Source organism: Haliotis rufescens, unplaced genomic scaffold (genome assembly GCF_023055435.1).
Source record: "Haliotis rufescens isolate VD_foot unplaced genomic scaffold, xgHalRufe1.0.p SCAF_24, whole genome shotgun sequence".
NCBI classification, from domain to species: domain Eukaryota; kingdom Metazoa; phylum Mollusca; class Gastropoda; order Lepetellida; family Haliotidae; genus Haliotis; species Haliotis rufescens.
This window is the reverse complement of record NW_025963935.1, coordinates 2,872,510-2,983,196: the sequence shown is the minus strand read 5'-3', so window position 1 is coordinate 2,983,196 and position 110,687 is coordinate 2,872,510. Positions and strand designations below refer to the sequence as shown.

General features: G+C 43.0%; 3 protein-coding genes across 4 annotated transcripts in view; 2 read left to right on the top strand and 1 right to left on the bottom strand.

Annotated features, from left to right (window-relative positions):
• Positions 1-11,992: 11,992 nt before the first annotated feature.
• LOC124120338 (serine/threonine-protein phosphatase 6 regulatory ankyrin repeat subunit C-like) lies at positions 11,993-50,397 on the top strand. Its single transcript, XM_046483140.2, has 5 exons — positions 11,993-12,722; positions 21,550-21,608; positions 48,689-48,748; positions 49,221-49,286; positions 49,862-50,397. The coding sequence occupies exons 1-5, from the start codon at positions 12,550-12,552 to the stop codon at positions 50,254-50,256; spliced, it is 753 nt and encodes a 250-aa protein (XP_046339096.2). The 5' UTR covers positions 11,993-12,549; the 3' UTR covers positions 50,257-50,397.
• A 21,582-nt stretch (positions 50,398-71,979) lies between these two features.
• LOC124120329 (protein AAR2 homolog) lies at positions 71,980-89,573 on the bottom strand. Its single transcript, XM_046483130.2, has 5 exons — positions 89,429-89,573; positions 87,225-87,399; positions 81,929-82,029; positions 74,627-74,723; positions 71,980-72,780 (listed from the first exon to the last, which is right to left on the bottom strand). Exons 2-5 carry the CDS (start codon positions 87,389-87,391, stop codon positions 72,006-72,008), a joined length of 1,140 nt encoding a protein of 379 aa, XP_046339086.2. The 5' UTR covers positions 87,392-87,399; positions 89,429-89,573; the 3' UTR covers positions 71,980-72,005.
• Positions 89,574-96,979: 7,406 nt separating this feature from the next.
• Positions 96,980-110,687, top strand: part of LOC124120337 (hypoxia up-regulated protein 1-like) — a 41,524-nt gene continuing 27,816 nt past the window's right edge. For both annotated transcript variants that reach the window (XM_048401988.1, XM_048401986.1), the window contains exons 1-8: positions 96,980-97,119; positions 97,732-97,792; positions 98,694-98,755; positions 99,451-99,561; positions 102,054-102,208; positions 106,078-106,157; positions 107,686-107,814; positions 109,987-110,091. In XM_048401988.1, the coding sequence (XP_048257945.1) occupies positions 97,735-97,792; positions 98,694-98,755; positions 99,451-99,561; positions 102,054-102,208; positions 106,078-106,157; positions 107,686-107,814; positions 109,987-110,091 (700 nt within the window). In that variant the 5' untranslated portion in view covers positions 96,980-97,119; positions 97,732-97,734. The remainder of the gene's footprint in view (positions 97,120-97,731; positions 97,793-98,693; positions 98,756-99,450; positions 99,562-102,053; positions 102,209-106,077; positions 106,158-107,685; positions 107,815-109,986; positions 110,092-110,687) is intronic.

The window sequence follows — 110,687 nt, the reverse complement described above, 5'->3', positions numbered from 1 at the left end:
CTGCCGTAACTGGTGTTTCAGTTCCCGAGATTTCAGCATTCTCACTTGTATAACTTGTTATTAACACAAACACCAGGTATCATCACTGTTTGATACTGATTCATAGGAATATTACTGGTGCAGACTGAGACGAATGTTTTATTACTATGTATAATGGGACTTGATACTGTGACCCTTCTATTGCACCATCTGCTAGACAATGGCAATGTTCAAATCACACGTACAAATTATAACGCACTTTGTTCATTATAAACTAACTACAGTTGTGTGGGTTAATGAAGTATAGTTATACATTACCTGTCAGTAATTATCGTAAAACTGTGCTGGCAAATATCAAAATATACTTTGCCCATGTTTGTATGATATGGGACATAGATAAATTAATCAATTCATCCGGTCCCCTCAGTTCCTTACAAATTTACCGTCGACTCTCTTATTCGGACTTTTTACACTCTCGGCTAAAGTGACGGATCAAACAACTAATTTACTTTTGACAAGACACTGTCTTAATCGGCCTGGGCCAGACGGGACTAGATTTCTTTATCTAAGAAATAAACGACGAGTGGGAGTTGTTTATTGTACAATAAAACACTGCAGGGAAAAGTTTTATGTCGCAAAACAGATGCGTTGTCAGTTTGGACGCATGGCCCTGTAACGTGTGACTGCAGGACTTGTCTCCCTTGTACAGTGCTTGTCTTGATTGCGAGCCCACTCTGTCTCACTGCTGCGATGATGTTGATTGACTAACTGTGTGACTGTGAAGCTCGCAAGCGGCTACACGCGGCTTGTCTTGCGTGCCTGAAACTGACAGAGTCGTCTCCCTTGTGCCGTTCAGCATTTAGACACTTTGTTGATGTGTTTGACAATCACTCGTGTACCAAGTGGGACGCAAAAACACCTGACACTGCAGACCAGAGAGGTCAAGCGTGTATACCGTATATATAGAGGTTATCACGCGAGTGTGTTTGGGGATGGTAAATATCCTGCATTAGGAATAAACATTGTATTTAGCGAGCCTTGGCGAGCTAAATACATAGTGTTTATTCCTAATACAGGATATTTACCATCCCCAAACACACAAGCGTGATAACCTCTTTATCATATAATGTCATTCTTTAATTCTGTGCTTCAAAATCGCTTTCCCTCTCTCACAAACATTACCGAAACATTGCGAGTTTCCTGAATGCGCGCATTAATATTTATTACGTCACAGGGTAAGTGATGTGTCAGTCGGACAGTGACAGAAACCAATATAGTTCCAACTGAAATCTATTTCTTATACAGTGGCGAAGCAACATATACGCAAAACAACAACTGTTTTTAATTGCCTTTCGCGGCAATCCATCGGTCTGTCCGCTAGAGTAACTGCCCTTTGTCAAAGGGAAGCTACTCTAACCCTAGTCAATGAGACGTCACGGCCACGGTCAGACGTTGTTGACAGTCGGTCGGTCCTGTCATAACGTTAAGAAGTGTAGTCAGATGTACACACAGCGACAAAACGAAACAAGGTAACAATTCAAACATATTTCGGCCAAATCCAATCTTTTTTAATTTGTGGAGAAGGTTTCAAGCTGCAGATATGGTTACTGATCCCGCTTGGCTAGGCCTCGTGCCCTCGCAAAATTGTTTCGAAATTTATATCGCCAAAGTTGCCAAAACTTATGAAATGCCTTAGCTACGTCACAGTTGGACACTGATTTTCAGTTTATAAGACTGTTATTTTGATAATGATAGCAATTATCCCTGTAGTTTATCCATATTCCCGATGGTTAGTTCTGACTCGATCGCCGAATGACAAGGGCGACGCCATGTTTGTTTATAAACAGTAAAAGTAGTCCCTACTTGACCTTTGATATTTGCATCTTTATCCGCATATGACCCCAACGGATATCGTTTTTATCCGTTTGCTTTATCCTGCCGAGAAACCTACCCATTATATGATAAATGACAGTATGTGGCCTGTGTAATATCATCACACTGTACAAACATATTATTTAGATAAAGCGGACTGAGATAGCATAATAACTGATGTATACCTTATACATGACAGTGTGTAACCTGTGTAATATCATCACACTGTACAAACATATTATTTAGATAAAGCGGACTAAGATAGCATAATAACTGATGTATACTGTATACATGACATTGTGTGACCTGTGTAATATCATCACACTGTACAAACACATTATTTTGCTAAAGCGGACAAAGACACCATACAACTGATGAAAACCGTATACATAACAGTGTGTGACTTGTGTAATATTATCACACTGTACAAACATGTAATTCTTCCTTTCCAAGCAGTGACAAGTTTTCAGATGTATGCCCAAATTGCAGAGAAAACAAGACTGCAAATTGGCACATAGGGTTCGTCAACAAAAACACTCCACACAATAGTGTCCAGTATTCTCTTCAATATTTTGTGTTTATGTAGGTATAAACCAATACAAAGTATGTCACGTTTTCTGAAGACTGTCACATCAAAGTGTCACATCGGTTTGATCTACCCGGTTCAAGGAACATGTGCAGATCGGTTTTATATTATGGATTTATACAAATTGTGCACACCAGTGTTACTGGCATGTGTTTTGTCAGTTCTGCGTCTTGTGAGAGAACCGCGCGCCCGGCATACCTCGGGACTTGAGAACAGAATACAACTCAAAGCTAACATGATAGCATAATGATGATTTGAAGACAATTCTAGTATTTACATAACGAAGGTGTGACAAATGTAAAGTTCACTTTAATGCAGACATGATATATTTACAAAACTGTGACCGATTTTTTTTTCATTTTACATTATTATTACAATTGAACAGTTTTTGCACTTTAACCATCGATACATCTTTTGAGCTAAAGTAGTAGTTGACATTTCGTTTTTTGTTTCAACACAATCAGTAAACGGGCTGTCACTGGATTGTGTGGCTCAGACTCGATTGAGTGTTTACAATCCGTCGCCGTCGTATGTCAGTACTGCTGTGCGGTGTCAGGCAACAAATATATTTCATTTTCCTGCAAATTGTGTGAGTGACGGGTTCTACCTGTAGAGCTGGACATGCAAACCCTTTTCGAGAACACCTGGTGTCATCACTGATTTTCAAGATCCATTCATATAATTTTCCCAAATATTTTGCCTTTTGCGTCCGCTGGAATCTGCCTCGGCGGATAATAGACATTGATTATAGTCTGGCGTTGACGTTTTAAGTTTAATAATTTAACAGTCTCAAATATTTCAACTTGAGTGAGAGAGGTCCTTACGATTATTAATAGTCACATCAAAGTTTATATCCTTGCACGTGTGTTTGTTGTGTTTGTTTAACGCCGCACGCAACAACAGTCCAGCTATATAACAGATACTCACTGGAATGTCTAGTCCAGACCTCCGTCACATCGCTGGAATATTGCTGAGTGCGGCGTTAAACAAACAAACAATCAAATTCGTGAATATCTTGTCAAACGACCGAATTGTCATACTCAGGCCGACGCGCCTGTCAGCGCTTTTTTCAATCGGTCAAAGTCTTATAACGGGGTGCTGTTGTCAGAAATACAATACAGGCTGTCTTGTCTTTTCTTTCTCCGTGAGCCGGCGTGACTGTAGTGCACGCGCTGCCCGAAATACACGTGGTTGAAACCTGACACGACACACTAACAGAAGCTTGGCAATATACACTCATAGTCGATCAAAACACAGCCAACCACACTCGTGCATGCCTGCGGGGTTCCAAAGTGTATAATCTGTTGCTTTATGCGCTCTGGCAGTCATGTTCGTGAATCGCTTGTCTGAATTTGGTCCTTATGTCATACGGCAGTGACGCGGCTGACTCATACCCAATCTTGTCAGTTTGAGGATATTGGCATAACTCACTGGACTTAGACGATATCAAATAATACATCACAGAATTTAAAAATAATACAATCAATTGCATCACTTAGTCTTATCAGGATCCGCTGTTCGGATATATGTTCAAATTCTGTGTATGCACAGATTTTTTGTCTGTCAACAGAATGTCGACCCTCGGTTTTCATCAGGTTGAACACCGTCTGAATATGGCCGGCCTGTCTTAGTGATTTCTCTCACAGCCTTGTTTATCTGAACACACACACCCATTATATCCGAGTGATGAGGTGAAGTGGGGTTTGACATCACTTTCTTGATTATTGCACTTGTATAACGACTAGCTGATACGTGTGTGTGTGAGTGCGTGCATGTACTAGTTCAGCCTGATGCTGATTTTTATAGGGCCAGTTGAGATACCATGCCCCAGTTTTAACCTGAAGACACAGTATATTGACTCTGAGCGGACCAGTCCTTGTTTTAGCCCCTTAATGCCGAGCACCAGGCAGGAAAACAACAAGTACAATCTGTAAATGATGTTTGGTTTGACGCGACTTTTACCCTCCTATAGCTAAAGAGCTTTATCCTTTATTTCCAGATCCTTTTTGAGGAATCTAAGACGGTAACTCAAATATTGAATGTTCACAGTATGCAAAGCCATCCCCAAGTCCATCTCGATTATCTAGTGTATAATGTTCTCCAGTCTATAAGGGTATTGTTTGTTTGTTTAACGCTGCACTAAGTAATATTCCAGCTATATGACGGAGGTCTGTAAATAATCGAGCCTGGACCAGACAATCCAGTGACTGACATCATAAACATCGATCTACGCAATTGGGATACAATTCATCAACAAAATCAGCGAGCCTGACCAGCCGATCCCGTAAGGCGCCTCGTAGCACAAGCATGGGTTGCTGAAGACCAATTCTATCCCGGATTGTCACGTGTTTCATTCTAATATTATGCTGGAAATCACTGCTTTGTTGCTGACGTGACGTGAAGTAACCGTGACGTCGACATCTCCGTCTCTCGCTCATGAGTGAGTTTGGTTAAAGGCCACCCAGCTGACTGAAACCACCCGTGCCCCCTGTTGGTAGTTTTTTGACTGGCTGGCTATTTGTGGCGTGCTGCTATCCAATCCAGATGAAATCGAAACTATTGGTTCATGCTACTTTTTTACCATAACAAAATGGAGATATCATGCACTGAATAATCACCACAATGCACGCTTTAACTCAAATGTACCCTGGCTTGAAATATGTATGAGGAATTTAGCAGATTGTAGAGAAGAAAAGCATACATAATCTGTCAACAAAACATTTGTATGACTTTACAACAATCTATTATAGCTTAAACTTGACGTGTTCTGTTTTAGGGATGATATTCAAGGGAATTTGGTGCGTAATTCATTATTCAAACTAGTTTGTAAAATCGGACTTGGAAATGTTCACACGTTGCCAAATCGTTCTAGACTTGAGTTGGATTGGATTTCAATTGCTAAACATTCGGCCCTAACACTACCCCGCCAAACAATGCTATAAATACACCCCATTGACCTTTTTCACACTTTGCTATTTCCGGTTTGAAAGTGAGGCTTGGAGTGTATATGGTGGAGGCTGGATAGTACATGACGATGTCAACAAGGCACTCTATCGGGACAAACTGACAATTTAACCATTCCGATAATGTCACAGAAACATTTATCGAAAGTATTGAACATGATTCTTATTCATATCATTGACAAACTAGTCTACTGTTATCTGATCTCCTTGCTGATTTTTAGCAAGTGAGTCAGGTCATTCTGTTGTGATTTCAATTTCCGATAGGCCCTATCCATGACCACCTGGTCACTCCCAGTGCAGTTTATAGTAGATGAACAGACTTAATACAAATCCTACAGGAATCGTGTAAAGAATCATTCATTTTTTTACACACCATTAACCCCAACTACCTTTTATTTGTTTTAGTCAAAGCGTGAGTTTGAATACCTTTGTGAGTAGTATTTGAAAACGAGTAGAAAATGTTGACCTTTTGACCATATCTAGATGGATGTCTGAAATTGATGTGTTGATTATATTTATGTTATTTTAACATATTGAGAATTTACAATCATAAACGAATCAGAAGTTAGCGTCAGTTGTGAATTGATGTAAATTGTAATGGAGTATATTACTCTCCTATTATATATTCGACCTCGAGATCTACTGGTGCTGCTGTGATTGTGAACAGTAGTTAATTAGATTGTCAATGTTGACAGATTAGATAGCATGAGGTTTAATATTTCTACTTATCATTACATGGAGGGTGTGTACACAATATTACTACCAAAATGATATTTACTTTTCTGTACAAAAATAATCATGTGATGAAATAAACAAAAACCCAACTAGTTAGTAGCCAGTATATGTTCAATCTACATGTTCCATTCGAAATAGGGGCCACGGGTGGCCCAGTCGTCTAAGGCGCCGCGATTCGCTCTGCAGAGTTGCGTCCCCTGGACACGCCAGAAACCTATGATTGTGGGTTCGAATCCTGGTTCACCCCGATTATGTTTCTAGGTTTGTCAGCATCATACCCGTGCTCGTGGGTTTCACCGAAGTGGTAAACGTCTGAGACCTGCATCACTTCGGGCTTTCCTTCCACATTAAGCTGACACGCTGCAATATAACTGGAACTATGTTAAAAGCGGCGTTAAACCCAACTCACTCACTCACTCACTCACTCACTCACCCATTCGGAATATCCCCCGTTTACGTTTTCGAGGCATGATTAGAAAACATTCTGACGTTCACTTTCCTGTTCTGGTAAGCGACACCTTGATTGGTCGGATGAAATGTTATTCTGACGTGACCCGTAATAGGATGTCTTCAGATCCTTGTTTGGCCATAGCGAGGACTATACTACTGTCTGAAATGCTAGAAAATGCTTCTCTGGCTTCATTTAATAAATACGAGTCATAGGTCTATAAAATGAGCATATATCAAAATAACGCGAATTGACCTAATCTAGCGTGTCCTAACCGACATTGTGATCACCCTTAAAATGTACATTTACAGGTTAAAGGATAATTAACTTGGGAAGTATTCCTGTGGTGTATACATGTATGAAACGGCAAATATCACCCGAGTTGAGGGTGGTCTCAAAATATTGCTGTCGTTGAACTTAATTGACATGTGCGTTGACGGGATAGAAATGTAGGATATGTACTGCATTATATTTGCTTGAATACACGAAGGAATGGTTAAAAGCTATGAAAGGGTATGAGTATTGGAAGGTTGAGGTATTGGAATCAAGAAGTATTTGTTGTTCTACAGATGGTATCTTGAGGTAATGTATATCTCCGCTGACGTATATGAATCTGTACTTTGGAATGTTGTGTTATGTCTTGCCACGAGCCATTGCCAAGATAGGTACAAACAGGGTTGAGCTCACAATGTCTGACTGGCGTACGTAAGACAACGTGACAATGTAATGCCGCCAGCACATGTCTTGTCGTTTATGAATTTCTTATTCAACCGAATTGTCATGGGTTGCGGTGTGCAAAACAATGACACGATTACCTTTACCTGATAGTACAATGGGAGCTTTTTGTCCATCTGCCGATAGCCACATGTAGTCAGTAGAATGATTCATCAAGGTTAATTATCTGGACGCCCTGACTGTCGATATGTCAATACGTCTGTTAAATCTTTTATCCTTATTTTACAGGCAAAAAACATTTTTCTAGCCTTTCCGACAGACCAGGTTTATTTGCTATATCTGATTTATCAGTTAACAATTGATTCCAGTCTTTGGGATGGTGGATGCTTGATTTAGCACCTTTACCTTTTATTTTCTGAATCATAATCAATACCTTGCACGTAGGCGTCCGTGAATATATCTTGGATACATAATTTTGCAAAGATTGACGTTTGTTTTGTTTGAAATTGCGCCGGGTTTTAGCATTTACAACTTTAAATCTATTGATATTATGGACCTTTGGATGGTGTTGGACATATTTTACAGCCCTTTTTTAGCTTGTTAGCATATATGTTGAACAATGTTTTACGTTTGTGAGGATCTGAGGAGGACTTCGGAATACATTCATCAGCTATTTTAGTAAGTTCATCAGAGAAAAGTTGTATTGGGTCGGGAAAATCAATAAAAACTTCAGGTTTTTGTTTGTAAGAACAAAGGACTTCATATAATGCCCAGTTGGCTTTAGTTAAATGTCATTGTGATTATGGAGGAACATCAGATGGTGTAACAGATTTTAAAATGATAGGAAAATTGTCACGTTCACAGAGGTCATCGTGGACAGACAATTTAAATTCATTACATACACTTGAATCTACAACTGACAAGTCCAGACAAGAGTATGTTCCAGTTGCAGGATGAATATACATGTGAGAACCATCATCTAAAAGGCATAAATCATTATTTAAGAAAAAATCCTCAAGTAATTTTCCTTTAGTGTTGGTGACATTACTACCCCAAAAGTGGGTTATTATCATTCAAAACTCCCATGATGACACATGTTTTGGGGAGCTGGTCATACAGTCCCTGGTGATCAGACTGTTGAAGAGAATAGGATGGCGGTACATACAACGGACACAAAGTAAAAACAATGTTAAATGTTATACGTACTGCAACAGCCCGAAGAGGGGTATTGAGAGGAACAGGACTGTGAATGATGCCCTGCCTCACCATAACAGAAGATCCTCCAGTTGCTTTATCACCCGAAGGGGAAGAGCAATGGTAAGAATCATACTGTCTTAAATCAAAGTTATCAGTAGTTTTGAGGAAGGTTTCTGGTAAACAGAAGCTAAACCTAAAAAAGCTAAACGCTGTAAGTCATTAAAATTATACCAAAGCCCTCTACAATTCCACTGTGTAGAAATTTGAGAAATAAGGGAGGTTTAACAGGTGATCTGGGGGAATATCCACTCCGCCCGATAAGCTGTGGAGTGACATCCATCTGCAGATGTGCAAACGGATTATGAACCTCTATGGAGGTTGTACCGCAACATGTTTCAGTCCCCTTATTTTTTTTTTCTAAACAATTTTCCCCTTTTTGTCAAAATGGACTGTTGTAGATTCGTGTACTTCCTGGTGTGGCTCTGGTTGTGTTTCAGACAGAGGGTCTTTTTGTGTCTCAGGCAGAGATTTATTTTGCGACTGAGGCAAACGGATCAATTGAATCTCTGTCTGTGTTTCAGAAGAAGCAGATTCTTCACAAATGGAAAACAAGGGAGTCTGTTTGTCTGAAACCCAGGATATGGCTGTCTGACAGTCATTATCTACTTTGCAGATAGAAGAGGATGCTCTGGCAGAAGAAGATTTCGAGGAAGGATTTGGTGCTGACAGTTCTGCAACAAGTTTCTTAGCCTCAGAAAATGACATGTTATTCGTGTACTTTATTGCATCGATTTTCCTTTCTCTTTCAAACTTCGGTCATAATTTCGAAGATGAAATGTGCTCACCATTGCAGTTTGCACCCTTAGTAACATTTGTGCAATCGGTGCTGTCATGTTTTTCACTAAAACGGGAGCAAACTGGAGAGTTTATACAGAATCCGGCACCATGTCCAAATCTCTGACGTTTGAAGCAATGGAATGGACTTGGTACAAGAATATCCACTCCCAGGTTGAAATAGCCGGCTTTGGTAGATTTTTGAGGTTTCAAAGAGCAAATGTGAAAAGGTAAGTATTGATTTTAATGATCTTGTGATGTTCTTTGCTGGTGAATCGTTTAACTGCGATAACACCTTTAGGTTTTAGCTCTGCCACAATTTCCTCCTCAGACATGTCTGACAGACATTTGGAATGATCCCGTACAATACCCTTGCACAAATTCAGTGATCTGTGCTCAGAGACAACAATCTCTGTATTTGCAAAGTAATGTGCGTTGAGCAGATTTATAGATTGTTGTCTCCCAGCACATTCTACCAGTATGGAACCACTACGGAGACGAGTGACGTTTTTGACGTTACCACAAATTCCCTCTATTGCCTTTGAAATAACAAAAGGGTTGACCTTGAGTTTCCATCTATTCTTTCCACAACCAGAAATCGTGGCAATGGACCTGGAATTTGTCTGATATTTTCATCATCTGATGATAAAACAGCATCTGTTTCTACATGTCTTCGTTTAGTTTTGGAACGAGAATCAGCGGATTGTGGGTTAGACATGATGAAAGAAAGAAGATGTGACATCCCTGCTCCCTCCCGCCATCAAATGTCAACAAGGATGGTGTCGCAGTGGAAGCCAGGCTGCAACACCAGGGCTGCCTGAATGCTATACTTCAGAAATAAAGACATGAAAAGCTATGAAGACTACAAGAAGTAATGTCAGGCTTGTTCCACCCAAAGTGGTGTGTTGGGCAAAAGGAACACCTGTTCCTGGCTCCAGTGCCCTCGACCACCAAAATCCCGTCCTCAACCGACACAGGGGCGCAACCCACAGCAAAAGGGCTTCCCAATGTAGTCGCCTCGTACAAAAAGCAATGGGCCGGGTGCTGAGGACACATTCTACCCCGGGTCCACACGGGGGAAGAGCGATTAGGTCTACCCAATAACCACCACGTGGAGGTTGCTCTTCATGAGTGTCTGCGTCAATCAGTTCAACAGCATGCCAGGATTAACAGAAGTGCAAAGAAACAATGTCATAGCCCACTTGCAGGCAGGGGATTCCCGATCAGCTGTAGCCAGGGTTTTCAATATAGTGCCCAGCACCATCACAAGGCTATTAGATTGGTTTCAACAGCATGGGTCAACACCCCCGCCTGCTGCATCCGACTGCGCCACCTGAAAGGACGACCACAGCCACATCAACCGCATCCCAAATACCCGGACTGTGCAGAATCTCAGACCAGAGTGTACAAAACAATTTAAGGGCAGCAGAAAGACGCATTACATCGATATCGATACCATCGTCAACAACATCATCAACAACGACTGCATTGGTGTTGTTAACAACGACTGTATTGGTGTTGTCAACACAGGGTATGACCTCAAATGCGATGGAGAGATGTCTGGTTCTATGACAAATCAAGATTTCTCCTCCATCGAGGAGATGGAAGAGCAAGGGTCTACAGAAGACAGGGAGAACGTTAAGCCGGAAACTGCGTACTGGAAGTGGACATGTTTGATGAGGGTGGCGTTATGATGTGGGCGGCTATCATGGCAGGACAGGTTTGGTTCATATCCAGGGCAACCATACGTCCATACATCAACGAAATTCTCCAACCACACGTCCTCCCAATTGCAACACGTCCTCCCAACGGTGTATTCCAGCAGGACCGCATACAGCACGAATCACAAGAGCCTGTCTTCATAACAACAACATTAATGTTCTCCCCGCGCCCTCCAGATCCATGGATTTAAACCGGATAGAGCACCTGTGTGATGATTCGGATAGACGACTACGCCGACGTCAACCACAACCCCAGACATTGCAGCAGTTGGCTTCTGGGTTGCAGGCCGGGTGGGCTACCATTCCCCAGGATGTGATTCTCATACTCGTCTCTTACATTGGCAGGAGATTTCAGGCCGCTATTGATTCCAGTGGGGAACTTGCGTGTTATTGATGGTAGCTGACCTTCACCTTGGACTTTTTCTATGTACCGATAACTGAGCTGACTACAATCACTAAGTGTTCTCTCCACAACATTTTGGCTCAACACCTTGAAAGCTCGGATAAATGTATTTTCCAACCCCACACAAATCTGGCTTTGCGTTTCTTTTTTTGAAGAGTATATATTAAAGTTACTAAATGGTGATAATACCTTTGACTATTACTGCGTTCTTTGTATCAAAGACAATATTCTGAAAAAAGTGATCCATCCTGTTTTCTATTGTGGCGCAACATGCATACCCGTTTGCCCCAGCTGGCCTTTTGCCAAACACTTGAGTCGGGCCGACCTCCACGGTAACTGTGAGCAATGGAAACGAAAAGAGTTATATTTCTCAGTCTTGTGTTGTTGTGTGGTGTCAGTGACGTTCATGCTGACACCAGTTTGGCCACATCCTGGCCACATATATCAAAGCAGGGAAAGGATACTTGTTAATATCAAGACTTTAACGTGTGTTTGTTATCACTGAAAAAAGAACTAGCTTACACGTTCATTCCCGCCTTGATAAAGCAAGTGAAACAAGCATTTTCTGACATTCTATTAGAAGACTATTTTGGGAATAGTATCAGCGGACATGTTCTAGATGTAGTTAACAGCATGAAAGCTGGTATTCATAACACAAAGACACAACTTCGCTCAGTGGCATGACAGTTCAGACATGTTGAAAGGGAAGGAGACACTTGCAAAGCGAGTCTTGAAAATTACGTTGCCAGCAGACCAAAGACATCCATAGTTTACAACTGCAGCTGAATGAGACGGCTGCTGTTCTTCGTGATGCAAAGATAATGCTGCTCTAAAGGAAGGGGGCGGTCGGGTAGCCTAGTGGCTAAAGCTTTTTGCTCGTCACGCCAAAGACCCCAGTTTGATTCCCGACATGGATACAATGTGTGAAGGCCATTTCTGGTATCCCCCGCTGTGATATTGCTGGAATATTGCTAAAAGCGGCATAAAACCATACTCACTCACTCTTAGGGAGGATTTGATGACACCGAATACAAGCTGTGTGATGAGAGTAGAGACAGAAGTAGGAAATGCAGCTAAGTTAGGTACTGACATTCTGAGTTTGAACATTTTACTAAATAAGACGATTGAGGATTTACATGCTTCAAAGTAAAAGAATCACTGGTCTTACAGAGGACATGATGACACTGAATACCAGCTGTGTAGTGAGAGAAGATATAAAAGAGAGCGACGTTATTGAAACGTCGCTGGCTACATCTTCATTCTCGCAGGTGTCATTGACAATCGCCTTCTCCGTTTCCTGGTGCTGCAGGTGAGACTTTTACCCGATATTTCTTTTGATTATGGAAACGGTTAATTAACAATCGACTCTGTTAACATTCCATGCTAAAGCTGTTTGATATCTATTATTCCCTTGGAATAGAACATAAATGTATGCCTGGAATTTCAAACAATGTATTGAATACATACAAAGGCAATGCCTTCCTCTGCCTTTAGAAATGTGTCTAAACCTTCTGTGTTGTAATGGGAAGACAGTAAATTAAGCTTATTTCAAAGTTATATTTAGCATTTAAAATGACAACATACAGCATGCAGAGCATTTCGACATGGGTTTAGTGTGTCAACATAGGGCTTACACAGCATGGCAACATAGGGCTTACACAGCATGGCAACATATGGCTTACACAGCATGGCAACATATGGCTTACACAGCATGGCAACATAGGTCTTACAGGGCATGGCAACATAGGGCTTACACAGCATGGCAATATAGGGCTTACACAGCATGGCAACATAAGGCTTACACAGCATAGCAACATAGGGCTTACACAGCATAGCAACATAGGGCTTACACAGCATGGCAACAAAGGGCTTACACAGCATAGCAACATAGGGCTTACACAGCATGGCAACATAGGGCTTACACAGCATCGCAAAACATAGGGCTTACACAGCATAGCAACATAGGGCTTACACAGCATGGCAACATAGGGCTTACACAGCATGGCAACATAGGGCTTACACAGCATGGCAACATAGGGCTTACACCGCATGGCAACATAAGGCTTACATAGCATGGCAACATAAGGCTTACACAGCATGTCAACATAGTACTTACACAGCATGGCAACATAAGGATAACAGGGCATGGCAACATAAGGCTCACACAGCATGGCAACATAAGGCTTACATAGCATAGCAACATAGGGCTTATACAGCATGGCAACATAAGGCTTACACAGCATGGCAACATAGGGCTTACACAGCATTGCAACATAGGGCTTACACAGCATGGTAACATAGGGCTTACACAGTATGGCAACATAGGGCGTACACATCATGGCAACATAGGGATTACACAGCATGGCAACATAAGGCTTACACAGCATGGCAACATAAGGCTTACACAGCATGGCAACATAGGGCTTACACAGCATGGCAACATAAGGCTTACACAGCATGGCAACATAGGGATTACACAGCATGGCAACATAGGGCTTACACAGCATGGCAACATAAGGCTTACACAGCATGGCAACATAAGGCTTACACAGCATGGCAACATAAGGCTAACAGGGCATGGCAACATAGGTCTTACAGGGCATGGCAACATAAGGCTTACACAGCATGGCAACATAGGGCTTACACAGCATGGCAACATAGGGCTTACACAGCATGGCAACATAAGGCTTACACAGCATGGCAACATAGGGCTTACACAGCATGGCAACATAGGGCTTACACAGCATGGCAACATAAGGCTAACAGGGCATGTTTACGTTGGGTTTAAAGAGCAGGTCAACAAAGGGTTTACTGGGCATGTCCACATAGGCTACACTTGGTATGTCAACATAGGCTTTATTTGGCATGTTAACATTGGGTTTACTTGGCATGACAACATAGGGCTTAGAGGGCATGTCAACATAGGGTTTACTTGGCATGTCAACAGATGGTTTACTTGGCATGTCAACATAGGGTTTACTGCGCGTGTGGGCATAGGGCTTAGAGGGCATGTCAACATAGGGTTTACTTGGCATGTCAACATAGAGTTTACTGGGCATGTGGACATATGGCTTCGAGGGCATGCCAACATAGAGTTTACTGGGCGTGTGGACATGGGGCTTAGAGGGCATGGCAACATAGGGTTAACTGGGCGTGTGGACATAGGGCTTAGAGGGCATGGCAACATAGGGTTTACTGGGCATGTGGACATAGGGTTTACAGGGCATGTCTACACAGGAAGTTTTCAACTACAGATAACGTTTTTGTCAATCATTGGTCAAAAGAAAAAAATCTTCTGTGCCTTTTGCAGACTGCACAAAAGCACTTGAGACTGTCTGGAGAACTGGCCCCGAGATCACGAAAGTTTTTTGCTAAGCACGAATTTTGTCTTAAGTTTTTAAGATTTTGCTTAGCTAAGATTCAGTTAAAGACTGGATCTTGAGACGGTCTCAGCAAATTCGTAGCTAAGTCTAAGTCTAAACCGGCGTCATAGGGACACGCGTACGTTAACCGCACGACGGTAATCATCGGAACTCTTAAGAGAAGGGAGATGGGAAATTCGGGTTGTTTTTAAACCCAGCTGTCGCCACTCTCCTACCCAGAGTTCCATGCGGCCGGGAGCCAGCCAGCATGGTCCCTGGCCTCAGACCACAGCTCCCTGGAACATTGTTGACAGTTGTTACTGCAAGAGCAAGCTGGTGGATGCTGGCCGAAACATGCAACAGCATGCAACAGGAGAACAGCCTACGACTGATAATACTTATGGTGGGCTGTCATGTCACTGCAGATAGCAAAGAAGGAAATTAATTGTGGTCTGAGGCCACCTCTTCCACAGGCCAGTGCCATGAGACGATTCGTCACATCTTTCACAGCCCATTCAAGATGTTGCATATGCTTTTCATCCGTTTCATGTTTGACAAGTCTACACCTTTTTTAGATCCAAATGTCAAAGAATGGTTATGGTTCATTGAGAAAGTATGCTAATATGTGAAAATCTACTTGTTTTGGCGTAGTATTTTCTTTGTTTACATTGGTTGTACGGCTCCACGTGCTGTCATCGAAGTCCAACGGAGAGCTGTGATACAGTCACTTTGATAGATAAATATATATTGTCATGCAACTCACTGTCGCAGTTGTAGTACCATATATATATACTTATGCAAAACAATATGTAAAGCGCCCCCAAATACTTGCATAAGTCCGTTTTATAACGATTTATGAAAAAGCGCGTTTGTTTACAAACAAGAGAAAAGTCCGATCATGTGATATGCAAATTAGTTTTGCTGATTCACCACTGCGCCTGAGTGTGAACTGGCGCGTGTAGCGTGTCGCGTGTGGCATGTTGTCTGCGGTAGCTTGCAAACATGGATGACAAAAAACGTAAGGTAAATTGGACGAAGGAAGAAGAGATGCTTGTGTTGGAGGAGGGAGGGTATTCTGCTTGGAAAGCTGGACGGATGTCAGCGGACCCGACAGCAGAAGCACATTTCAAGCATCCTAAAGATACTGCAAATTGATAGATCGAAGGTTTGAGTTATCTTGGCTTGCAAAATTTGTATCCACGTCCTACCCTTGCAAAGATATATACTGTTCTTATGGTCGACGAAACGATATTTTGCGGTCATCTATTATGCAAAGCTCCGTCGTCTGTTCCGTCACAGGAGTCAGAAGCTTCCAGACTCACAGATTGATTTATGGTGATGGCCCTGCTGCTTTATTCCCCGCTATGTTCACCAAACCATCCACATAAAAGTAATTTACAATCTGGATTACGAACAATGTTTGATGACATGAATGATTGGTGGGATTATGAAAAAATCATCTTATTTGTCAGTTTTAAAACATCTTTCAACATTTATTATGTGTTTCAACAGCCTGAAGCAAAAACAAGTTCTTTTAATGAAATCACAGGCAGTACATGTATATACACCAATTTACAGGTGCGGATTTTGTATCAAATTAACTAAAACATACTATTTGGGTATTGTCTAATTAATATTGCGGATGCTAAGAATTACAGACCCATACATTTGACAGCTCTGTATTTATTTGTGTATCAATATATTATTTTTCATTGTGGACATGCACCTTGTTTTATATTCAGTTAATCATAAATGTCATAATCTGACTTGTACTCTAGTATCATTCATACATATGTTTACAGGAGATGTTTGACTTCAATGTTTATGGAAAATATTCAATTTACAAAAATACATTTTTTATCTCAATTGCCTGAACATTCAGAGAATGAAATCCCTTTCTGTTGACAAAGTCAGCCTCGTTGACCTTTGGCATTTGGATTTTAATCTGTGTGCCGTCAACACAGCCAATCACATTTGGAAATCCCAGATAAAGTAATTCGTATACTATTAGCGGTAAACTGAGCATGCTTGTGGAACTGAAGCAGAGCAATGTATTTTCATCACTTTTAGCACAAATACGGTACAGTATTTTTTTAGGTGGCACCAGTGTCGTGTTCTAAATTAAGATTAAAATGGCCGCCTCCGGAGACTCGGGGAAAACACTGTACGTATCCATTTCGTGTATGTGTTTATTCAGACTGTTATATTAATGCTCAAATGTCAATGGTGGGTGTATTACTTACCAGCAATAATGCATGCCAATAATTTTACACCTTGTAGCCTCTGACAATTTACGACGTGCCAAGACAATTAGGGTACTGAACACGCAATACAAACTGAAAGGAGAGAGTGTGACATGTCATGATTCCAAACTTGATTTAAAAAATGTTTTGGTTGCACGTGCAGTACATATCTCCAAAAAAGTCCTGCTATACAGCAAGATGCTATATGTCACAAGGATTAATCAGTAACATTCTGTTCTCTTAATTCACAGAATTATAGGTCTATGAAATAGGTGTTGCCTGATTAATTTCCATTAACATACACTCTTCAAACAAAGAAAAGTACAAGTAGATTTTTAGGAAATTCAATGTACCTAATAAAGTCGATATATTTAATTTAATATCATAGATACAGATATTAAATTTTGGAGTTTGATAGTCACATGTTGTCGCTGTACAAAGGCATCGAAAACTGTTCATTGTCATATCAAATAAGGCCACAAGGTTACGCTGAACTCAGTATCTCGTGTGACCGCTCCGGGCAGTAATCACAGCTCTGCATCTCCTCGGCACTCCTGGATAAGTGTACGAATTCTGTCATGTGGAATACTGCGCCATTCTGCTTGTAACTAAACTGAACTGAACTGAGCTTTGTTAACGCTCAGGCCGCTATCAGCGGCATCAGAAGTACAACATAATTTCAACAACATAATACGTATACATATAGATATAGAATACATACAAAAACATCTTGGCCGAGCATGCATTCATATTAATACAGATTTACTATGGCAGCAATATATGTGCAATTCAAAAAGAGGGAGAGTTACTTGATAGGTTTAAACAATGACATGATGATTTTACAGAATTTTGACAGTTTCCTCAATGTTTCTAGTCGTGAATTATTGAAAAGTAAATTCATTTTATTCATATTGGGTTAAATGTAGTAGAATCTGTGTAAAAAGTGTTTTCTTTCGTTTTCTGAAGATGGACAAATATACTAATAATGAAATTCATCATCTATGTCAGATAATGTGCAAAGCTGTCATTTCCTCTCGGTTAAAGGTATTTTTCTCTATCTCCCAGTTTCAATAGGTAGATTATGACCACAAGTTCTAAACTTAAGTAAGACTCGCCAAGCGTTTTCCTGCAGTACGTTTAAATAATATTCAAAATTTAGGCAATCATTTTTGTTGATACTATCCATTGTGCCTTTTGAAGACTTATCCCGTGCACTGGTCCAACACTGCAGGTTAATGTCATTTATTGTTTTATGGAGTAGATGTTTTAGGTATGAGGGATTTTTTGAAAGTTTGTGAAAACCAAATGTAGCTAAGTCCAAGTTCATCAAAAGTTCGTTATATATATATGTAATCCATTTATGTTTACATTTTCCAAATAGGTCATCATTAAAAAACAATGTGTTGGCTAGTTGTGAGAGAGTCTGAGGCGTGTTCTGACGTTGACGTACACGTCAATCGAGTTCATCCCAGAGGTGTTCGATTGGGTTCAGATCTGGAGCCAGGCCAGGCTGTTGATGTTGGCATTATGTAGGAAGTGACACAAGATGTGTGCGGTGGAGCGTTGTTCTGCTGAAACAGCTCCCTCTGGTGGCCAATGATTAGAAGAAGGTGAGGTTGAAGAATTTGATTCATGTAGCGATTTGCTTTCAAAATTCCCTGAACCACAACCAAGTCAGACCTTGTGGTGTTGGATATCAGTCGGATGGTCTGCAAAGGAATTGAACTGTGTGAATCGGTCACAAAGGCGACGAATGGTGCCCCCCCCCCCCCCCCCCCCCCCCCCCCCCCTCTGGTGACAATTGAATGACAAATTATTTTGCTTGCCTTTTGATAGCCACTACCACGAGTTACGAATGCCATCGCATGCAAATGCATTTTGCTTTATTGTTTTCCTCCATGACATTGTTGAAAAAGTGTGAAAACAATGCTGTTTAAAATATTGCAAATCGACAATGGCTTTGTTTTGACACACCGTTTATCGAATATCAGGCCACCAATATTTTCGAATGAACATATATCATATGTATATGCCATATTTTTTGTGTAGTCAGATTCAATGAACTAAATACTACCTGTGCCTTTCTTTTTTTGGAGTGTGTGTATCTAAAACCAAGGTTTAAATTCTTTTAGGTGAACAAGCTAAATCATCAAAAGTAATATTTTTTATAAGTAAAGGACCCCTAGAAAAAAAGAAGATACCCGTACCAACCGAGGAATAATATTCCATTGAAAAATAAATTGTTGTGAGAAATAAAGCTCTGATTGAAAACGCAGCGAAAGTGATGACCTGTTTTTTAAAAAGTGCCAGAAATATAAACCTACCACACGATTGTCTTCTAATTGCTTTTGATATAATGGCTGTTCCGAAATGTTTATATTGTTCAGATGAATGGGGTTTTGAAAATTAGAAGTTATAGAAAAAATACCCTTAAAATTGTTGAAACTTGCAGCCCGATTAAGAAATTAAACGCGAAATTCTATGGTATGTTGAGAACTTGGCTAATTTATATTAAACTGTTTAAAAGTATGATAACCTACTGACACAAACTGAGTTGCCAAAATTGCATGCATACAATATCACATTATTTGTATCGCTACATTACATACTAAACTATGTTGGACTCACTGAAGTGTTACATAAACCGTACATACGCAATACCATTTTGCTAGTTTCAACTGTCGAAAAGACACTTAAGGATCCGTTTATACAAAAGTCGAGGGAAAGTATGGAGTCGAGTCCAAAGGGTATATACTATAAACACTAAAAGTAAGTAAATTATCTGTTACTCCCTAATACTTCAAATCATAACTTGCCCGTTGAGACTGGCCGATGGCAGAATATACCAAGAGAAGAACGACTTTGTCAAGTCAGTGATTCACTTTCTTTTCAGATGCGATTCTCTTCTCTAACATAAGAACTCCGTATATTCCAAACAATACTACACGTGGTCAAATATTTTTAAACACTGCAGAACTGTATCACCTAATAGGTTAAAAGATATAAGAAATTTGTCCAAATATATTTTATGTCTATGTAGGTTAATTAGAAAGAACTGATGAACTTGTCACTCATCATGTTGATATGTTTGGTATTTTGAGTCACCATTCCAAGATTGTTAGTTCTCCCTTTCCACGTGAATCGTGAATGTACAAACGTGAGGTGCGCCGATTGTTGATAGTTAGCATAGCAAGCTCCATAAGCGATATCTGTACAGACTTTGAGATGCGCCGACTGTTGATGGTTAGCATAGCAAGCTCCATAAGCGATATCTGTAGAGACTTTGAGATGCGCCGACTGTTGATGGTTAGCATAACAAGCTCCATAAGCGATATCTGTACAGACTTTGAGGGGCGCCGACTGTTGATGGTTAGCATAGCAAGCTCCATAAGCGATATCTGTACAGACTCTGAGATGCGCCGACTATTGATAGTTAGCATAGCAAGCTCCATAAGCGATATCTGTACAGACTCTGAGATGCGCCGACTGTTGATGGTTAGCATAGCAAGCTCCATAAGCGATATCTGTACAGACTCTGAGATGCGCCGATTGTTGATAGTTAGCATAGCAACCGCCATAAGCGATATCTGTACAGACTTTGAGGTGCGCCGATTATTGATAGTTGGCATAGCAAGCTCCATAAGTGATATCTGTACAGACTTTGAGGGGCGCCGACTGTTGATGGTTAGCATAGCAACCTCCATAAGCGATATCTGTACAGACTTTGAGGTGCGCCGACTGTTGATGGTTAGCATAGCAAGCTCCATAAGCGATATCTGAACAGACTCTGAGATGCGCCGATTGTTGATAGTTAGCATAGCAACCTCCATAAGCGATATCTGTACAGACTCTGAGATGCGCCGATTGTTGATAGTTAGCATAGCAACCTCCATAAGCGATATCTGTACAGACTTTGAGGGGCGCCGACTGTTGATGGTTAGCATAGCAAGCTCCATAAGCGACATCTGTACAGACTCTGAGATGCGCCGACTGTTGATAGTTAGCATAGCAACCTCCATAAGCGATAACTGTACAGACTTTGAGGTGCGCCGATTATTGATAGTTAGCATAGCAAGCTCCATAAGTGATATCTGTACAGACTTTGAGGGGCGCCGACTGTTGATGGTTAGCACAACAAGCTCCATAAGCGATATCTGTACAGACTTTGAGGTGTGCCGATTGTTGATAGTTAGCATAGCAAGCTCCATAAGCGATATCTGTACAGACTTTGAGGTGCGCCGATTATTGATAGTTAGCATAGCAAGCTCCATAAGCGATATCTGTACAGACTTTGAGGTGTGCCGACTGTTGATGGTTAGCATAGCAAGCCCCATAAGCAATAAGCGATAGTTGCTTCATTGATTTGCCAATCACTCAATCACATGATATTTATACTACAAAAAACATATTTACAATTGTTTTAATTTTTGAAAATATTTAGATGCATAACATTTGTCGAACGGCCATAACTTTTATGTGTAATGATTGTGTGGTTTATATAGTTTTCTGAACAGCATAGTCTGTGTTTCAGCCTCGTGTGCTGCGAAACGACGCGAGATGGCTCAACGTCTCCCAGTGACTACACAGAAGGTAGGTGGGGAAACCCAGCAGGCAGAAAGCCCACTCCTAAATCCTTCATACAATTAACAAGCTGGTGTAAAGACCCGTCGTGGATGCTTCTTGCATGCTATCGTATCTCAGTTGTGTAGATTGGTGCTCATGTTGTCAACAACAGGGCTGCCTCATGCATGCTATTGTATCTCAGTTGTGTAGATGGGTGCTCATGTTGTCAACAACAGGGCTGCCTCATGCATGATATCGTATCTCAGTTGTGTAGATGGGTGCTCATGTTGTCAACAACAGGGCTGCCTCTTGCATGCTATCGTATCTCATTTGTGTATATGGGTGCTCATGTAGTCAACAACAGGGCTGCTACTTGCATGCTATCGTATCACAATTAGCAGATTTAAGCTGAGAAGCACAATATCTAAATTTAAGGGCAGGGCTTAGGAACCACAGATGATCAAAGCATGAAAGGAAGAATGACTGTCACATGTGAAATGAAACAATACTCACAAGTGAAATGAGAGATCAACACTTTAACCAAAGAAATTGTTTTCTTTTTTCAACGAGTGAATTAGCCATCTGTCGAAAAAGTAACAACAACCCAATAGCGCAATTATGAGTGTTTGTCACATGCGATAAAACAGTCCTACTGAGAATCTAGAATATCATCTGTATTAAGGGCCCAATGTGTCGTGTATACATGGAAACCTCTAACAATTGTGGTGCAATATTTGGTCAAATGTGCCATATAGGAGCGTGCTACAACAATTCTTGAAGATCTCCCGGTTTGGGAGATCAATCCATTCTACCATTTAATTTAAGCCAATGGGCATAAACACGTTTTAATATTGTTATTTATATTCGAATAAATAACAAGGAGGCTTACAACGCGTGCACTCCCGGTATAGATTCTAAGAGGTGTTGGTTTTTTTCCAAAAAGGACATTTCGAGTCTGATTCGCGCGGTCGTCATTACAGCGAGGGGCCAGCCAAGTGGTCAAAACGTTTGCTCGTCTCGCCCAAGGCATGCATGTAACTTCGATACCTCACATGAGAAGAAAGCGTTGAACGTATTTCTGATGTCCTACGACGTGCTACCCTGGAATACTGCACATAATAAACGGCATAGAACCATACTCACTCACTCTTTCCCCGTAAGTTGACATGTCCTGTAACGCGTTTAACTCACTTGGTGCCACGGGACCGTAGATGGAAATGATCCTTTTCATCTGTGCAGATATTAAACACTGTGTGCGTAAAATCAAAATCATAACCGTCATTATAGCGTTAACATAGTGTGACCGACATTTTATACAGTGCCACGGATGGCGAAATATTGTGAGATTAGTAAAGAGAGTCCGACCTTTTTCTGTCTAGTTTAAACTTCAAGCGTTTGACGGCGAATTTTGTTATGCACCCTTGTCACATACATGAAACTGTTTAAGTGTCAGGGAACCAATCTGAAAAATAAATCTGATTAGACTACTCATAAAGATTTACTTTTCCCTCCCGTAGAGTTATTGGCGTAAGACTACTAACGTTTACTCCGCAAGAGAAGTTATTTTCAAGTATAGCATATTTCATCGAATGTGTGTCTTTGCGATTTGGCGGGCGCTTGAATCAAAAACTCTGTGCAGATTATTGTGCAGACAATTGTCGTATACATGCACGCCCGTTTTGACAAAAAATACTGTTGATGTTGTTTTATGTGAAATTACCAAAAGTTTTGAGTTAAGGATCCAAATTCGTGACCATGTAAATGAGTTTTCAAAACCATTTCACATTTTGTCGCAAATGGAGATTTTAAAAGTGTCAACAACATCTAAATGTGAGTCGACGCCATAATGTAAACAAATTGTGTCAACGTCGGTTTCACAGGTGGTAACTCGGCCCCAGTTTCTGCCAGTGATACACGCGGTAGAGAAATAATACAACCTCTACAAACATCAATTTAACTTGATGACAACTAAAGTTGACAGGTTAAACAGTCATGGACTGAGTACACTGTAAAGTTCGATTTGCTTTTCTTTACTTTGAAACAGGGATAATGGCGTTATAATTGCTTTGCTGAAATAGTAAATATCGTTTGTCTAATGTACATGTACCTGTAACATGTTTGTTTGTTCAAGATAATTAATGATAACTATTTATGAATGTATATACAATGTAATGTAAAATCTCCTCCGAAAATGGAATATGTTATCATAACACGATATGGTTCGTATTTCCACCTTTGTGCATTTCGTATGAAATGTAATGAAGATTACATTCACAAATTATTGATGTTTAGTGAACTCTTGATTACCATATGACATTCTATCGCATCATTATTGTGTGTATGCTGTAGCTGTTGTGCTAGAAAAGAGTAATCACGTTGTTACTGTTGTTGTTATTTTTCAATGGCGTTGCAATCTGCAAGTTTATTTGTATAAGCTAAGGACTTAGTCACACATTCAGGATTGTTACGGCTGTCCTTGATAGGACTATTCCCGATTAAAATTTGTCAAAAACCTAATCTAGATCCTGTGATTCGTGGCGGTAAGTTCACAAATTTGTAAAGTACATTTATTTAATCACGACAACAATCAGATATTGTCCAGGAAGCGTCCGAATCTGACCCGACAGCGTCCCCATTCTCCCGAATGCGATCAGACAGTGACAAGACAGTGAACCGACAAAGACGGTTCGTATTCGTCAAGATCTGGACGCAATCAGGATTCAATCGACAAGAAACGGCAATGAACAATTTCTCCAAATCATGCCTGTTCACCACGAGAGCATCCCGATCCAAAGGACACTGTCCAGCCAACACAGGATTGTTACGATTTTGTTCCGATAGAGCAAAATCTGTCACGACAGAGTCACGATCGCAATCCGACTAGACAAAATGGGTTGAGTTTCCCAAATGTTACGGGACGCACCATACTGTCGGGAGTTCTTGGCCGACCTCTCTGGACCTTTCCCGATCCGTAGGACTTTGGTACGAACGTGTACGACTGCGTTCAGACAATCATATGACATATCAGATCACTGAGATTGTAATCCGACCTTTCCACTTTTCGTGTCGTAGCTCTGTCTCATGTAAAACGGGAGCCATAATCGGCACTGTGTAAACTGAGTGTGTGAGTGAGTGGGTGAGTGAGTGAGTGAGTGAGTGAGTGAGTGAGTGTGTGAGAGAGTGAGTGAGTGAGTTTCCAGTAAAATCACATCGGAGACTCGAGAAAAAATGCTGCACACATTGTTCCCATGTAGGAAATCGCTCTAGGCGACCCAATCCTTTTCCGATTCCAGATCACAATGCTAACTTCAACTCCAATGTTGACCAAAATGCATGGAATCATCATGACCGTTAAATGGATGCACAGATTAAACAGAGTGACCACAAGGGCAGTGGATTTCTACTTGTGTCTTATTTCATGCTACACTGTAGGACTTATAAAAGACGCGTGCACCCTCGCGCGCTCCACGCTATCACAAATTACAGTGTCACGTGGCTTCTATAGCAAGTCTTTTTCATCAAAAGTATGTAGCTGGTGAGCATACCGTCGTTTATGTAGAAAAAAAAATTATTGTCTCCTGCAGACATTAGAGGGATAACTATCGTTATAGACGTAAACCTATATCCCCCCCCCCCCCCCCCCCCCCCCCTCCCCCACTGTAATTGGTTGTCAAATGATATACATGCATGAACGGTGCATACGCATGGCGTGCATTGCTTCTTGCTGCATATAAATAAACATTTGACAGAACACAGCACAGAACACAGCACAGAGCACGCAGATAACTTTACACAGCAAACAGCACATGATACAACACACAGAACACAGAAAACAACATAGGACACACAGCACGGAACACAGCACACAGCACAGAGCACAGAACACAGTATGGAACACAGAACACAGCCCAGAACATGACACACAGCACAAAACACAGCACATGATACTGATCACAGAACAGCACATAACTCAGAACACATCGCGCAGCACAGAACAGAGAACACAGCACAGAACACTGAACACAGAACACAGAACAGCACACAGCTCAGAACGCAGCACACATCACACATAACACAGCAGAGAACACATCACAGAATACATCACAGCTCACATCACACGGCCAAGACACAGCACACAGCACAGAACACAGAACACAGCACAGAACACATAACACAGCACAGAACAATGACACAGAACACAGAACAGGACACAGAACAGAATACAGAACGCAGCACACATCACACAGAAAGCAGCACAGTACATTTAACACAGCAGAGAACACATCACAGTACACATCACACAGCCAAGAACACATCACACAGAACACAACACAGCACACAGAACACAACACATATCACATCACACAGCACATCACACAGCACTCAACACAGCACACAACACAGAACACATCTCACAGCCAGGAACACAGCACACATAACAGAACACAGCACACAGAACACAACACATATCACATAACACAGCACATCACACAGCACATCACACAGCACACAACACAGAACACATCAGACAACACAAAACACAGCACACAGCACAGAGAACACCCATCACAGATGGCAAACTCCTAGATTTCTGCGCCAGGTACATGTGGTCACACACACACGCCGATGACACAACACAAGACACAACGGAATACACACAACACCAAAAGACAGACTTCCAAAACATCAAGAAGAAAACGCAAATTCACAACATAACTTTGCATTGAATCTTATCAGTATATAATTATAAGACGAAGAATAGTGACAAATGTGTTGAAAATCAGAGAATTATGTTCGACTGTGTTGTTTTTTGTTTCTCTTACATTCTGGTGTCGATTATGAAAATTACATGAAGATAACAGTTTAGGAATCGCCATTTCCTATTCATAAATACAAATTTACTTTTGGGGGCCTTTTTAGCACCTGATAACTGCATATCGTATACAATGCTCCCCGAAGACGATGTCTAAAGTCGCGCAAAAGTCGCAACATGTAACTCTTAGCCAGAGGATCAACACGGCGCAAAGATATTTTGTAGATACATACCTACTGATGCAAAGATATTTTGTAGATACATACCTACTGATGCAATGTAAGTACCTATGCCGTCAGAAAGCGCACATACGTATCCCAGAAGGTAAACCGAATCGTAAATTCAGAATCAGGATATGAGAACATGGCATGAGTTTAAATATTTAGGTAATAATAAGTAAAAGAGTAAAACAGAAAAAAACAGAAATTCAAAGCAAAACTAGCGATACGTTTTCACAACAATGACTTCCTGAAACATGTGCTATTGTTTTCACCGCCTCCAGAGAGCAGACGGTCCGAGGTTCGATCCCCGACAGCGTCATACCAAAAGACGTTAAAAGATGGTACTTGTTGTTACCCTGTCTGGCGCTCGGCATTAAGAGGCTTAAACAAGGACTGGTCGGCTCGGAGTCAGTATACTGTGTCTGAGTGGGGTATTCATGTTAAACTGCAGCATGGTATCTCAGTGAGCTAGCACTATAAATCGGCATCATTCCGGACTAGTACAAGCTGCCACATAGCCACACAGACACACGCGCATACACGTCGCTATATAAGTGCAATAATCTTGGACGCGACGTTAAACCCAATTTCACCTCAGTGGACACAATAGGTATTAGGTTAACATAATCATAGTGGCATACATGATGTATGTTTAAAGTGTGTTCAGAATGGAATGGTATAAAAACTGTTTTCTTGGCACATGATAATGTTTGCAACATATCTGCGCGTATTTTTGTGAGTGTGCATGTTTTATGTAACCTTGAATCATTCTTCTCTATAAGAGTTACCTCCCTGACGTTTTAACACACTGTCAGTGTACTGCTGTAGTCTAACACGTAAGTTGACCAGGCTGTTGAAAAAGTTGTTTTCCTTCCAACACGAAACTGGGTCCACGTTTCCCGCATAGCGGTCTGTAAGTAAGGGAAGGCTGCTATGTGTTGTGTGCGGGGAGCCACTGAGAAGTGTCGGTAAGCGTGAAGCAAGTGTAATCGCGAGATTTTGGTTACATAGACTTGCGGCTAGTCCCCGTCACCAGATTCCAAGGCTGTGGTCAGAGTTAACGCAACCCGCCCATTTCTCACTAGGTGTGATGCCCACTTCTTGGAAGAATTAAACCAAATTTGAAAAGTTTTTCAACGATTAATATCTTGAAAAAAAATCTAGACTTTGTCAGATGTGTTAGCTGTACTCAATTGTCATGTAATTATATCTATACAAAGTCTAGCCTATGGCTTGTGTACGAAGATGAACCTCTATTGCCAGTGTCGTAACTTTAAGTATAATTCTAATTAATCAAACTGCACAGTTTCAGTGAGTGAGTGAGTGAGTTGGGTTTAACGCCGCTTTTAACAGTATTCCAGTTATATCACGGCGTGTCAGCTTAATGTGGGAGGAAAGCCCGAAATGATGCAGGTCTCAGCCATTTACCACTTCGGTGAAACCCACGATCAAGGGTATGGTGCTGACAAACCTAGACACATAATTGGGGCGAACCGGGATTCGCACCCACAATCACAGGTTTCTGGCGTGTCCAAGGGACGCAACTCTGCACAGCGAATCGCGGCGCCTTAGACGACTAGAGGTCGTGTATGAATTTATGTCAAACACGTTAATCTTAACCATGGTAGTATTAAACCTATATCAGAATTGACAGTCAATAGTATGCCCACTTACGTCTGGTGACCTCACCAGCGTGGAGTCCAGAGAGCTGCTCCTCCATTATTCAGTGTATATGACGACAGCTACTCCAATTATTTGCAATTGTTCTGTGCATATGACGATAGCTACTCCAGTGTTTTGTTATGTTCTGTGTATATGACGACAGCTACTCCAATGATTTGCCAATGTTCTGTGTATATGACGACAGCTACTCCAATGGTTTGCCATTGTTCAGTGTATATGACGACAGCTACTCCAATGATTTGCAATTGTTCTGTGCATATGACGACAGCTACTCCAGTGTTTTGCCATTATTATATGTATATGACGACAGCTACTCCAATGTTTTGCAATTGTTCTGTGCATATGACGACAGCTACTCCAGTGTTTTGCAATTGTTCTGTGCATATGACGACAGCTACTCCAGTGTTTTGCCATTGTTCTGTGTATACGACGACAATTACTCCAATGTCTTGTTTTGCTCTCGCTCTCGTTTTTCCTGTGCTAATGTATCATACTACAGAAGTCATCGGCTTCACCAGTAATGACGTCAAAGGGCTTTTGAAAGGAATATTGCTGTTGTTACTGATTAACTCATGTGTCTCGAACAACAGTAGTTGGAGTGAGTGAGTGTTGTTTTGCGATGCTTTAGCAGTATTCCAGCAATATCACGGCAGAAGACACCAGTACTTGGCTTCACACATTGTACCCATGTCGGGAATCGGCCCCGGGTCTTCGGTGTGACGAGCTAACATGTTAACCACTAGGCTACCTGACCGCCCCTAGTTGGAGGTCTAATCAGGAATGTGTGAGTGTTGTTGTTGTTGATGTCATATGTGTTTTATACAAGAGTAGTTAGGGGTTTAGCCAGGAGTGAGTGAGTGTTGTTGTTGATGTCATATGTGTCTCATACTAGATTAGTTAGGGGTGTAGCCAGGAGTAAGTGAGTGAGTGTTGTTGTTGATGTCATATGTGTCTCGAACTGCAGTAGTTAGGGGTTAAGCCAGGAGTAAGTGAGTGTTGTTGTTGATGTCAAATGTGTCTCGAACTGCAGTAGTTAGGGGTTTAGCCAGGAGTAAGTGAGTGAGTGTTGTTGTTGATGTCAAATGTGTCTCGAACTGTAGTAGTTAGGGTCTAAGCCAGGAGTAAGTGAGTGAGTGTTGTTGTTGATGTCAAATGTGTCTCGAACTGCAGTAGTTAGGGGTTATGCCAGGAGTACGTGAGTTTGCGTTGTTGTTGATGTCAAATGTGTCTCGAACTGCAGTAGTTAGGGGTTATGCCAGGAGTACGTGAGTTTGCGTTGTTGTTGATGTCAAATTGTGTCTTGAACTGCAGTATTTAGGGGTTTAGCCAGGAGTAAGTGATTGAGTGTTGTAGTTGATGTCAAATGTGTCTCGAACTGCAGTAGTTAGGGGTTTAGCCAGGAGTAAATGAGTGAGTGCTGTAGTTCATGTCAAATGTGTCTCGAACTGCAATAGCTGGGGGTTTAGCAAGGAGTAAATGAGTTTGCGTTGTTGTTGTTGATGTCAAATGTGCCTCATGCTACAGTTGTCAGGGGCTTAGCCAGGAGTAAGTGAGTTAGTGTTGTAGTTGATGTCAAATGTGTCTTGAACTGCAGTAGTCAGGGGCTTAGCCAGGAGTAAGTGAGTAAGTGTTGTTGTTGATGTCAAATGTGTCTCGAACTGCAGTAGTTAGGGGTTTAGCCAGGAGTAAGTGAGTAAGTGTTGTTGTTGATGTCAAATGTGTCTCGAACTGCAGTAGTTAGGGGTTTAGCCAGGAGTAAGTGAGTGAGTGTTGTTGTTGATGTCAAATGTGCCTCATGCTACAGTAGTCAGGGGTTTAGCCAGGAGTAAGTGAGTGTTGTTGTTGATATGAAATGTGTCTCGAACTGCAGTAGTTAGGGGTTTAGCCATGAGTAAGTGAGTTTGAGTTGTTGTTGATGTCACATTTGTCTCGAACTGCAGTAGGTGGGGGGTTGAGCCAGGAGTAAGTGAGTGAGTGTTGTTGTTGATGTCAAATGTGTCTCGAACTGTAGTAGTTAGGGTCTAAGCCAGGAGTAAGTGAGTGAGTGTTGTTGTTGATGTCAAATGTGTCTCGAACTGCAGTAGTCAGGGGCTTAGCGAGGAGTAAGTGAGTAAGTGTTGTTGTTGATGTCAAATGTGCCTCATGCTACAGTAGTCAGGGGCTTAGCCAGGAGTAAGTGAGTGAGTGTTGTTGTTGATGTCAAATGTGCCTCATGCTACAGTAGTCAGGGGTTTAGCCAGGAGTAAGTGAGTGTTGTTGTTGATATGAAATGTGTCTCGAACTGCAGTAGTTAGGGGTTGAGCCAGGAGTACGTGAGTTTGCGTTGTTGTTGATGTCAAATGTGTCTCGAACTGCAGTAGTCAGGGGCTTAGCCAGGAGTAAGTGAGTAAGTGTTGTTGTTGATGTCAAATGTGTCTCGAACTGCAGTAGTTAGGGGTTTAGCCAGGAGTAAGTGAGTGAGTGTTGTAGTTGGTGTCAAATGTGTCTGGAACTGCAGTATTTAGGGGTTTAGCCAGGAGTAAGTGAGTGAGTGTTGTAGTTGATGTCAAATGTGTCTCGAACTGCAGTAGTCAGGGGCTTAGCCAGGAGTAAGTGAGTAAGTGTTGTTGTTGATGTCAAATGTGTCTCGAACTGCAGTAGTTAGGGGTTTAGCCAGGAGTAAGTGAGTGAGTGTTGTTGTTGATGTCAAATGTGCCTCATGCTACAGTAGTCAGGGGTTAAGCCAGGAGTAAGTGAGTGTTGTAGTTGATGTCAAATGTGTCTCGAACTGCAGTAGTTAGGGCTTTAGCCAGGAGTACGTGAGTTTGCGTTGTTGTTGATGTCAAATGTGTCTCGAACTTCATTATTTAGGGGGTTTAGCCAGGAGTAAGTGAGTGTGTTGTTGTTGATGTCAAATGTGTCTCGAACTGCAATAGTTGGGGGTTGAGCTAGGAGTAAATGAGTTTGAGTTGTTGTTGTTGATGTCAAATGTGCCTCATGCTACAGTAGTCAGGGGCTTAGCCAGGAGTAAGTGAGTGAGTGTTGTAGTTGATGTCATATGTGTCTCATACTAGATTAGTTAGGGGTGTAGCCAGGAGTAAGTGAGTGAGTGTTGTTGTTGATGTCATATGTGTCTCGAACTGTAGTAGTTAGGGTCTAAGCCAGGAGTAAGTAAGTGAGTGTTGTTGCTGATGTCAAATGTGTCTCGATCTGCAGTAGTTAGGGGTTTAGCCAGGAGTAAGTGAGTGTTGTTGTTGATGTGAAATGTGTCTCGAACTGCAGTAGGTGGAGATTGAGCTAGGAGTAAGTGAGTGAGTGTTGTTGTTGATGTCAAATGTGTCTTGAACTGTAGTAGTTAGGGTCTAAGCCAGGAGTAAGTGAGTGTTGTTGTTCATGTCACATGTTTTTTTATACAAGAGTAGTTAGGGGGCTTAGCCAGGAGTAAGTGAGTTTGAGTTGTTCTTGATGTCAAATGTGTCTGGAACTGCAGTATTTACGGGTTTAGCCAGGAGCAAGTGAGTGAGTGTTGTTGTTGATGTCAAATGTGCCTAATGCTACAGTTGTCAGGGGTTTAGCCAGGAGTAAGTGAGTGTTGCTGTTGATGTCACATGTTGTTTTATACAAGAGTAGTTAGGGGGCTTAGCCAGGAGTAAGTGAGTTTGAGTCGTTGTTGATGTCAAATGTGTCTGGAACTGCAGTAGTTAGGGGTTTAGCCAGGAGTAAGTGAGTGTTGTTGTTGATGTGAAATGTGTATGGAACTGCAGTAGATGGGGGTTTAGCCAGGAATAAGTGAGTGAGTGTTGTTGTTGATGTCAAATGTGTCTCGAACTGCAGTACTTAGGGGTTGAGCCAGGAGTAAGTGAGTTTGAGTTGTTGTTGATGTCAAATGTGTCTCGAACTGCAGTAGTTAGGGGTTTAGCCAGGAGTAAGTGAGTGTTGTTGTTGATGTGAAATGTGTATGGAACTGCAGTTATGGGGGTTTAGCCAGGTGTAAGTGAGTGTTGTTGCTGTCAAATGTGTTTCGAACTGCAGTAGTTGGGGGTTTAGCCAGGATGTAAATGAATTTGGGTTGTTGTTGTTGATGTCAAATGTGCCTCATGCTACAGTAGTTAGGGGTTCAGCCAGGAGTAAGTGAATTTTAGTTGTTGTTGATGTTAAATGTGTCTCGAACTGCAGTAGGTGGGGGGTTGAGCCAGGAGTAAGTGAGTGAGTGTTGTTGTTGATGTCAAATGTGTCTCGAACTGCAGTTGTTAGGGGTTGAGCCAGGAGTACGTGAGTTGCGTTGTTGTTGATGTCAAATGTGTCTGGAACTGCAGTATTTAGGGGTTTAGCCAGGAGTAAGTGAGTGAGTGCTGTAGTTGTTGATGTCAAATGTGTCTGGAACTGCAGTAGTTAGGGGTTTAGCCAGGAGTAAGTGAGCGAGTGTTGTTGTTGTTGATGTCAAATGTGTCTGGAACTGCAGTATTTAGGGGTTTAGCCAGGAGTAAGTGAGTGAGTGTTGTAGTTGTTGATGTCAAATGTGTCTGGAACTGCAGTAGTTAGGGGTTTAGCCAGGAGTAAGTGAGCGAGTGTTGTTGTTGTTGATGTCAAATGTGTCTCGAACTGCAGTAGTTAGGGGTTGCGCAAGTCAAAGGAAAATTGCCAACATCCTCTACCGAGTTTCGTACAGGTCACTCTGACATTGGCTAAATTTAATGTGAAGTCATTTGGCCGAAATCCATACTTTCCTGAAACCTCTGATGCCCATTAATGTTTCCACAAATAACTAATATGCAATTACCTAAATCTTAGTGTCCCAAAGTTCAAGCGGGTCAAGCTAACATGCAGATTACTGACGTTGATTATGCATGTATGTCTCGTCTAACAGATGTGTTAGTGTGGCGCTACAATGCCATGCTCCTTACAGCACAGATAGAGTTTCTTATTCTCTATACCTCCAACATGGGGCGACTAAATGTGACAGCAGCAGAGTATTGATGAGTAGAGAAAGAGATTACCTTTTTATTACAGCATTCTGTATATAGAGGTTTAAAAACACAACCAGCATCCACATACAGGCTTTGTCTCAGAGAAGCTCTAAAGGCTCAAAGGCAAAACCTCAGTCTCTGATGATGAATAGAATCTAGTTTTTTTAAACTCACTCATTTGCTGGTTCGACATGAATTGTCTCAGTATCAGCCTGAAAGGGAGAATATGTCGATTCGGATTGATTGTCAGCGTGACAGACGAAGCTACGACAGGTTGATCAGACTTGACCCATGTCAACTCAGTCCGACACAGAACAGATAAAGAGGTTGTGGCAGAGTTGGCTACAGCAGCAGAAGAATTTACAGTAAAAGTAAAAGTAAGCTGCCTGGCGACGGCAAAGCTGATGTTTCGTTCTTGTTTAGTTTAAGAATTTGGATTGCTGTTTGATAAACAGGGCAGAACTTGGAAGTGGTCATGTGTTGCCCATCACAGTTTGAACATTTCAAATCTTGAGGACAATCTGCACTTTTATTGTTGTCACCATAACGATGACAAACCAGGGGATGTGTGCAGGTTTTCGAACCATGTCCACTTTTTTTACATTTAAATCATCGGAGTGTATTGGGGACATACATCTTCACTCCGATGTTGACATAACCAACTTTAATTGAATTGGGAACAGGTCAACGGGCAAGTGAATAAATATGTGTTCGTTTGAACAGTAGTTGATTTATTATCCTTTCTGGTAAAACGTTTGACAGACTAAACTTGATTTTTGTCCCGGCACATTTCACCTGAAGAGCTCCACTGCGCAAACGTGTCACATTTTAACCTCCCCACAATGGCCATGAACAGATCTGGATATACCAATTTGATTGGTTCATGATCTGTAACTTCGATCACAAGGAATCAACATATGTATTAGCCTTATCAAACGAACTCGTATCCAAATGTCTTCGTTTAGAAACAGAATGATTGTTAGCCATGGTGAAAGAGGGAGGGGGATTTTTGGGGGTGGGGGATTGGAGGAGTAAGGTATATGTGAGACTGCATGTGGCATAGAGACCTGGGTGTCTGCTACGGGTGATCAAAGGTATATGTTGTACATTGGACATATAGACCGTGGTGTCGGGAATGGGTAATAAGTAAGATCCGCAGCGTGAGACAAAGAGAAGTAATTTACGCACATTATCAATGTTAAGGGGTTGGCTCGAGATTAGTTAAAGTACACAAGAAATCTAATATTTTTCAAGTTACTTCAATAGTAATAATACTCTCAACACGAGGCTATTGTGGCAACATACTTGGTATGTAACACAATACCCTGATGAAGGTACCGGCCTTATTTGTGTCTGTGGTGCCACATGTATGCAAAGGAATTTTCTGTCAGAGCATTCCTGAGTTGGCTTTTAGTCAAACACTTCGGACTAAGCTCCATGTTGATCCAGCACCAAGTCAGTCTTCTCGTAACTGCGACGAGCTGCAAATATCTCTGCATGATGGAACTACCAAGAGTTGTATTCATCAGTCTTGTGTTCTTGTGTGGTGTCAAAGACGCACATGCTGATACCAATTTGACCGACTTGACTGGACAAGTGAGAGTCCTGACCGCAACTATCCAAGCATGGAAAGGAAAAGTTGTTAATATTAAGGCTGATATGAAACAGCACTTTAAGAGGTGGGAGTCATCACTGAAAAATCAACTGACTGACACGTTCATTCCTGCCCTGATAAAGCCTCTAGTGGAGCAAGCGAACAGACTGAGAGTCAGTGTTCATTACACAAAAACACAACTTCGGGCAGTAACACAACAGTTCAGACGTGTAGAAAGGGAAAGAGACAGTTACAAAGAAAGTATTTTTAAGCTTCGTAGCGAGGTGAACACAGACATCCACAGTTTACAGCTGCAGCTGAATGAGACGAAAGCTGGTCTTCGTGATGCAAACATGGTGAACGGTGTTCTTCAGGAAGATTTAATTACACTAAATACAAGCTGTGTGAAGAGAGAAGAGATAGAAGCGCACACCCATGATGAACAGTCATACAGGAGGGGATTGCAGGAAATGCAGCAAAAGTTAAAAACTGACATTCAGAGTTTAAACATTCAACAAAATCAGACCATTGATGACCTACATGATTCAAATCAAGTAATCACTGGTCTTACAGAGGACATGGTGACACTGAATACAAGCTGTGTGAAGAGAGAAGAGATAGAAGCGCACACCCATGATGAACAGTCATACAGGAAGGGATTGCAGGAAATGCAGCAAAAGTTAAAAACTGACATTCAGAGTTTAAACATTCAACAAAATCAGACCATTGATGACCTACATGATTCAAATCAAGTAATCACTGGTCTTACAGAGGACATGGTGACACTGAATACAAGCTGTGTGAAGAGAGAAGAGATAGAAGCGCACACCCATGATGAACAGTCATACCGGAAAGGATTGCAGGAAATGCAGCAAAAGTTAAAAACTGACATTCAGAGTTTAAACATTCAACAAAATCAGACCATTGATGACCTACATGATTCAAATCAAGTAATCACTGGTCTTACAGAGGACATGGTGACACTGAATACAAGCTGTGTGAAGAGAGAAGAGATAGAAGCGCACACCCATGATGAACAGTCATACAGGAAGGGATTGCAGGAAATGCAGCAAAAGTTAAAAACTGACATTCAGAGTTTAAACATTCAACAAAATCAGACCATTGATGACCTACATGATTCAAATCAAGTAATCACTGGTCTTACAGAGGACATGGTGACACTGAATACAAGCTGTGTGAAGAGAGAAGAGATAGAAGCGCACACCCATGATGAACAGTCATACCGGAAAGGATTGCAGGAAATGCAGCAAAAGTTAAAAACTGACATTCAGAGTTTAAACATTCAACAAAATCAGACCATTGATGACCTACATGATTCAAATCAAGTAATCACTGGTCTTACAGAGGACATGGTGACACTGAATACAAGCTGTGTGAAGAGAGAAGAGATAGAAGCGCACACCCATGATGAACAGTCATACAGGAAGGGATTGCAGGAAATGCAGCAAAAGTTAAAAACTGACATTCAGAGTTTAAACATTCAACAAAATCAGACCATTGATGACCTACATGATTCAAATCAAGTAATCACTGGTCTTACAGAGGACATGGTGACACTGAATACAAGCTGTGTGAAGAGAGAAGAGATAGAAGCGCACACCCATGATGAACAGTCATACAGGAAGGGAGGTGAGACTTTTAGCAGAGATTTCTCTCTAAACATTCCACTCGAAAGATGCATGAAATATCTTATTTCCTTTGAAAAAAGCATAAGTGTATGTCTTGAATTTCAAACAATATATATATATATATATATATATATATATATATATATATACATACATACATCACATAAAGTTATGACAGATATCACATGATTCATAATACTCATCTCTGCGCTACATATTACTGAAACTGCACCAATGCACTCATATGTACAAGATGTATAGTATACATATAAACATGCAGTTCACAAATACAGGCATGTAGCTTATGCTAGAACTAGAATGTTTAATATGTCTACCGAATGTGTGGCACTCAGGTGACAGTAGGCATAATCTACTGTTACTGCTTGTCACTGCAGATCCTGCTGTAAGTGATCAAATACACGCCACTTACATAGTTTAGTATACATATCATACAATTATATACACAGTAATAGTGCCATATCATTTTATTCTAAACATAATCTCAAATGGAATAGCATAGATAAACCTACATAAATATGCCCTTATCTGAGCCATACTAGCATTACCTGTGCTGTGATATACTCTTAATTACAAACACACATGATCATGGAGGTATAATCATTACTGTACTTATACTAATGACTTTAACTACATTCATACACTCAAATCACACAATTATAACCTACACTGAACTAATGTTTACACTATACATGCTGTACTAAAACAAATATTATATCTTACATATTGTTTATAACTTCGTATTAACACACACACACACGCACGCACGCGCACCCGCGCGCACACACACATATATGTTGTCATACTGTTTCATGCGAAAGAAAGTCATTATTCATTCGTTGGAAAGATGTCATCGCGTCAATGTTGCAAACAAAGGTAGCACGTTCAGATAGCATCATCTTCCCGAGGCATGATCGTCCACAAGTCAATTTCTTAAAGTCTAGTTTCCAGCCCGATGAACTTTTGATCTTGACCTAGGGCGGCCTGTGCGGGGTCGATCCTTGACTTTTCTGCAGAACATATTGAACATATTGTCTACCCACCACTGACTTCCGCCAGTTTCCGGAATGACAATAACTCTTAGGCGTTCATGACATTGTAGACCGCCTCCGTGGTCTAGTGGTAGAACGTCCGCCCGGAGAGCGGAAGGTCCGGGGCTCGATCCCCGGCCGCGTCATACTAAAAGACGTTAAAAGATGGTACTTGTTGTTTCCCTGTCTGGTGCTCGGCATTCAGGAGTCAAAACATGGACTGGTCGGCTCAGTCAGTATACTGTGTCTGAGTGGGGTATTCATGGTATCTCAGTGAGCTAGCACTATAAATCGGCATCAGTCCGGACTATTACAAGCAGACACACGCACGCACGCACGCACGCACGCACGCACGCACGCACGCACGCACGCACGCACACACACGTCGCTATGTAAGTGCAATAATCTTGGACGCGGCGTTAAACCCAATTTCACCTCACCTCATAACATTGCAGACGACGCATTCCTACTCTGATCATAAATATTGCAGTGCAGCAAGCGTAGAGAGCTTACCAGCTCACGTGCACGGAGGAAGGTTTGTGTGCAAGGTTTCGTGTGTGTTGATGCGTAAGGGTTTGGTTCCGAAACCGTTTAGCGTCTGTCTCTGGCAGTCTTGTTTTCAAAGCTGATCGTCCTTCTGATCATAATATCAAAAGACGGGACACCCAATACCCAGGTACATAGGTTAACGTCGGTAGGAATACTCCCAGCAATATTCATTACAATATAGAAAAGAGCGCATGACTCAGATAAAAACTAGAAAAGGTGCGCGTCTCTTAAATAAGTTTTTAGTAATACGACATTTACACGGGGTGAAAATATACAGGAGCGTTCTACAAGGCTAACTATACTACTCAAAAGCAGTTAGGGAACACTGATATGTTTGCACTTAAAATAAAAAAGGAACAGAAGACTGAGTAGTAAATTCAATAATGACCGAGTATACAGTAAGAAAGAATCATGAACAATCCATTACATTTCATAACGTGAGTGTCAGTGAGTTGGATTAAACGCCGCTTTTAACAGTATTCCAGTTACATCACGGCGTGTCAGCTTAATGTGGGAGGAAAGCCCGATGTGATGCAGGTCTCAGACGTTTACCACTTCGGTGAAACCCACGAGCACGGGTATGGTGCTGACAAACCTAGAAACATAATCGGGGCGAACCGGGACTCGAACACACAAACATAGGTTTCTGGCGTGCCCAAGGGACGCAAATCTGCACAGCCTTATACGACTAGGCCACCCGTGCCCCCGAAAGAATCATAAACAACCCACTACATTTCATAACGTGAAAATCCAGGCCATGAGAGAAAAGTCAGTAACGAGTGTGTCTGCCCCTAGCAGCCACACATGCAACACAACGACGCCTCATGGATGTCACTAATGTCTGTAGTGTGTTCTGTGGGATAGCAGGCCACTCAGCTATTGTGCAAGCTGGCGCAGATCTTGAGGTGGAGGGTGGCTCTCTCTAACCCGTCTCGTTAACAGATCCCATACGTGCTCAATGGGTGCCATATCAGGATAATATGCTGGCAATTCCATGCGTGTAACATTGTTTTGTCCCAGAAAGTCAGGGACTACGCGTGCACGATGAGGTCTAGCATTGTCATCCTGGAAAACCGTCTGTGGGCCTATTCGATGAAGACAAGGGATCATCATTGGTCTCAGAATCTCATCCCTGTAGAGCACAGCATTCAAATTCCCGTTCATGACGTACAGATTGGTTCTGTGATGAAATGAGAAGGCGGCCCACACCATGACACTACCACAAACCAGAGACCATATAATAAATATGGTCTCTGCACAAACAAAACGATTGTGTTTCCAACGCCTTCTGTAGACAAGAACACGACCGTCATTTTGCTGCAGTCAGAACCGAGGTGCGTCAGAAAATAGAACTGCTGACCACTGTAAAAAGTGTTAATGATGTTTTCTGCATCCACTAGAAACACAGGACTGGTGTATCATGTCTACTGTTCAGTGTTAGAAGTGTTAATGACGCTTCCTGACACCACTAGAAACACAGGACTGGTGTATCATGTCTACTGTACAGTGTTAGAAGTGTCAATGACGCTACCCACCGCCATTAGAAACACAGGGCTGGTGTATCATGTCTACTGTACAGTATTAGAAGTGTCAATGACGCTACCCGCCGACATTAGAAACACACGGCTGGTGTATCATGTCTACTGTACAGTGTTAGAAGTTTTAATGACACTTTCCGCTGCCATTAGAAACACAGGGCTGGTGTATAGTGTCTACTGTACAGTGTTAGAAGTGTTAATTACACTTTCCGCCGCCATTAGAAACACAGGACTGGTGTATCATGTCTACTGTACAGTGTTAGAAGTGTAAATGACGTTTTCTGTCGCCATTAGAAACACGGGGCTGGTGTATCATGTCTACTGTACAGTGTTAGACGTGTAAATTACGCTTTCTGTCGCCACTAGAAATACAGGGCTGGTTTATCATGTCTACTGTACAGTGTCAGAAGTGTTAATGACGTTTTCTGTCGCCATTGGAAACACAGGACTGGTGTATCATGTCTACTGTACAGTGTTAGAAGTTTTAACCGGCACATATTATTCGCGAAATAAAATACGTCTCTCCATCTTTTGTTTAGTTCTAAAAGTGATGTTAAGTTACTTAAATTACTCAAATCTCCTCACTGAATCTAATCGCTGACAACTATACTTACATTTGGTATCAATCATCTCGAGCATCTCGCTCTTCACCCACTCGATTTGCGTGCGCATCATGTCATGACACGTTCAACGCCAAGTGATAGAGCAAAAAGAATATTGCGGGTTGCCTCATAATTTACAGGAATGTGATTGACTTCGTGCATGTGAGGCGGAAAGACAGGCAGTTAAGGCTAGTGGCACTCAGAGGTTGACAAACTCCTCTCCTCGCTGCATGGCGTATATGCGGCCTTAGATTGAATTCTCTCAATCAGTGACTCACTATTAACTCAAATGTGTTACATCTGTCGCATACATGACCTGCCATGCACGTGCTTTACATATCGTTAATAAACTATACTGTATGTCCTCCTGTAACAATGGCACACGATGTACCAAACCGAATCGTTTTGCTTCATTTTTCATTCATTCACAATATGTCCTTTTCGTGAAGGCACGCCCTATTAAAGCATTTACTATTAACTCAAGCTATTTCCAAGGGAAAATTTATACCTGCTTGTCAAAATGTTTCTACAGGACGATGATCTCGCGCTCATTATTGCGGTAAACTTTCTTACAAATGTCTTGCATTCGGGATTGAACAGCTTACAAAAGTCGAAAACTTACAAAATCTACAAGACCAAATATGACATGTTATTGGCAATTGTTTAAAGAAATAGAAATGCATGTACTTTCTACTCAAATACCCATAAGGCATTATTTCAATTACCCACACATCCCATAGAATTTTCAGAAAACTGTTACATATAGTTGAAAAACAAACTGTTCAAGGGAGAAAATGTTATTGCAGTGAGAGCATATATTAAATGCCACCATACAGTGCGGGCGCTACCCGTAGGTCAGGACATGCTCATCCTTTTTGCGAACACCTGGTGTCATCACTGATCTTTACCGCTATTTGCCCTCTATCCAAAATGGAATCTGTTTCGGCGGATAATCTAGATTTGTTATTATCTTGCATTGAGGGGGCGGTCGGGTAGCCTAGTGGTTAAAGCGTTCGCTCGTCACGCCGACGACCCGGGTTTGATTCCCGACATGGGTACAATGTGTGAAGCTCATTTCTGGTGTCCCCCGCCGTGATATTGCTGGAATATTGCGAGTCTAGTTTCATCACTTGGCCCAGTTGGCCTTACCTCGATCGGCTCGATCGTTCGTTCGTGTAAATGTGCAAAAAACACAATTAAAACACATCTGTGACGTCATTCCATTGTTTGAACGCTCCATTATTTTTCAGGAATGGAGAGTTCCTTGTCAACTGTACATTATCTTGAAGCAACATTTGAATTACTTTTCACTTGGAACAGACGGAACTATTTTTTTTGCATTTAATTACAAGAATACGTTAATTTTTTCAGAAAACATGTGTCGCCAGCGGGGTTCGAACCCGCTTCATTAGATCTGAAAACGTGTAATTGTCAACCTGAGCTACTGCGGCACATGAAGTCATGATGTGAAATTAACTATTAAATATTTTCACAATTTTGCAGAATGCTTAAAAGCTCAAAATAATATGTATATAGTTTGTGTTAGAGCACGTTACCAACAGCAATGTTTATATTTATAGATAGTAAGATAAACCTTTGACGAGAAAAAACAAATAAGGTTACAGAAATATCGCTTGTTCGGGGCTCTATATTTCCAATTATACCCATCAGCATGTATGAACAATGTGCAAGCGATTGATAAATACTAGTTTAGGACCCAACACAATTATGAAGAGCCGTGTACCATGCATTGTAAATGTCAACTCGCCACGGAGCTTGGCGCACGTGCAACAGCGGCAGAGAACGCATTCCTCGTGCATCACGCAAGGTCGACTCACGCAGTATAAATACGGACAACAAAGAGTTCTGGTTTATTTTTCAAATATTTTCAACTACAGAATATTTTGTCAAAGTTTAAAAGTAGGGATGAGTTTTAAGTAGGAGAATATCCTCGTAACTCTCCATTCCTTAAAAATAATAGGCCTGCGGGGCCTCTGCTCCATTAGTTTTAAGGAATGGAGAGTTACTCGGACATTCCCCTCTACGTAAAGTAGTATACATTGAGAGGTGGATCCTTGAAATGGCAGTTAACCCATGGAGATTTATGATATAGACACAATACTTTTGTTTTCGTGCTAAATACATTAGGCCCAGTTGCATGGAATGTTGTCTGCCATTTTCATATGGCGTTGATTTGGTTTACCATTAATATAGACATTTTGCTAAACGGTGACATTTATCACCAAATACATTCAGCTTTAAAAGCGTCTGAGTACGAATAATTAATTTAACGCTGGTAAACAGACATAGGGGTAGATGTCAGTAGTTTTTATATTTGTAGGGAAGTTGTCGAATGAAACACGTTCTACGCATGCGCAGTTCTTTCTTTCGGTCGAAGCCGAACGCTGTCTGCAGATCCGTATTTTCTTACACAGACAGCACAGGGGGGTTCAGTGGCGGTGGGACCCCCTTGTCGAACTATTAAAGTAGAAAGTTATTTTGAAGCATAAATGAACATATTATCAATTGATTATTTATACGTCCTTAGTGTGATAAAGGTACCTGACATATCTGTGAAAGGTATCTTTGTATGACACGCGGAGTGAGTGAGTGAGTGAGTATGCTTTTAGCATTATTCCAGCAATATCACAGCGGGACACGCGAAGTAACAATAATCTGTAACAAGTCATAGACGGAAATCGATCAGCAAAAATCCTTCCACCGCACATGTTGGTTTAAACGCCGCTTTAAACATTATTCCAGTTATATCACGACGTGTCAGCTTAATGGGGAGCTAAGCCCGAAGTCATGCAGGTCTCAGACGTCTACCACTTCGGTGAAACCCACGAGCACGGGTATGGTGCTGACAAACCTAGAAACATAATCGGGACAAACCTGGATTCGAACCCACAATCGCGCACTGTAGACGACCGGGCCACCGGTGTACTGGAACATTGTCACCTTTCTGAGTTCTATTTTGAAATAACTCGTCTTCCTGATTGAATTGTCAGAACCGCATTGTCAAGGGTTTCTAACGCTCTGTAGATATAGATACGCATTCTGATAATTGGTATATAGCAGGTATAGCGACCGTTCCGTCACGCATATAGTAACAACTGTATAGCTGGCTTACCTACGAAGAGACAAAGCAGAGTCCAGTTGAGTAACATTTAGTCCCGTAAATATGGTTATCTTATTTATACAAAGGGACATACAATCAGACAGACAGACACGGTTCACCAAGTCGCTTTAGGCGGCACAATTCGCCGTGCAGAGTTGCGTCGCCTCGGCGTGCCAGAAATCTATAATCGTAGGTTCGAATCCCAGCACCATACCATAATTCGGATTTTCCTCCCACATCAAGCTGACACACCGTGGTATAACCGAAATACTGTTAAAAGCGGCACGAAATAATAGTCATTCAGGATATCCTTATTGACGATCCTTTATCAATAAATTATATCAGATAACCAACGTCTCTTTAACCCACAGATTTAGCTCCTTCTTTACGGACTTAAGTATGCACATGTGTTATTGTTGTGACTGAGTTAAATACCTGGGCGCATTCATCCACAATCATATTTCATTTTTAGTAAAGATTTTGAAAAAAAGCAATACGAAATGTTACAGCGACAAGGCGACACGTCATCACTATGTCGGCGGCTGACATGTTTTACAGATACAACATTCAAAATGGTGGCTACCGTCGCGATAGCTTAGGTGCTGTGTTTGCTTGTGATAAGGTTAAGTAACTTGTCAGTTGTTATCGGTAATTTTCCGATCAAAATTCAAACATGAGTTCATGTTCTGATGGTTCTTAACGAACCAAAATGATGTCTCAGGGCAAGGGCCAGGCAAGTCGGACTCGACCAGTTTAAAAATATGTTCCAATGGCAAAGTTAGAAGTGCAGGCTTGCAGTCAATAGATCGAGTAGTTACAATCAATAGATCGAGTTGTTACAGTTAATAAATAGATCGAGTCGTTACAGTCAATAGATCGAGTCGTTACAGTCAATAGATCGAGTCGTTACAGTCAATAGATTGAGTCGTTACAGTCAATAGATTGAGTCGTTACAGTCAATAGATCGAGTCGTTACAGTCAATAGATCGAGTCGAACCTCGGTCACTTGAGTTGCCCATTCGATGACGATGCTGTCCTGCCTGGTTAATGGTGTATTCGTGGATGGACTAAAGCTCAGTAAAGTTTATGTGAGTATCAAACCTTGTGTTAATGCTTGTATGAGTGTGCGCAGGCACATGAATGTCTAGGAAGGTACTTAGGATGAACAGTCATCGGAACCTTCCTTCCAGGACTTACTGACCATAGGGAAACGTTGACGTGGTGATTGTGCAGGTGTTCATTGGTCATTTTCGCCATTCTGATTCTGTTTTAGAATAACATTTTGTACAAATTCATTGAGGTCATCAAATTTCTCCATCGTGCCGCAAAATGATTTCCGAACGGTAGCTGGACAAACCCCACGAAACGAGTCACGAGACGGCCCGGAGACCTTCACGCACATCACGCGAATGGATTTGGCAAGGATACGTAGGTTTGATAATGAACGACGACGCAACATTTCACACACGTCACTGAAGCTACGTAAATGCCAAATGTGTGGACGTATACGTAGCAATATGGCCATCCGTTGTATGTGAGCGACGGGGATGGCAGAATACAATGTGGGTGTGTACTAGTATGGTAAAAGCCAATGGCGCTGTTGAGAATGTTTCCTTTTAATATCGCACACGTCTGTCTGGAAAAAGAATTAGGTGATTAAACTTGTATCTAAGCATACCCCAAGACGTTAAAAGATGGTACTTGTTGTTACCTTGCCTGCTGTTAATGTATCTTAAAACCTCATTTAATCACACTGTTGAGTTTTAGTTAAGAAAGAAAGTTTGCTCTGTGTAGTGTAATAAAACGTTGCTTTGACGTTACAATAGTTCAGGGCGAAACTATACTTTATTACACTACACATGCGGCTAGAGCAAACTTGATTACTTTTCTAAGATTCTGAATTTAAAAATGATCCATCTTTTTTATTGGAGATTGGTTAAAATCAAATCTGTATTAACATGCGGTAAAATGAAAATCGCCCAACAGGCTAACTGACAGGCTGGTCCACTTGATTGCCTGTATACCCCTTAAGTCTAAAGACATATTTACGTTTAAAATATAATACAACACCACTAAAATGAGGTGTTTATTATAATAGGTCCTATTTCCTTATCCGTTCAGGGTGTGGATATAAAAAAAAGGATTTTGAGATTATTTTTTTATAATTAATTTGCTTCAATTTAATCACATGACTTTGAACAAGTGCATTGTGGGGCCGAGTTAGCATGTAAACATAGGCCGAAATATGGCGTCGACGTGAGACGAACGTGGCGGAGGAAGAGCAACAGCGGTCGGTTTGTTTGACTGCTGTATATTGTAGATTGTTTAATGCCTCATGCTGACCAACAGCTAGGTGCACATGATGTGGTTATGAAACTTTCCTTTGTCCTGATTATGATTGTGTGTTGTTTACGCCGCACTCAGCAATATTCCAGCTATATGGCGGTTGTCCGTAAATAATCGAGTCTGGACCAGACAATCCAGTGATTAATATCATGAACATCGATCCACGCAATTTGGATCGAAAATATGCATCAACCAAGTAAACGAGCCTGACAACCCGATCCCGTTGGTCGCTTCTTATGACAAGCGTAGTCACCTTTTACGGCAAGCATTGGTTGCTGAAGACCTTATTCTACCCAGGATCTTCACGCGGACACAATGCTTTATCGCAGGATACAGTCGGTGCCTTTAATACTTTAGCGAAGCATCTTAGAATTAAAATAAAGACATATTTTACGCACGGTGATGAGGAAGATTTCTTTAACCAATGAAGTAGGCTTAAATCTTTACCTAAACATGCAATCTGAGACGAAATAAGATGAGACTGTAGTAAGACTTCTAGTATCACTCCACACTGTATTATCTTAGAGTGGTCGGCACAAGCAGCCGAGCGCCAAACTATGCCATGCTCCTAACCAGACACGTCACACTGACGTCATAACTCGCCCCTTCGCCAGTCAAGGCGTTTCTTTACTGGCAGTGAGATGTGTCACTCGTGTTTAGGACGTAAACGGTGGGTAAGTTTTCCGCTTGTACTTCAGAATTTTGTTAGGAAATTAAATGAAACAAACATTGTAAATATTTTAAGATTGATGTACAACAGAATACATTTTGAAGGAATCAGATGCTTGCTTCACACAATATTTACACCCAGACGTTTGTTTAGCCTGTCACAAACGTCTGGATGTAAACATTCATACTTCGTTTCAACTGAAAAGCTTGTTCTATTTTAATCAGTGTATTGCATAATATATGCTTGTAAGTTTCATCTCTGAACTAATAACAATTATTTACAACTGGGACTGAAGACTTTATGAGATTTTTCTAAATCTGTTCAGTCAAGCGTCGGATGTGTTTTTTCGCTCATATTTTTAAAACGTTGTTCTGCATCATAGAACGGCCAAATGTGTCAGCCATATTATTTTTACACTCAAGGCCTGCAGCTTTGTTCTTCGAATCCGGAAAATATTATCAGGAACAAATGTATTTTTGCATTGCTTTTGAAGAATTGCAAGGAAATGTAGAATATATAAGAGAAAATGTGCATGATCCTCGTTATTGTATGAGTAAGTTAGAACGGACGTTAAATGTGAAAACAATTTGGCGCATGTCACACGGGCAATCGGCATTTCAGTCTTATCACTTTATAGAGCCACGTGTTTATTACCTTCTTTACACAACCAAACACCCTATCAAACATCTTGTAGTGCCGGCGACAGTTTCTGCCTCGGATAGTAAGCTGATCTGTGATGGGTGTACTGCCGCCATCGCTTGGAATGCTGAATTATGACAGTGTTGCAAAGAATTTTCCTGACACTGAATTACCACTGTGTTGCACACGCGCGTAGTGAAGTAGACCTGTTGCTCTTTTACATTAATTGTATATCATCATGAAAATGTCGTCACTGAAATATTAATCTGTAGCATGTCGTGTATCGACGTTTGTAATACTGTGTAGCCCGAGACACCAAACGACGTAAAATGCACCAGTTTCAGAGTCTAGTTAACAGAGTGTTTGTATCGGGGAGGGTGGGGACTAAAACATCAGGCAAAGTCACTCGGAACAACAAATAATTTACGTCAGGTCGCAGCACTCTACATTTAGTAGTAGGCTATAGCCTGTTATCATCAATTGGCAAAGGCAATATGGACCCAGAGAAACCATCAAGACAGTAGTCGATGTAACAATTGTGTTAAATGCCCATTGTCCACAGACGTTGAAATGCACGAGAAATATATTTTCCTCCAGAATTACACTGGTGGGCGTCCTATCCTGGTCAAAATATATATAACGATGTGCATTGATTCTCACTCGCAACAAATACCTGAGTATAATTTAAATATACAGTAGTAATAACATAGCGGGCAATGCAAATTAGAAAACAATATTCAGTATTTGACCTGTATGAGCGAAGTAGGTTTGCTATTCACAGTGTTGATACTCAATTGCAGATATTATGCAACAACGCACCAACTTGCGGGGACCATTTCATTGTCATAACGATTCCAACCACAACTAACGAAGTCAGACTAAAATACTAATCATTCCATAATTGGGAATTAAGGGTAGGTAGCTGATGTAATACCATGTTGTAAAGTTCCAAAATAATAAATGCACATATTATGTGTATTCTGTGTACAGCAATATAAACTAACATGTTTAGTCCTTAGTCCTCATAATGGTAACATATAAAACCCTAAAAATGACATGGCTACTAGCCTAGTCTTTATGATATCTGAACTATTGGGATGTTTGGCAAGGACTATAGGACGAGTGCCTATTTCTATCGCTGATGTAGTATTGTTCATTTATGTTGTTACTGTTGTATGATTATATTATTATGACAACAAAATAACAATCTATTCAGTTCCTGCAACTTCAACCAAGAGAAGAGATATATCTCAGCAGTTAGCACATAGGCAGTGTGCAGCTTAGACTAATTCAGGAAGTGATTCAATAAATAAAAAAATATAATAAATAATAAATAATAAATATAAGTGATTTCAAAAATTTGTCAGTCACCATGCTATGGTATATTAATAACATATAAGTCACACATTTGTTGAAAGGCAAAAGCTTCTCTGAGGCCAGGAGTTATAATGTTTACCTGCAATATATAGTTTTCTGAAAAGCATATATGGGGGTTTTGGGTGGTGGGCAGCCTAGTGGTTAAAGCATTCGACCTTCGCGCGGAAAAACCGGGATCGATTCCCCCACATGGGTACAATGTCCGAAGCCCATGTCTAGTGTTCCCCGCCCAGATATTGTTGGAATATTGCTAAGAACCTGTAAAATCCAACTCACCCAACCCAACTGAACAGCATATTTTGTGTTTCAGCCTCGAGCGACCCGAGTCGAGGAGAAAGGGCCGAACAGATGACGACAGTGACGACCCATGGTAGGTGGGAGAACCAAGCAGGTGGTAGATACTGTCACTGTCCAACTTTGTACGAGATGAGGTCACATTCACATGTAACAAATATAAGCCTGAAAGTTCACTCCAGAAACCTTCATATGAACAGTCTCTACAATAACAAGCTGATAAATGTAATCTCTTATTATCCTAATAATTTGTAACAAGTCAATTGTATTGCCAGTACCACCATAAGGCTCAATCCAACAAGCCTGTAGAGACGCGCGGCTCAGATGAACAGCAATCTCAATGTTTGTGTTGTATTTATGAAAGAATCTAGTCGTTTGACCGATTTGTTAGTCGCTAGACCTTATATTTATACCTCTACTAAGATGAATGGTTTTGAAATTGTATTCATCAGTCAAAATTTTAAATACACAAACTTTGTCGAATATCTTGTGTGTATAATGCTTATTTAGTTTGTATTGTTTTCTGAACAGCATGTTCTGTGTTTCAGCCTGGAGCGACCCGAGTCGGACCACGAGGACACCAGTGACGACCACAAAAAAGCCTGCTACACAGGGTAGGTGGGAGAACCCAGCAGGTAGAAAGCCCACACTTTAATCCCCCCAACAATTAACAAGCTGGGGTATAGACCCGTGGGGGTTCTGACTTGCGTCTTGCATGTCATCGTATTCCAGTTGTGTCGATCGGTGCTCATGTTGTCAACCACTGGACTGTCTGTACCAGACTCCGCCATGTTATTGCTGGACTACTGCTGAGTGCGGCGTAAAACAACAAACAAACAGACTGACATACTCCAATGTCATGTCTTATAAGATCTATCTAATATTTCCAAACAGCAACTGTACTGACAGTATCATCTCATAAAGCTCAGTTCATCAAACGTTGACACTCTCCAGCCACACACAGAATAATGTTACAACAACTGGATGTGACAGAAAGATTTTAAACATTGACCACATAATCCTTGATTACATGAACCAGCTGTCGTCCTTCCCCTTGATCCTTGTGTTGTCAGCCATGTTGGAAGTGGTTGATGACGTACCGTGTCACGTGTCACCACGTTGAGGTGTGAACCATGTAGATGTATGACGAAGATGTCTGGAAGTGTACAGAGTTTACTTTGTGTTACAGCGACTCCATCACCAGCAGACTGCAGGGACCTCTACTCGGCCAGCTATGACGGGAACCTGGAGGAGGTGAAGCGGCTCCTGTCTCAGGGCGTGGACGTCAACTGTAGGTGGAGGAGCGGGACACCGGTGATGTGGGCAGCATACAGGGGACACAGAGACGTGGTGGAGCTCCTGGTGAGTGAAGGGGCCGATGTGTCACTGGTGGACAGGAACGGTCACAACACCCTTCACTACGCCTGTGTGGGAGGACACTTGGAGACGGTGAAGTTTGTGCTGTCTCTGCACGTGGTGGACATCGACGCCAGGAACAACTACGGGGAGACGGCGGCCGACCTGGCGAGACGCAGGGGACATACGCGAGTGTTGGATCTCCTCGTGTCCCGCGGCGCTCAGTGACGTCAGTGTCGTGTTTGTGTAGACGGTGGGGGAGACCTGACAGTGACGTGGTGTCCCGTTCACGTCGTCGTGTGTACATATGTCTTTATTTACGTGAAACTGTTTGTTGTTTTTGGAGATGAATAAAACTTGTAAAAACTTTGTCAGACATTTTGTCATTTGTTGTGTTTGGAATTTCGCATGATCAGGTAAGAAAATTGTTAACTGAGTGTAAATAGAGATGATGTGTGATTGGTATGTAAGCACCGCACCTCGTGATACGTTCATGCATGTCATCATATATTTCTGTGTTAGTTTTACGCCATAAGTTTGTAATTAATAGTGAAAAACATATAAAAAAAACTGTTTGTTTACATCTCGCTGCACTCGGTGACGTCAGACCGAGCCGAGGTTCGCCCAGCTGACGTGGCGCCAAATGTACAATGACAGTGACGTCACACTGTCGATGACGTCACGGCATTCCGGCTTAGGTCTAAACACTAAAGCTGCCTGCTGTTTTCTCGGCTAAATACGATATCAGTAATTCACAGGGCGGCACAATGCTGGCTTTGCGATGTATGCAAGTACAGCACAGGCCTCATGTGGGCGATATAGATTAACAAATCGAGATGTGTTGCATATTATTGCTGCTGAAATTTAAAAAGAAATATTTCTGATTGGTGAGATATTTATTTTCTCTCTCCCATTTCACCATTTCAATCAAGCTTCTTCCCAGCGGGTGACACCTTCTTTACACTCTCGTCTCACGACTGACCAGATTCCCAGATGAATTCAGAGCTATAGATAGGGTTTTGGTTATTTGTTGTTTTTCACCCAGGGGCAGGATGCCAGAGGGACATATATGTCCCTCCTCTTCAAACCTCACTTTGAAGTCGAATAAAATACAAAATACATCAGACACGCAGATACACTTCACAGTTTTGTATACTGTGAACTTTCCGCCATATTAGATAGTGTTTACAAAATCACGTTACACATGTACCGGTAATGAGACGTCTGTAACATTACGCGTATTTCAAACTCAGCTGTGATACATACATCCTTGAATTCCTCATACATTTTAGAAACAAATGACACATGGTCTCTGTCACCAATACACAGTGCCGAGATCAAATCAAGCAAAATAAGTAAGAAAACACCGCTGTGCACGAAAAACTGCACTGGTTTGAAATGTAAACAAAGCAAAATACATATTTTACAGTGTAGCATTTTCCCCTATTTTGAGCTATCCATTCGTCTATTCGTTCAGAATATGCATTGGAAGAGAATTATAGGAAAAATTAGGGAATTAAAAATAGCTATATCGCTATGATTTGATATTTTTCAAAAGAAATTGTCAACGCTACCGTTCTGTGTGACGCCATGACTGACGCAAAATCACGCACAACGACAACAGTATTTATCGGAATTTCTGACTATTTCCGTTGGTTTCAATGAAAATATAACAACAAATAACAGTAAACAGATTGTCAGAATGTTTCTGATTACTTACATGTCACATGTACGATCAGTGAATCAACGAAAGTCACCTCGTACAATCCCACGTACTGTTGACAGGGAACACGTCATTTTGTAAAAGTCAATCACCGGTAGTGATGTCATAAGTCAACATTGTTGAACATATTTGGTAATTTCTTTAAGGTGAAGGCCCTTGAACGATCATCGTATTTTGTTGTTTACAGTTTCAAGTGTGATGTAGATTTTGCATATCTCTAATACATATTTTCACACAATTAATTTCACTTTGGATATCTGCCAGTGTTCAATATAATATCATACGTAAATATAGGCCACAACATGTATGAATGTACCTTTGATAATCTGGTGTTTGTTTGAACATTGTTTACATAAGAAATTGATAAGTTTATAGTGCCGTATACGATATTTCTGTCCTTTGGACAAGTGTTACAAGGTGAAATATAAATGTAACTGCAACATGTACGTATTTCTTGGGAGTGTAAAAATCAATATTATAAGTTCATACAAACAACGTCAATGAATAGCCGTTTCATTTTCATTTAAAACTAAAACTGATTTATTACTTTAACAAAATGGATATTTTGCGTTAAAATATACGCACACATTTCCAGGAGAATTGTCTTGGTCTTGAAATAGTTTTTTTTAAGTCGTTTGATAAACATAACAGTGATATCTAATGATTCGCAGATGCGCGTTGTCACAAACGATTTACGAATTATTCCTCTCGTTTTGCATTATATAATCAAATTGTTCATCTTTTTCTAAATATTGTGATGACAGGATAGTAAACTGTTCACTTTATTTATCCAAGAATTGTAAAAAGTATTTAAGGGAGGAATATATATATATATCAATCAAAATACCAGTGTCGTCTTTCTCCGACGTTGTCAAAGACATAAAACCAGCCAAACATCAAATAGAAGGGTGTGATGTTTTTAGTATTTCATTACATTTGATCACAAGGCCAGTGCTTCATTAACAATGGGGGCGGTCGATAAGCCTAGTGGTTAAAGAGTTCGCTCGTCACGCCGAAGACCCGGGTTCGATTTCCGACATGGTTACAATGTGTGAAGCTCATTTCTGGTGTCCCCCATCGTGATATTGCTGGAATATTGCTTAAAGCGGCGTAAAACCAGACTCACTCACTCACTCCATTAATAATGGTGCAACATAAGCCAAATTACACGTGCACAGTCAGAAGAATGTTGTAATCTAATGACCAATTTACAGCTTAGATAGGGCCATTCATTTCGCTATTACTTATGAAGTACGATTTCATCATTTCTTACGGTAAAATAAGGGAGTATACAGTTTCAATATCGATATTTGTGTTGGAATAGTTTGGTTACTCGTGAACAAAATACCACGAAAATATACTGTCCTTGCCCACAGCTAATTCTCACCAAGTGACCTAGCTGAGTTTAAATAAACTGGAGCTAAGCATAGCTGAGTTATGCCCCCTTTTCTTTTTACGTGTGTAACCTCCCTGTCGCCTTTTGACGTCATAGAGCACAACATCCCCGCAGGAATTTTTTTAACGTGTTCATATTTTCCTTGTATTTTATGAAATAACAACAGTAGATGTGCAGAACATTTTGTTGGGGGTAATCCAGTCTGAATGCTAATGCCATAAGGATGTAGCTCACCCACAAAAGCTTTATACAAGGAAACTAACTATAGTTATAGTTATAGTAAGATATTGTGATATACTCTGGAAACTGGAGGAGTAGATTTCATGAAGCTCCGTAAAACAGGGGCAGTAACTCTGTCAAAATTTGTCGAAATGAAACAGGACTGCGATATACGTATCATTAACATGTCGACATCTTGTGTGTAGAGTGTCAGGATATTTTCACAAAACTGTAGGAGTTGATTTCACAAGCTTAGTACCCTCTCTCACAATTAGGCAAATGAAGCTCCGTAAAACAGGGGCAGTAACTCTGTCAAAATTAGTCAAAATGAAACAGGGCTGCGATATGTGTATCATCAACATGTCGACATCTTGTGTGTAGAGTGTCAGGGATAATCTCAGGGAGATGATTTCACAAGCTGAGTACCCTCTGTGGGACGGACGGACGGACAGACGGACGGACTGCGCCACGACATAATCCCCCTTCGGCCATTATGGCCCCGCAGAGGATAAAAATCAGTTTTCGTCATTTACGGCAGGCTATTTTTTGCATTGAATGTATGTCGTTATACACACGCATATAACTCCATTTGATATATATTTATGTCGTTCAGATATTAGGCAGAATTTTGTTTACTCACAGTTTCCGTAAAGCTGCTAAATAAAAAAAATCGTTGCACAGTACTTTTACCATGCAGTGTACGATAAAAAGCGGCGAAATTTCCTGAATACATTTTCGGACAACACTTGGCAGTATCTTTTGTTCAAACCGGATTGATATCTGCAGTTAGATTTACACCATCAGATAGGAAATTTGATACTCGGCGTAATCTTATAGCCGGAGGTAGATCCAGTCCCGCATGAGCGCAGTTGTCGCACAGCCTTCACTTTTCCGATCTTAGGAAAATGTGCGTCAGAAAAAAACCTCAGCATCCAGCAGGTTAATTTTGTTTGCGTTTCCCCTTTTTTAAGGTACAATATGTATAATGTGAGGTGAGGTGAAATTGGGTTTAACGTCGCGTCCAAGATTATTGCACTTATATAGCGACGTGCATGCACGTGTATGTGTGTGTGTGTGTGTGTGGCTGCTTGTACTAGTCCGGACTGATGCCGATTTATAGTGCTAGCTCACTGAGATACCATGCCGCAATTTAAACATGAATACCCCACTCAGACACAGTATACTGACTCCGAGCCGACCAGTCCTTGTTTTAGCCCCTTAATGCCGAGCGCCAGACAGGGTAACAACAAGTACAATCTTTTAACGTCTTTTTGTATGACGCGGCCCGGGATCGAACCCTCGACCTTCCGCTCTCCGGGCGGACGCTCTACCACAAGACCACGGAGGCGGTCATATGTATTATGAATACTGACGAGGCACGATGTGCTTTTCATTTGGCATCTATCGGTTTGTTCATCGCAAACGCTTTTCCGAATGTAACTGACGTTAAGTGAATTTGGCGATCGGCTGATACACAATCATGTTATCTAACAGTTGTAATATATGCAATCGTTTTTTTCTAATAGTTATAATATAAGCATAAATTTTATTTAAACAGCAAAAAGTTTAGTTTTTGTTGCGTATTTGATACGCAAGGATATGATTTGTCTGCGTAGTTCCGTTTATTTAATGTGTATTTTACGCAAATATACAGCTCATCTCGAGCTCTGGAATTTATTTACCTTTTTCTTTGTTTAATCAGATTCGACCGAGATTGCAGACTAACATGAAATCACTAGACTGGGTTCCTGTCTACCTAAACTAAATCGCGCTAACCTTGCGTGGCGCACCAACAATGGAAACAGTTTAATAAAATCACCATACTTGCCCCTGACATTCCTACTGTACCAATTATATGATAGTTGATACGAAATAGAATTCAAATTGACAAAACAATAATTATTAGCTGGGGTAAGTGTATATTCGGCGTCACGGAAGTCACATGAATATAAACAAAATGGTCAGTCGGTTGCGAGTTGAACTCCAAGCATGGTTGTGGTCACCTATCACTGTGGGGAGCTTTGACTGGTGCCCGCGAATGCATCTATATCCCCCGCCATTTTAACACGTTATGGTCCCATGGACATGTCTTAGGCCATGTCAAAAAAGCTGCAATGGAAATTCTAAAATAAACTTGTATAAAACTCTTTAATAGCAAAGGGGAACCAGTTCAGTATGTGCCTAATAGACATGCAAAGTTTTGTAAGAAAGTATTTAATGGTTCTTTTAGTAACGCTCCGGAAACGAACAGCACCCTTATAGAACCTAAGTCCGACTTGTTGCCATGGAAACGTAAAAAATAAAACTTTATATAATTCCTAAATAGCAAAAGGCACAAGTTCAGCATGAGTCTGATAGACATGCAAAGTTTCGTACAGAAATATTTAACGGTTTCTGATTTATGCTCCGGAAACGATTTCGGGACGCAAACACGCACGCACACACACACACACGGACGGAACCCATTTCTATATCCGCCGCCAACTTCGTTGGGGCGGGGGATAACAAGAGGTCCATGGGGCCTTATCGCTCACCTGGATATTTATGGAATCAGTCCATTTCTACAATTGTAAATTCCTATCACCTGAGAATACTTCCAACCAAATGTTAGTAATGGGTAATGGTGGGTCAGTAATGGGAGGTGGTGGGTCAGTGACGGTAAGTGGTGGGTCAGTGATGGGGAGTGGTGGGTCAGTAATGGGAGGTGGTGGATTAGTGATGGGGAGTGGTGGGTAAGTGATGGGGAGGGGTGGGTCAGTGATGGGGAGTGGTGGGTAAGTGATGGGGAGGGGTGGGTCAGTGATTGGGAGTGGTGGGTAAGTGATTGGGAGTGGTGGGTCAGTGATGGGGAGTGGTGGGTCAGTAATGGGAGGTGGTGGATTAGTGATGGGGAGTGGTGGGTCAGTAATGGGAAGTGGTGGGTTAGTGATTGGGAGTGGTGGGTCAGTGATGGAAAGTGGTGGGTCAGTGATGGGGAGTGGTGGGTCAGTGATGGGGAGTCGGGTCAGTGATGGGGAGTGATGGGTCAGACCACAGAGGATCCGTCACACCAACATAGATCAATCAAACAACATAGGAATAAATTACACTGAGGAAGACACGGATAGTTCACACCAGGAGATCTTTCACACCACAGAGCATCATTCACACTACAGAGGATCATTCAGACCACAGAGGATCATTCACACCACAGAGGATCATTCACATTAAAGGGGATCATTCACACCAAAGGTGATCATTCACACTACAGAGGATCATTCACACCACAGAGGATCATTCACACCACGGAGGATCATTCACACCACAGAGGATCATTCACACCACAGAGGATCATTCACACCAAAGGGGATCATTCACACTACAGAGGATCATTCAGAACACAGAGGATCATTTACACTACAGAGGATCATTCAGAGCAAAGAGGATCATTCACACAACAGAGGATCATTCACGCCACAGAGGATCATTCATACCACAGAGGATCATTCACACCACAGAGGATCATTCACACTGCAGTGGATCATTCACGCCACAGAGGATCATTTACACCACAGAGGATCATTCACACCACAGAGGATCATTCACACCACAGAGGATCATTCATACCACAGAGGATCATTTACACCACAGAGGATCATTCACACTACAGAGGATCATTCACACTACAGAGGAACATTTAGACCAAAGAGGGTCATTCACACTATAGAGGATCATTTAGACGAAAGAGGGTCATTCGCACCACAGAGGATCATTCACACTACGGAGGATCATTCACACCACAGAGGATCATTCATACCACAGAGGATCATTCACACCACAGAGGATCATTAACACTATAGAGGATCATTCGCACCACAGAGGATCATTCACACTACAGAGGATAATTCACACCACAGAGGATCATTCATACCACAGAGGATCATTCACACCACAGAGGACCATTCACACTACAGAGGATCATTCACACCACAGAGGATCATTAACACTACAGAGGATCATTCACGCCACAGAGGATCATTCATACCACAGAGGATCATTCACACCACAGAGGATCATTCACACTACAGAGGATCATTCACACTACAGAGGTTCATTCACAATACAGAGGATCATTCATACCACAGAGGATCATTCACACCACAGAGGATCATTCACACTACAGAGGATCATTCACACTACAGAGGATCATTCACACCATATAGGATCATTCAGACCACAGAGGATCATTCACACTACAGAGGATCATTCACACCATATAGGATCATTCACACTACAGAGGATCATTCACACTACAGAGGTTCATTCACAATACAGAGGATCATTCAGATTCAGGCCTGCGAAATCAATGAATACGTTGACATACAGCTAGCCTACGTTATCAAATCTGTCAATACACTTCGCTGACAATCAATGAGTTTTACCACTCAATAACATGCTTGTTTGTTCCAATATTCAAGTATGAATCAAGAATAATCTTAAATAACATTTATTTACTTAAAGAATAGAAACAGGTTGAATGGTTTAAACCACTTAAATAACTTGCATCAGAGCCTTTCAGAATAATCATTTTATTCAATCTGAGTTGTTTGATTTTATGGTACATAATTCTTTCGCCAGAGTCCCAGGTATCAGAAATTGAATACACTGACAGCTCATCTAAACAACTCGTTTCGGCTATCTTCACAAACATTTTCTTGTAGAGGTATGTGGCGAAAACAAGTCTTTACAAAAACTTTGCTGTTGGATTATTTCTTTAGGTTCACACTAAACTTTTCAAACAATCATCCAGGCCTACAATAAGCATCACATCTGTCTTCATTGATGACCATATTCATCATCACTGTCCAATGGTCAAATGTGACATAAGCCATGTTTACCTGGCGATGCCCCCCCTTGTCGGACAAGAAATGTTCATTCGGCAACAGCACCAAGTCCTTGGAGGCATTTCTGAATACCATCTGAAAATAACAAAACCATCACATGACTAGAGGACCTAGTCCAGTCTCTGAAATGAAATTATCTTACAGATGGTCCCAGACCATGACCATCTTAACCTGAACAATACTACAATGGGGAGCACAGGACCACACTGAAATTGTGTGGTCAGCAAAACACAAATTAATCTTGATAAAACCTACATTGGATTAACAAGATTACCATGGCTGAAACTCAATTCAAAAGCAGACTATGCCAAGTCTAACCTTTACCTGCCTTCGACATGTGCCAGTCATGTTTTACTCGACAAAGAGCATGCCACAACTGGTAGTGTTGTTGCAATTCATCAGTACACAGGCGCATCGTCAGCAAACTTTGCATGATACGATACCCGATACATTTCATTTGGCATCGATTCACATTTAACCCCATATCGATTGTCCATGATGATCTCTCATCCATATGAATAAGCAAGTACAAACTCTTTTTTAAAATTCCTCATAACTTTCTTGGCCGTCCTTCAAATACGAAACCGGCCCAATAACAAGACTGACCAGCTTTTCCTTGCTCCCTGGCATAATACAATACATCAACTGTTTGTTTCATTTTCTCAAACAGAATGGTTGGCTTGACTCATATTCATGTTGATGGGAATTAGTCAGTTGTCCTTCTGTAAGCGATTTACTTTTATAGCCTCATCCCCCCCTAAAGAGTTTGCATAAACTCTTGTTGCGCTTACAGAATTTAAACAAGAGGTTCTCCAAGTTTGGGTGGCACTCTGAGTGAGGGAGTAATGCTTAAGTCTTAAATAAGTGACAAACTACAAAATTGTTCCACATACTGATTTATTACAATTCTAGGTATTTGCGAACGATATACATGTGTTTCACGTTCGGACACAACTGGTTACAAACCAATGGAAGTACTAATATCAAACGATACACATGTGTTTCAAGTTCGGACACAACTGGTTACAAACCTATGGAAATACTAATATCAAACGATACACATGTGTTTCAAGTTCGGACACAACTGGTTACAAATCTATGGAATTACTAATATCGAACGATGTACATATGTTTCAAGTTCGGACACAACTGGTTACAAATCTATGGAAGTACTAATATCGAACGATGTACATATGTTTCAAGTTCGGACACAACTGGTTACAAATCTATGGAAGTACTAATATCGAACGATATACATGTGTTTCAAGTTCGGTCACAACTGGTTACACACCAATGGAAATACTAATATCGAACGATATACATGTGTTTCAAGTTCGGTCACAACTGGTTACAAACCAATGGAAGTACTAATATCGAACGATATACATGTGTTTCAAGTTCGGTCACAACTGGTTACAAATCTATGGAAGTACTAATATCGACCGATATACATGTGTTTCAAGTTCGGTCACAACTGGTTACAAATCTATGGAAATACTAATATCGAACGATATACATGTGTTTCAAGTTCGGTCACAACTGGTTACAAACCAATGGAAATACTAATATCGAACGATATACATGTGTTTCAAGTTCGGTCACAACTGGTTACAAACCAATGGAAGTACTAATATCGAACGATATACATGTGTTTCAAGTTCGGTCACAACTGGTTACAAACCAATGGAAATACTAATATCGAACGATATACATGTGTTTCAAGTTCGGTCACAACTGGTTACAAACCAATGGAAATACTAATATCGACCGATATACATGTGTTTCAAGTTCGGACACAACTGGTTACAAACCAATGGAAATACTAATATCGACCGATATACATGTGTTTCAAGTTCGGACACAACTGGTTACAAACCAATGGAAGTACTAATATCGAACGATATACATGTGTTTCAAGTTCGGACACAACTGGTTACAAACCAATGGAAATACTAATATCGAACGATATACATGTGTTTCAAGTTCGGACACAACTGGTTACAAATCTATGGAAATACTAATATCGACCGATATACATGTGTTTCAAGTTCGGTCACAACTGGTTACAAACCTATGGAAGTACTAATATCGAACGATATACATGTGTTTCAAGTTCGGACACAACTGGTTACAAACCTATGGAAATACTAATATCGACCGATATACATGTGTTTCAAGTTCGGTCACAACTGGTTACAAACCTATGGAAGTACTAATATCAAACGATATACATGTGTTTCAAGTTCGGACACAACTGGTTACAAACCAATGGAAGTACTAATATCGAACGATATACATGTGTTTCAAGTTCGGACACAACTGGTTACAAACCAATGGAAGTACTAATATCGACCGATAGACATGTGTTTCAAGTTCGGACACAACTGGTTACAAACCAATGGAAGTACTAATATCGACCGATAGACATGTGTTTCAAGTTCGGACACAACTGGTTACAAACCAATGGAAATACTAATATCGACCGATATACATGTGTTTCAAGTTCGGACACAACTGGTTACAAACCAATGGAAGTACTAATATCGAACGATATACATGTGTTTCAAGTTCGGACACAACTGGTTACAAATCTATGGAAGTACTAATATCGAACGATATACATGTGTTTCAAGTTCGGACACAACTGGTTACAAACCAATGGAAGTACTAATATCGACCGATAGACATGTGTTTCAAGTTCGGACACAACTGGTTACAAACCAATGGAAATACTAATATCGAACGATATACATGTGTTTCAAGTTCGGACACAACTGGTTACAAACCTATGGAAGTACTAATATCGAACGATATACATGTGTTTCAAGTTCGGACACAACTGGTTACAAACCAATGGAAATACTAATATCGAACGATATACATGTGTTTCAAGTTCGGTCACAACTGGTTACAAACCAATGGAAGTACTAATATCGACCGATATACATGTGTTTCACGTTCGGTCACAACTGGTTACAAACCAATGGAAGTACTAATATCGACCGATATACATGTGTTTCAAGTTAGGACACAACTGGTTACAAACCAATGGAAGTACTAATATCGAACGATATACATGTGTTTCAAGTTCGGTCACAACTGGTTACAAACCAATGGAAGTACTAATATCGACCGATATACATGTGTTTCAAGTTAGGACACAACTGGTTACAAACCAATGGAAGTACTAATATCGAACGATAGACATGTAGGTGTTAAACGCTTTCACTAGTCACAGTCCGCAAACCTATCTGACACACTCGGTGGACACAACGGGTCCAAAGACTTGGCAACTCTCTAACAAACACTGGCACATATTCTCAGTCTAATGTCATAGATACAGTATCGAGATACGTATCACACGGTGGCTTCTGTATCAAGATATGTATCACCTGAACAGAACTGAGACACCAGGATGGCATGGAGCTTCTCACCTGAACAGAACTGAGACACCAGGATGGCATGGAGCCTCTCACCTGAACAGAACTGAGACTAGAGGATTGCGTGGAGCCTCTCACCTGAACAGAACTGAGACACCAGGATGGCGTGGAGCTTCTCACCTGAACAGAACTGAGACACCAGGATGCCATGGAGCTTCTCACCTGAACAGAACTGAGACACCAGGATGGCATGGAGCCTCTCATCTGAACAGAACTGAGACACAAAGATGGCATGGAGCCTCTCACCTGAACAGAACTGAGACACCAGGATGGCGTGGAGCTTCTCACCTGAACAGAACTGAGACACCAGGATGCCATGGAGCTTCTCACCTGAACAGAACTGAGACACCAGGATGCCATGGAGCTTCTCACCTGAACAGAACTGAGACACCAGGATGGCATGGAGCCTCTCATCTGAACAGAACTGAGACACAAAGATGGCATGGAGCCTCTCACCTGAACAGAACTGAGACACCAGGATGGCATGGAGCCTCTCATCTGAACAGAACTGAGACACCAGGATGGCATAGAGCCTCTCACCTGAACAGAACTGAGACACCAGGATGGCATGGAGCTTCTCACCTGAACAGAACTGAGACACCAGGATGGCATGGAGCCTCTCACCTGAACAGAACTGAGACACCAGGATTCCATGGAGCTTCTCACCTGAACAGAACTGAGACACCAGGATGGCATGGAGCTTCTCACCTGAACAGAACTGAGACACCAGGATGGCATGGAGCTTCTCACCTGAACAGAACTGAGACACCAGGATGGCATGGAGCTTCTCACCTGAACAGAACTGAGACAACAGGATGGCATGGAGCTTCTCACCTGAACAGAACTGAGACACCAGGATGGCATGGAGCCTCTCACCTGAACAGAACTGAGACACCAGGATGGCATGGAGCTCCTCACCTGAACAGAACTGAGACACCAGGATGGCATGGAGCCTCTCACCTGAGCAGAACTGAGACACCAGGATTGCATGGAGCTTCTCACCTGAACAGAACTGAGACACCAGGATGGCATGGAGCCTCTCACCTGAACAGAACTGAGACACCAGGATGGCATGGAGCCTCTCATCTGAACAGAACTGAGACACAAGGATGGCATGGAGCCTCTCACCTGAACAGAACTGAGACACCAGGATGGCGTGGAGCTTCTCACCTGAACAGAACTGAGACACCAGGATGCCATGGAGCTTCTCACCTGAACAGAACTGAGACACCAGGATGCCATGGAGCTTCTCACCTGAACAGAACTGAGACACCAGGATGGCATGGAGCCTCTCATCTGAACAGAACTGAGACACAAAGATGGCATGGAGCCTCTCACCTGAACAGAACTGAGACACCAGGATGGCATGGAGCCTCTCATCTGAACAGAACTGAGACACCAGGATGGCATAGAGCCTCTCACCTGAACAGAACTGAGACACCAGGATGGCATGGAGCTTCTCACCTGAACAGAACTGAGACACCAGAATGGCATGGAGCCTCTCACCTGAACAGAACTGAGACACCAGGATTCCATGGAGCTTCTCACCTGAACAGAACTGAGACACCAGGATGGCATGGAGCTTCTCACCTGAACAGAACTGAGACACCAGGATGGCATGGAGCTTCTCACCTGAACAGAACTGAGACACTAGGATGGCATGGAGCTTCTCACCTGAACAGAACTGAGACACCAGGATGGCATGGAGCCTCTCACCTGAACAGAACTGAGACACCAGGATGGCATGGAGCTCCTCACCTGAACAGAACTGAGACACCAGGATGGCATGGAGCCTCTCACCTGAACAGAACTGAGACACCAGGATTGCATGGAGCTTCTCACCTGAACAGAACTGAGACACCAGGATGGCATGGAGCTTCTCACCTGAACAGAACTGAGACAACAGGATGGCATGGAGCTTCTCACCTGAACAGAACTGAGACACCAGGATGGCATGGAGCCTCTCACCTGAGCAGAACTGAGACACCAGGATTGCATGGAGCTTCTCAACTGAACAGAACTGAGACACCAGGATGGCATGGAGCTTCTCACCGGAACAGAACTGAGACACCAGGATGGCATGGAGCTTCTCACCTGAACAGAACTGAGACACCAGGATGGCATGGAGCCTCTCATCTGAACAGAACTGAGACACCAGGATGGCATGGAGCCTCTCACCTGAACAGAACTGAGACACCAGGATGGCATGGAGCTTCTCACCTGAACAGAACTGAGACACCAGGATGGCATGGAGCCTCTCACCTGAACGGAACTGAGACACCAGGATGGCATGGAGCTTCTCACCTGAACAGAACTGAGACACCAGGATGGCATGGAGCTTCTCACCTGAACAGAACTGAGACACCAGGATTGCATGGAGCTTCTCACCTGAACAGAACTGAGACACCAGGATGGCATGGAGCTTCTCACCTGAACAGAACTGAGACAACAGGATGGCATGGAGCTTCTCACCTGAACAGAACTGAGACACCAGGATGGCATGGAGCCTCTCACCTGAACAGAACTGAGACACCAGGATGGCATGGAGCTTCTCACCTGAACAGAACTGAGACACCAGGATGGCATGGAGCCTCTCACCTGAGCAGAACTGAGACACCAGGATTGCATGGAGCTTCTCACCTGAACAGAACTGAGACACCAGGATGGCATGGAGCTTCTCACCTGAACAGAACTGAGACAACAGGATGGCATGGAGCTTCTCACCTGAACAGAACTGAGACACCAGGATGGCATGGAGCCTCTCACCTGAACAGAACTGAGACACCAGGATGGCATGGAGCCTCTCACCTGAACAGAACTGAGACACCAGGATGGCATGGAGCCTCTCACCTGAACAGAACTGAGACACCAGGATGGCATGGAGCTTCTCACCTGAACAGAACTGAGACACCAGGAAGGCATGGAGCCTCTCACCTGAACAGAACTGAGACACCAGGATGGCATGGAGCCTCTCACCTGAACAGAACTGAGACACCAGGATGGCATGGAGCTTCTCACCTGAACAGAACTGAGACAACAGGATGGCATGGAGCTTCTCACCTGAACAGAACTGAGACACCAGGATGGCATGGAGCCTCTCAGATGAACAGAACTGAGACACCAGGATGGCATGGAGCCTCTCACCTGAACAGAACTGAGACACCAGGATGGCATGGAGCTTCTCACCTGAACAGAACTGAGACACCAGGATGGCATGGAGCTTCTCACCTGAACAGAACTGAGACACCAGGATGGCATGGAGCCTCTCACCTGAACAGAACTGAGACACCAGGATCGCATGGAGCTCCTCACCTGAACAGAACTGAGACACCAGGATGGCATGGAGCCTCTCACCTGAGCAGAACTGAGACACCAGGATTGCATGGAGCTTCTCACCTGAACAGAACTGAGACACCAGGATGGCATGGAGCCTCTCACCTGAACAGAACTGAGACACCAGGATGGCATGGAGCCTCTCATCTGAACAGAACTGAGACACAAAGATGGCATGGAGCCTCTCACCTGAACAGAACTGAGACACCAGGATGGCGTGGAGCTTCTCACCTGAACAGAACTGAGACACCAGGATGCCATGGAGCTTCTCACCTGAACAGAACTGAGACACCAGGATGCCATGGAGCTTCTCACCTGAACAGAACTGAGACACCAGGATGGCATGGAGCCTCTCATCTGAACAGAACTGAGACACAAAGATGGCATGGAGCCTCTCACCTGAACAGAACTGAGACACCAGGATGGCATGGAGCCTCTCATCTGAACAGAACTGAGACACCAGGATGGCATAGAGCCTCTCACCTGAACAGAACTGAGACACCAGGATGGCATGGAGCCTCTCACCTGAACAGAACTGAGACACCAGGATGGCATGGAGCCTCTCACCTGAACAGAACTGAGACACCAGGATTCCATGGAGCTTCTCACCTGAACAGAACTGAGACACCAGGATGGCATGGAGCTTCTCACCTGAACAGAACTGAGACACCAGGATGGCATGGAGCTTCTCACCTGAACAGAACTGAGACACCAGGATGGCATGGAGCTTCTCACCTGAACAGAACTGAGACACCAGGATGGCATGGAGCCTCTCACCTGAACAGAACTGAGACACCAGGATGGCATGGAGCTCCTCACCTGAACAGAACTGAGACACCAGGATGGCATGGAGCTTCTCACCTGAACAGAACTGAGACACCAGGATTGCATGGAGCTTCTCACTTGAACAGAACTGAGACAACAGGATGGCATGGAGCTTCTCACCTGAACAGAACTGAGACACCAGGATTGCATGGAGCTTCTCATCTGAACAGAACTGAGACAACAGGATGACATGGAGCTTCTCACCTGAACAGAACTGAGACACCAGGATTGCATGGAGCTCCTCACCTGAACAGAACTGAGACACCAGGATGGCATGGAGCTTCTCACCTGAACAGAACTGAGACAACAGGATGGCATGGAGCTTCTCACCTGAACAGAACTGAGACACCAGGATGGCATGGAGCCTCTCACCTGAACAGAACTGAGACACCAGGATGGCATGGAGCTCCTCACCTGAACAGAACTGAGACACCAGGATGGCATGGAGCCTCTCACCTGAGCAGAACTGAGACACCAGGATGGCATGGAGCTTCTCAACTGAACAGAACTGAGACACCAGGATGGCATGGAGCTTCTCACCTGAACAGAACTGAGACAACAGGATGGCATGGAGCTTCTCACCTGAACAGAACTGAGACACCAGGATGGCATGGAGCCTCTCACCTGAACAGAACTGAGACACCAGGATGGCATGGAGCTCCTCACCTGAACAGAACTGAGACACCAGGATGGCATGGAGCCTCTCACCTGAGCAGAACTGAGACACCAGGATGGCATGGAGCTTCTCAACTGAACAGAACTGAGACACCAGGATGGCATGGAGCTTCTCACCGGAACAGAACTGAGACAACAGGATGGCATGGAGCTTCTCACCTGAACAGAACTGAGACACCAGGATGGCATGGAGCCTCTCACCTGAACAGAACTGAGACACCAGGATGGCATGGAGCCTCTCACCTGAACAGAACTGAGACACCAGGATGGCATGGAGCTTCTCACCTGAACAGAACTGAGACACCAGGATGGCATGGAGCCTCTCACCTGAACGGAACTGAGACACCAGGATGGCATGGAGCTTCTCACCTGAACAGAACTGAGACACCAGGATGGCATGGAGCTTCTCACCTGAACAGAACTGAGACACCAGGATTGCATGGAGCTTCTCACCTGAACAGAACTGAGACACCGGGATGGCATGGAGCTTCTCACCTGAACAGAACTGAGACAACAGGATGGCATGGAGCTTCTCACCTGAACAGAACTGAGACACCAGGATGGCATGGAGCCTCTCACCTGAACAGAACTGAGACACCAGGATTGCATGGAGCTTCTCACCTGAACAGAACTGAGACACCAGGATGGCATGGAGCCTCTCACCTGAGCAGAACTGAGACACCAGGATTGCATGGAGCTTCTCACCTGAACAGAACTGAGACACCAGGATGGCATGGAGCTTCTCACCTGAACAGAACTGAGACAACAGGATGGCATGGAGCTTCTCACCTGAACAGAACTGAGACAACAGGATGGCATGGAGCCTCTCACCTGAACAGAACTGAGACACCAGGATGGCATGGAGCCTCTCACCTGAACAGAACTGAGACACCAGGATGGCATGGAGCCTCTCACCTGAACAGAACTGAGACACCAGGATGGCATGGAGCTTCTCACCTGAACAGAACTGAGACACCAGGAAGGCATGGAGCCTCTCACCTGAACAGAACTGAGACACCAGGATGGCATGGAGCCTCTCACCTGAACAGAACTGAGACACCAGGATGGCATGGAGCTTCTCACCTGAACAGAACTGAGACAACAGGATGGCATGGAGCTTCTCACCTGAACAGAACTGAGACACCAGGATGGCATGGAGCCTCTCATCTGAACAGAACTGAGACACCAGGATGGCATGGAGCCTCTCACCTGAACAGAACTGAGACACCAGGATGGCATGGAGCTTCTCACCTGAACAGAACTGAGACACCAGGATGGCATGGAGCCTCTCACCTGAACGGAACTGAGACACCAGGATGGCATGGAGCTTCTCACCTGAACAGAACTGAGACACCAGGATGGCATGGAGCTTCTCACCTGAACAGAACTGAGACACCAGGATTGCATGGAGCTTCTCACCTGAACAGAACTGAGACACCAGGATGGCATGGAGCTTCTCACCTGAACAGAACTGAGACAACAGGATGGCATGGAGCTTCTCACCTGAACAGAACTGAGACACCAGGATGGCATGGAGCCTCTCACCTGAACAGAACTGAGACACCAGGATGGCATGGAGCTTCTCACCTGAACAGAACTGAGACACCAGGATGGCATGGAGCTTCTCACCTGAGCAGAACTGAGACACCAGGATGGCATGGAGCTTCTCACCTGAACAGAACTGAGACACCAGGATGGCATGGAGCCTCTCACCTGAACAGAACTGAGACACCAGGATGGCATGGAGCTTCTCACCTGAACAGAACTGAGACACCAGGAAGGCATGGAGCCTCTCACCTGAACATAACTGAGACACCAGGATTGCATGGAGCCTCTCACCTGAACAGAACTGAGACACCAGGATGGCATGGAGCTTCTCATCTGAACAGAACTGAGACACCAGGATGGCATGGAGCTTCTCACCTGAACAGAACTGAGACACCAAGATTGCATGGAGCCTCTCACCTGAACAGAACTGAGACAACAGGATGGCATGGAGCCTCTCACCTGAACAGAACTGAGACACCAGGATGGCATGGAGCTCCTCACCTGAACAGAACTGAGACACCAGGATGGCATGGAGCTTCTCACTTGAACAGAACTGAGACAACAGGATGGCATGGAGCTTCTCACCTGAACAGAACTGAGACACCAGGATTGCATGGAGCTTCTCACCTGAACAGAACTGAGACACCAGGATGGCATGGAGCTTCTCACCTGAACAGAACTGAGACACCAGGATGGTATGGAGCTTCTCACCTGAACAGAACTGAGACACCAGGATGGCATGGAGCTTCTCACCTGAGCAGAACTGAGACACCAGGATGGCATGGAGCCTCTCATCTGAACAGAACTGAGACACCAGGATGGCATGGAGCCTCTCATCTGAACAGAACTGAGACACCAGGATGGCATGGAGCCTCTCATCTGAACAGAACTGAGACACCAGGATGGCATGGAGCCTCTCATCTGAACAGAACTGAGACACCAAGATGGCATGGAGCTTCTCACCTGAACAGAACTGAGACACCAGGATGGTGTGGAGCTTCTCACCTGAACAGAACTGAGACACCAGGATGGCATGGAGCTTCTCACCTGAACAGAACTGAGACACCAGGATGGCATGGAGCCTCTCATCTGAACAGAACTGAGACACCAGGATTGCATGGAGCTTCTCACCTGAACAGAACTGAGACACCAGGATGGCGTGGAGCCTCTCACCTGAACAGAACTGAGACACCAGGATGGCATGAAGCCTCTCACCTGAACAGAACTGAGACACCAGGATGGCATGGAGCTTCTCACCTGAACAGAACTGAGACACCTGGATGGCATGGAGCCTCTCACCTGAACAGAACTGAGACACCAGGATGGCATGAAGCCTCTCACCTGAACAGAACTGAGACTATTGTAAGCCTATGTTAAAGCTATCGCTTTGTGCAAATGGGCCCAGGTCGTTTCCCTCCTGACACCCCGGCCCCAGTTGCTGTGAAGAGTTGCGTCCCTTAGCGAGCAATGCAAGCTCCTCACAACGATTGCCTGTTCGCAGTGCTCTCTAGCACGTCTGTACTAACAAAGGTGTCACGCAGCAGTGTCAATGATCCGCTGTTGGTTGGTTCAAACCCAAGGAGATAATCATCCCTGGTATGACGTTTATAACTATCAATTTTCACCCCACATTAAGATGACACCCTCATATAACTGGAATACTGTAAGGCAGCATATTTTGTTTCACACAGCACTCAGCAATATTCCAGGGGTCTGCAAATAATCGAGTCTGGAGTCAATCCAGTGATTGACATCATGAGCAACAATCCACATTTTCTGGGTACAGTGTAACCAAATCAACTAAGTCACCGAGTTAGTGAGTTAATATTTAGCGCCACATCGGCAATATTTCAGCCCTATCGTGACCAGACACAATTCGCCTTTAATAATATATATGTAAACAGTATAAAATCCTGTCGACTGATGGCAGTAAAGCAAGTAGATCTCGATTATCACAGATCTAGGTTTAAAACTAGGATTATGATCACTGTGTGGGATAAGAAGTGGTGTCACCGATTTGTTAGTTATACCATGGCTGGGTACCCAACAAAAGACGATGTCATATTGGCCAGTAGCAAGATCATTAAATAATTCAAGAATTTGGATTAAAAGTGTATGTTTAAATGACATATTTGTAATTGCCAAAAGGCACAAAAGAGAATCTGAAAAAATAATGAAGTGTTTATATTCAGATTGGTTGTTGATATATTTTAGTTCCTTTAAAATGGCCTTGAAAATGGTGACTGGTATATCTAGCAATCGTGAAGATATTGTTCTGAATCCAATGACAGCGGCAGTAGCAACAGCGCCACCCTCCTTGTCTTAAGCGTTTCTTAATTGATAGTATTCTTCTTGATAAAATAGTTGATTAGTATCTGATTTCCTTAATTTGCCATTTTACCATTTGCCAAGGAGGTGATGAAAACAGTTGAGAGGGACCTATATCTCGCAGTTTGATATCAGAAGCAGATATATGGCAAACTGGATTCTGATGCAGAGTTCTCGGGGTCTACAGGCCATTCCTAGGACAAGCATTGTTAATGTCCATCAGAAGATTCAGCTTTCAGTGTGGTAAAAAAGAAAAGGAAAAAAAATCAAAATATTGCAAAATACGTACATTGTACATGCTAAGTGCCCTAGTCATATACCAAATTTCTTTTTTTTATCTTTTTTTCTAGGATTATTGCTGTGCAACATCAGACAACATCAGACAACACGTTCTATAGGTGTGAATGGCTATGGTTCGAGTTTGACAGGACATGCTTACCCTTTTCGCGAACACACACGCACGCACGCACGCACGCACGCACGCACACACACACACACACACACACACACACACAGGTAATCAAGGTATCCATGAACATATATAATCACATAGTACAATGGAACAAAGGCTAAGCTCATATCCAAGTTGGTAAGTGATAACAGAGACGTGTTACGAAATGGCTGAGTAATGGCAATTAGGTTTTGCAATATGGCTGCTGTGGTGGCCATATTGAAAATCGGATCTGAACTTTTGTACGAATCAAATCATCATCGGTTGGAACAAGCAGATGAAGTCCCAGCTTCATTGGGAGGATGTTAACAACGGATGATGCACAACGGATATGGTACAACGGATGATGCACAACGGATATGGTACAACGGATGTGCACAACGGATGATGCACAACGGATATGGTACAACGGATGATGCACAACGGATATGGTACAACGGATGATGCACAACGGATATGGTACAACGGATGATGCACAACGGATATGGTACAACGGATGATTCACAACGGATATGGTACAACGGATGATGCACAACGGATATGGTACAACGGATGATGCACAACGGATATGGTACAACGGATGATGCACAACGGATATGGTACAACGGATGATGCACAACGGATATGGTACAACGGATGATGCACAACGGATATGGTACAACGGATGATGCACAATGGATATGGTACAACGGATGATGCACAACGGATATGGTACAACGGATGATGCACAACGGATATGGTACAACGGATGATGCACAACGGATATGGCACAACGGATGATGCACAACGGATATGGTACAACGGATGATGCACAACGGATATGGTACAACGGATGATGCACAACGGATATGGTACAACGGATGATGCACAACGGATATGGTACAACGGATGATGCACAACAGATATGGTACAACGGATGATGCACAACGGATATGGTACAACGGATGATGCACAACGGATATGGTACAACAGATGATGCACAACATATATGGTACAACGGATGATGCACAACAGATATGGTACAACGGATGATGCACAACGGACGACAAAACAAAAACAGTCAGGTGACTGAAAAGTTGCATTAGACCACTGGGCTACAAGGCCTGAAACCATTCAGATAAAAGACACCGTTAACACTAAATCCTGCATTCTTTTATTACTCAGTTTCAACAACTACAGGTGCATAGTCTTCAGGTTCAGCCATAAAATCCCATTGAAACTTTTCAGTTAAATGATCACAAAATTTCAGCCCCTTGCGTTTAAGGTTACCATCAACAGGATTTGACTGCAAGTTTGAGAAGAACTCTTGCAGCGTGGTGGTCAGGAAATTATTCTGTGACACAATATCAACAAAGAAATCTTCCGGTATGTCCCGAATCTGAAAATGAAGAACGGTCACCAGATGAAGAAAGAGTTCCGTATGGACGCACAGAGCCTCTTCGCTCGTACACAGAACATGAACCAGCTTCTTCCACTGTTCGAATGAATCATAGTTCTGACCAATCAGAAAACAGATGAATGCAAACTGTATTTCGCCGAGGACTCCGAGGGATGTGTCAGAATACCGCTCACTGAGAATGGTCTCCAGCAGGAAGGAAGAATCCATGCTGTATCGCGTGACCTCGGCGGGTGTGGCGCCAGACGGGTACCGACGTTTTGTGATGTTGCTGTACCGAATGCTGGTTCCTGGGATGACGGTCATGTGAGGGAGGAACTTCGTCTCGCTGTCTTCCGTCGATACAGCATCGCTAGATGAACTCGGGTCGGAATCGGTTTCCATCGACTGTTGTTCTCGGTCTCGCTTCCTGGACTGAGACGTGCTTGCCTTGGACTCGAACTGGGTGACGGAACGTACAAGGCCGTTGTCTGGCAGAACGTGCTCCAGCACAGTGTTGGATATGTGGCTTGTCATCGATACCCACTTCTTGTAGCTGCAACAAGACAAGATCACCATCATCATCATCATCATCATCATCATGGAGAACTCATCATTGCTAATGGCAATTTAAACGCTACCAGGACGATATGGTTCCAAGTCCCACTTGCACAAAGCAATCTTAGCGCTACAACTACCGTAAGCCTATGTTAAAGCATGGGAGTTACGATCATCTTAGAGCTACAACTACCGCAAGCCTATGTTAAAGCATGTGAGTTACGATCATCTTAGCGCTAAGATCGTTCTGTGCAAGTGGGCCCAGATCATGTTCTACCCTTGGTGCGACATAATGTCACGTCGCAGCAAGATAATGCACGTCCAAAATATTGAACTTGTAGTAACAGGCTTAAGTTGAGGTGAGGTGAAATGTGGTTTAACGTCGCGTACACGATTATTGCACTTATATAGCGACGTGCATGCACAATTAAGATCGATTTATTGTTTATACAGAAAATTTATAATTTATACAGAGAAAAAAAAAATCGAAATAAAAGGGGGGGGGGGGGGGGGGGTGCGCACCCAAGCACACACATACACACACACACACACACACACACACCCCTCACACCCCCCCCCAGCCCCCTCTGTATCTGCCCATGGTGGGTTTGTGTGGTTGCTTGTACTAGTCCAGAAGATTGTGTCACTTCTTTGCTGACACAGATACAGCGTCTATGAACACCAAATCTCCAGGGCAGGGATTACATATTTTGTTCCATGCTTACCCTAAAAATGATCCCACATTTAAAAAAACTATCAGAAGAACTAGTCCACTCTAGCTCACCTGACATTTAGACATCCACTTAACACAAATATAAATATAATCTGCATAAATACTGACAACTTTTTGGTTTGGTTTGGTTCATTATATTACGCCACACTCAGCAATATTCCTGCTATATGATGGCGGTCTGTAAATAATAGAGTCTGGACCGGACAATCCAGTGATTTACATCATGAACATCGATCCACGCAATTGGGATCGATGAGATGCATCAACCAGGTCAGCAAGCCTGACCACCCGATCCCGTTAGTCGCCTTTTACGACAAGCATAGTCGCCTTTTACGGCAAGCATGGGTTGCTGAAGACCTATTCTAACCCGGATCTTACTGGCAACGTGCTAGGTGGCCTCATTTCCATATTTACTGGATAGTGATAGCAGATCAAACAAGCGTTTAATACTCATATCCCCCAACAACATGACATGTCCAGTTGGTGCAAGGCAAGAAATATTGTCCGGTTTTCAAGATCTGCGCCGGAAATGAGCACTACCGCCATTTTCAGTCTAAGTCAAAGTCGTTGCCATGGAAACTCCATAATTTTCTTTTCTCAAAAAACCCAAACTATCAAAAGGCACACGTTCACCACTAGACCTATCTATGTGCCAAGTTTGGTTAAGATATCTGCCATGGTTTTTGAGTTCTGCTCCAGAAACAAAATGTGACGGACGGATGGACAGCACCACTTCCTATAATCACCCTTCCACTTCGTACAGGGAATATTTAGAAATTGTATACTGTTTGACATGATCCAGCGATTGGAGTACAACTGAAGACTTGTGTTGTTTGTGTGAAACATAACAATACCTGTCTTTATTACATGGGTTTGTGGATCACAGTTTTATTATGAGAGAGTGAGTATGGTTTTACGCCGCATTTTGCAATGTTCCAGCAATATCACAGCGGGGGACACCAGAAATGGCCTTCACACATTGTACCCATGTCGGGAATCGAACCCGGGTCTTTGGCGTGACGAGCAAACGCTTTAACCACTAGGCTACCTGACCGCCCCAGTTTTATTATGAACAATGATCAGCAGAGTCTACTATGTCTGTGACACATACTTTTCATATGGGTAGGGCCCAAGGAATCTGTCAAGTTCCTGCATGTTGGTCGAGAATCTCTCCATGTCCACTGCAGTCACTCCGTCGCTGGTCATGTCTGAAACAAGTTGTGGGTAAGTAGCATTTAATTGAGAAACAAGTTGTAGGTAAATAGCAGCGACCTGAAGGTTCAGTAAACTTCAAATGGAGGATCAATCTAATGAGTGAGTGAGTGAGTGATTTGGGTTTAACGCCGCTTTTAACATTATTCAAGTTATATCGCAGCGTGTCAGCTTAACGTGGGAGGAAAGCCCGAAGTGATGCAGGTCTCAAACGTTTACCACTTCGGTGAAACCAACGAGCACGAGTATGGTGCTGACAAACCTAGAAACATAATCGGGGAGAATAGGGATTCGAACCCACAATCATAGGTTTCTGGCGTGCCCAAGGGACGCAACTCTGCACAGCGAATCGCGGCGCCCCCTCAATCTAATGAGATTATAACACAGGACATGGCCAAGATTCGCCCTTAATATGCCCCTAGTGTATATTTTATAGTAAGCGAGTTCAGTTAAGACGCCGATTATAACAATATTCCATTTATATATTGGCATGTCAATCTTAATCTGGGACAAAAGCCCAAAGTGAAACCGGTCTCAGACATTAAGCACTTCGGTGGAACTCAAGGGACGCAACTCTGCACAGTGAATTGTGTTTGTTTGTTTGTTTGTTGTTTAACACCGCACTCAGCAATATTCAAGATACATGACGGTGGTTTGTAAATGTATAATCGCGTCTGAACCAGACAATCCACCCAATTGGGATACGATGACATGCATCAACCAAGTCAGCAAGCCTGACCACCTGATCCCGTTAGTCGCCTCCTACGACAAGCATAGTCGCCTTTTACGGCAAGCATTTGTGGTTGAAGACCTATTCTACTCCTCGTCTTTACAGGTTCAGTGAATTGTGGCACATCAGGCAACTAGTCGTCCGATCTCGTTAAAATCAGATCTTAGTTCTCGCCATCGCTAAACAAAGATCTGAGGACATCCCATTACGGGTCACGACAGAACGACCTTTCATCCGACCAATCAAAGCATAGCTTACCAGATCATGAAAGTGACTGTTGGATTGTACTTTCTAATCATGCAACCTCAAAAACGTTAACACAGGGTATTCCGAACGACAATTATGGCTTGTACGACTGATTCCGTCAAAATTATCGTCCATCTCTCGGTTCCGTGATATAAACATTTGAATGGAAGATGTGTTGCACAGTACATAGGATCACTGCCATACACTCTCAACCATATATTAGACATTCTGGAATGTTCGTTTGTTCAGGTTTCAAAATATTAATCGAGAACTGTGTCAATATATTTTTCAAGCGTAGACAGAAATGGAAGTCGCCAGGTTGAAACAAGTGCCGTAAAGCTCAAAAAAGCTGCTGTCTAATTGGCTGATGTCGACTTGGCTGATGTAATTTCAGTGGTCGGTCAACGTACACTAAAGGTCGTCCTGACGTGACCCTTAATGGGATGTCCTCAGATCTTTATTTAGCGGCAGGGAGAACATAGATCTGATTTTAATGAGATTGCTCGTCATCTCGTTCCCCCGCATATTGTGGCATAGCAGGTATATTGTTCATAGGGGGACCGAAAATAGTTTAGTATAATCTAAATATTTTTTACATTTGTATACTTATCCTGCATTACTCCGTATTGCATTTACTGCTGTCTTTGACAGAGAGACGAACAGTGTGAGATCCAGCTGCTGAAGAAAGTTGTCCCAACCAGCCCAGGAGGCAGCGCCCTCTCACAGTCGGCACGTGACCCTGAAGTCATGACGTCACACCAAAAGACATAACTGCTTTAAACATAACATCTGAAACTTCGTGTGGAGGTAGCGTAGCGAAAGGGAGGGCACTTAGACTTCGTAATGCAGGATAAATATTTAGATTTTACTAAATTTTTTAACTTATCCTGCATTACTCCGTATTGCATCTTTATCAGACGGCATGGCCGGTGGGCATACCTGCAGATGTGAACCATATTAAACCCTCGTCAAGGTCCGATGAATCCGCACCGCATACAAGTGATGACCGGAACATCTACGACTATTCCTGTCTTCAGGAAACAAGAGTCGATGCAAAAACGAAACGCCCGAATAGGTAACCGAAATACAATGAGGCGTGTTGCCAAAATATATAACTTACCGAAGAGCGAAAGCGAAACGCAGTAGAGCCCTCTAATCTGAGGCGATAAACACCAGAGAGTTCAACGGGCCCCGCTCGGGGAATTGAAGAATCAGCCGCGTCGGCGGCAAAATCTACGACCAATCCCAAGAGCGAATGCGAAAAGCAGGAGAGCCCTCTAGGCTGGAGGCAAGGAACACCGGTGAGGTCGACGGGCACCGCTCAGGTATCAGAGAAGCAGCGGCGTTGGCGTCGGCGCCGGTGTCCACATCAACTTCCATTCCTGTCGTCAGAGCGTTCGTCTAAGAGCGAATGCGGAACGCAAGAGAGCCGTCTCGTCTGGGGTGATAAACACCAGAGAGGTCGACGGGCCCCGCTCAGGGTATCGGAGAATCAGTGGCGTCGGAGATAGATAACCTGTTGGGCTACAACCAGGGACCAAAACTGTGAACGCCGGCGACAACTTTCAAGGCTACATCACGGAAGTAGTGGTTGGTGAAGGCGGTGTCCGATCGCCACGAACAGGCTTCCCTGAACGACTGGATGGAACAGTATACCGTGAAAAACCAGTGTAAATACAACCGCCCTGATCTCATTTTATTTCAGGTGATAGCCTTTGGGGGGAGGGTCCAATCCGGCGGCTCATAAGCTTTAAGGAAGACCGCCCGGAGCCACAGGGAAAAGTATTCCGGCTGACCAACGACTGCAACGAAGGGGAGACCGGCAGAAAAAAGGTGTTTCCTAGACTTGCGGCAGTCTTTCGATCGTAGAATAACCTTCAGTGCCCTTACTGGGCATAATGACGCTCATCCTCATCCTCGGCACCCACACTGGACGAGGGGGGGGGGGGACAAGGAATGATCTATCAGGCTGTCCTGGGAGTTGAGTCTTTACGCTGACGTCCCAGTACAGTCCATGATGAACGGCGCCCTGGGTACCGCATTCGAACCGGGCACGGGAGACGTCGAGGGCGTGCTGTACACCGACTCGAGCGGCAGTAGTCAAAACCAGTAGAAACATCCGTCTTCGTAGAAGGAAGACGAGGGGAGTGGATCGAAGGGCGTTGAAGACCACATTCAGATCCAACGCAGTCGGTTCGAACTTGGTCTTCAGGTCTTCAAGACTGAATGAGCGCAGCCATGCCCGTAGGTCGGGAATTTTCGTCTTTCTCCGATCGTCCGAGATGGCCAGAACGGAGTAGATGGCGACCAGGTATGTGGGGGTGGTAAGCCCTTCAACCGACGGGTGCTACGCAAGTACAGAAGGAACTGATCCAGGATCTGCGGTGACGCTGTCATCGGATCCTGGTGTTTGTCAGAACAAAATGCCTGGAACAAGCATCATTTATCAGCATACAGTCCCCCTGTAGATGGACGGTGGGCTGAAGCAATAGCCTTGGTCGCTCTAGCCGAATAGCCCTTGGCTTTCTGCATGCGTGTCAGGCGTGCAGACGATAACATGCGGGTATGAGGGTGTGGCAACAGACCGTGTGGATGGAGCAGAAAGTTGGACCACACCGGAAGTTCCAGGGGTTGTCTCTGGCTATGTTTCGGAGGTCGATAACCCAACTTCTGGCTGACCATTAATGCGAGACCAAAGTCAATGGCAGGGGTCGAGTGGCCTGGATCTCTGAAGAACTGTGGGAGGGAGAACCGGAGACGGAAAAGCGTACGCGCGTAATCCTTCTCAGGAACGATGGAAGGCTTCGACTGCCACAGCAGTCGTATGCGGCACAGCTGGAATGGAAGACGACAGCTGGCCACATTCAGATATGAGGCAAACAGATCTAGGGTTGGGGTGTCGACCGTTTGACATAGTCTGGCCCGAGGAGCCGGAGAGCGTGAGGCGTCGGAGAGCTTGAGGCGCCTGGAACGCCGAAGATGGTGATTCTCGGGGGCGCCAGTCGAGTTTGTAGCGCCGGGAGAGGGGCGAGTACTCTGGGTCCGCAAACACCACACTACGGTGACGTCGTCAGAGGACACGATCAACAGGGCGTGACCGAGAATGCACTGTCAGCAAGTGACGTCCTGGATAAGCCTTTATCTCGAGGCTGTTGCTGTGCCAATGGTGTTGATCTCTGGATCACAGGTGGTCACAATGTGGGCTGGTGTGGGCCACTAGCCACTGACAAGGTGGCAGGGGAGGTAGTCAGCAACAGGGGTCTGCGATTGCGTACCGTCGGTACGATTCGGAAAAAGGTGTGATCGCCTGCGAGACAACCTCAAGTAGACGAAGTAAACCAGCTTCACAATCGACCGCCGGTGCATCGACGTAACCGGGTAGTAGGAAGTCGAGGCAATATGGCCATTGCACGAAGTAATGAGATCGTTTTCATCCCTGAAGCGGCGTATAAGTACTCCTGTTCTTATATCGAGGTGACGATGGAGGACGACAACACGATACGAGGCAGGTATGCAACAGGGGTCAGTGGGACGGCCGAGGGACTTTAAGTATCAAATCGACACTGTGTCCGGTAGTCAAGTCGGAAGATAGGAAGGTGTCGTAGTCGAAAAGATAAAACCGGACGAAGGAAGGCGATCTTTTCCATCCCTTGAACGCCTATAGGCGCTATCGTTCTTATAGCGAAGGGTTGATGAAACAAGGTTCCTCGTGACAGCCGTGTTGGTAGAGGAGGTCTATTGTTTCAACATCCGTGCATGGATGGACTGCGACAGGCGCCTGGTTGAGTGGTATCACCAAGCTTACAGGTAGACATGGAAACCAATCTGTAGAAATACATGGCAAACCTTGCCATGGTAAGTTGACCTAAATCCGGTCGGAGTTGTTGACAGTCCGAGTACTTGACACGTGACATGTAAATCACTCTGCGCAGTAGCCGAGAAAACCGCCTTGGAGTCGGAACTGAGGTGCAAACTCCACACACAGACAATCCTCAATGAACTGTGTGAGAGACGATCAAGTGGTGTACCCGAGTTTTGCGATAAAACACAGAACCCCATGGGCGTCGAGGAAAACCCGGGGAGCGCCGAGGAAGAATCTCTTTCAGGAACGCTGGCGCTAGGGTAGGGTAGAACAGCGTTGATGTCTGCGATGTCGACGAAGTAAACTCTTTGTAAGTGGATGTCGTCGTCGAATCTGATACAGACGCTGTTCACATGACGCTCTGTTTCGATGGAAACCCGCAGGTCATCTCTTCGGAATCATAGCGCTTTAAACGACGGGATTATGGATAACATCTCAGTGGGCAAGTTGAATCAGACCAACTGTCTATTGGTTGAAAAGATTCCACCCAGGAAGTAGAACGATAGTCACGATCCCGAAGACCGACGGGAGAGTAGCGACAGGAGCCGCGACAGTTGTTTCACCATGCTTCTCCGTGTGACGAGTTATGAGACGGCAGCAAGAGAAGAGGGCAGTGGCGCCAGGGAGGCGATTGCCGATGGTGCCCCTTAAGCCGCAGTAGAAGATCGGATGGTCGGCTCGTTGATCTGAGCTTGATAAAGCTTGTTGATCTGAAGCTTACTGAGCGCCGAAGGCATCAGAGGATGCGGAGGCGCCGGAGCGCGGAGACATCAGAGGCGCCGGAGGCGCCGAGTCATCAGAGGCGCCAGGAGCGCCGAATCATTGGAGGCGCCGAGACATCAGAGGCGCCAAGCGCCGAGTCATCGGAGGCGCCGGGACATCAGAGGCACCTGAGGCGCCAGGACTTCGGAGGAATCGGAGGCGCCGGGAGCGCCGGGACATCAGAGGCGCCGGGAGCGCCGGGACATCAGCGTTGAAGGTGTTGGAGACCGTGAACGGTCGTATGTCGTGCCAGGGGAGGCAGACTCTACGTTGGGAGCGCTGGAGCCGCCGGTGGAGTAGGAGACCGTGAACGGTCGTATGTCGTGCCATGGGAGGCAGACTCTACGTTGGGAGCCGCCGTGAAGCTCCGCTGAGCGCTGCTGCCGTCAACGTAGGTGGGGGTCGACGAGCACTTTGAGCGAGGTGTGTCCTGGATACTCGCATGAGCTGAAGGATCACAGCGACGAATGACTGCAACATCGGCACTGCCTTGTGAAAGTACAGGGCGTCGTACAATCACGGCAGAAAGGGGCGGCCCCGACCAGATTTGTTCCCGCGGCAACAAGTGCAGCGAGGCAGAAAATCTGGAATTTAAGCAAAACATAACTATGTGGCAAAGCCACAAAGTGCGGGAAGCATAATGTGTGGCCAATCACAAAGTATGGGAAGCATAAAGTAACTCAAAAACAGTATATTTTATTAAAGTTTATGAGATAAACAAGTACGCTAAAAGGGAGCGAAAAGGCAAAGCCTTAAGCAAACACGTAACCATGTGGCAAAACCACAGAGTACGGGAGACATAATGTAACTCAAAAACTTCGTATTATATTGAAGTTTATGAGAAGAAACAATTACGCTGAGAGGTAGCGAAAAGGCAAGGCTTTAAGCACACCAAAACAACATACATAAATGTAATGTATTACCCAAGCCAAAGAGAGAATTCAAAACGCAGAGCACGACATTACGTGGCCACGTGGTGAATGGCCAAAATGGCGGGAAAGAAAACAAAATGGCGGGAACAACATTGCGCCCGTAAATTACTGTGACGTGAGCCACAGACGAGCGATAAACGTTACGAATGGGAAGACCCTAAGGTCACGGCCCATAACAGGTAACAATGTAGCAGCATATAATGAATGTAGAAACACGCAAAATATAAAAAACAAATAATAAGCTTTAATTTCCAAAAGGGATACAAAGTACGTCCGTCCGTGGAGGTGACAAAGCAGTTATGTCTTTTGGTGTGACGTCATGACTTCCGGGTCACGTGCCGACTGTGAGAGGGCGCTGCCTCCTGGGCTGGTTGGGACAACTTTCTTCAGCAGCTGGATCTCACACAGTTCGTCTCTCTGTCAAAGACAGCAGTAAATGCAATACGGAGTAATGCAGGATAAGTTAAAAAATTAGTTATATCCCTCAGTTCCTTGTAAGCGTGTTCGTTGTAAACGTTGTTTACTGTAGTTATAGATGGACCCAATGCTGCATAGCCGCAAGTTTTGCCTAATATTCACTTCTCAGAACTTACAAAAATGTGTGTCTGAATAATTATCTCAGCCTCAATAGGGTTAAGCCAAAAAGCCAAAATAATGAATTACACCTACCTTCCGTCACCTTGTCCCATTTCCGGACTACAATCTCCCTTGGCTGAAAGTTGTGGAAGAATCCACTTCTAGGGGCGGTCTGCCCCTCCTTGTTGCATGCACTGAAACATGGAATGTTCCATTGATTCTAGGGGGAGATGGGATAGAAACATAAAGCACCTGGTAAGTGAGTGAGAATGGTTTTACTTGGGACGGGTGTGGCCAAATACAGGGGGAGGTAACAGCATGGTTTGTTATCATAGAACGGAGAGTATCATCAACGTGATAAACCAACCCGATAAACTTGGTATCACCATCCGATAAATATGCAAATGAGGTCACCTTGACAGAATGTATAATTAATACAATGCCTACTTGTGTAGGAAAAAGCATGTCCGAGCATTTTTATGATATTTAAAACAAGCATCCATGGAAAAAAATACAAGGGGCGTACAAGGATAAGGTTTTTAAATACCATAAAAACCCGAGGGGAAGTGTGTTATCTAACTTATAAACCTAAAAAAGAAACTTAAAACAACAATATTTATCAATATTTTTTATGTTTCAAACACACTTCCCATGAACCTCAGGAGACGGGCATTAAATATCTGTTGTTGGCGTACAGTACTTGAAAAAGCATTGTGATTTATCAACGCCTCTGTAGCCTTGTGGTACACTCACAGGGCTACAGATACAAGGGTTGCGTTTTCGAACCTCGGGAATATAAGGAAAACATATGTTATTGATTTTACATCACATTATATTATAACATATTATATAGCTAATATCCTGGGGATATTATAACATATTATATAGCTAATATCCTGGGGATATTATAACATATTATATAGCTAATATCCTGGGGATATTATAACATATTATATAGCTAAAATCCCGCATTGTACCCATGTCGGGAATCGAACCTGGGTTTCGGGCATGACGTGCGAACGCTTTAACCACTAGGCTACCCGACCGCCCCTCAGAGACTTGGAAAGAGATAGATCTTGAGTTACTTGTTCATATATTTCTGAAATTAATCCTTTGCATTTGTTAAGTCAAAGTCAGACCAATGCTATTTGTCCAAAATTTGGTTGGTTGGTTCGTTGTTTAACGCCCCATTCCGCAATTTTTCCAGCTATATGACAGCGGTCTGTAAATAATTGAGTCTGGACCAGACAATCCAGTGATTGATATCATGAGCATCGATCCACGCAATTGGGATCGATGACATGCATGAACCAAGTCGGCGAGTCTGACCACATGATCCCGTTTTACGACAAGCAAGGGTTGCTGAAGACCTATTCTACCCCAGAATCTTCACGGGTCCATTTGTCCAAGAAGGTTATCTAAAGCTTCATGTAAACATATTGATGATTTGATATCATCCACTGATTTACCCACCCTAAATAAGGAAACTAGGAGACGGACCCGTCCGTTTGATATTTATATCTATGCATAAAAATTCAGAGTGACAAAACACAAGACATCTTCCCAAGGCAAGGGAGTTAGCTATGAAAGTCCAGTTTCCACCCTTGCCGAACTGGACTGGAAATTCTGGGCTCAATCGCAGTGCCAGCAGTGGTTATTACGAGTTATGTCTTTCCATGTCCCTCCTATTGACCAATCAGATTCCATCTCTCATATCACTTGCAGTTGTTTCAAACACAATGGCAGCGCCTAACCAAGATAATCAAGATATATTTTGAAATAAAATGGTTCATAACCCATGAAGTGCATCAAATCTCTTGAGAACTTTGATTAAAAACAGGAAAAGATTTGCAAAATATTTGTCGACACCCAGTTGATGGTACACATGCTTTGTAAAATCTGCAGTCACCGAAATCTGCTCATTGAAATCCATGTTGTTTATGAACCGGATGTCTAGTTCGTTATGCAATTTTGATTGGACTATGCATGGATTCATGAGTCAAGCCAAAATGTAACTCTGAAGTTTCAGCCTAGTTCGGCAAGGTTGGGAACTGGACTTTAATAGTCAGTTACCGCCCTTGCCTAGAGAAGATGTCCACAAGACCGTATGACAAGATTGATGACTTCAACTTTCTAATAGTCAGTGGATGGATGGATGGATGGATGGATGGAAGGGTGGAAGGGTGGTTGGGTGGGTGGATGGAAGAGTGGGTGAATGATGGATGGATGGAAGGGTGGTTGGGTGGAAGAGTGGGTGGGTGGATGGATGGATGGATGGATGGATGGAAGCAGATTCCATTGTTATATGTTCAGGATTTCCTTCTCACATCTAGTAAAAGGATGTTTGTTCAGTGTGTGTGATGTAATCTGTCTGTCTTGGGCATTTGTCCATACCAATATAATGCACATATTTCTGCCCTGGTAGAAAGTTTCCCTTTAGCTAGATGTGCGATCCTACAGTGTGACAGATAACAGGAGATAGATTAAGCTCTAAGCATATCCCAAGGAAATCCTGAAACTAAAACAACAAACAAACATACAAAGTATTTACTTTCTTAATTCACTTTTTGTGAGCTTCAACGACACAAAAGGCATCAGTGATGTTCAACTCATAAATTTTAATTTAAGATGCTCAGAATATATTTCTATATACTTTTATCCAATGTTAAATAAAATCAAAATCTCTACAAATATTTATTCAACTGGTGTTGTGTCCAAAGGCTTTAACATGTCCTTGTGTATAGTCACTAGGGATAGCATAGTTATCCAACACTGCAGTTTGAAATAATATCATAAACAATATCAGTTGAAAGACATCACTGTGCAACATTTAGATATGTCTTTGTTTCATCTGAACATTGTTCTTTACTAAGGTGAATCAGTGCACTCTCATACTAGCTCTGTTTGCAAATAATTTGGGTTGCAGGTGTGTTTTTAAACCGAATAAAAAGAACATGGTTATATGTATTGCAACAATAGACATTTTGCTAGTGGACGATAACAAACTTGTCAAAATGTGTAGGGAATCTCTTGGTTTTTTTCAGGTGCAGATGACAGAACGCTTGCAATTTATTGTGGTACGTATCACAATACTCGAGTCAATATTGCAACAAATTGCAATATGAAAGTCAGGTCAACTCCCATCACTATACATAACTAACATCCTCTCACTCACCACATGGATGTCTGTAGGGCTTGAGATTCATGGTATTCGAGCGAGTAGTATAGACTGACAGTTCTCGACCACTTCCACTAGAGCCAGATTTATATACCTAACCACCACTACAGTAGGAATTTTTTATGTCAAAATGATTATGCGATTCGGCGATCATCATGAGATCATATTAAAAGAAACATCAATAAAAAATTCCCTCTGTAGTGGTGGTATAGGTATATTAATCTGGCTCTAGTGGAAGTGGTCCAGAACTGTCATTGTCTATACTACTACGGCCATAATGTCATGGACAAAATTCATGAAAGTATAGTTAGTTCCTGGAGACTGAAGGCAAAACTCAGAGTTTATTTAAATCCCTTGTGATGACGTATATAATATGAAGCCAATGATATGTTTTTGTCGCAATCTGAATCTGGGCAAACATGGAACATGGAAGAGGTACAGTGGTTTGATTTGGTTTGTTGTTTTACACCGCACTCGGCAATATTCAAGCTATATGACGGCGGTCTGTAAATAATCGAGTCTCGGCCAAACAATCCAGTGATTTACATCATGAGAATCTATCCACAGGTCAGTGAGCCTGACCACCTGATCCTGTTAGTCGCCTTTTACAACAAGCATTAGTCGCCTTTTACGACAAGCATAGTCGCCTTTTACGACAAGCATAGTCGCCTTTTACGACAAGCATTGTCGCCTTTTACGACAAGCATAGTCGCCATTTACGACAAGCATAGTCGCCTTTTACGACAAGCATTGTCGCCTTTTACGACAAGCATAGTCGCCTTTTACGACAAGCATAGTCACCTTTTACGACAAGCATAGTCACCTTTTACGACAAGCATGGGTTGCTGAAGACCTGTTCTACCCCGGGTCTAGTGTGTGGTTAATACACCATCCCAGGGGACTCCAACATTGAATACGATTTTACCAATCTCAATAAAGAAGGAAGAAACTTTTTATATGACAACCTCTTATCATCCATGAAACACACAATGCCATTTTTAGAAAGATGTCAGATGTAACAAATGTTATATTTGGGATAACACTTTCTAAGTAAAGTACAGATTCTCGTATTCTTTTGGGGTTTGCGTCCCGTCCGAGATTCGAACCCACACTGCCAGAGTGAGGCACCAAATCGCCAGCACACAAAGTCAGTGATCTAACCCACTCAGCCACCGAGGCTTCCACAACATGAGAGTCTGAGAAAAGTCTGTGGATCTGTACTTTACTAAGAAAGTGTTATCCCACATAAAACATTTGTTACGCTTATAATCAAGCTAATTATGAAATGAAATTCACCGAGTGTGAAGATGGATCAAAATATTCTAGTTGGTTTACTTCCATTTCAGATGGAATCTTTACACCTTTGTGAGAATGGGTGAGTGAGTGAGTGAGTATGGTTTTACGCCGCTTTTAGCAATATTCAAGCAATATCACGGCGGGGGACACCAGAAATGGCCTTCACACATTGTACCCATGTCGGGAATCGAACCCGGGTCTTCGGCGTGACGAGCGAACACTTTAACCACCAGGCTACCCGACCGCCCCTGAGAATGGGTGAGTGAGTTGGGTTTAACGCCGCTTTTAACAGTATTCAAGTTATATCGCGGTGTCAGCTTAATGTGGGAGGAAAGCCCGAACTGATGCAGGTCTCAGACATTTACCACTTTTGTGAAACCCACGAGTACAGATATGGTGCTGACAAACCTAGAAACATAATCGGGGCTAACCGGGATTCGAACCCACATTCATAGGTTTCTGGCATGCCCAAGGGACGCAACTCTACACAGCGAATTGCAGCGCCTTAGACAACTGGGCCACCCGTTCCCCTACATCTTTGTGAGCATCCTGTGATACAAACTTGCAATACAACAAAGAATAACACTAGGGTTCAATTTCCCTACATCTTCCCAAGGCAAGGGAGTTAACTGACTACATAAGTCCAGTTTCCATCCTTGCCGAACTAGGTTGGTATTATGGAGTTATATTTTTGCTGGACTAACGAGTCTATGCATAGTGCAATCAAAATTGTGCATCGAAATCGAAATACGGTTCGTAAACTGTCATGCAGATTTCAGGATGTGCAAAGCATGTGCACCGCAAACTCGTTGTCAACAGATATTTCCAAATCTTTTCATGTTTTAAATGACTTTTAAAGTCAGTTAACTCTCTTGCCTCGGGATGATTATTTACTTGTGGAGGGAGGACACGCACCTGAAGTACACAAAGTGGATTCCTGGGGGTATCATCTTGACCCCGCGGAAGTTCGGCCCCACTTGCCAGGAATCGTAGTCGATGCCGAACTCTGTGCTGACCGGGACATCCAGGAAGATGAACGTAGCCCCCTCTTTGAACAACACCTGAGCCGTTTGTTGGTCCATTGTGAAACCTAGAAATCATAAACAATGCAATTTCCATGACAACAAATGAAAATAGCATGGTGCATCAGAGCTCCAGACAAGCTGAACATTTGCATAAATACACAACATAAATCACAATTGACCAATTAATGTTTTGTGTACAAATACGCATATCACTGCACATGGGTAGCTGATCCCAAACATCTGGTATCAATTCCATGCCCTGCTGATTTGGGCTGGGACGAGTCCAAATTTATTACCAGCAGAGGTAGAAACTAACAGTTTTCGTCCACTAGTCCTTATAATCATAACATATAGCAAAACCCTGAAAAAGGGCCAATTTCTACTGGTCCTTATGATACCTTAACTATTGGGCAGTTTGGCAAGGACTACGTACAGGACTAGTGCCAATTTCTAACATTGTCCTATCCACCCTTACCCAACCCTACCCAGGTACCCGCTGTAGGTTTCAAGAGATAGGTACAAAATGTCAGATTGGGAATAGTTTAACAAAAGTTTGGTAAAAAGTATTTAAAAAGAGAATCTCACCCAAGTGTCTTTTGATATCAAACATATCAACACGAGATGGGCTTGCCAAAATATTATTATTGTTATTATTATTATTGGTTGTTTTGATTACAACCCGAGTGACTGAGTGCTCTAAAGCCAAGGTGAGTGAGTGAGTTGGTTTTAACACCAGTTTTAACAGTATTCCGGTCATATCACGGCGTGTCAGCTTAATGTGGGAGGAATTAAGCCAGAAATGATGCAGGTCTCAGACGTTTACCACTTCGGTGAAACCCATGAGCACAGATATGGTGCTGACAAACCTAAAAAACATAATTGGGCTGGATTGGGATTCGAACCCACAATCATAGGTTTGTGGTGTGCCAAAGGGATGCAACTCTGCACAGCCAATCACAGCTCTAGAGCCTAGGAGGAGTGATCTGAGCCCCTAGACCCAATGTAAGTCTCTCTAGAGTGATTTCAGCCTGGAGTTAGAGTTGGGCCTCCTACAGGGTCCAGGTTAGAATAGCTAGGACCCCAAGCAATCCCTTGACCGACACGTAAAACACGAAACATACTGACCCAAAAAAGTGACGATATATATATATATATACCTGCACATAAACCAACATCTTCCCGAGGCAAGAGAGTTAACTGACTTTAAAAGTCCAGTTTCCACCCTTGCCGAACTAGGCTGGAATTCCTAGGCGCTATCTTAGCGCCACCGGTGGCTATTACCAGTTATGTCCCTTCTAAGCCTCTCCTTTAGACCAATCAGATTCCACCTCTCTTATCACTTGCATTTGCTTCAAACAAAACAGTGGCGCCCAGTCAAGACGATTTGATCGATAATCAATGTCTATGTTGTGATAAAACGGGTCTTACATCGTGCAATGCGTGAGCACCTTGATTAAAAACATGAAAAGATTTGGAAAATATCTATTGACAACGAGTTGGCGGTGCACATGCTATGCAAATCCTGCAATCGATGGAAATCTGCAGGACACTTTACGAACCGGATTTCGATTTCGATGCACGCTTTTGATTGGACTATGCATAGACCCGTTAGTCCAGCCAAAATGTAACTCCATAATACCAGCCTAGTTCGGCAACCTTTATAGTCAGTAAACTCGCCTTGCCTTGGGAAGATGACAAACCAACGAGCGTGTAACACTATGTGGGGGATTTATATTACTTAAGAATTGACTTCAATAATCTTATACCGAGTAGATAAAGTAGTAGATTCTAGATCTACAGTAAATGTTAATTTCCAAATATTTTAGAAAGAACAAATGGGGATATTTCAACTGATCTTTGTGTGCAGTTGTGTCTGAGCCTGAGGAAGCATTCGACAACAAGCCTCGCTGTCAAGACCACACTGACTACCACGGAACGGTCACCGTGCGGTCATTCCAGACCCTATCGAGGCTCTCGGCTACCAGAAGTCTATTTCCAAATTTGAACATTCTGAAGTGAATAAGAATCCATTTATAACATGTTCAGTTTAGATTTTAAAAGCAAATAACATTTTCTATGACCATGTCAACTTACGCCACCAACACCACAGATTCTCAGATCATGACAGCGTAAGCAGAGTTTCCACGTGCTGTACGTAAGACCTCTGTTTTGAACGTTTTCCAAACGATAACCACTTCCTCCAAGGGACGTCACTCTAGCCTACCACACTTCGCTCCCATTTTCAAGGTTATTTTGAAAGCTCATGTTCAAATCTCGTATATATGGAGATTGCACGAAAATGTTTGTATATAGCGTATGTTTTACAAATGATTCATTTCAAAGTAATCATACTAAAAAAGAAAACATATGCTAAAATAAGTGTGATTATGTAAGCAGAATTTTCATTATTTTTTTACAAATTGGTATTACAATTGGAATTCGTGTTAAGAATGAAATATTTAGCCAAGTACTTTCTAATCAGGACCTCTTATGAAAAGTTTCTGAAACTAATACAGTTTGATGACGATAGTCTCATATTTAAGCTGTCTCTAATATTGTATTATATATTTCACAAAGAACAGTCCGTTTGTGAACAAATGTCTTTTTGTTACTATCACAGCATATACTAAGGTGCGTTCATTTTAACATTTACGCCTTAATTTTAATATGATGTACTATTGTTTTGTTTTTTGACACATATATGAATAAACTGTCGTGTTAATTAAACTTTCAACTTGCATTAATGACTATTGGCACTATATTCACTCACTTCAATGGATTTTACTGGAAAAGACTATTCTAAGCTTGATCTGTGTCGATAGTCAAGATCGCAATTCGGGGCGGTCGGGTAGCCTTGTGGGTTAAAGCGTTTGCTCGTCATGCCGAAATCCCGGGTTCGATTCCCGACATGGCTACAATGTGTGAAGCCCATTTCTGGTGTCCCCCGCCGTGATATTCCTGGAATATTGCTAAAAGCGGCGTAAAACCATACGAACGAACGAACGATTTCGTTTCTATTTCGAGGTAATCGTTTTCCCAAAAATGAGGTTGGCTCAAAAACAAACCCTTTCCATGAACGACGGGCAAAACGATGATAAAATATTTGCACAAATATATTGGACTCGTTTACAATTCTTAAATGAAGTTTCTCTCTGGAGCTACCAGGACTACGGCATGTTGAGGAACGCAGCACTCTTTCGCGTCTCGTAGTAGGCGACTAACTTGGATTCGGCTATCAGGTTTGTGAGTTTGTTGACAGCGTGTATTCATACCCGCGGGGTTTATATCAACCGCTGGCTCTGTCACGTGGGGCACTGGACAATTCTGTCTGTGTCGCGATCTCCGTGTTGTAGAGGTGGAACCAAAACTCGTGCTGGGAAAAAAATCCATTCGACAATATTCTTGGTTTGATTGTATTAAACTGACTTCAGGACAAATTCTGTTACAGACAGATATTTGGGTGTAGGGTTTGCCACAAGATTCCGCAATACCTGAACTTGATATTGGTTCGTCACACACATCTGTGTATTGATATAAGTTTGTTTGTTTGTTTCTTGTTTAACACTGCCCTCAATTCCAGCTATATTACGGCGGTCTGTAAATAATCGAGCCTGGACCAGACAATCCAGTGATTTATATCATGAGCATCGATCCACGCAGATGGGATACAATGACATGCATCATCCAAGTCAGCGAGCCTGACCACCCGATCCCGTAAGTCGCCTCTTGCGACAAGCATGGGTAGTTGAAAGCCTATTTCAACCCGCATCTTCACTGGGGAGACAAGCATGGGTAGTTGAAAGCCTATTTCAACCCGCATCTTCACTGGGGAGACAAGCATGGGTTGCTGAGGACCTATTATAACCCGCATCTTCACTGGGGAGACAAGCATGGGTAGTTGAAAGCCTATTTCAACCCGCATCTTCACTGGGGAGACAAGCATGGGTTGCTGAGGACCTATTATAACCCGCATCTTCACTGGGGAGACAAGCATGGGTTGCTGAAGACCTATTATAACCCGCATCTTCACTGGGGAGACAAGCATGGGTTGCTGAAGACCTATTATAACCCGGATCTTCACTGGGGAGACAAGCATGGGTTGCTGAAGACCTATTATAACCCGCATCTTCACTGGGGAGACAAGCATGGGTTGCTGAAGACCTATTATAACCCGGATCTTCACTGGGGAGAAAAGCATGGGTTGCTGAAGACCTATTATAACCCGCATCTTCACTGGGGAGAAAAGCATGGGTTGCTGAGGACCTATTATAACCCGCATCTTCACTGGGGAGACAAGCATGGGTTGCTGAAGACCTATTATAACCCGGATCTTCACTGGGGAGACAAGCATGGGTTGCTGAGGACCTATTATAACCCGGATCTTCACTGGGGAGACAAGCATGGGTTGCTGAAGACCTATTATAACCCGGATCTTCACTGAGGAGACAAGCATGGGTTGCTGAGGACCTATTATAACCCGGATCTTCACTGGGGAGACAAGCATGGGTAGTTGAAAGCCTATTTCAACCCGCATCTTCACTGGGGAGACAAGCATGGGTTGCTGAGGACCTATTATAACCCGCATCTTCACTGGGGAGACAAGCATGGGTAGTTGAAAGCCTATTTCAACCCGGATCTTCACTGGGGAGACAAGCTTGGGTTGCTGAAGACCTATTATAACCCGGATCTTCACTGGGGAGACAAGCATGGGTTGCTGAAGACCTATTATAACCCGGATCTTCACTGGGGAGAAAAGCATGGGTTGCTGAAGACCTATTATAACCCGGATCTTCACTGGGGAGAAAAGCATGGGTTGCTGAGGACCTATTATAACCCGGATCTTCACTGGGGAGACAAGCATGGGTTGCTGAAGACCTATTATAACCCGGATCTTCACTGGGGAGAAAAGCATGGGTTGCTGAGGACCTATTATAACCCGGATCTTCACTGGGGAGACAAGCATGGGTTGCTGAAGACCTATTATAACCCGGATCTTCACTGAGGAGACAAGCATGGGTTGCTGAGGACCTATTATAACCCGGATCTTCACTGGGGAGACAAGCATGGGTTGCTGAAGACCTATTATAACCCGGATCTTCACTTAGGAGACAAGCATGGGTTGCTGAGGACCTATTATAACCCGCATCTTCACTGGGAAGACAACCTTGGGTTGCTGAAGACCTATTATAACCCGGATCTTCACTGGGGAGACGAGCATGGGTTGCTGAAGACCTATTATAACCCGGATCTTCACTTGGAAGACAAGCATGGGTTGCTGAAGACCTCTCCCCTGTCCAATATTGAACAAGCTTTCACTGTAATGTCAGCGTATAGGAGTTTCATGTTTTGTTTCACTCTTTGTTATATGGCGATGTCAGGGCAACTCTTTTTGATGAAACTGGATATCAACAAACTTTGTTTTATATTCAGTGATGACAGTAGGTGTTTTATTACTTACCAAAGTCTGCTTTTTAATTCTTAAAAGAAAAACACATTTTTTTATCCGTATAGCATATCTGTCCGAATTTGATAATAATTTCTCTCGTATTTCTATTGAATGATTCTGTACATGTTATCAAGGCGTTTTTTGTTTTGTTTTGGATAAAGTTGTTTTATGCATATACAGAAGTGAAACATTAATAAACTAGAATTATGTTTGTCATCGTGTCCAGGCGACGGGACCCTGTCTCAAAATATCAATCACTGCCTTGTCTGATCCAGACTCCATAACGTACAGGCCGCCATCAAAGAGCTGGAATATTGCTGAGGTCGGCGTCAAACAAACAAACAAGATGCGCAGTAGTGGGCCACGGTCGGGAGGCGCCCATCCGAGGCCACCAAAGCCCCATTCCGGAACAAGCCGGATGTAGGTTACGGAAACGTACGAGTGGTGACGAATGGATGGCGCCGTCTCCTGTAACAGTATCGTGCACGGGACTTCGACGTATATTGAGCGCACGGGTCCTCGACGAATATTGTGCGCACGGGTCCTATGCGTAGAGGCGTACTAACAGTACGTATGCGTGGTAAATTCATCTTTGAGCATCTTCAACGTTGGTAAATAGAAACGTCGTAACTGATGCAGTTGCATCCTCGAGTACATGTATAAAGTCTCAAGTCTGTTTCGATCAATAAATACTCAAAGGAAACGTGATGCGCTTGATAATCGGGAGTGGCGTAGTTGTGAGGTCTTTATTGAAATTGTAAATATAACCTATTAATATAGGGCTTTCAGAACTGGTGAATCATGAGTGTGGCGACCTAGCCCATCCTCTCCAGGGCTAGAATTTCGGTAAACCTACACTGACGTCGGTGTACCGAAATGCCAGCACACCCTTGAAGATTCGATTTAGAATAGGTCTTCTGCTGACCATGCTTGTCGTAAAAGGCGACTATGCTTGTCCAAAGAGGCGACTAACGTGATCGGATGGTCAGGCTCGCTGACTTGGTTGATGCATGTCATCGTATCTCAGTTGCGTGGATCGATGCTCATAACGTCAATCATTGGATTGTCTGGTATTGAATCGATTATTTACAGACCGCCGTCATATTTTCTACTTATTTTGAGCTTTATCGTCCTATTTTCCAAATAGTTATGCTGTTGCGTGCGGCTTATTATAACCCTTAAACAAACATGGCGGATAGGTGCCGGGTGTGATGCATGTGTACCCAGGAATATTCCTAAGAGCGTCGTAAAACCTAATTCACTCACTCTTACGACCAGCATAGGTGGCGGACGACCTATTCTGACCTATTCTGATTCAGACCCGTGAAGATCCCGGGTTGAATAAGTCTTCAGCAACCCATGCTTGCCGTAAAAGGCGACTAACGGGATCGGGTGGTCAGGCTCGCTGACTTGGTTGATGCACGGTCATCGATCCCAATTGCTCTGATCGATGCTCATGATATCATCACAGGATTGTCTGGTCCAGACTCGATTATTTACAGACTGCCGTCATATAGCTGTAATATTGCTGAGTGTGGCGTTAACCAACTAACCTATTCTGATCCGGAATTCTCACGAGTGTGATGTCAGTGGATAGCGCACGCTATACTTGCCGTCTCTGCTTCCTGTTCGGCAAGTAAAGTTGACCACGTTTTCGAGGCAAATGCTGAAGTCTCTTGGCTGATTACAGATCAACGGACAACCGGTTTAGTTAGTGTGAGTGATGTTTATTCACGTTGATATACTGTTAAGTGTACACACTTGAAGTTGACAAATGTTGCGGTAGATCCAGACACCTGGTTCGGTTGCTTTCATCACATTGCGGTATAACGGGAAGTTCTTGAACTCGACTAACGCGGGCCCCTAGAACTGGCGAAGATCGTAAATGTAAACCATATCTGTGAAGGTGAGAAAGGTTCTGGGCCGGGAGAGCGAAACCTAGCCATAATGAACTCTAAAATCTCTTCGCTTTTGTGAAGCTACAGTAAGATTGGTCACGCTACAGTAAACACGGGATATTGCTGTACCGGGACTCTCAAATTACAAGAAAAACACAGAAATGCGTATACCGTAATAACAGTAGTAATTTATTAGATGCTGAAGCATAGTATAGATGCACAAAAGTACTTTACATTTTACAAATTTAATAACTCTGATACTTTAATATTTCATAGATGTACATTATAATTTCTACAAAAACAACAATAACTTATATCTTAGAATATAATGGTAAATACATAAATACATTCTATAATAAATTTGCAGTTGCACTGGCATACACGTTGTGTTCAAGTCATTCACTCCAAGTGGATCAGGTCACCAACGTGATCTGTGTACTCAACGTCGCCGATGACGTTGTTGACGAGATTGTCTTTCACTCGAACTTGTGCGTTAGCCATTTTGGACATAGAGGGATTTTGAGGGATAGTTTAGCTGCTTTATATTACCGTATATTCCTACGTGGGCGGGTATCCACAAGAATGTTATTTGTTTGCCTGCCTTAGTTAGGTCGTTGGAGCTTTTAAGTATTTGATTTATTAATTTAGGTCGGTTTTGGGTATTTTTGTTTTGGAGGGCTTGCAGTCCACTTAGGGAGTCGGTAAGTATTAGGATTTTTTGTGGTTTTTGGATTCTTGATTATGGAGGACTGAGGCCATGCCCATTGGTTCTGCCGTGAATATTGATTGGTTGTTTGGGAGTCGGAAGGATTGTGTGGTTTTAGTTGGTTGTGTGGTATGGACTCCGAAACCTGTGTGTTTGGCGGTCGGATCTGAAGATCCGTCCGTGTATATGTGACACCACATAGATAAACAAGTTGCACTCTTTATATATACCCTCAAATACATACTGTATGTATTCTTAAGAAACGACTCTCCTCTAATTAAGGAGAGGAGAGGAGAGGCTTGTTCAATTAAGAAACTGATCATTTCTTCTGTGTTTAAACATCCAACTGTATTATTTTTTAACGAAACGACTCTCTAGTAAATCTCCTCTCCTCTCCTCTGTTTGAACAGCACGGGCGCTAATCTAAACTACGGTAATCCGGTGTTTTTATAGCAATTACACATTTGTCGCTTTCGTAGGACAAATACCCCAACTTGGGTTTTCGCTTTACTGATACTAGGGAAAATTGAATTTTCGCTAACCCGGCACGACACCGGTGAGAAAATTAGTATGGCTACAGGCAGCCACGTCATGCTTGTATAGTCAGACACCCCCTTGGGGCTTCCGGGTTAGAGTAGGTCCCTAGCAACCTATGTTAGTCCACGGACCTAAATATTATCGATCAAATGGATTGGATGGTCAGGTTCGGAGATTTGGTTGACCGGGAGTCATGTACCCCTTGGCATGGATCGTTGATCAAAATACCAATCACTGGATTATTTCCAGACCCCTGTCATATAGCTGTGAGCGGCATTAAACAACAAACAAAACAAGTTGGGGTCAGACATTTCAAAACAACACAATATAGGTCTGACTGCACAGATAATTGTCTGAACCTAGTATGATCTATCAATTAAGACGAACACAGAATATTTTAGAAGATTTTGTATGATTCTGACAATATAGATCTTATAACAAATTAAGTAAACCTTTTATGTACACATTTTATATTGTTTGCATTGTTACATGCACTGTCAAAATGATTAACATCGGAACTAGACAGTTCGGTGATTGATATTATGAGCAACGGCCAAATCGCCAAACGAGACACCCCGATCCCTTACTACAGGACAAAATCATGCAGTTTGTTTGGTTGCAAAATTGACAAAGCTGAAAGAAATCAGCCACAGTGTAAGTATATTCGCTACTTACATATAGGGGGTATATATTTTTATTTACTGACCAATAACGAGTTCCTGTGGTGTCTGAATATTTAAATTGCAAGTTTTCCAGCCATCTTACATAAGTCGATATCACGTCTGACCTCCAACGTCTGTTAACCAAATACTGCCGTGCGATCGCTTTACCCCACAATGTCGGCAGACACTCCACGGAATTGAATGTGAACGAACATATCTTCACGCTCAAATTCTCTCCAAATGTAATCTAATCGGAATCGGACACGAAAATAGCTTGTTTCCATTGCATCAGCTTCGATATCGTGTGATATATGGCCAATATTCAATTATCTCCGCTTGGATGAACACACCGGAAGTGTACGTGTGGTTACCCAAACCGGTCCCGGAAGTAATAATTCCACCAATCAGAAATCGCCACATTCGCAACTCCTGACAGCCCGATCAGCCGGCTGACTGTGAAAGCTAGTAAAGAGATAGAAATTTCGCTAAAACAACGTGTATGAGAGAGATATAAACAATACGACACAAGAGAACGGGTAAGCCATTTCTTTTATCACCATACGTACCTGGACCAATTTAATTCCATGTCTGTATCGCCGATGCTGGTCTCCACGTGGGTACAACGTGTTTAATTTGACGTTCTCGAAACCTCTGTATATGTGCAGTCCACATCTGTTCCAACCGATCGATTTAAAAAAAAGGTTTTTAACTCTATTTTCACACGAAACCTTTTATATGTGTTTCGAATTATATATCACGTTTCTTAACAGAACAAGATGTTGTTAAAAAACAACTGAACAAGGTGTAATTATTGAAATGTCTTTTAGCCTAGGACGAAGTTTACAGTTTACACATAACCGGGAAATAAATGGTCCCTCTTTCAATTTTCAAATTTTCAATTCTTGCGTATTACAGACTTCAGATGACCCAATTAAGTACATTGTGTCGTAAGTTACTTGTTTCAACCACAGGCGAAATACACAGTTTTGATTGCATGGTGTAAAAAGTAATGATAATTTCGTTTGTATTTATTTTATATCATTGATATAAATATACTAACTAAATTTAATATCCATACATTTTCATGATGGTGTACTAACTTATAAGTAATGCGAACCCTGCGATAATACTTATTATTTATGTTCCAGAACATGAGGCTGGGTATAACAGTACTTGGTGCTGTGCTATGCAGCTTTATCGGACTAACAGGTAATATTTTTCCCCACTGAGCAGAAAAATGGTTTTGCACATAGTGATGATAATTGTAGTATTTAAGGGCTATCTTAATTTAGAGACAATCAGCTCATCCCAGATATCAACAAGCTAAATAAGACTCCCTTTGTGTTTAGCTACAGGTTGGCTCACCTATTCCATCATGGCTGCACAAAAATCAATGTGAATAGCCAGGTTATTTCTGTTTGTTGTTTAAACATAGCACTCAGCAATATGATGCCGGTCAATAAATAGAGAATCTCAACCGAGTGTCTTTTGATGTCAAATATATCAACACTCGTTGATAAAAGTGGAAAAATTCCGAGGCTTGCCGAGGAATTTTGCCACTTTTATCAACGAGTGTTGATATATTTGATATCAAAAGACACGAGGGTGAGATTTTATTTATCATCCAACATCATTCTTCCAACTTTTTCAATTTGTAGACATAATTAGCAGTGTTTTCAGTGTAAAAAGTACTGCTAACAGCTTCAGTAGCAGAGCCCTTAGTGATGTCATTTGATTGTGACGTCATGGTAACCAGTGACGTCACAATGGTCTGCAAAGCATTGTGATGTAATTTCATTGCAGCGATATCTACAGTGTAGATATCGCTTGATCTAATCCAAGCGATATCTCCTGTGGGAGCCAGTTTTGGATGATAAATGATCAAATCTCGACCAGGCGATACAGTGATTGACATGAACATCTATCTACGCAATTGGGATACAATGACATGTACGAGTATCAACCAAGTCCGCGACCATGACTACTGAGTTCGTTAGTCGCCTTTTGCTACATAAGCAACAAGCATAACCATTTCTAACCCATATGCTTAGAGAACCAGAGTGTTTCGTCTGGTAAAACTTAACTGTATTTCTGCATGTTATATTTTCAGCGGGTGTGGCTGTCATGTCCATTGATCTTGGAGCCGAGTTCATGAAGATAGCCATTGTTAAGGTTAGTAGCTTGACAAGTAAACTGTGACCACCTCCATGGTCAATTGGATAGTGTCTGCATGGAGAGTGGAAGGTTCGAGGTTCAATCCACAGGTCGGCCATGCCAGCCAAAGTTAAAATATGGTACTTGTTCTTACCCTGCCTGACGCTCAGCATTAAGGGGATAAGGACTTGTTTGGTTTAGAGTCAGTATACTGTGTCTTAGTGGGGTATCCATGCTAAACTGTGGCATGGTATCTCAGTGGGCGAGCACTATAAAACCTTCTAGTCCAGACTACAGCAAGCTGACATACACATACATTCACATAACTGTGTAAGTGCAGTAATGTGACATTATACTCCATTTCATCTTCACCAAATTAAGCACCAAATTCTAGGTCTTTGTCATACTCTAGGCCTAATGCTAAAGATGGAAGTCTTGAGACTCAAATACTGGAGGGGCGCACGGGTGGCCCAGTCATCTAAGGCACTACAATTCGCTGTGCAGAGTTGCGTCCCTTGGGCATGCCTGAAACCTATGATTGTGGGTTCCAATCCCAGTTCACCTCGATTATGTTTCTAGGTTTGTCAGCACCATTTGGTGCAAGGGTGGAAACTGGACTTTTATTGTCAGTTATCTCCTCGGAAAGATGGAGAAGAACCTGAAGCTTAATTTTGTGCCAGATCAGTCACACAAGCCACCATTTTATTTTGTAGCCTGGCGTTCCCATGGAGATCGTCACAAACAGGGAGTCCAGTCGCAAGACGCGTACACTGGTGGCGTTCCGTGACGGGGAGAGACAGTTCGCCAACCAGGCGTACACCACGGTGAGACTTTGTCTACGGATCAGGGCCCATTTGCACAATGCGATCTTAGCGCTAAGATGATCTTAACTCCCATACTTTAGCATAGGTTTACAATAGTCTTAGCACTAAGATCGTTTTGTACAAGTGGGCCCTGGTGTACCATTTACAAGTACATTGGCCCCCAGCACATAATTATTACCACCACAGATGAAGGTGAAAATGGAGTGCACAGTCATCCACTACATGAGAAATAATAATGCAGATGTTTGAGTTTGTCCCAGTGTGGTCTGGAAATATGCTGGTCTATATATGGTCTTATTATTATTGTGAGTATGTGGGGCCCTGGTTTGACTGTATCAGCCCTCTCCAGTGTGATGGATCATGTTTGGTTTGTTTAGTCCCAATTTTTTCTGGTCCAGTCTCAATTAATTATTATTTTTCAACTCTCTATGGCAGCTGCCGGGATTTGTCCAGACAAATTTTTGTCTGCAGCAAATGTCTATAAATTCCCTTACAGGAATAAAAAAACCTTCAATTCATGCTGTTGTTGTTATAAATAATGTTATGGCTTTCAGGAGGTGACTTGTATTTCGCTACAGATAAGCTGCGTATTTGCGTAAAAATCCCACCACCCCCACCCATTATGCATTAAATGAATAACTGAAATACATTAAAACGGGTCCCGTAAATTCCCAATGAAGCTTTTTCAGCATGCGTACAAAGGAGCTAATTTCTGAAACACAAGCTAATTTACTTTCCGAGTCAAGCCTATATACTAAGAACAGTTATGTACATCTAAAACCTTATTTCATTTTTTTAAATCTTAAAATGTTCACTAATATGGGAAAAACCCAATAGCTTGATGAATAGATGAGTGAAAAAATAGTGGTTACCCAATGAAAAATGTAATAACACAATTAAAATAGAAACCCTAGAGTAAAAACTCAATTGCTCAGAAAGTTACCTGGTGCTCTGTCACTAATAACCGGGCAATATTAAGGAAGAGTCTTTGGTCCCCAGGTTTACATTATTCCAAATTCAATGTAGAAATAACCCTGTATAATAAAAATAATCACTTTGAAAAACATCTTACATTTTTTAGACAAAATTATGATATATTGCCCCGTGTGTGTCGGCCATGGTCACTTAAAGTCCCTCAGCTGGAATAGTGTTGACTTGAATCAATGTTGGCTGTCACTGTCTGGCTGGCCAGTAGTGATACACCAGCTGGTAACACAGATTGGAATACAGAGTGGTAGAAAGTGGCACTAGTCCTGTAGCCCTTACCAACTGGCCAGTGGTAAAAGTATCATAAGGACGAGTAGAAATGTGCAATTTTAAAGGGTTTTGCTATATGTTATCATTGTATGAACTAGTGGACTAAAATGTTAGTTTCTACCCCTGCATAGACCGATGACCCCGATGCATTTGCATAAACAGCACAGTCCATTCTATTTCAGGGGTGCTGGGTATATAATAATACACAAGTGCTTGTCTTTGGTGGGAACTTGCCGAGTTCTACCTATCACAGCAACCAACTTTTCAGAGATTTTGTGTCATTTGGTGCAGGTTATGTTTTATAACTCAATGGGTGGATGTATACTCAAAGATTTAAAGATATATCTGATATTCTGTTCAAAGCGGCCCTATCCACAACTCACTTATGCTTTGTTTTCTCTAACGTTGTGAAGTCGGAGGCCGATTTTAAGAATGGGTGCTGTCCCGTCCATTCTTCTGTCTGTCAGATTGTTCCTGGAGCACAATGAAAGGATGGTTCGATAATTTTTGTCAAGGTTTGCACAGATATCATGGATATCAGTCGGGTGCCTTTTGCTTTTAAGGAATTGGGGAGATTATGGTTATTTCTGGTTGCCAACAACAACTTAATTTCCATTAAATGAAGGGTTCCATCTCAGAGCACAACTCACGTATCATTTGTTTTTTCTGACTCCTCAAAGATGTTTTCAACTGGTGACTGTTGTGTTTTGATTTTTTTTACCTTTCAAATTATTTCTAATTCCATCGAAACAAATTGAAAACAACAGAGTGTCTGATGACCACTGCTCCCAGTGATCTTGTATAGTAACCATGGTAACGGGTGGCCCGGTCACCTTAGGTGCCGCGATTCGTTGTGCAGAGTTGCGTCCCTAGGGCATGCCAGAAACCTATGATTGTGGGTTCGTTACCCGATTATGTTTCTAGGTTTGTCAGCACCATACCCGTGCTCGTGGTTTTCACCGAAGCGGTAAACGTCTGAGTCTGCATCACTTCGGGCTTTCCCCCCACATTAAGCTGACACGCCGTGATATAACTGGAATACTGTTAAAAGCGACGTTAAACCCAACTCACTCACTCAGTCGGTGGGTGGGTCAGCTAGCAGCATATTAATAAAAAAAAAAATCAGTGTCATTGAATCTTTAGAGCAAGTCCCAGGCGGCTTTTGTGTGTCTGTTATGCTTGTTTTTCTTTGTATATATTTTATCTAAGAGAATGAACGCATGTTGCTGTTTCAGTCTGTCCGGTTCCCCCGCAAGGCCTTCTGGTATTTGACACACGTTGTAGGCCGACACTTTGACGACCCGCAGGTTCAGCTGTACAAGGAACGCTTCCCCTTCTATGACTTGGTGAAGGACGAAGAGAGGGGGACGGTTCTGTTCCGAACTGAGGAGTGAGTTTTTCGCTTGCTGCGTATCTTTGCCAAATAATATCCTGGATTTTGTATCCCTAATAATCCAGACTGGGCCTCATTCAACAAGATGTTGTGTTTGTTTGTTTGTTTGTTTGTTTGATGTTTAACGCAGCACTCAGCAATATTCCAGCTATATGACGTCAGCCTGAAAATAATCAAATCTGAACCAGACAGTCGAGTCATTGACATCATGAGCATGGATCCACGCAATTGCGATACGATGATAAGCATCAACCAAGTCAGCGAGCCTGACCACCCAAATATAAGCATGCGTTAGCGTAATGACCAACGTAGGCCTGAACATGTACGCTGCAATAAAGTATAGGAGTTATGATCATCTTTGCTCTACGGTTGCCCGGGATACAAAATTCCTTATGTTGAAATTTAAAATTTTGCTAGGGCGGTGGGGTAGCCTCAGTGTGAAATCGTTCGCCCGCTACACCAAAGACCTGGGTTCGATTCCCCATATGGTTACAATGTGTGAAGCCCATTTCGGGTGTTACCTGTCATAATATTGCTGGAATATTGCTAAGAGCGGCATAAAACAAGCGGTAGAAACTAAAATGTTCAGTCCTCTAGTGCTCATAGTGATATCATATAGCAAAACCCTTAAAAATGACAAATTTTAACTCGTCCTTATGATACCTTAACTATTGTGCAGTTTGGCAAGGGCTATAAGACTAGTGCCAATTTCTAATGCGGGTTAAACCATACTCGCTCACTCACTAAAATCGAGCTACTGACCATTTTGGCTGGGTATTCCTCTTTCAAAGTTTCACAGTTGACAGGTGAATAGATAGAAAGTTAAGTCGGACTACCTTGATTCTATTTTCACTAGCCAGAGAGGACATACAGTAGCAACAGGCTACGTGGATTGTGCTCATTATGAACACTGAGCTTAAGTGGAGTATTGGACAGATGTTTGGAAAACATTTTTGTTCGTCATACCGTATTCGACGCTTATAAGAGCGTGGCGCTTAATATGTCGAATACGGTAATAGTATTAAAACTTCCAAATGGCAAAACTAAAATGTTCATGAGTGTCCCATCATTACACAAGACGTTCCCTATATGTGTGTGTCTAGGGTGTATGGTGTGTCTAGGGTGTATGGTGTGTCTAGGGTGTATGGTGTGTTTAGGGTGTATGGTGTGTCTAGGGTGTACGGTGTGTCTAGGGTGTATGGTGTGTCTAGGGTGTATGGTGTGTCTAGGGTGTACGGTGTGTCTAGGGTGTAAAGTGTGTCTAGGGTGTATGGTGTGTCTAGGGTGTATGGTGTGTCTAGGGTGTATGGTGTGTCTAGGGTGTATGGTGTGTCTAGGGTGTACAGTGTGTCTAGGGTGTACAGTGTGTCTAGGGTGTACAGTGTGTCTAGGGTGTACAGTGTGTCTAGGGTGTATGGTGTGTCTAGGGTGTATGGTGTGTCTAGGGTGTATGGTGTGTCTAGGGTGTATGGTGTGTCTAGGGTGTATGCTATGGTGTGTCTAGGGTGTATGGTGTGTCTAGGGTGTATGCTATGGTGTGTCTAGGTTGTATGCTATGGTGTGTCTAGGGTGTATGCTATGGTGTGTCTAGGGTGTATGCTCTGGTGTGTCTAGGGTGTATGGTGTGTCTAGGGTGTATGCTATGGTGTGTCTAGGGTGTATGCTATGGTGTGTCTAGGGTGTATGCTATGGTGTGTCTAGGGTGTGTCTAGGGTGTATGCTATGGTGTGTCTAGGGTGTATGCTCTGGTGTGTCTAGGGTGTATGCTCTGGTGTGTCTAGGGTGTATGCTCTGGTGTGTCTAGGGTGTATGCTAGGGTGTATGCTATGGTGTGTCTAGGGTGTATGTTCTGGTGTGTCTAGGGTGTATGCTCTGGTGTGTCTAGGGTGTATGCTCTGGTGTGTCTAGGGTGTATGCTGGGGTGTGTCTAGGGTGTATGCTATGGTGTGTCTAGGGTGTATGCTATGGTGTGTCTAGGGTGTGTCTAGGGTGTATGCTATGGTGTGTCTAGGGTGTATGCTATGGTGTGTCTAGGGTGTATGCTAGGGTGTATGCTATGGTGTGTCTAGGTTGTATGCTCTGGTGTGTCTAGGGTGTATGCTCTGGTGTGTCTAGGGTGTATGCTATGGTGTGTCTAGGGTGTATGGTCTGGTGTGTCTAGGGTGTATGGTGTGTCTAGGGTGTATGCTATGGTGTGTCTAGGGTGTATGCTATGGTGTGTCTAGGGTGTATGCTATGGTGTGTCTAGGGTGTATGCTATGGTGTGTCTAGGGTGTGTCTAGGGTGTATGCTATGGTGTGTCTAGGTTGTATGTTCTGGTGTGTCTAGGTTGTATGCTCTGGTGTGTCTAGGGTGTATGCTCTGGTGTGTCTAGGGTGTATGCTCTGGTGTGTCTAGGGTGTATGCTCTGGTGTGTCTAGGGTGTATGCTAGGGTGTATGTTCTGGTGTGTCTAGGGTGTATGTTCTGGTGTGTCTAGGGTGTATGCTATGGTGTGTCTAGGGTGTATGCTATGGTGTGTCTAGGGTGTATGCTATGGTGTGTCTAGGGTGTGTCTAGGGTGTATGCTATGGTGTGTCTAGGTTGTATGTTCTGGTGTGTCTAGGTTGTATGCTCTGGTGTGTCTAGGGTGTATGCTCTGGTGTGTCTAGGGTGTATGCTCTGGTGTGTCTAGGGTGTATGCTCTGGTGTGTCTAGGGTGTATGCTAGGGTGTATGTTCTGGTGTGTCTAGGGTGTATGCTCTGGTGTGTCTAAGGTGTATGCTATGGTGTGTCTAGGGTGTATGCTATGGTGTGTCTAGGGTGTATGCTATGGTGTGTCTAGGGTGTATGCTATGGTGTGTCTAGGGTGTGTCTAGGGTGTATGCTATGGTGTGTCTAGGGTGTATGCTATGGTGTGTCTAGGGTGTATGCTAGGGTGTATGCTATGGTGTGTCTAGGTTGTATGCTCTGGTGTGTCTAGGGTGTATGCTCTGGTGTGTCTAGGGTGTATGCTATGGTGTGTCTAGGGTGTATGCTCTGGTGTGTCTAGGGTGTATGCTCTGGTGTGTCTAGGGTGTATGGTGTGTCTAGGGTGTATGCTATGGTGTGTCTAGGGTGTATGCTATGGTGTGTCTAGGGTGTATGCTATGGTGTGTCTAGGGTGTGTCTAGGGTGTATGCTATGGTGTGTCTAGGTTGTATGCTCTGGTGTGTCTAGGGTGTATGCTATGGTGTGTCTAGGGTGTATGCTAGGGTGTATGCTCTGGTGTGTCTAGGGTGTATGCTCTGGTGTGTCTAGGGTGTATGGTGTGTCTAGGGTGTATGCTATGGTGTGTCTAGGGTGTATGCTATGGTGTGTCTAGGGTGTATGCTATGGTGTGTCTAGGGTGTATGCTATGGTGTGCCTAGGGTGTGTCTAGGGTGTATGCTATGGTGTGTCTAGGGTGTATGCTATGGTGTGTCTAGGGTGTATGCTAGGGTGTATGCTATGGTGTGTCTAGGGTGTATGCTAGGGTGTGTCTAGGGTGTATGCTATGGTGTGTCTAGGGTGTATGCTATGGTGTGTCTAGGGTGTGTCTAGGGTGTATGCTATGGTGTGTCTAGGGTGTATGCTATGGTGTGTCTAGGGTGTATGCTAGGGTGTGTCTAGGGTGTATGCTATGGTGTGTCTAGGGTGTGTCTAGGGTGTATGCTATGGTGTGTCTAGGGTGTATGCTATGGTGTGTCTAGGGTGTATGCTAGGGTGTATGCTATGGTGTGTCTAGGGTGTATGGTGTGTCTAGGGTGTATGCTATGGTGTGTCTAGGTTGTATGCTATGGTGTGTCTAGGGTGTATGCTATGGTGTGTCTGTAGACCCTGGTGGTGATGTCATGGGTGTTGTTTCAGTGGGGAGACGACCTACACGCCGGAAGAGCTGCTTGCTATGATCCTTGAGTCTGCCCGGGAGTATGCCGAGGAGTTTGGAGGTAATTAGGGGACGAATTTTTGCAGTAACGTTTGTTTGATTTTTAGCAACGCACTCATTAATATTGCAGCTGTTTAACATTTTAATAGTCACCTATGGAGCAGAGTTGGGAGCAGTGTCACCGATCAACAAAGTGATGGTGATATTCTCCTACCTCTGTGGTCTAGTGGACATAGCGTCTGCCCAGAGAGCGGAAGTTCTGTGGTTCACAACCCCCCACCCATCTGCATCATACAAAGAGACGTTAATAGATGGTACTTGTTGTTCCACTGCCTGGTGTTCGGCATTAAGGGGCTAAAACAAGGACTGGTTGGCTTAGAGTCAGTATACTGTGTCTGAGTGGGTATCTCAGTGTGCTAGCGCTATAAATCGACATCAGTCCGGACTAGTACAAGCAGCCACACACACGTGCATGCACGTCGCTTTATAAGTGCAATAATCTTGAACACAACGCTAAGCCCCATTTCACCTCATCTTACCCTAAAATTCTTATACCCGACCGTTTTCACAGGTCTGCAGTGATCCCAACCCCAATGATATGTCTGGAATATTGCTGATGTTAGACATTTTTATTTCTTTATACTACAAGAAGTTTGTTTTCACTTTACATACCTCTGTGGTCTAGTGGACATAGCGTTTTCACTTTACATTGGGGGTGGTCGGGTAGCCTAGTGATTAAAGCGTCAGCTCGTTACGCCGAAGATGTGTGAAGCCCATTTCTGATGTCCCCCGCCATGATATTACTGGAATATTGCTAAAAGCGGCGTAAAACCATACTCACTCACTCACTTTACATTGCATTATACTTGTGACCTCTGTGTTATTACTTGCAATCTTTCTTGAAGACAATGAACACCGAGTTACTAGCAGTGAGACATTTGGACTTCATGCACATGAGACCCGTGAAGATCCGGGGTAGAACAGGTCTTCAGCAACCCATCCTTGTCGTAAGAGGCGACTTACAGGATCGGGTGGTCAGGCTCGCTGATTTGGTTGATACATGTCATCAATCCCAAATGCGTGGATCGATGCTCATGATAATAATCACTGGATTGTCTGGTCCAGACTCAATTATTTACCGACCACCATCATATAGCTGGAATACTGCTGAGTGCAAGGTTAAACAACAAACAAACAAACAAAACATCACTTGCTTGATAGTAGTGTTAGACCTACACCGAAATGTTGCATTCATTGTGATTAAGAAGCAATGATAGAAACTAACAGTTTTAGTCCACTAGTCCTTATAATAACATATAGTAAAATCCTTAACGAGAGCAAATTTCTGCTAGTCCTCAGGATACCTTAACAGTTTGGCAAGGACTACAGGACTACAGGACTAGTGCCATTTCTGATGCTGAGAAGTTGTATATCCAGAGAACTATCTCTCTTGTTCATCATTCCAACTTCTAAATGCCATTAAAGGAAATAACTCAAAATTAAACGAGGTAGTGGTGATTTATTTTGACATTTTACACCAGTACATAGCCTATCTTGAGGTGTTGCCACGTGTCCTTTCTCCCCTGCAGACCACCCTATCAAGGATGCCGTCATCACCGTGCCAGCGTACTTCAACCAGGCGGAGAGACGGGCCGTGAAGAGCGCCGCCGACATGATCGGACTCAACGTTCTGCAGTTGATGAGTGACAACGCCGCCGGTATGTTGCTACTTCCTTGTGACGTTCGCGCGATGGGATATAGCCATGGTGTCGGGGAACTGATGGCCATGGGTTTGAATCCCTCATTTCCCCCCGATTCTTGGTTTGTTAGGACCATACTCATGGGTGGTAAATGTCTTTAACCTGCTTCGTGTCTATCATCTCTGTGATATGGGGTATGAGTGGTCCTGTCAACTATTTGATATGAGTGGTCCAGTCATCTATGTAATATGAGTGGTCCAGTCAACTATGTAATATGGGGTAGGAGTGGTCCTGTCATCTATGTAATATGAGTGCTACAGTCATCGATGTAATATGGGTGGTCCAGTCAACTATGTAATATGGGGTATGAGTGGTCCAGTCATCTATGTGATATGAGGTATATGTGGTCCAGTCATCTATGTGATATGAGGTATGAGTGGTCCAGTCATCTATGTGATATGGGGTATGAGTGGTCCAGTCATCTATATGATATGAGGTATGAGTGGTCCACTCATCTATGTGATATGAGGTATATGTGGTCCAGTCATCTATGTGATATGAGGTATGAGTGGTCCAGTCATCTATGTGATATGGGGTATGAGTGGTCCACTCATCTATGTGATATGGGGTATGAGTGGTCCACTCATCTATGTGATATGGGGTATGAGTTGTCCACTCATCAATGTGATATGGGGTATGAGTGGTCCTGTCATCTATGTGATATTTGGTACGAATGGTCCAGTCATCTATTTGATATGGGGTATGAGTGGTCCTGTCATCTATGTGATATGGGGTATGAGTGGTCCAGTCATCTATGTGATATAGGGTATAAGTGGTCCAGTCATCTATGTGATATGGGGTATGAGTGGTCCAGTCATCTATATGATATGAGTGGTCCAGTCATCTATATGATATGAGGTATGAGTGGTCCAGTCATCTATGTGATATAGGTATGAGTGGTCCAGTCATCTATGTGATATGAGGTATGGGTGTTCCAGTCATTTATGTGATATGAGGTATGAGTGGTCCAGTCATCTATGTGATATGGGGTATGAGTGGTCCAGTCATCTATGTAATATGGGGTATGAGTGGTCCAGTCATCTATGTAATATGGGGTATGAGTGGTCCAGTCATCTATGTAATATGGGGTATGAGTGGTCCAGTCATCTATGTGATATGGGGTATGAATGGTCCAGTCATCTATGTGATATGGGGTATGAGTGGTCCAGTCATCTATGTAATATGGGGTATGAGTGGTCCAGTCATCTATGTAATATGGGGTATGAGTGGTCCAGTCATCTATGTAATATGGGGTATGAGTGGTCCAGTCATCTATGTGATATGAGGTATGAGTGGTCCAGTCATCTATGTGATATGGGGTACGAGTGGTCCTGTCATCTATATGATATGAGGTATGAGTGGTCCAGTCATCTATGTGATATGGGGTATGAGTGGTCCAGTCATCTATGTAATATGGGGTATGAGTGGTCCAGTCATCTATTTGATATGGGGTATGAGTGGTCCAGTCATCTATGTAATATGGGGTATGAGTGGTCCAGTCATCTATGTAATATGGGGTATGAGTGGTCCAGTCATCTATGTAATATGGGGTATGAGTGGTCCAGTCATCTATTTGATATGGGGTATGAGTGGTCCAGTCATCTATGTGATATGGGGTATGAGTGGTCCAGTCATCTATTTGATATGGGGTATGAGTGGTCCAGTCATCTATATGATATGGGGTATGAGTGGTCCAGTCATCTATGTGATATTGGGTACGAGTGGTCCTGTCATCTATGTGATATGGGGTATGAGTGGTCCAGTCATCTATGTGATAATTGGTACGAATGGTCCAGTCATCTATGTGATATGGGGTACGAGTGGTCCAGTCATCTATGTGATATTTGGTACGAATGGTCCTGTCATCTATGTGATATGGGGTATGAGTGGTCCAGTCATCTATGTGATATTTGGTACGAATGGTCCAGTCATCTATGTGATATGGGGTACGAGTGGTCCAGTCATCTCTGAGATATTGGGTACGAGTGGTCCTGTCATCTGTGATACGAGTTGTCCAGTCATCAATTTGATATGAGTGGGCCTTATCTATGTGAAACACTTGCAAGCTACTGACACATTTGTAAACGTCAAGAAACCTTATCTCAACAAAATCCGATTGTTTTCTACCAGTGGCCTTGAACTACGGTGTGTTCAGGAGGAAGAACTTCAACTCCACCATGCAGTACTACATCTTCTACGACATGGGCGCCACCAGCACCGTCGCCACCGTTGTAGGTGAGTCACAACAACAATTCCATCTGACAAATCAAGAATTCAGACATTCTTTATATCATTCATGTCGTAAGGGGGGCGGTCGGGTAGCCTAGTGGTTAAAGCGTTGGCTCGTCACGCCGAAGACCCGGGTTCGAATCCCGACATGGGTACAATGTGTGAAGCCCATTTCTGGTGTCCCCCGCCGTGATATTGCTGGAATATTGCTAAAAACGGCATAAAACCATACTCACTCACTCTGGTGGGTGTCACCAAAGTAATAAGGATTTAAGACCAACTTCCTAAAAACCGAAATACCATTAACTAAAAGACGTAAAAGGCGACTATGCTTGTCGTAAGAGGCGACTATGCTTGTCGTAAGAGGCGACTATGCTTGTCGTAAGAGGCAACTGTGCTTGTCGTAAAAGGCGACTATGCTTGTCGTAAGAGGCGACTATGCTTGTCGTAAGAGGCGACTAATGGGATCGGGTGGTCAGACTCGCTGCCTTGTTGAAGCATGTCATCGATCCTAATTGCGTGGATCTATGCCCATGATATCAATCACTGGATTGTCTGGTCCAGACTTGATTATTTACCGACCATCATCATATAGCTGGAAT

What these genes read in the sequence shown, in the direction of transcription:
- LOC124120338 (XM_046483140.2), top strand. Translation starts at nt 12,550, where the DNA reads ATGCTTCAAAGTAAAAGAATCACTGGTCTTACAGAGGACATGATGACA. An exon ending in GACGACAGTGACGACCCATG is followed by an intron (nt 48,749 to 49,220) that starts GTAGGTGGGAGA and finishes TCTGTGTTTCAG; the next exon opens with CCTGGAGCGACCCGAGTCGG. An exon ending in AAAAAAGCCTGCTACACAGG is followed by an intron (nt 49,287 to 49,861) that starts GTAGGTGGGAGA and finishes TTTGTGTTACAG; the next exon opens with CGACTCCATCACCAGCAGAC.
- LOC124120329 (XM_046483130.2), bottom strand. Translation starts at nt 87,391, where the DNA reads ATGGACCAACAAACGGCTCAGGTGTTGTTCAAAGAGGGGGCTACGTTC. An exon ending in ATCCACTTTGTGTACTTCAG is followed by an intron (nt 82,030 to 87,224) that starts GTGCGTGTCCTC and finishes TCCATGTTTCAG; the next exon opens with TGCATGCAACAAGGAGGGGC. An exon ending in ATGGGACAAGGTGACGGAAG is followed by an intron (nt 74,724 to 81,928) that starts GTAGGTGTAATT and finishes AACTTGTTTCAG; the next exon opens with ACATGACCAGCGACGGAGTG.